The sequence below is a fragment of the Dipteris shenzhenensis genome, chromosome 16, assembly GCF_047967505.1.
Source record: "Dipteris shenzhenensis isolate YYH24624 ecotype China chromosome 16, Dip_SZ_1.0, whole genome shotgun sequence".
Classification (NCBI taxonomy): Eukaryota; Viridiplantae; Streptophyta; class Polypodiopsida; order Gleicheniales; family Dipteridaceae; genus Dipteris; species Dipteris shenzhenensis.
Window position 1 is genome coordinate 29,561,835 of NC_141611.1, and position 144,179 is coordinate 29,706,013.

Below are 144,179 nucleotides of genomic sequence, written 5' to 3' on the forward strand. Positions count from 1 at the left end.
GTCTATCAAAAGACATGTCAATTTATTGCATCATCTTCAAGGCAACTGGTAGTTACACAAGAAAGAGACACTAACACAAGAACCTTCCAAGACAAATGCTGAATCCATGTTAGGAGCCTCACAAGAACCTTCCTTTTACTGAGAAATTTGACATCTATCATCAGGGTAGCGACGCAAGAATCAGCCACACAAGTAATGCCCATCACAAAGGAAGTCCCACAAGAACCTTCCAATGTGAACAACGAATTATCTTCATCCCTGACAACTTTCTCAACTGAAACTTGGACTCAACAAAAGCAAAAGATCTTTGAGACATTGCAATCCTACTCACATTTGATACATGGAACATATATCACTTTATTACGATGAGTGTCATAGAAGTGGTACATGTGGGAGATCGCAATGTTCAATGGTGCAACACTAACAACAAGAAGCATGCCAACAGTAGATCCACAAGAACCTACTCCTAAAAATGTAGTAGCTTCACAAGAACCTACTGCTACAATCAAGGATCTCAAAGAACGTCAAGCAACATTGCTACCAACGGGATGACAACTGCTCGCCAACAAAGATCTCCAATGATGTCTTAGTGACACCTTCGAAGTGATTATCAGACTTATATGAGGTCCCAAATAGCTATACAATTCTTATGCCCTTGGTAGTCTATAAAATGATGTTCTTGCTAGGTCTGGGTGTCACAATTGGTCAATATGTCACATGTGGAAGTCCTAGGTGAAAATAGGCGGTCGGTCCTCTTCAAGTCCTCAACACGACACACTCTGCAAATCACAACTACATCAACCCAAGGGCTCCTTGGTTGGGAAGATAAGCTACAAACACTACTGAAAGTGAATACACCAATCAACACTAACAACACATCAAAATAGAACAGGATACTAAATTATGCCTACGGGTCTTAAATTTGAGTTCACACATGGAATGACAAGTGGTTCTCCACAAGAAGCTCTTGAGGATGCATTCAACTCCAGGGTGAAGGTGATTACACCAATATGGATTTCTTGTGACCCTCAAAGCTTTTTTCATATTCCTTTACTAGGATCACCATTAACTATCTAACTTCTATTGATTCTCTTTTCTTTATTTTTCTTTTCTTTTAGCTCTAGCTTAGAAGCCTTTCCTAGAATCCCCCTTCTATAAACCTCTTCAGTCATAGTCCTCATTTTAAAGGTTTGTATGGTGTATTATCAGACTCCTCTCGATTGATGACTTGGACAAATAAAGCTCCAGATGGTGCCACAACTTAAATACTTCCAAGCAAAGCCCTCAATGAAATGGATTTTAAAGGAACTTCAATGTAGAAAAGGAAGACAAAATGTCATGCACAACTCTAGACGTTCAAACATGGCATGACAAAGACATAATCTGATGAGAATCCATTAGAAGTCCCAAAAGAGGGAGCTTGTATTCCAAACTTGTGCATATAATAATGAAGACCAAAGTCAACCATTTGGCCTTTTATACAAGTCATCTTTTAAAGGGAGGGCCAACGCTAATCTCTTTATACCACTCTCTCTTCTCATTCTTTTACCATCCTCTTGAGCCCATCTAGCTCCAAGACACAATCTTGACTCTATGGACTTGCCACTGTCCATCAAATCACATCACTTAACCAGCGGTGGCATATTGTTAACCAATCTATTAACATGCTCCCCTTCCTGATCTCGATCTAGTCCTGGATCGTGCAACGTTCATGGTTGTTGGAGAGTTGTCAATGAAGATAATGCAAAGTAGTCTTTCATGTGCACTGGGCTGAATTTTCTTTTAGTCCATTGTAGCAAAGGGATGTAGTGGCTCTTAGCTGCCTTATTCTTGAGTTGAGCCTATGTAAGCTCCTCTGCTATCCATACTTTGGTACCCTTCATCTTGTAAGAATGTGGAAGAAGCTTGAGCCGCATATCTTTTGATTTTAGTGTAAGGATTGCATGACCTTTATAGTGCATAATAAAAGCTGGCCTCGAGCCGTCACCATTCTACTCATCATGATCCAACCATTCAATGTTGGACAAGCTTGCTTTGATCTTTGTCAATATTTCATTATATGTGTCCTCTTTGTACCAATCTTCTAAGAGGAGTCCTATTCTAATCTTCAATGCATTATCACATCTAGCTTTGTGTTCTTTAATCTCTGCTTGAATATCAGACTTACTTGCTTTGGTGTCCACTTCCGCAATCACTTCCTTCTTAGCAGTTTGAACTTCAATGTGAACAAGATCTTTGACTATAGAGACTAACTGCAGGGTAGGGGAGGGAATCCTTACAAGACTTTACAGCCTCATCAATTACTGCCTGCTTACCAAGCCCTTCCAGAATGTGAAGTCGAGCCTTTACTTATGCCAATTCCTATAAAAAATCTGATACTATTGCCCAAGGATGGGTTGATTTAAACTCTCTGATTAGGGCTACGCCTTGACGGTAAACTGCCCATTTTTCATCCTTTTTAGTAGCCCTAACTTTAGCTAATTCAGCTGCCTTATTCTTGAGTTGAGCCTATGTAAGCTCCTCTGCTATCCATACTTTGGTACCCTTCATCTTGTAAGATTGTGGAAGAAGCTTGATCCGCATATCTTTTGATTTTAGTGTAAGGATTGCATGACCTTTATAGTGCATAATAAAAGCTGGCCTCGAGCCATCACCATCCTACTCATCATCATCCAACCATTCAATGTTGGACAAGCTTGCTTTGATCTTTGTCAATATTTCATTATATGTGTCCTCTTTGTACCAATCTTCTAAGAGGAGTCCTATTCTAATCTTCAACGCATTATCACATCTAGCTTTGTGTTTTTTAATCTCTGCTTGAATATCAGACTTACTTGCTTTGGTATCCACTTCTACAATCACTTCCTTCTTAGCAATTTGAACTTCAATGTGAACAAGATCTTTGACTATAGAGACTAACTGTAGGGTAGGGGAGGGAATCCTTACAAGACTTTACAGCCTCATCAATTACTGCCTGCTCACCAAGCCCTTCCATAATGTGAATTCGAGCCTTTACTTATGCCAATTCCTATAAAAAATCTGATCCTATTGCCCAAGGATGGGTTTTTTTAAGCCTTCTTGTTGGTAATTCCAAGCATATGAAGAGGGTGTCTTGGCTGCAACTGTAGAGTACCAAGTCCTGATGGAGGTTTAAAGAGTTGAGGGGAACTTCGAGAAGAGGGTAGAATAGTCCATAATTGGCTATCTGCTGAACCTCCTAGCTGAACCTAATCCCCGGACCCAATTCGAGGTTAGGATTAGTTTGTTTGTTGCTCGTTGAGGCGAAGGGCTGACGGACTGATGAACGACGAGTTGTACGAACGAAGAGATACGGAAGAGGAGAGGTGCGATCGAGCGAGGTACGACGATCTGTACGGACAAAAGGAGTACGATTAAAGAGGTATGGATGGAGAGAGAGAGAGAGAGAGAGAGAGAGAGAGAGAGTCTAGTTAATTTTATACTATTCTTAGGCCCATTTTTTACGCTCACCGTTGCTAAGGAGGCTTTATTCTCTCCTCAAAAAGATTCAAAAGAATCCTAAAACCATGGCCTAAATTCACTTAATCTCCAAGGCACCTCCCCTCTGAAATTTATAATGCTACTTTTATTTTAGACATTTTCAACAAAAAAATCCCGCCAAAGGAGCATAGATATTTTTTGAGGTAAATTTTTGTAAAATCTTCAAAAGGGCACAACTTTTTGCCTAGAACTTTGATTGTACATTTGTCTAAACCTGATCAAGAGCACAATAAGCTCTCTTCAAAGTGCATTGCTTAATTAGACCAATTGAAGACATTGCTTGCAAGCCATAGTCACATACCAACCATGAGTACTCAAAGCATCCATTTGCAATATCTGTAAGCTAGAAGGAGCCACTATTAGCAAATGAAAATGGTGTAGTTCAAAATGCCAAACTTTCTTATGGTTAATGGCAATAATGTTCATACACGAAAATGCAACATTAAGAATCTTCTATTTGGAAGGACATTATGGAAGCTTTTCAACAGTGAACTGGCCACGAATAATGTTGCACCTCAAGACAAAGGGATGCCTATTAGTTTGATGCAAGGCCTCTGATATTTTTCGAACAAAATGTTTACACAACTGATGCATTTACTAAGATATCGTTGACTTAGAGCTCAATATGAGAAAAAGGCTCGATCATTTGTCTCGATCTTAAGTCCAAATTTTCAAAGTGACGACGAGAGATGGTGATGCAATCATGGATCATGTAAAGAACATGAAGGACTTGTGTGATACACTAATGGAGAAGGCTTTAAAATCAAGAAACTTAACAAATTCTCTAAAAGTTTCCTCCCTCTCTAGAAGGCCTTCATCTAGCAATCATTGTTTAAGGCACTAAAATCAAATTAAATGAGTTGATTAGCCTTTTCAATCCACAAAGATACACAAAGAAGACAAATGAATAGAAACAAGGGAAGACTGTCGTTGAAGCATCATTGCCAAAATGCCAAGTAGCAATTCTACGCAAGAAGCCATAGCCCACAAGTGCAACCTTGACTTGAGTGAGGATATTGATCCATTCTTTCTTGCAACACATGTTTTGATGTGTCTAGGTCCACTATCAAAGCGTCTCTATCAAGCACAGTACCTAGTAAATTGGTTCAATGTCCAAGCTGTATAGAACAAATCGAGTCAAAGTCAATAACTTTGCTTGTAACTAGAGGTCACTGGATAATAACCATTCCTTGGCATTTAAAAGACATTGGTGGCATTCCAATTCAGTTGCCCCATGATAGAATTAAATCAATATGCGATGTCTTACTTGCATCTATTGCAATAAATGTTTCATGAAATTGTAATGCATTGATCAAACAATTACCAATCTTGTTGACCAAAGAGGGATCATAGTAGGGCACGGCATTAAGGATGTCATTTCTATAAACTTGTAGTAGCACTCCTAAATCAATATGTATATGATAGCTCATGATGATCCCCATCTACCCCACCAATGGTTTGATCGCCTAAACTTTAGTACCATTCAATTGTTTGGAAAGAAAAGCCTAGACTCCCAATTCTCAAAGAATCATATTTGTGCCTCTATGATAACCAACAAGAAACCAACACAAGGAGTTCTTTCAAAAGAATCAATCTAGACAAGCAAAAGCAAGTTTTGAAATTAGTGCATAGCAACATTGCACATTATACAATTGATAGGTAACAAATACTTTTGTCAATTTATAAATGACATCATTCCAAAAGTATTTTTCTACTTCATGAAGAAGTTTGCATTGCTAAATCTGTTTCAAGAGGTCAAAAATATGGCAAATTTTGTTTAGCAAACAATGTAGTATCAAACAATGAATTCTCCTTCCCAACACAAAATACTCTAGCTGAACCAAAAAACCACACAATTTAAAATTGCAAAAGCATGAACTGATTTGAGTAGAAGCAAATAGGCACAATGGTATAGTTAATCAATAGATCACCTACGAAGGCCTTACATAACAAAACACCACCTCACAAGTGCTCGCATCTCAAAATCTTTCGATTGACAACTTGCAATCATGTTTAAAAAGATGAGAGGTAAATTTGATGCCAAAAGTGAGAGATACATGATGGTTGGATACGCATAACAAAGCATATAAGCTTTACAACCTGTCACCCACAGCACGTTTTGCTTTGTGGTGTGTTGTTTGATAAGAAGCTAAGGCAACTTACATGTCAAAGTGAGACACGATTAGATATGCACAACAAAGCATATACACTTTACAATCCTGTCACCCACATGTTTGCTTTGTGATGTGTTGTCGGATAAGAAGGTAAGGCAACTTACATGTCACCATGGCTTTAAACGGTTTAGTGACGACAACATAAATACCACAAATGCAATTGAGTAACAGACATCCACATAATGTAGAAAGTTTGATGACTTGCAGCTCAATTCAAGTAGATGAATAAGTAAAAACGGGCAAGCAAAAAAAATTGACTCATGATGCATCTAAGTCAACATGACCAAGAAGCTCTACATCCACCAAGCCGTTGCCAAAATGGATAAAGAATCTTGTGGATGAGGCAGAAGATATTGTTTTGGACATGAAGCCTAAACGGCAAGAAGCTGTGTGTAGATGTTGCATGATCAGGTCAAATAACCAATGACCTTTGAGAGTCAGCGAGTCAAGAAGAATGGGCCATGCCAAACAATGGCATCAAGAAGAATGATATATATGATTAGGTAGAGCCACCCATGTCATTGGCTGCAAATGAGTCTACGAGGCCAGCAAGGACAACCTAAAGACTGATGGCACAGTAAATAAGGGGGAACACTATTTATTCGAATCTCAACTCCATTGGAAAGGATAACTGTGCATGTACCGACACACATACACTGACATAAGGCCAGCAAGGCCAACCTAAAGACTGATGGCACAGTAAATAAGGGGGAACACTATTTATTTGAATCTCAACTCCATTGTAAAGGATAACTGTGCACGTACGGACACACATACACTGACATGGAGAGCATTAGCAACTATGACATCCCCACCAATGCTATCAGTATCCCACAACAGGTCTAGAGCATAGTATACGCATATGAACATGTCTACACAACCACATATAGAGAAGCATCCATTAATACGGAGGCTTTTGCATTGAGTTTCTGTCGGCCTCCAGAGGACTACTTCCTTTCACACAAATCTTCTTTCTAGACTATTCATAAAATCCAGAAGATCCCTGTGTTGAAAAATACATTAGAATTGTCAAATTTTCTACAAAAATATTGATGACATCACAAGTATATGTAAGATACCGAGCAAGTACCTTGCATTTTACAGCACAAACAAAATCCTGCACTGGCAATCTCCTCTTCCATGCACTGCATATTACAAATTTGCAGCCTATCCTGAAAGAAATAAAAAACTTGTCATGGGAACATTCAAATTGCTATGAAAACACGAGAACACCATGCACCACTTCTACCTCAAAAGGGCGGCAGAAGTATAATCACGTGCCAGCCATATCTCTTCTCCTGCCACTCATGTGCTAACCCATAACCATATCATATTGCTCTGAGACTGCCATCTAAATTTGGCAGCCATTTTTAAAACGGAATCACCTTAAAAATGTTACAATTTATATTCTTATACTCAAATTTTCCTTCAATTGTGTGTTGATCCAGCTGAGAATGAGCTTTACTGCTCTTTTACATGTATGACATCAGACTTGGTGCCCTACAATCTCACCTTTGCAGTCCATGGCAGACTTTGACTGGCCCTATGGAAAGAATGGTCTTTCCGCCATTCTCTATGGAATTTCATTGAGGGAGGTCTTTGCATTGTTCTGCTGAACACGTACTATGTTCTCACCATCAACTCAAACACTGTTGTGCTTGTCCACAATTTTAGCCATCAAACTTGCAAGAGTGTAAACAGATCCCATGTGTGCCAAGTAGCAAGATTGAAATATGTCTTTGCAATGTGAATATGATGGACCATTCCCTCATAGGAATCTATTCCAATGTGAATATGATGGACCATTCCCTCATAGGAATCTATTCAAGACACTGACACTTCTCTTCACTGGAGCTTCTTCTGCTCCACCTTTCTCCTGCTTTGAATCCATTACAACAGCATTCAATGTCATGGAGTTCACAACTTTATATAACTGTGCATTATCCATGAATATTTGGGCCAACATTTTCCTGAGAGCCCTTTCACTCCCTGGATCCTCGTCAGATCTCGTCTGCACCCTTGAGATATTGCCACTAGCCCACATGTGGTTTGGCAGGTCCTTTCCAAAAGACTGGTGTAGTGTTTCTTCTTCTTTCTCCTCTATAAGAAGTTGCGCCTGCAGAATAATTAACAGTCACTTCAGATGAAGTAGAAGTTCATCTTACCAATTTGCTGACAAAGGACTCTACCCTATGGAGATGCAAACATTGTCCCCTTAATGGATTTGCATTTATAAGTGAGTCTACACCGACATGGGCTTATGAGATCTCTATGTGTGGATGCAAACACACACTGTAATGAGGTTGCTCTTAGATTACTTAAGGATGTTGTCACAACAGCAAAAATTTACTCTAGCATGTGCATCCGAGAGGTGGAAAAATTGAGACATAATCAAGATTTGACTGTCCTTGAAAATTTAAATCATACATACTGTTTAAATGATTTGAGTTCATATGTTCAGAAAATTTACAGCATTAAGCTAATTTAAATACAGTCATCAATGAACCCACAAGAAACTAGAAGACACTTGTATCCACACATTTCTCAGGTTGTTAAAATGTGATCGCACAGTCAGAGATTACCTTATGGCATGTTGATGGCACATGACAAAGAGCAAACTATGTTCAATTTTTTATAAATAAAATAAAAGCCTATCCGCATGTGTATCATCATTACAATCTAACGAGTTCCATATACGGGATTAGATTTTCTAATTACACATCTGCTTCTGGAAGGCCTATGTGGTTGTCGGATACCATCAAAAGAGAATATGTGAAATCTTTAAAGAGAACAAAAATCTATCAAAATTTCATTTGCAAAAATCATCAGATTAAAAACAAGGAGAAGAAATGTCTCGTTATACCTCTGCTGCTAGAAGGCCTATGCGGTTGTCAGATGTCAACAAAAGATCGGTTACATCTTTGACTGCCGCATTCTTCACGATTGACTTGTCATCCTGCTTAGCCAAAAACTCCACACTGCATTCTTTTAGTCTTTGGCGGAGAGTTGCCACTTCGTGCAAAAATTTTGACCTGACTTTATGCTGCAGCTCCTGCTGGTGTCTCTCACTCTGAAGTGTAGCCTGGAAAGTTCAAGTTCTCAAGATCCGAGACTCTCTCTCTCTCTCTCTCTCTCTCTCTTCTCTCCACCCTTTCAGCTTGTTTTGTATCAGGTTTCTCATAGTCTCATAGACCCATCGGTCTTCCAAAGACCTGTGTGTGTGTGTGTGTGTGTGTGTGTGTGTGGTGTGTGTGTGTGTGGGTGAGGATGATGTAGAGCTCTGGAACCCCCGCAGCCCTGGTCTACCCTCCATCCCCCTCTGTTCCCTCCCTCGTTTTGCCCGTACAGCCCCCATCTTCCACCTTGCAGCCTTCATCGCCATCCGTACAGCTCACGTCAGCTGTACGGAATTCCGTACAGCCCCCCCGACCCCTGCAGTTATCTACACAGCCTTCGGTTCAGCCCTTCGTACAACCCTCCGTCCAGGCAGACGTGGTGCAGACGCCAGTACCTGCTTCATCCATACTTGCAAAATCCGTACAGATTTCCCAGCCCGTACAGCCCGTACAGGCTCCCGAAACATCTTTTGTTTTTTCTGCTTCCTCTGTCCTCCTGCTTGAGTCTTCATTCGACGGAAGCGCAATGCTTTGCCTTCTTCATCCTCTTTAAAATTGGCAAAGCTTGATCTCGCAGATGGCCCTTCTTCTTCCCTGCAGTTGGATCTTCTGTGTTAGTTATGCTCAGCTTCTGTCATAGATGTTCCTTCATCAGGTTCCCCGTTTGTTTGCTCTTTGGATTCTGCCCTTCTAGTTTCAGGTCTTCGACAGGCTCAACAGTTTGGAGTCTGTCTCTACTTTATGGGCAGGGTTCTTTCTGCCGCTCAACTTCGTCGTTGGGCTAAAGCTGCAATGGGTCCGGATTATATTTCATCCTTCGTCTTTCTGGGCAAAGGATTTTATTATGCCCACGTCTCTTCGACTGATGTGGTAGAGCGGCTAGTCCGTCGTGCTGGTGTTCCTGGGGCTGGTTTCTTCGCTTATGTGATGCCCTGGGATCCACTTTTCGATCCTTCTGCTACCCTTCTGACTCACTGTCCGGTTTGGATTACTCTCAAAGCGCTGCCTGTGCCTCTTCTTTAGCATCTTCCAACTCTTGCGGCTTTTTGGGAAGGCCTCTTCATGTTCCGAGACAAGAGTTCTTGCAAGCTTCCCGTGATGTTCATCTTTGCGTTTTGTGGGATATGACGCAGCCCGTGCCATCTACTCTGGATCTTGATTTGGGATTTGCCCATCCGATGCGCATCAGGCTGCATTTTGCATCTTTTCCCACTACATGTTATCGGTGTCAATAGGTTGGTCATTTTGCACGTAATTGCCCTTCTACATCCAGACCCATTCCTCCTGCTCCTTCTTCAGTTGTCAAGGTTACTCTCCCTTCTCCTCCGGTTTTTGCTATGGCTTCTTTGGGGAAGCCTTCTACTGCTCCGAAGCACTACTGGAGAAAGGTAGATAAATCACAGGCAAATCTTCCTCTTACTGAAGAAGCTCAGGATTGCACCCTGTTGAGCACCATCAGTCTCCTTCTACTCAGGATATGGATGTACCCCTTGTAGAGGGGATTTTACAGGATCGTATGCATGCTCTCCCTCGGGATGCTGCCCCTGCTCTTACTCTAGTTGATCCTCAGAATGAAGCTCAAATGCTAAGTCCTGCTTTATCAGATGCAGCTTTTTCGTCGGAAGATACAGATGTCGATTTAGCCTCTACCTTTGATGCCTGTGCCAGAGTTTTCTTCTGTCCGGGATGCAAAAGTACCTTTTTTACTGGAATCTTTTCATCGCATGTTACAACAGGTTTTTGACCCTATGATTCAGAAATTTCAGGTACCAGCCTGTATCAAGAAGAATCACAAGGGCAAAAATCAGCTTGTTTTTATTTATGGTGTGGTTTCATCACTGCATCAGTTTTTGCAAAGCAACAATTTGAAGCTGGAGGATGTTGTTGTTTGATCCTCCTCTAGCTTGATATGTAACTTTTTACTTGGCTGCCTCTACTTGTAAATTTTTTCCTTGTACTTATTGGTGGGACCTGGGTTTTTACCTCTTTTGAGGTTTCCCACACAGAGATATAAGATTTCACTAAAACAAAAAGTGTGTGTGTGTGTGTGTGTGTGTGTGTGTGTGTGTGTTGGTTGGAGATTAGATGGTCACCTCCCCATCTATGAGCCCCCATATGAGAAGAGCATGGGGGAGGTAGACCAGGTTATGTCAGGGGCCACATGGGCTGAACTAACTGGGTATGAAAGACTGCCACGTGTTATGCTCTAGCCGAGATAGCATGACCTCGGAAAGATCGGTGGGCATTTTCTCTTAGATGACCAACTTCTGTAATATTTAATGTGCTGCAAATAAAATGGTCAAGAGAAGTAACTGCCAAGGTCCTAGGTGAGGGTGTAATGGCATTGACTAGGTGGTTCTAAGTGCTAAGACCTAGGTGCACCTAAATGTGTAATAATGCCAAGGGGCGAATGGTTTAATTGTGTCCCAAGAGAGGGGTAAATGGTATACCAAGAAGAGGGCTAAAATGATGACATGTGGCAGAGGGAACCATCTAGGGAGTTGTGGGTTTTGTGGATAGGCATGAGAGACAAAAATTACGTATCTGTTGAAAAACATGCGATCCACGAAGTTGGCTGGGTGGAAATACGAGATGCCATCGCCCGTGATAGACGAAATCGAAGAAGAGAATTAGCTAAGCTTCGTTTCAATTGGTATCAGAGCCCAAGGGAAGAGACCAAGGGAAGGGGTTCGTGAGCTATGACATAAGCTACGAACGGTGCATAGTTAGTGCTATCACTTGATCGGTGATAGCGGACAGTAGGCGTGGAAGAAGGAATGTGGCTGCTCGTGACGTGCGACGGATTGGAAGGGTTGTTGCCCGTGACGAAGACCTCCGTGGTATCTGAGTTCGGGTTGCGGGGGATTTCGATGAGGTGTCGATGAACAGAGCAGGCTGATGATATTCTCCAAGCGAACAATAGGCGTAGAGTGCAAGTTTGACGAGGGGGAAAATAGCGGAGTAGATTGACGTTGTGTTGCGACGGCATGGCGCACTGTTGACGGGCAGGCTTTGCGTGGATTTTGTGTGGTGGCATAAGCGTACTTGTGTCAACGCGGCGCTGGTGGTACAAGTCGATGTAATCTACATCGAGTTTTTTTCAAGCTTGCCTCACAAGCGGAACGCACTTACGTAGGCTCTCCTCCATATAAGCGTTGTCCATCGTTTCAACTCAGACCCTGAACAGTGGCGAGCGGAACCTTGTCCCGAATTCTTTTTAAAGCCTGCGTGGAGCTTCCAGGGAGCATTTTTTTTCTCTTTTATACAAATTTTGAGTTGCAATCGATTCGTTCTGTACAGTAGAGGCTGTCGTTTATTATTCCTGCATAACAAAAGGGGAATCTGAAAAAAAAAACTATTTTTCCTTTTGAAACTATGGAGGCAGAGGGACAAGATTCCAGGGTGAATCCTAGTGAATCTAGAGCACGGTCTACACAACAAATGTCCCATCATACAACACCTACTCTGGTGGGTAGGATTTCGGTATTAGAAGATGCTTTACAGCAAATCATGAACCAGCAGCTTCAAGTGAACGCTGGTCAGAATGAGATTAGGGAGATGGTGCAAGCCTTGTCGGCTAGGCCATCTAGAATTGATAAGGGCAAAGCTCCAGCAGAGCCAGAGCCCAGTATACATTCATCAGAGCGTGCAAGGGTCAAGGTGCCCAATATTGCCAACTATAGACCGGAGAAGTACGCTGGTCGGATAACCGAGCGCAGTTCTGATGTGATCGAGGTTTGGTTGCATAAGTGGGAAGAAGCCTTCGCCATTTGTGAAATCAGATCTGATCTAAAGAAAATCCGTGAGGCCACTCACCTGTTTATTGAGGCAGCAGATAGATGGTGGATAAAGCAACAGAAAGATCAAGTTGCCCCTACCACTTGGGAAGGGTTTAAAGCTGAATTTAAGAAACACTTTCTTCCACCTGACGAAGAGTCCCGAGCTTGGGATGCTTATAGAAACCTTCGTCAGAGGAATTTGTCGGTGGCAAAGTACACTGACAAGTTCAGGGAATGTGTCATGAAAATAACAGACCCTCTCCCTATGTCGGTTCAGTTAAAAGACTATCTATGGACTGAACGACAAAATTAAAATGGAAGTTCGGGCTAAATATGTGACTACATTAGATGAATCTATTGCAGTAGCCCTGAACTATGAGGATGCCAGAGGCAGATCTAGTGGATTTGTGCAAGCAAGGACTCAGTATGAGTACCCGAGAAAAGGGGGATTTCAGAGGAAATGGACTTCAAAGGCAAGTGTCTCGCAGCCAAGTGGTCAAACCAAGCAGGTGAAGCCGGTTGAGGGACCAGCAAAAACAAGTACCACCGTTGGGGTGAAAAGGAAAATCACTCCAATGGCAGCCCGAGCTTGGTCAAAGTCCTCGTTGACCCCTGAACAAAAAGAGAAAGCTAGAAAAGAAGGATTGTGCTTCGGCTGCCTTCAGCAACATCAGTGGAAAGATTGTCCACTGAATAAAGACCGTCGCACGGCCAATATGATAATATCTGAATGCGACGCGGAAATGCAAGAGAGTCCCAATGCGGAACATATGCAGATGCAATTGGCGGGACCTTCTCAAAGGTTAGTACATGTGTTGTTAAGTGTGTCTGTTACTAAGTTAGTAAGTGGTGCACCTGATAACATCCTTTCAAAGCCCGCAGCAACGGGGTATACGGTTTTCGATGAGTCCGAGTTAATTAAAATGAAAGGGCAAGTAGCCAATCATGATGTGATTGTGTTGTTTGACTCAGCGTCAACACACAATGTAATCAACTCAAAGCTTATTAAGAGGCTCAAGTTGAAAACTAGTCCGTCTGACTATGCTTATACGGTCAGGATGGCGGACGGAAGTTCAACTGAAGTATGGGACCAAGGGTTACCCAGTTGGAACTTCGAATTCAGGACTATGTTGAGAACTATGTTGAGAAGCTGGACTTTGAATTGACCAGACTTGCTCACGCAGATATAGCCCTAGGCATGGCTTGGCATTTTTGGAAAAATCCAGCCATTGATTGGAAAAAGCATATTTACCAGTTCAAGATGAACGGGGTAGAATATGTTTTGCGAAGTGAAAAGGATTTACCTCGAGGACCACTGATTTCAGCCATGGAAATTCGGAGGACTCCGAAAGAGTTTCTGTGTCTGTGTATAGCATCGGTAGAGTCAATTGATGATGCATCGACTAGCACTGAGGCTACCCAAGATGGGAAGATGGCCGAGTTGGCTAAAGAGATATCAGAGAAGTTCTCTGAATGTTTTAGGGATGAACTACCTTATGGATTACCTCCAAAGCGGAAAGTTCAGCATAAGATTGAACTGATCCCGGGGCAGAACCTGTAAATAGACCTCCCTATAGAATGAGTTTTACTGAAGAGACAGAGGTGCGTAGACAACTGGAAGAATACCTCAAGTTGGGGCAGATTCAACCAAGTTTCTCACCTTTTGCTTCGCCAGTGATATTAAAGAAGAAAAAGGAGGATACGTTTCGCCTCTGTATAGATTACAGAGCATTGAATAATATCACTGTTAAGCACAGGTATCCGATGGCTCGGATTGATGATTTGCTAGATGCATTACATGGAGCCGTGATTTTCAGCAAAATAGATCTTAAGTGTGGCTACCATCAAATCCGGATTAGAGCCGAGAATGTGCATAAAACCGCTTTCAGAAGCAGGTTTGGTCATTATGAGTTTTTGGTAATGCCCTTCGGACTTACCAATGCTCCAGCGACATTCGTCATGCTTATGAACGATTTACTACGTCCGTATATCGAAAAGTTTGTAGTACATTTTATTGACAATATTCTAGTGTTCAGTAAAAGTATTACTGAGCATCGTGAACACTTGAGAATAGTGTTCAGTACTTTGAGGAAAGCCAGTCTTTATGTAAATAAAAAGAAAACTATACTGTGTATGGTTAGGCTTGAATATTTAGGGTTCATAATTACTCCAGAGGGGGTAGAAATGGATCCGAAGAAAGTGGCTGCGATACTGACTTGGCCAATCCCTCAGAGTCTGACCGCGTTGCGATCATTCTTGGGATTTGTCCAGTTTTATAGAAGGCATATCAAAGGATATTCCGAAATAGTATCGCCATTGACTGATTTGACCTCAGATAAAGTACCTTTTATTTGGGGACAGAATCAACAAGAAAGTTTTAACACCATAAAACAAGCTGTGGTCACAGGACCGGTGTTAAAAATAGTTGATCCCCAGAAACCGTTGTTCCTGGAAACCGATGCAAGTGGCATTGCGGTAGGAGCAGTCCTCCTTCAAGAGGGAAGGCCAGTAGCCTTTGAAAGCAAGAAGCTTTCTCCCTCTCAAAGAAATTGGCCAACTCATGAATTAGAGTTGTATGCTGTTATCCATGCTTTGAAAACATGGAGGCATTATTTGTATGGTTCAGAGTTTTATGAAGATGTGGATCATGATACTCTGAAACATTTTTGTAAACAGCCTGACTTGAGGGGCCGCCAAGCTAGGTGGGCAGAGCTCATGCAGGAGTTTAATTTAACGATTCGGTACCGAAGAGGAAAAGATAATAAGGTTGCTGATGCGTTGTCTCGCATTATGCACAACCTGAGTTTCACGGTATTAGAGAGTGCTCTGATGACCGAGATTAGAGAAACTCAAAAGGTGGACGAGTTTGTCCAGAGCTTATGGCCTAAGGCTCATGTGTTGAAACCCGGGGAAAATAAAAAGGATGACCTGGCATCCAGAAAAGGCCAAACTTATGCAAGATATACCATAAGGGATGGTATGCTGAAAAGAAATGGCAAGGTAGTAGTACCTAGTCAGAATGATCTCAGGCAGAGAGTCATTTGACAGTGCCATGATAGCCCATGTGCGGGAGACCCAGGAGTCGAGAAGACATATGATCTCGTGAAGCGAGATTTCTTTTGGCCAAAGATGAAAAAGCATATTCATGAATATGTGACACGGTGTTTTTCGTGTCAGGTAAGCAAGGCCGAGCGGGTGAAGCCACCCGGACTTTTACAGCCCTTGGAAATACCACTGAATAAGTGGGAGAGCATTTCCATGGACTTTATTGTAGGGCTGCCTCCAACACAAGGAGGGTATGATTCTATCCTTGTGGTGGTTGATCGTCTAACCGAGATGGCTCACTTCATTCCAACTAGAGAGTCTGTTAGTGCCCCGCAAGTGACGGATTTGTTTATTAGACATATATTTCGTCTGCATGGATTGCCTAGATCCATAGTGTCAGACAGAGATGTCAGATTTACCGGTCATTTTTGGACAACGGTATTTGAGACACTAAGGACTGAGTTGGGAATGAGTAGTGGGGATCATCCTGAGACGGATGGTCAGACGGAGAGAGTCAACCAGACTTTAGAGGATATGCTGAGGGCATATGTGTCATTGAGGCAACATACATGGGACAAGTGGTTGCCATTGTTGGAGTTTGCCTACAATAATAGAAAACATTCCTCTACCGGGTTCAGTCCGTTTGAGCTGAACTATGGTTATAGACCAGCAAATCCAACTATAGTTGGAGTACCTCAGAAAGTGCCTAGTGCCGCGAACTTTGTAGTTCAAATGCGGGAGATGCTAGCACTTGCGAGAGCTAATATCCGTCAGGCTATGGATAGAGCCAAGGTGTATGCCGATGAAAACCGGTCTATAAGAGTATTTAAGGAGAAAAAGTTTTTCTCAGAGTTCCTTCGCACTCGAAGTCGTTGACTTCAGGAGAGTGTGCTAAGTTATCACCTCGATACTATGGGCCGTGGTTAATTCTAAAAAGAATAGGCAAGGTAGCCTATAAATTAGAATTACCACCGGAGTGTTTGATGTTTCTCGTTTAAAGAAATTTTTACATACTAGTGACTCACTAATCGAAGGTGTTGTTTTGTTTCAGGAGATAGAGGATAATGCAAGACGCAAACCAACAAGAATCCTGGACCGAGGAACAATGCAAGTGCGCAATCGGAAGATCCTCACGGTGTTGGTTGCATGGCATGGTCTACCTCTATCGGAAGCTACCTGGGAATCCGTATACTAGTTACGGAGAGTGTTCCCAGATTTCATCATCGAGGACGCTGATGCTTGAAGAGGGAAGGAATGTTATGCTCTAGCCGAGATAGCATGACCTCGGAAAGATCGGTGGGCATTTTCTCTTAGATGACCGACTTCTGTAATATTTAATGTGCGTAAATAAAATGGTCAAGAGAAGTAACTGCCAAGGTCCTAGGTGAGGGTGTAATGGCATTGACTAGGTGGTTATGAGTGCTAAGGCCTAGGTACACCTAAATGTGTAATAATGCCAAGGGGCAAATGGTTTAATTGTGCCCCAAGAGAGGGGTAAATGGTGTACCAAGAAGAGGGCTAAAATGATGACATGTGGCAGAGGGAACCATCTAGGGAGTTGTGGGTTTTGTGGATAGGCATGAGAAACAAAAATTACGTAGTTGAAAAACATGCGATCCACGAAGTTGGCTGGGTGGAAATACGAGATGCCATCGCCCGTCTATGGGTGGAAATACGAGATGCCATCGCCCGTGATAGACGAAATCGAAGAAGAGAATTAGCTAAGGTTCGTTTCAACATGGACAGCAACTCGGCTGTCATGTGGGCAGCAAGCTCACAAGAAAGACACAGAGAATGGGGCAGCACATAAGCTGCCATGTTGGAAGCACATCGCGAAAATCACCTGGCAAGGTGGAGCCTCCCTGGTGGACAGGAACTGTAAGGAAAGTCCACGTGTCAGTTAGCAGGAATTCATGACAGTCTAGACCAGATCTAGTGGCCTGGGAACATGGTGTTAGCATCCCAGGATCTTGCAGGGAGTAGATGTCTATGTAAGTCTGGCGCATGTGTACACAGACAGGTTTGGAGGCCCACAGGAGGATGCAAGGAGCTGGAACAAAAGATGGAAAAGATCCAGGAGGAGGCGGAACATCGGGACAGATAGCAAAGGTTCTTGGGCCAGGAGAAGGCCTGAATATACCCCAACTGGAGTAACAGGGCCTGGGCCCGTGGCTGAATGCCACATGGCCAGGCGGACCAGGTTGGGCTGGTCAAAGCCAGCCAACCTAGGTTGTCGGAGCAGATCCGGGTCGGCCCCACAGACCGAGAGATCGGCCTGTTTGGGTAGGCTATTTTTGGGGGCTCTTGGCCCTATAAAAGGAGAGCTTCTTTGGTTAACTCGTCATCCATTAAGAAGCAGATTGGTTCTGCACAAAGCTGCCTCAAGGTCCTTTACACGAGCATTCTACTGCAGCAAAAGAGGTGGCTATTGCCAGAGATCAAAGAGCTCAAAGGTGCCTTCATCATTGGCTGTCCACAGAGCAGCAAGAAGACAGATCAAAGGGGGATCTTTTGCCTCACCATTGGCTGTGTTCCGGAGCAGCAAGGAGTCAAGATTCCAAGTGAAGCACAGAGTTACGTGTGGCTGTCCCGGAGGATCAGCCTCAAGGTGTGTTTGTGGGCCACAACTACGAGGCCCCCATAAGCTCTTGAGGAGCACGCAGGCCAAGTGTTTTGAGAGTGCCATGGAGGTAGGAGAACAGCTTTTGATTATGTACAGGGGTTCACACCTAGATAGCTTCTGGTACTAGATGGTAATAGGGATTGTATCGAGTCCATCTTAGAAGGAAATATAAGTTTGCTGGCTCTACATCTTTCTTGTGCATTGTCCATTTACTTGCACATCTATGCTAAGTACATACTAAGGAAAGAAGTTTTGTAGTCCAAGTATACCATTGTGTGAGTTCTTGGGCTACATAACTTTGGGTTCGCTTCTGCAAGCAAAAGAAAGCCGTTGATAAGCACTGCCCTGACATTGGTATTTGCCGAGAGTGAGCGGGTTCTTTTGAGTTTCCAGAAAGCAAGGCTGAGAACTCATAAGGGTTAGACCAAGACGTATGCCAAGCTCAGTATCAGATATTATGGACCCTTTCACATCTTGTAGAAGATCAATGATGTGGCTTACAGGCTGAAGCTAACGGATCATTGGAGGATTCACGACGTCTTTCATGTGAGTCTCCTGAAGCCATTTCATGTTAATGTGGCAAAGGATATGGCTTATGAGAAACTACCAGATGTGAACTGGATGCGATCTTGGTTCCAAAAAGATCTTGCCACATAGTGAAAGAAAAGTCCGTGGTAGAGTTTACCGTCACTATTTAGTAAAGTTTCGTAATTATTCACCATTGAATGCGAACTAGATGGAGGAGGATGAACGAGCTGATTCATCTCGATTGTTGCATCTCTACCTAAAGGCTTTCTATCTTGAGCCGACTTTGGTTGTGGCTCTTTGAGGCTCAATCGAGCACGGGTCTAGAGCATTGCCTGATCCTCAAGCGATGGGTAGCACCTCCACTCCCTCAGTACAGACATGCTCAGTTATCTAGAAGTCGCTTGGTGACACTTCATGTCTCACCCAAGGTACCGCTTGCTTATGGTATATCTACCATGGGACTTCAATGTTCTAGTCATTGTTGTTAAGCATTGGTATATGGTTTATATCTCGAGCTCTACAAAATCATATATGCACTGCTGGTTATGCATTGCTCGTTCTGCAATGTTAGTTATGCATTGCTCGTTCTACAATGTCAGTTATTCATTGTTTGTTTCGCAATGTTGGTTATCTACTGCTCGTTCTACGATGCTATTTGTACAGTACATACTTTTATAATGGCGCTCTATGCCAGTGTTATTATTTCTTTTGTTCATGTACTGCAACAAAACAAGGTCGTTTTGCCAGGATTCAAGAGGGGGGTAAGTCACGGGGACGCGAACTTTCTGGACCTGTGAATACCTTTGACCTCTCATTGATTAGAATTGTAAAAAGCACTAATACAGTGCACTACTCCATGGACCAAGACAAGGAGCTTAAGGGCACGAGAGGGGTAAAAATACCACTGCTAAAATTAGCTCCAGAGTTGGCAAGCTGGCTTGGGAAGCAAGCAGAAAAGTCAAAATTAGCAGTTTTTGGGACCAGAAAAGGCAGAGAGAGGCAGGTCACTGGCTGGGAAAGTGCCCCAGGGCTATTCTAACAAATCGCCTTGCTGATTTTGACAACCAAAGCAGTCCGAGGGCTGTTTGAGAGCTGCTAGGGCTGCCAGAAACTCAAAAACGAAATTTGCCTATTGCCTAGGAGAATTCCCATCAACGAAGGAGCTGCCACGGCTTCTAGAATCTCAAAAACGAAATTCGCCTACTGCCCATGAGCCACCAGGTTGATTTGTCCACTACCCAATAGCCTCCAAAAGAATTCGCGATCGACGAGGGAGCTGCTTGGGCTTCCAGAAGCTCAAAAACGAAATTCGTCTATTGCCTAAGAGCCTCTAGGTTGTTTCACCTACAGCCAAGACCCTCGAGATTGATTTGCCTACTATGCCGGAGCTTCCGAATTGATTCGCCTACAACCAAGGACCCTCCAGATTGATTCGTTCTCATCCAAGGACAGTTGTTGGGTCTTTTGTAGCGTGCCATCTCCGGACAAACGAGACTTGCTTCCAAATTTCTCTATCAGGTAGGTTGCATGGAGTGTCACCTTCTTTTCCCTGGGTCATGCGCTGCTGGTAACAGCTTCGGGCTGTGTGCAGACTTTGTGTGTCTAAGGGATTGATGCTGGGACAGCCAGGAAGAGGATGATTCTGCCTTGTAGGTGATGATGGGAATTTTAGAACTGTTGGCCATGGATTGTGCACTGGGTTTGGATGCCTTTTTGAGCTAGGGCTTGGTTGAGTAGCAGGTTGCTTATGCCTGCCAGTGTTGAGCTTCAGGTTCGGCTGTGTTTGGACAGGTGCAAGGGCATTTAGCGTTGCTGTAATTTTGCCTTGTGAATAAAGAAATAAAGAAATACCAAAAGGGACACCAATTTTTGGGGCCAATCGGGTGTCCGGTTTTTGAGCAAGAGCAATGTATCTTTCTGTTGTGGATTCTCTGTTCTCTTTGACTTGCTGAAATTATTCTGGAAGTGGCTGAAATAATAGTACTTGCTGGTTAATATTCACTGGCTGCCCTTTAGTCTATCTGAAGGCTGGTTTCCCCTAACAACAACATCATCTACATCATCACCGTGATCATGTCATATCAGATCCAATCCCAAGTCTGGTCCATGTATATGGAAGATACTGAGCGTCTCCTAGAGGTGAGGTCATGGGCGTGGCTGTGGTGGTAGAAGATCAAAGATAGTGCACTGACGGCTGTCTATATGTGTGGGTCTGGGAATGCCACTGCCTCAATGCCTTCTGTGGCTCCACCTAAGGGGAATGAAAATTGGCAAACACCAAGGGAAATTGTCTCAGCCAGGAGACCCTTACCTCCTCGTACATAGAACAGTGGTTCTTCTACTGGTCATACTCCTACTGAAAATTCAGGAGTTCGAATTACTTGGGCTGCTATCACAGCCAATCGTACTCTGTTCCCAGAAGAACAAGTGGCTGGTCTTTTCTCCCCACAAAAGACTCTTGGGTCACCTCACGGAAGAGGTCCAGACTCTGAGGTGAATATGACGACTTGATGCACTGGATCTTTCAGCTGTATAAAAATCTGTAAATATGCTTCAACAAATCAAGTGCTTGACTTTCAATGTACTGGGATTGTGTGATGCTTGCACATGGAAGTGTTGAAAATGGGGAGAAGGTGAGAGACACATGATTGGAGACGAGCTGAGGCATGAACTGATGTGGATTGATAGATGGGTAAAATCACAGCAAGTACATAGCCTCTTTTATAGGCTGGGCAAGCCTTATCTTCTCACACAAACACCTCATAGATGAGGTCATACACAAGAGAATCTAGATCCTATAATCTAGGTGAGGAATCACATCTACCACATGAGGTGGCAAAAGTGGCCTCAAGACTCTTCACACTCACACAACTATAGGACACTCCTAGGACTCTAGGACCACACACACTAGGACTCCGATTCCAACAAACCCCCCTTCGGAGCTAGGGTGAGAAATTATGACATCATCCAGACTGTGCATCCCAAGCAATCTCAGAGGCTAACAGCTGAGCATAATTCAGAGGTTGAACCAAGCACTCTCATGGCTTAGGTGTCAACGTGATCAGAGACTCAAATCTGAGCATGGATGCATGACCAACTCATAGGTCTAGGGAGTACACCAACATCCTGGAACTCGGCCAAGCCTGATAAAGGAAAGACACAACAACCCGCCCTGTCTCCTAACTGGGTACATGGAAATAAGTGGAGCCTTTTATAGGACAAGGCACACAAAATGACAAATTATTACATCATTTTAGGGGGACTACCCAAGGCAGAGTACCTAACACACATGACTCTAGAAAGCCCACTCTTCATCTATCACCTCATGGAGGGATAGACCAGAAATAGCAGCAGTGCAGGCTTGTTCCTCAGGTCCAGAAGGTGTAGCTTCATCGTCTTCGTCCTCGCTCTGCTCCGCAACCAGATTGGCATGTTCTTTGGCTTGTACCTTTGCCATTTTCTTGAAGCAACGATCCTCTGGATGGCCACGTTTCTTACAGTAATTACATTTAAGAGGTTTTCCGTTCTTCTTGGGCTTATTCTTGAGAAAGAATGCTTTGCCAGATTCGAAGGAAGATTCTACTTTCTCTGTAAGCCTACGGTCCTCGTCAATGAGATGAGCTACCATATCCTTAAAGCTCATATTGCGGCTGACACTTAGGACAGCAAGGATCTCATTGTACTTGGAAATGTCTTCAATACTGGAGAGAAGTACAGCAACTTGATCATCATCTTCAACACTGGCTCGGATGGCAGATAATTGTTGGAGAATTGACCCAAGATTGCTCAAGTGTTCATTGAGGGTTTCAGTTTCCTTCATCTTAGCTTGAAGAGTTTTTGTTTGAGAAATACTTTGGAATTATTGATCTTATTTCCAAACAAATTCTCTAACTTTTCCCAAACGTCGTTTGTTGTCTTAATGGTGGATAAGGTTGCCACCTAAAGCTAGGCCAATGATAGCCATTGCTTTATCATTTTGGTTCTCCCACCAACTGATTCTAGCATCATCTCCTTGGGGTTTTGGCTCCTTGCCATTGGTGATATTCCATATGCCTTCTCGCATAAGAAGAAGCCGGAGTTTTGTCTGCCAAGTTGGGAAATTGCTCCCTGAGAATTTATCGATGAACGATGAGTTTTTTATGCTATCCATTGGTGGGAAGGTCTTAGTTGTTCCTTATAATGTTTACTCAAATTTCAAGAAAGGCCCAAATTTTTCATGGTAGAAGCTTCAATTATGCCAAAGGAAGACATAGGACAGAAAAGCCCTAAATTTTTGGGTTAGGGTTGCTGCAAAAATTAGGGTTTGCAGAAAATTGGGGCTTTTAAAAATTTCCTAGAGCATAGTGTTCTAGCAACACTAGGGGAGCTTCAGATCATAAAAGCCCCAACAAATTCACCCAAAATGAGGCAAAAATCTTCAAAAACGCAGAATATCTCACACGGACTGTTTGCTGGTCAATGGAGAAGCATAGGTCCGGGCTGATACGGGCTCTTGTACACTGATGCTGAGGCTAAAGAGCAGTCGATGATGAGGCTTGGGTAGGAGCTCATGTGGAGAGGCGAACGAAGAAGATCAGAATCTAGACTCCACCTTGCAAATTAGGTAATTACGAACTGGGTTTTTGCATAGGAAAGCGTGGGAAGAATGCAAACGCAGAGCAGCCACATAGAAAACCTTTGCCTACCTCGCGACCTGTACTCAGGAGATCAGCCCAAGAGATACGCGATGAACAGCTGCAGATAAGCGATGCAACTTCAAAGGATATGTCGGGCACGTGACGAGTTGTTGCGCTCAACCAGAGATGGCGAGTTACGATAGTACTCAGGATGCAGCGCCTGTCATGCGGGCGCCTATGTGCTCTGATGGTGGGTGCTGCAGCTCCGCACAGACTTTCCTTGCTAAGGCTCAGGGTGTAGGGTTGAATGGCGACTGTTGCAGAAGCAGCAGCGTGGGCAGAGAGGTGCAGCGTAGAGCAACAAATCAGGCCTGTTGTGCGAGCAGATGACGAGCAGGAGCGGGTAGAAGAGGTGCAGCGTAGAGCAACGAATTAGGCCTGTTGTGCGAGCAGATGACGAGCAGAGGAGCGGGTAGAAGAACCGCAAGATGGCGCAGCAGAAGAGTGGCACAGCAGAAGAGTGGCGCAGCGGAGGAGATAGCGGGCAAGAGGAATGCCATCAAGCAGGAGCTTCAACGTTGCTCTGATACCAAGTGTTGAAAATGGGGAGAAGGTGAGAGACACATGATTGGAGACGAGCTGAGGCATGAACTGATGTGGATTGATAGATGGGTAAAATCACAGCAAGTATATAGCCTCTTTTATAGGCTGGGCAAGCCTTATCTTCTCACACAGACACCTCATAGATGAGGTCATACACAAGAGAATCTAGATCCTATAATCTAGGTGAGGAATCACATCTACCACATGAGGTGGCACAAGTGGCCTCAAGACTCTTCACTCACACAACTATAGGACACTCCTAGGACTCTAGGACCACACACACTAGGACCACACACACTAGGACTCCGATTCCAACAGGAAGTTTGTATGGGCTTATGTAAATGAGTTGCAGCTTGATATAATGGCTAGCAAACATGTTCCAAGCTAAATACAGGGCACTTTTTAAGGATTTTGTGGGCTTCAGACATCCATTTGGAGGGGTTTTCTTGGGCAAAATGTGACCATCATGTAAATATCCTTGTACTGTTTGTCTTGCCCAAGTTGGATCCACAATTGACCATTTATTTGATCATAATTAAAGAGTTTTCATACGTGTTAATTATGGTCAAAGAGTTCTTTTAATGGTCAAAGATACTTGACTCTGGTCAAGTAAGCCTGACTTCGGTCAGGAAGTCTTGGTTTATTACCAAGAGGGTTAACTACGGTTAACCAGAGAACCACAGAGCTGAATACGGTCAGAGAGTGTTGACTACGGTCAACAAGACTTGGCATGCGCCAAGAAGGTTAACTACGGTTAACCAAGATGTGCCAACTTCGGTTGGAGAGACTTGACTATAATTAAGGCACCTCCACCCTTGGTCAAAGCCCCTTAATTATGATCAAGAGCGTTGACTTCGGTCAACTAGAGAATAAATATATTTGTTATATTTGTTATGTGTGCACATGTGTTCAGTGCAGACGCCCACCGTGACTAGAATTAGTCCACAGTGTGTTATTTGCATGCGAAGCGCTAACAATTAATGGGTGCCATGGTGGTGCGCTTTGATTAATTCTTGCAGGTACTAGGAAGAGTGACTTTCCTAAGCACTACGGGAGCCTACCAAGAGTCTAGGAGGTGGTTCACGTGACCAAGTGCTTCGAAGACTCCAGAGTTGCCCTTAGTGGCATGTAATTAGGAAAGTAAGTAGAAATTGACAAGTGGCTGGTTGCCAAGAAAGGGAGCCTAAGAGCTCGTGTAATGATTTCATTCATGTCTGGGATATGTATGAACAGCTCTACGCTGAACGATGTACTCCATCTTCTCTCAAGTAATAAAATCCTTCGGGGGGGTCCAACCCGACGATTGTCCTGGGCCCTAGTGTCTCTAAGAGAGAGGGAGAGTGATTGGGAGTATTATTGGCTGTTTTTTTTTTTACGAGCGAAAGGTTCCACAAAAAGCAAGTGGTGGATTTTTTTCTTAGGCTTGTTTGTTTTTGTAGCTCACTTACTTGGAGGGCATACACAGCATAAAAAGAGCAGCATGATGGCAATTTAGGTGCCAAGAACCCAAATTGCTAGTTTGGGTTGCTATTCGAAGAAACTCTGCTTTGTTCTATGTTGCAGTCATTATATCCTTGGAATTTACGGCTTTAGACGTGTTTAGGATCCTTGGATGCCCCCACACACACACAAAGTTGCCTTCTCCAAGTCGTGAATCTTCTACATACCAAGCAAGGTACCCTATCACTACGATTATAATTCCATTGATCCCTTCCTGTAATCACATCCTAGTAGTACCCTGACCAGCGAGATCATTTGCACTTGTGTTGCAAGCTTTCTTCTTGCAAAAATTATCAAATTCTAGAAAGAAAAATCGTCTTGCATGCTCTTAAACTGCAATTTTTGCTAGGAAAAAATTTCGGTTTCCAATCAACTGTCAATAGCTTACATGAGCTTCCATAATTACATAATGTTAATAATATGCCAAGAGATCATTGCTAGCAATGCCCTGCAAGCAACATCTCACGTATCTAAGCGCACACCCATGTGACTCATGATAACACCCAAGCATGTAACTCTTTTATGATAGAACAAACAATTTTCTTGCTTCTCCATCAACTGGCTGTCGTTGAAGGAATTTTTTGGTTTGCAAATTCATATCTTTGCAAACAGAACATTGGATTGGACCCTTTTGTTGACTTGCCTCCACACAAAACCATGTAAGGAACCAACACTTACATTGCTTTGCACCCACACCTTAGAGCCAATCTCAATTCAAATTGCTTTTGAAGAGCTTCCTTATTGGAGGTGATCCAAGCTCTATCATACTAAGTTGCTACTAACGTAAGTCCCATTCTTGGGGAACCGAGCTTGGTAGCGTGCCCTCTATCAAGTAAGCCCTATAGGAGGGGGTCCAGTAACTCATACCACCAGTTGTAGGTCAATCCATCAAGTGACCCAATAGTCTGAGGTCCATATTGACATACATATACATACATACATACATACATACATACATACATATATATATATATAGAGAGAGAGAGAGAGACAGAGAGAAAACCTCACATGAACTGAACTGAAAAAGGAGAGAAAGAAAGAACGATGTATTAATGTCTGCGAGAGGCCTCGTGGACCTATGGGACAAAGTACAAAGTACACCAAAAAGGGAAAAACTCACACAAGCCTCAATGGGCTGGAGCAAAGGGCGCTCTAAGACCCTTGCTGAGTACTGTGCTGATATAAAGAGCTCAATAGCTCGAGCAAAACCAGATACAAAACATATACTAACTGAAATAGGCTAAGAGCTGTCTCACACTGCGGTGGCGGAGGACCAAGAGAAATGCAAGGGATCTCAGGACAAAACCCCAAACCGTGCGGAAAATCTCTGCTGTATATAGGCCAAAACTGCTCCACACTGAGATGCTCCAACAAGTGAGGGAGGGGGCCTACATATAGGCAACCCCCCCCCCTCCAAGTCGGCTGGTCTATGGGCCGACCCCTACAGCCCATGGGGGCTGGCACACAGCCCTATAAATGGGCTCTCCCCAAACTGCCATGTGCTAGCCAGAGGTGGGCCAGCTCCTAGGGCCGACCCCCCTGCTAAAAATAGGGGCTGCCCCCCTGCCATGCTCTGGCCGACTAGACCGCCTCAGCCTGCAGCCCTGTAAAGGGGCTGCTAAGCAGCCTATAGGGGCTGAACCCCTGCCCCTCTGCCCGACTGGACTGCACAAGAGGGCCGACCCCATCCAGCCCTCTACAAGACTGCCACGCAGCCACATAGGGGAAGCTGAACCACCCTTCCTATAGGAAAAACACTAGGGCAAGGTGGCCGACCTGCCACCTCAGCCTATAAAGGTAAGGGTGGGTCTGCAGCTCCCCATCACTGCTCAGCAAGATGCGCCACAGCAGGGGCTCACATGTCGCAAACAGCGGACCCAGAAGAACCCCCAGGTGGGGCCTCCACAGTGGGCAGATCTGCCCTACCCTACTCTACCCTCATTGGGGGCGGGCACACCCACAACTAAGGCCCCCGATCAACCTAGCCTAACCTCTCATAGGGCAGAAGCAAGGCCCTCTCTCTACAACGTGACATCAGGAGACGACCTCCAACACCCCCTTTCAGCTCCTGGATGGAACATGATCTCCAAGGAGCTGGATGTGCTGCTCTAACAACTGGAGGAATCCGTCGTATGATGCTCCATTGCTGAAGACCACCACAGGTACTGTCGAAGAAGCCCCTCTTGGCACGAATCGTCTCAGCATGATCATTGGAAACCCGGTACTGCTGCTCCCACGCCACAGGAGCTAGGCATACTCCTCTAGTCTGGTACTAGTACAATGATCAGATTGGTACAACTTGGTTACAATAATCCAACTGATACTACCTGCGGTGCCAGGTATGCTTCCCTGCATGGGCACCTGTATCTCAGAGCTGGACAATTATCAAGGACAAATAGAATGCAACGTACTGAGAATATAGTTGGGACAGCAATGTTATGGACATGTCCTTGGAAGATATATGCTTCCCTGCCTAGAGGATCTCTTGCTGAAGTTTTTGTAACTTGTTGATGTGCTCCCGCATCGATGAAGACTTCTTGGGATCCAACAATCTCATCTAGACTTCCAAAGAGACCCTCTTCATGGGAGAGGTTCGACTGTACAAGGATGCCAAATGCTCCCATATGCTTTTGGCCACTGACATATGCTTCACGTGTTTAATCACCTGAGAAGTACAGTTTAGGAATATGAACAACCTTACCCTCACATTGACACAGTCCCACATTGTACAAGGATGCCCTACAAGGGGCTGCCCACCGAACATGCTCTGACCGACTAGGCTGTGTCAGCCTGCAGCCCTATAAAGGGGCTGCTATGCAGCCTATAGGGGCTGAAACTGAAACCCCCTGCCTATAGGCCAAACACAGGGCCTATAAAGGCCTCATAAGGGCGGGTCTGCAGCTTCCCCATCAATGCTCAGCAAGATACACCACAGCAAGGAGTGACACGTGGCAACCAGCGGGCCCCCTACCCTACTCTACCCGGGCACACCCACAACTGAGGCCCTCTATCTCTGCAATGTGACATCAGGAGATGTTGACCTCCAACATTCTATACAAAGAATCCATTCTAAATACAAGGGTTGTCCTAATATAACTAGCTTTTCCTAAAAGAGCACAGCTATTATAGCAAAAGCCCTCCCTAAGTGATCTAGATAGATCAATACATGTCCTTGGAGTCATCCTGTCTCAACCCTGAGCCAATGCCATCCGTGGTTAGACGATAGCTAGTCCCATCAAGGATGTAACATAAGGCACTGTAGTAAGTCCCGAAACTGAAAGTGAAGCACATGACTCACACTTGAAGGCATTCATGCTTTCTTTTACGGGAATTACTCCCCAGAATCAACCGAATCTTAGCCTTGGACAGATGCTTAACAATGTAGCACAATAAAAATCAATTCACTCATCCGTTACCACGAGATTACCTGACTTGATCAAGAGCTAAGCTGCATACCTCCAATTCTGCCTTGTCTTTCAAAGCCATATCCAATTCTTCCTTGAGCTCTGGCTGAGATTTTCTCAGAGCCTTAATTTCCCTAGCCAACACCCTCATCTCAGCCCTTACTTTAGCTTCAACGCTGTCTTTTTCTTTTTGCAGGTTTTCAAGTTGCTGCCTGAGCTCAGTAACCTCAAGCCTTGTCTTCTCTTTTTCCAAATCAGATGCTTTCAGTGTTTCTTCAATCTGCATTCTGGCCTCCTGATCATCTTACACAACCAGAAGAAACATTGAATAAAGAAATAAACAATTCTGTACATTCAAACTGCTCTAAAGGAAGGTGAATAGCTACGTGAAAACAGCATACCTGCTCTACTCGGGCCTGCTCAACAGCATTCATGAAACCAGTTCGAGCCTCCTCCAGCTCCCACTGAAGATTGTTGAGATTATCCCGCTCCATGGATACCACACGTAGCAATGTATCCCTGCTCTTTCGCTTAGTACTGTCGACCTCCTCCTCTAAGTCTCTAACCTTTAAAATAAACAGTCAAATTATTAAACTTTAACAAAACTGTGAAATCTCTCCATTTATGACAAGGCATTCATATGGCACCTTTGTTGCAAGAAACTCCTTGACAGCTGTTTCCTGATTCAATCGAGCTATCAAATCTTCCATATCAGCTTTTGCTGTACCAAACCTTCTTTGTAAATTGGTTAGCACTCTCCTCACATTTCCCCTCTGATCCATTGGCAATGACACTTGTACATCTTTGAGAATTTGTGTGTGGAAATTAGGCAAACTATCTGAGCTCTGGTTGCTGCTGTTGGGATGCTCCCATGGAAAACCATCCAAAGGCCCATCACCAGTGGCTGCAAAAGAAAGTTCACTACCTCGGGCAGAACTGACCTCACTTGCAATACTATCTATTGAGGGTCTTCGCCCATGCCATGCCCTTTCCTCATCTGTGCTAGAGTGCACAGGTTCCAGCTTTTGCTTAGTGTTGTTACTTTGCTCTGCCATGTCTGCCTCTGCAGTCGAGTCCAGTCGTTCAATGGCAAAAACATCATCTAATTCAATGGATGTGTTTTCTTCTCTACTACTGTCCAATACACGCTCATCAGAATCATGAGATTCCTGAGTCTTTTCTGTGGAACCATCTGTTTGCGCTACTCTCGAATCTTCTATCTCAATCTCTAAACCCTGCTGGTTTGTTTCCTTTCGAGTTTCTGACCCAGCTATCTCATGAGAATCACTGTTATATTTTGTCCCTGAAGTAACGACCGAGCTTATCCCAATTGATGGGACTCCAAGCTTCAAGCTTGGGTCAGCAGCAAAATTGGATAGCTGTGCTTCCTTGGCCACATTCATGGCTACACAAAACAAATATGAATATTAATGTCAACCTTGCAATTTCCATCTCTCTTTCATAGTACAAAACAAAATCTATCGAAACAAGTAACACAGCTGTGATCTGGAAATTCCAAGTAGAATATTAATTTTATACAATGTACAAGTTTGTAGAATATCCACGAGCACCTTAAATGCAACAAAATGACTGAATGTATACGAAGGAAGTAGTTGAATGACTGAATGTATAAAAAGGTTAAGGTAGTTAAGCTGTTCTCACTTTCTGTATGTCTTTCCCAAACCACGCTCAATCTTCTCTTGACATGCAAAACTGTTGATGGGCCTATATACATGGAATTTTCAGACTTCATCTATCACGGGGGCGTGAAATTCTAAGTACTTTAATGTACTACAAGACTGACAACTTTGGTTTTAAAGTCCAAACGTGGGCTTAATAATGTGTAATTAAACGCGGCATGGTGCCTAGCACATAAGCGTAATTAATCCCTAGGCCCAAAGGCATTCCAAGGAATTAAAAGAGTGGTTGTTGGAAAATGATGACGTGTCATTTTTAATGGGCCCCCTAGAGGACCATGTATAGAAACGGAAAAGAGAATGCCTTTGGATTGAGCATATGGGTTAAGTGCACTTATGTGATGGTGTTCCATGCTTGAAAGCCTTGCGAAGGCTCAATGAATTGGGGCTGCATGCTCAATTGCAGGGAAGATCTCCCAGATGCAACTTGTAATCATTTCACTGTGAAATATAAAGAAATACCGAAAGGGGCGCCACGGTGTTTGGGGCCAATCGAGTGCACTTGTCTATGTTTGTTGAGCAAGGGCATTCTAGCCTCCATCCCTTTTTCAGTGGTTTTGTTTGTGAACAAATGGGTAAATACCAAATGGTGATCATGCAATAGTTAATGGTTGTGATATATGTTGGGGTAAAGGCACATTGCCACCCCTTTTATTAAAGTTATGACACCTATGACTGTCTTAAGACAGTCATAGGGGAAAAAACCTAATCCTAATAAAACTTAAGAGTTTGTGGTGTGGCTCATCACTTCACACCCGCACATTTGGAGTCTTCTCTCTCTCACTCTCTCCCTCTTGTACTTCTCCCACTCACCTTCCCCCTTCAGCTGGTATCAGAGCCTACCCCTCCCTCTCTACCCCGGTCTACCCACTCCCCCTACCTTTTTGCCCTAGTGGCCAGCAAGGCAGCAGCGCAAGGCAGCGCGGGCTGCAGTGAGGCAGTGCGGGCAACAGCAGGGCGGCAGCGCAGCAACAGCTGCATCGGCAACGCAGGGTATCAGCGCGGGTTTGCAGCGGGGTAGTGCGGGCAGTAGCGCGATCTGCAGCGGATCTGTGAGCAAGGCAAGGCAGCGCCGAACAGCGCCAGCAGCTGCGAGCAGGGCAAGGCGGCGCGCATGCGTGGGCGCAGGCAGCGCGAGCAGAGAGGCGGCGCGCAGGTGTACGGACGTACGGTCGTCCGTACAGCCGTACGGACAGCAGTCGTCCGTACCGTACGGACCTCCGTACGGATTGCGATAGGAAGGGATCTGCAGCATTCTCCTTCGTCAGGGATCTGCGTCTATTCTCCTTCGTCAAGATTTGCAGCAAGAGAAGTACATTTTTCGAAAAAAAAATTTCTGAACCCTGCAGAAGTACAGCAGGTACACAGGTACTCTGCACAAGTACACTGGTACAAAAGTACAACAGATACATCAGTTTTTTTTGGGGAAAAAAAGCGAGGAGATTTGGACTTTTCCCGAGGTGCATTGTATTGCGTGAAGTACAGCAAGTACTTTTCTTTTATTTCCCTCCTGCTTGGAGGAGGACTTGTGCACAGATATCGTGATTTATGCATCTGACAGAGGATATATGCTTTTACTGGGTTTGAATCTCAGTTTACGGGTGAGCAGATCATAGGGCTTTTGCCCAGTAGTTGATGCTTTGTATGCCTTGAGGTAGTGTGGTGCCAGAGTGCACACATTTGTCTCGATTTCCGCAGTGTGGAGGTGACATTTTCTTGCAGGTCACATTTCTTGTGCAACACTCAAAGAACCTCAGTTGAGCCACGCTTGGCCAGGGCGCATCGAGTTTACTCGGTCCCTAACTGTCCATCGTTGACAGTGCTCAAAAGGTTCCTCATTGAGTGTTTGTACGTTGGAATCTGTGTATGTCATTTCTACACAGGGCAGTATTTGCATTACACTGTTAGTTGATTTTGTCAAAGAGATTTGCACATTGTATGCCTTATCCCTCATTGTTGAGGTTGCTTTCACTTGGTACAAGTGTCAGATCAAGGGGCTTTTGCCCAAATTTTGCTTGAGAGCACTTGGGTTACTGTCAGAGATCTTCAGATGCATTTTATTCCCTTGGCAGAAGGGTAATTGCTTGGGATTTATCCCATTTTCTGTTGCAGGTTTTGTGACAGGCTGAAGTGTCTCGAGCTCTTTTTTTTTTCGGTAAACAAAACAGTATATGCCAAGTGGTTTAGGCATATTAAATCAGTGCAATACCTCATCTGAGGTGGGAGAAGTGATCAGGACAGCAGTGCAGCAGTGTTTACAGCAGTGTTTTGTGCCCTGTCAGCTGATGATGCACTGTTAAAGCACTTGTGGAGCATCTGCAGCATTCTGAAATTACTGTTTTTTTTTTTTTTTTGGGCCTATTTGAGCACGGTACAGTGTGTCAGAAGGTACAGTAACTGGAGAGTCTGTTGTGCTGCAGATTTTCTGACAGTAAAAACAGCACTATTGTGAGTGCTCCTGGCTCTTGATAGAGCAGGTTTTTTCTGAGAAATCAGAATTTTATTTAGTCTTTTTTTTTTTACTTACAGGAAGTCAGGTACTTTCCTTATCTGATATGGCATCAGGGGGAAGTGAATCATCAATTCTGAACATAAAGAAGTTGGAAGGGGCACACAATTATGCATTATGGGCAGAACAGTGTTTGAATGTACTTCTGTTAAAGAAGATTTCTAAGCCCATAAGGGTGAAGGGTGTCAAGCCATCTAACATGGCAAATGATGACTAGGAAGAGCTTGATTTGTCCGCAAGGGCAGCTATCATGCTTACTATTTCTGATACTCTTGTGTTCAATGTTCAGGCTGAAAAGACCTCTTATGGCCTATGGCAGAGGCTAGCAGAGTTATATGCCCAAAAGAGTTCAGCCAGTAAGGTTTATTGGTTGAAGAAGCTGGTTGATCTTCGCATGAAGGAAGGTACAGCTATGACCTCACACTTGAGTGAGTTCAATGCCATCTTTACACAGCTTATTGCACAGGGATTGAACCTTGATGAGGAGTTCAAGGCTACTTTCTTGTTGTGTACCCTCCCTGAGAGTTGGGACACTTTCAAGACCACCCTGTCAAATTCGAATGTCACTCTTATGTATGATGATGTAGAGAGCTCTCTCCTTATGGAGGAGATGAGCAGGAAGAATAATGCGAGCAGCAAGTCTTCAAATGCCTTGCAGGTACAGGATAGAGGCAGGACTCAGCAGAAGGGCAGATCTGCTAGTAAGTCCAAATCCCGCAGTCAGTCCCGTGGTAAAAAGGATATTGAATGCTTTTATTGTGGCAAGAAGGGACATGTGAAGTCTAAGTGCTTCAAGTTCATACGGGATCAGAAAGCCAAAAAGGCTGAAACAAAGAATGCAGGCAGTGGAAGCAAAGGCAAAGGCAAGGCCAAGGTAGATGACTTGGATGCAGTGAATGTTGCAGCAGAGGACAGTGACAGTGACAGACATGAGGTATTATGTTCTTCTGTTGTAATTGCACATACCTTAATTATTGATGGCCATGACATGCACACCTGGCTCTTGGATTCAGGTGCTTCTTTTCATGTTACTCCTCATAGGGAGTGGTTTACTTCCTACACAGGTACTCATGGAGTTGTTCACCTTGGGAACAACTATGCATGTCAGATTGCAGGGATTGGCAGTATACAGATAGTGTTCCCTGATGGACGCACATTTATGCTTGATGGTGTTCGCCATGTGCCGCAAATCAAGAAAAATCTGATTAGCACTAGCTTATTGGATGACAGTGGTTACCACACCACATTTGGGGATTCCAAATGGGTGATTACTGATGGCCAGGTTGTAGTGGCTAAGGGTTTTAAGAGTGATACCTTGTACCCTCTTAATGTTTCCAGTGTGGGTAATCATGTTGTTGCCATAACCGAGCTGCCAAAGGTTTCATTGAGGCATAGCCGGTTGGGACACATGTCTGTTAAAGGAATGCAAGAACTGTCACGTTTGGGTTATCTGCCGTCTCTTTCTTTTTCAGATTTGCCTACTTGTGATCATTGCATATTTGGCAAGCATTCTGTGACTCCTCATAAGAGGAGAACTCCCCAGAATAGAGCACCGCTTGATCTAGTGCACACTGATTTGTGTGAGATGCCACAGTTATCACTAGGGGATGCAAAGTATTTCATTACTTTTATTGATGATGCCACACGCAGAGTGTGGGTCTATTTCTTGAAGCATAAAAGCGATGCCTTAGATGCTTTCAAGAAGTTTGTCGCTCAGGTTGAGAATCGGACAGGTCGCAGGCTGAAATGCCTCAGATCCGATAATGGGCGTGAGTATGTGTCACATGCTTTTGTGCAGTTTTGCGAAGCTAAGGGCATCAAACAGGAACTCACAGCCCCTCACAAGGCATCTCAAAATGGTGTAAGTGAGCGAATGAATCGAACTATTCAGGAGAAGGTTCGATGTATGTTGTCTTATGCTGCATTGCCCCATGGCTTTTGGGCAGAAGCCGTGCAAACAGCAGTTCACATTATTAACAGGTCACCAAACAAGGCTTTGGAGTTGAAAGTGCCAGAGGAGGTGTGGTCTGGCAAGCCACCCTCATATAAGCACTTACGTGTATTTGGCTGCGAGTGCTTTGCTCATGTACGCAAAGAACTGCGCACCAAACTGGAGCCAAAGTCTCTCAGATGCATCTTTATGGGTTATGGTGACAAAGGTGAAATGGGGTACAGGTTATGGGATCCCGTTAAACGGAAGATTATACGCAGCAATGATGTCATCTTTAAAGAGGATAGTGTACACAAGGAACCCGTGCAACCTGTGGAATACAGGAGGGTTATTTATGATGATGTTGGACAGCAAAGAATGCCCTTTTATATGCAGCAGCAGGCTGCTGCAGATAACCCTGTTCAAGAGGGTATACAGGCTGGAAATCAGCCAGATAATTTTGCCAATGATGCACCACTGGATATGCCAGCAGATGGGGCTGTAGAACAGCCAGATATGGTGGTACAGCCACCCGTCATGCATGACGAACAGGACAGCAGCCTAATCCGGAACATTTTGTTAGGAGGAGCACCCGTGTACAACGGCCTCCTGCCAGGTTTGTTCCAGGAGCCAATAATGTGGCTGATTTTATCATGCTGACAGATTGTGGTGAGCCTTCCAGCTTCAAGGAAGCTATGGGAAGAACAGAGAAAAGGAAGTGGGAGAAAGCCATGCAGTCTGAAATGGACTCTCTACTTCAAAATGATACATGGGACTTGGTGCAGCTACCTGCAGGCAGAAAGGTTTTGCCATGCAAGTGGGTTTACAAAGTCAAAGTGGATTCAAATGCTTTACCGAGGTATAAAGCCAGATTGGTTGCCAAGGGATTTAAGCAGGAGAAAGGTATTGACTTTGATGAGATCTTTTCCCCTGTAGTCAAGATGACTACTTTGAGAGCAGTGTTAGCTCTTGTTGCTCATGAGGACATGGATTTATGTCAGATGGATGTGAAGACTGCTTTTCTTCACGGAGATCTCCATGATGAGATCTACATGAGTCAGCCAGAGGGATATGCTGTTAAAGGGAAAGAGCAGCTTGTGTGTAAGCTCAAAAGGAGCTTGTATGGACTCAAGCAGACACCAAGAGCATGGTACAAGAAGTTTGATGCCTTCATGCAGTCTCAAGGGTATCATAGGTGTGAAACCGATCATTGCTTGTATACCAAACGGGCAAAGGATGGCAGTTTGATGCTACTCATTCTATATGTGGATGACATGCTGATTGCCAGTAAATCTCAGCATGAGATTAGTGCTTTAAAGAAACAACTGCATAAGTCTTTTGACATGAAAGACTTGGGTGATGCCAACCATATTCTTGGCATGCGGATTACTCGTGACAGGTCCAAGGGACTCTTGTTTCATGACAGGTCCAAGGGACTCTTGTTTCTGTCACAGAAGGAGTACATTGACAAAGTACTGCAGCGGTTTAAAATGGAGGGGGGGAAGTCTATTAGTACCCCGTTGCCTCCACATTTAAAACTCAGCAGTAAGGACAGCCCCAGATCAGATGATGATAAGGCTGAGATGGCCAAGGTTCCGTATGCATCTGCAGTTGGTTCTTTGATGTATGCCATGGTTGCCACTCGTCCGGATATTGCTTTTGCGGTGGGAGTCATCAGCAGGTATATGGCAAATCCAGGCAAGCGGCACTGGGAAGCAGTGAAAGGTGTCTTGAGGTATCTCAAGGGTACCAAAGACTTGTGCATATGCTATGGTAGGCAGGATGCATTGGTGCATGGTTTTACAGATTCAGACTATGCAGGGAATGCAGATAACCGGAAATCTACTACCGGTTATATTTTCACATTTGCAGGAGGTGCTATATCATGGGTGTCTCGGTTGCAGAAATGCGTTGCACTGTCAACCACTGAAGCTGAATATGTTGCAGCCACTGAGGCTTGCAAGGAAGCAATATGGCTTACTCGGCTGGTGGGAGACTTGGGCATTACAGGAGATATGCCAGTTTTGCATTGTGATAGTCAGAGTGCTATCATGTTTGCAAAGAATCCGGTTTTTCATCAGAAGACCAAGCACATAGATGTGAAATATCATTTCATCAGGGAGGTACTGGAAGACAAGTGACTTGAGCTTGTGAAGGTGCATACTGATGATAATCCTGCAGATTTGCTCACTAAGAGCTTGCCTACAGAGCGGTTTGCACATTGCCGCCACATCATGGGATTAGAATGAGACCACTCTTATTTTATGGTCTTGTATACAGTAACTGTATATTGCTGTAATTTTTATTCTTTTCTCCCCTCTAGGCATATTGGCCTTTAGGTGGGAGGTTGTTGGGGTAAAGGCACATTGCCACCCCTTTTATTAAAGTTATGACACCTATGACTGTCTTAAGACAGTCATAGGGGGAAAAACCTAATCCTAATAAAACTTAAGAGTTTGTGGTGTGGCTCATCACTTCACACCCGCACATTTGGAGTCTTCTCTCTCTCACTCTCTCCCTCTTGTACTTCTCCCACTCACCTTCCCCCTTCAATATATGCTTTGTGAGCTGTAAATAAGTGCTGAAGTGATTAAAGGTTTAGTTCCACTGCCCTCTGAGTGATTAGAGGCCGGTTCCATCATCTCCTTGGTGCATATTTATTATTAGCAGCAATTTTCTCTCCAGTAGCCAAAGAGAGGTGTGATTGATATTTTTAGGGCAGACCATAAAAATTGGCTATTGCAGCACCATGATGCTGATAACACATAAAAGTAAGAACTGCCCTTTCTTGAACACGGAATTCCTAATTGAAGGCAGGATGTATCATGGGTAAGCCTTACATATCAATGTCATCTCTATTTCTATGCCATCACCAGCATGCAACTGTCTTCCTGCAAAACTTTATAACCTTTGTATTGTGCTTCTGTCCTTCCCAAATTACTTTGTCTTTAGCAACTGTTTAATTGCCAAACATGATAAACACAACATGTCCCGACACAATTTGTCTACAGACATTTTGACATTATTCTTATAAAGTTAAGGTTCTAATTAATCTACCTATCCTTTAGAGCCCCTGAGAAAGTAATCTTTTTATTTATTTTGAAAAGATGAGTCATGCTGTTGCTCCTGAGCTCCTTCCCACCTCCTACTGCAATCTTCAACCTCACATCCTCTATTCCACCTATACCGCCCCCCGCCCCCCCCCCCGCTTACTCCTCCCTTTCTGCTCCCTGTCTGCCGAGATTTTACCACCCTCCCCAGGGTTCAGCTTTGCCTTCCCCTATCTTGTAGTCCCCCTCAGCATCCTTTAAACAGCCCCTGCTCAGTTTTGCACCATTCAAACTGGCTTGGGGCAGCTTTGACAGTCCTGAGGCCCTCCTCAGGTTTCTTTCTCTCTTCATAAGTTTCTGTCTCTTTCATCTCTCCTTCTCTCGCCATGCTTAACTGGCAAATCCTAACGGAGCTTTGTTTGACTTGAGGAAACTGCTTCTAGGAGGTGGCCCTCCCATTCTCACTAGAGGAGCTTGATTAGAAGCGTTCTTCATTCCCACCACCATTCAGACCTCTTTCCTCCCATGGACAAGCAACAGGTGCAGCATGACCTCCAAGATCGTGCAGTGGTGGGATGCATTGTTGGTCTCATGAGCAGACAAAGCCATGTTTGAGATTGGGTCCAAGCTGGACGAGATCGAATTGTTGGTCTCATGAGCAGACAAAGCCATGTTTGAGATTGAGTCCAAGCTGGACGAGATCGAATCGATCCATCATGTTGGCAAGTTCCAATCACGCTAAGAGAGCTAATCTTCCTGCATGTTTTCGTAGAGTTTTGGAGGCTCCTTCCATTACAAAAGCCTAGGTACTCACAGACAATGGAATACCAAAGGTAAATTGGATTGCTGAGGACCCAGATTTCCTTCCAAAATGCTTGAGAGCTTGACTGGTGGAGAGTTTTGCTAGGAGTTGTGGTCTAGGACTACAAGGCCAGCGCTTCATGGAGATGGGGCCATCTGGCCAAGGCCCGTCCTTGCTTTTCCAGCCACCCTCCCACAATGAGAAGGGAAGATGGAGACCATCCACCCTTCGGAACTAGACCTCAGCCTTTTTTCAATCACCCTCCTACTAGAAGAGGGGAGCACATCTTTCATAGGGACAACCACCACAAGCAAAATGTGGGCTCAAGTGGAAACAAGGACGAAAGGAAGATTAACAGAATGCTCAAAATCAAGCCCACAAGAGATAGAAAGAGAGATCAAAATGTCACCTACAATATATTGACTGCTGACCATCCCCTTCCACCTTCTCCTCTTTGAGACGGTATAGTGACGTCCCTCTCTCTGAAGATTACATCCCTACTAATGATTACATTGCAGGATGCAGGGTACATCTCAACATTTGCTCACTGCATGCAATGAAAATGCATTTCTCTGCTTTGCTGTCCAACTGCTAGCTTTCTTGTTTTGGAACATATAAATTGCACATAAGTGAAAAACTCTCAAACGCATGACACTTGGCATTCTGTTTTACCAAACTTCATAGAGTGGACACCCATTAAGTACATATGTAGTTGTAAACTCCATTTGTTGAGGAGTGTAGGAAGTGGTGAATTGTTACTAAATGCCACTCTTCCTGCAAAATCTTTGGAGCTTCCTGCCACACTCTCTCTCAAAAAGAACCTTGATTCAAGAAATGGAGAAAATGTCTCTCATTTCTTGCTCAAGAATCATCTATGAAAGTTAGGATACATTTCTTTTCACCAAAAGTTTCAATCTTCATATGCCCAACCAAGTCTACATGCACAAGACCAAGGGACGCTGGTGCCCTTTTGTCAAGTAGAGTACCACTAACCTTGACTTCCTGGAAAAACAAAAAAATGGGAGAGAGAGAGAGAGAGAGAGAGAGTGTTTATTCTCAGCCATCTAGCTGATTCCTCCCCTCTTGAGCGGTCAATGAGTCCAAGCATATTTAGTGTGAGGAAAGCTATAGGTTTACCGGAGGAAAGCTATAGGTTTACTTACCAATTTTTTTGTGCCCCTTCTTAGCCCTGGGATTAGGACTTCTTTCCTAAGAAGGGGAAGCTTTTACCTGAGATAGACTTCCTTTGTTTTCTTTGGTAGCAAAGGCCTTGCGTTGTAGCTTAAAGTCTCTCTCCTCTACCTCAACTTGAGGTAATTCTTCCTCAGAGAAATCTCTTCTAGCAAATCAATGACCATATTCTCTGCCATGTTGATGTCATCCTCAAAGTCTTTGGACCATCCCCGGGTTTTCTCAATGTTGCCCATTCCCCCTGCTCTACCTGAATCCACTCATCTGCTTCCTAGTCCACAAGGGCATCAAAACCTTCTTTGTTTCTAACGCTAACTCAACCTTCTCCTTTCCCTTATTTTGGGCAGAGAGGGAACGGATTTCTCTAGTTGAGGCTGATCGGTCTTAGGTAGCTCCTTAGGGACTTTGGGGACCCATTTTTCCCTAGGAACAAGTTCATCTTTGGTGCCTTCCACACCCATTTTTGGCTTCCCCCTCTTTAAGGGGCACTTTTTAATTGTGACTGTATAGCCCACATAAGAAACAAGAGTTTGGCAAGTTCATATAAACCAAGGGTTTTCTTTATAAATAGAGCCATTTCTATGTAAAATAACTATGGAATTCAGGACATCCGATGCAATATCTATCTTGACACAGACCTGCGGATTCCCCCTAGGATTAATAAAGTTTCCTTTCTCAACACCAACTCTCCCCCCCAAATCTTTACACAGTGCAACTGCCTGCTTACAAAGTGAAAGAGGTAGATCCGACAACTCCACCCACACTAAGGTGCACGTGGACGTAGGCTATCCAAAGAGAAAGTCTCAGCCCACCCTTCCAGGTACAACGGTTTGTTCCAAATTGTCCACAACCCCTTTTGAAGCACTCTCGAGGCCATATCAGCCCCCTCAAACAAAAATATGAAATGTCCTTTCCTCAGGAAGCGCACATTAGTGACTACAAAGCCTTTCTTTACCCAGTTTGTCCTAAACCACGTCTCGATGAAGGCAGCTGGAGGGCTCACCACGGGCGAAAACCCACAACAGTATGTGTTCTTCAAAAAGCAACCGAATCCACATGGCGGTAGTCATCAAGAAAAGCCATAACGGAGATACATAGAACAATAGGACTCCCCATCGCTTGAGCTGCGCTATTCATGGAATCCTCCGACTCTAGCTTGTGGACTTGCATTTCTTCCTCAATGAAATCTCCTTTCAGTAAAGTTTGTCTACAATCTCCTTGAGGAGACCGGACAACCTCCTATGTGTTTGTCGCTTCCTTCTCAGGGCTGCTGGTTGTATTATGGGTCCTTGCCAAAGGCACATTAAAGAAGCCTCCTCGGTTCGCTTGGAGCGCCGAAGCATAGAAGGACTCCACGGGTGGTCAGCTCATTTGTGAGCCTGGCATCTGCATCCTGACTCCTAGTGCCTCTGTGGGCTTCCTTCGAGTGAGCTTTTCTGTTAGGGAGCATACAAAATAAATTGTCATCTCTGATCCATTTTTCCCATGCAAGCTGTTAGTCCAAGTGGCTCAAAGTCCAAGTGGCTCGAAGTACAAGTGTGGGCTCTCCTCTCACCACTAATGGGAGGGGGAAATCCGAATCTCTCCCTAAACACTGTACACAAGTCAAGGTGGCCAAGTGAGGGTGAGGGGTGGAGAGAGCCGTCCCATCAGCGTCTTCCTCCATCCCTTTCCTCCCCCACTATGATCTAAGACTAGTTTTTTAGCAACCCCACTACATGCTTTGTCGAGTTCAACATACTTTGCTTGCACAGACCCTTCTGTTTATAACTTTCACAATTTCAACCTACGCATCTTCCCATAAACACAATCCTCACAAAAAGAAATATTTGGCTGTACTAGACCCAAGGCTTCCACCACGTTAAGCCTTCTTAGTGCACAAAAGGCTTTTGGGATTGACGTGAGCCATCCTCTTGCCAAATATCAGTAGTGAAATCATCCCCTGTGAAATCTAACTGAAATCGTCCCGCTGGTTTTCAACCTTCTTGCTTGTGCTATCTTACGACAGTTCATAAATTACAGCAAAAACACTCTCAATTGCTCTCCCTCTCTACAGATACACTAGGGCCCAGGACAATCGTCGGGCTGGACCCCCCTGAAAGTTTTTATTCATCAGAGAGAAATTGAGTACATGAGTTCAGCGTGGAAGCTGTTCATCACCAAATCCGAAACGTGGATTTTCCCATTACATGAGCTCTCAGGCTCCCCTTCTTGGCAACAAGCCACTTGTCAATTTCTACATTACTTTCCTAATTACATGCCACTAAGGGCAACTCTAGAGTCTTCGAAGCACTTGGTCACGCGAACCACCTCCTAGACTGTTGTTAGGCTCCATTGCGCTAAGGAAAATCACTCTTCCTAGTACCTACAACAATTAATTAGAGCGCACCACCATGGCACCCATTAGTTGTTAGCACTTTGCATGCAAATAATACATTGTGGACTAACTCTAGTCACGGTGGGTGACCCCACTGAACACATGTGCACACATAACAAATATAAAAATATATATTTATTCTCGGGTTGACCGAAGTCAACGCTCTTGATCATAATTAAGGGCTTTGACCAAGCTCCTCATAGGTGTGAAGTCAACAAAATGGCCCTCCAGTGCTCTCTTCTGAGGACAAAGATCTTCACTTGTTGTTTATATTCCCAGGACGGCTAAAGTGTAATCTGAACAAGCCCTCTTGCTAAACCAAAGGGTCACCACCAAGATCACGTTCCCAAGAATAAAGAAAACAAAACGTTCAGCTACTAGCGGGGGAGAGCAGCAGCCCTCCAAAAAAGCCCCACCAAGAGGAGGCTAGAGCAGGAAAAGAGTCATGTTGTAGTAATCCACATAGCACGCCAGCCCAGCCGGTAGACGACCAGCAGGGTCCAAAAAAGACCGCCACAATCCGAACATCACCAGCTTTGAGGAGAATCAGCTCATCTAGCAGAACTACTGACAGAAAGGGAGGGGGCACTCCTTCGAACCAAGCTGTGCAGAGCTAGGCCAGGGGAGGCTGCACGGGGACAATAGCAGCCAACAAAGGCTGCCGCAAAGCAGCATGGCAAGCCAAGAACATGTGCCGGAGCACACAGTGGCAGAATGTGTGATGGGACGGCCAAGAAACAGACAGGGGGTACCATTATGGCTTTCTCCAGAAAGAGGCTAAACAATAGCTACTCAATTCACAAATCTTCCTACAAAAAGCCTATATCTAGGAAGTGAAAAAAACTCTCCTTAATAGAGAGCAAAAACCCTCAAACATCAGATCCAAAAGGAAAACCATGTTTGAACAGATACAAGCCTCTTGAAATAAATGATTTGCAATCCATCAGATCCAAAAGCTGAAGCATATACCTAGATGAATCCAGGAACATTCCCAAACTCATCCTCTAAAAACACAACATAGTGCAGTTTCAATCTCACGATAGTCACTCATAAGATTGAAAACCATAAACTCCATCACGCATAGCAGGGACTAGCTACTATGACATCCCCACTAACATCATCAGCGCCCAAAAGCTGAAGCATGTATTAACCGATACTAACAACACACTTGAAAATTATTAGCAATCAGATCGGATAACCATACCTGCCCTAGCTGCAGCCTCCAATTCAAAAAATGCTGCTACTGGAGCACTGCGTGCTACATCAATGTCTGCGAGTAGCTTGGCCAGCCAATCAACCAAAGCCAGCCTTCTCTGCCAGATAGAAAGCACAACAGTTAGATCTTTGATCCCGCCAAAAAGACATACATATAAATCTTTCTTCAACGCAGATTAGTTTCCCTAACAGCTCCAACAACATCCAACATTCACCTCTTTGTTTTTAAAGCAGAACACATCACCCCAAAGGCAAAGACTGTTGAAAACATTATCAGAATATATCTAAATGAATCCAAGAACATGCCCAAACTCATCCTCTAAAAACACAACACAGTGTGTAGATTCAATCTCATGATAGTCACTCACAAGGTTGAAAACCACAAACTCCACCACGCATAGCAAGGACTAGCTACCATGATGTCCCCACTGACATCATCAGCGCCCAACAGTGGGTGTAGACCATAGTATAAACATATACTCTCACACATACAAATCCTCACACCCACACATACTTGAGCATCCATTTATACAAAGGTCTTCATACTAAGTTTCAGTCGGCACAAGGGTAGACTCAGCCGTGACAACTGACAAGGCTAATCAAAAAATAGTCCACATTCTCTTCATTCCAGCTACAACTGCTTGTGAAGACTGTACGATTTCATTTTAGACGAGCCTCCAAGAAAAAAAATGCTTTATACCATCTAGCTCATAGGGCAACACACCACTTAAGATAGAAAGAATTTATCGTAATATCAGCGGGCCGCAACATGGATGAAAACTTCACAAGGTGAAATTTGCATGTTCGCTAATACGGCAGAAGCATATACCTAGACGAATCCAAGATCATGCCCAAACTCATCCTCTAAAAACACATCACATAGTGCAGTTTCAATACCATGATAGTCAATCATGAGGTTGAAAACCACAAACTCCATCACGCATAGCAAGGACTAGCTACTATGAACATCCCCTTGGCATCATCAGCACCCAACAGTGGGTGTAGACCGTAGTATAAACATATGCTCTCACACATTCAAATCCACACACCCACGCATACTTGAGCATCCATTTATACAAAGGCCTTTGTATTGAGTTTCTGTCGGCGCTCCGGAGGGGTAGGGCAGACTCAACTGTGCCAAACGATAGCAGTAAAGGTGAAGGCTAATCAAAAAATAGTATTCATTCTCTTCATTCAAGCTACACCTACTTGTGAAGACACTACGGTTTCATTTTAGTCTCTCCCAAATGAGCATTCAAGCAAAAAAAATGTTTTATACCATCTAGCTGACAGGTCAACACACCACTTAAGATAGAAAGAAGTTATCTTAATATCAGAAATATCAAGAGTAACAATAAAAAGAAATGCAACACGCCACAATTATAGATTGAGAAGGCCACAATTATACAGTGAGAAGGCTAGGGAAAATAATGGTTTTAAAACTAAAAGTCCAAACCTACAAGTTTTTGCTCCAACTTTCTAACCTTCTTGCTTTCTCCTTAAAAACATACCATATTTCAACAAAGTTTCTTTTTTAGTGTTCTAAAATAGTCACCCCTCTTATTCTACCCCAGAGCCATCACCAACTTTCCCAAGGCTTCTTCTGAATGCGAATGTGATATGATCCTGCATTCCTTAAATTTATTTTAAAAATCATTGTTTATTTTTGTTTTATTTTATTTTTATAGGGAGCCAAGGGGGTCATCAGAGACTGTGATGACAACTGAGAGGCATAATTACAGCAAAAATTGTTACCCCAATTGGGTCATTTCAAACAGTAAAATGGCATTGGTGAAAAAGTCCAGTGCCCCCCTCCCTTCAAAAACTGGTCGGCTCCATCAAGATAACCTTCGCTTTATCACCAGTCTCTTTCACACTTCAGCAGACACCCCTCCGCTCCCACAGCTAGTACTTCATCCCTACCACTCTCCATGAGACTTGCCCACAGCCCCCTCAATTCCTTACACCTCTGTTTCTTGCAGGCTACAGCAGCATCCCCTTTTGAAAGACCACTTTGGATATAGAGAAGCCAAAAACTCATGAGACGTACCTACAGTCTCCCTCAGTTCTCTGTCAAGGGCCAATTCAAAAATGGACAAGCCAAAAGTCTCTCAAAGCAGAGTTGTCACTAGTACTTTGTTAATTTCTTTAGTGAGCAAGGGCATATGTAAGCTCTCCCTTCTTGCACTCCACACATATTTACTCTCATAGTCCATTTTGGACTTCTGAAGATGTCAATAAATGTCTCTCTCCTTCCACATAGCCCTTTCCCAGCCCTATCCCATCTACATACTAGCATTACGACTTTGACCACCATCTAGATCATATATATGGGAACCACTTAGCCACATTACTACTGCGCATCGATACCCAGCAAATGTTTGATGACTGAAACCTTAACCACACCCCTAACTCATCTCCCAGAATGAAACACAGCTGCTAGAGTCAATGTCAATTCACACCTTGGAAACAAGCCCGGAACTGGCTGGAAGTTCAATTGCGGCAAGCAGGATGAATCGTAGCACTCTGGAGCAAATCACAGATCGGGATAGATCTCGTTTGGAAGCTGAAAACTCCGGACAGCGCGTTAAAAACTCAAAGATGAAGCTAGTAGGTGGATCGCTGTAGAGAGAGAGAGAGGATGGGAGAAGGGAAGAGGTAGAACAAATACACAGCACTAGGAACCAGAAATAAGGGCTGAACCCCGCTCCCCCCCCTCCCCCCGAGAAGGTCTTTATTGTAATAGAAATCTCTTTGTACAAGGCAGCTCATGTGGGAACAGAGTCTAGATACAATTTTCAATACAAATTGCATATACCTAGATGAATCCAGGAACATTCCCAAACTCATCCTCTAAAAACACAACATGGTGCAGTTTCAATCTCATGATAGTCACTCACAAGGTTGAAAACCATAAACTCCATCATGCATAGCAAGGACTAGCTACTATGACATCCCCACTGACGCCATCAACGCCCAACAGTGGGTGTAGACCATAGTATAAAAATATGCTCTCACACATACAAATCCACACACCCACACATACTTGAGTCCATTATACAAAGTCTTCGTACTGAGTTTCTCTCGGCACTCCAGAGGTGAAGGGCAGACTCAGCCATGATGAAGGCTAGCACTAAAGGAGAAGGCTAATCAAAAGGTAGTCCAAAATCTCTTCATTCAAACTACAACTGCTTGTGAAGTCTAAACATTTTCATTTTAGTCTCTCCCCAACGAGCATCTAAATCTAAATCTAGCTGATAGGGCAACGCACCATTTAAGATAGAAAGAATTATCACAATACCAGCAGGCCGCAACTTGGACGAAAACTTCACAAGGTGAAATTTGCATGTCCGCTAATACGGCCGAAGCATATACCTAGATGAATCCAGGAACATTCCCAAACTCATCCTCTAAAAACACAACATGGTGCAGTTTCAATCTCATGATAGTCACTCGCAAGGTTGAAAACCATAAACTCCATCATGCATAGCAGGGACTAGCTACTATGACATCCCCACTGACGTCATCAGCGCCCAACAGTGCGTGTAGACCATAGTATAAAAATATGCTCTCACACGTACAAATCCACACACCCACACATACTTGAGCATCCATTTATACAAAGTCTTCGTACTGAGTTTCTGTCGGCACTCCGGAGGTGAAGGGCAGACTCAGCCATGATGAAGGCTAGCACTAAAGGAGAAGGCTAATCAAAAGGTAGTCCAAAATATGAACTAGGCCAACCAACTAGAAAGCATGTGCTTTCTAAAAGCTGGGCCTGCTTTTCTCACCTAAAATAGGCGCTTTTCTCTAGAAAGTCGAGCTTTCTCCAATATCTTGGGCTTTCCCAAAAACAAGTGCTTTTCTCCATTGAGTGGGATGCCTTTAATGCTTTTAGCTCAATGGGCCCTTCGTTTATTGGGAAGCCACTTGTCTTTTGCTTTTTTCCTTCATAAGTGGGGGAATTTCGCACTCTCCAAGTCCAGCATCTCGCACAAACAATCACCAACACTTTGACCCATTAGAGGTTAGCCAAATGCCTGCATTCTAGTTCTTGGACTAATCCTAGTCCCATGTGGGTATCCCCACAGTGTTATTTAACCAATGCAATGTAAAGAAAAATAAAACTTGTTCTAGTTACCAACGTCAACTTTCCTTGACCGAAGTCAATCTTAGAGATTTCTCTTTATTTCTTGGGAGAAGTTATAAACTTGTGACACCACCCTCGGCTTCTAAACAATTGACCTCAACTGAGAAGCTTCTTGGCACAATTTACCTACGTGATGCACAATTTGTTCTAGCTGGAAGATCTCCTCCATTCCTTCCACCTCTCGTGGTTCTTCTTGAACTAGTTCAGTGGGCTCTAGTCCTTGATATTTCTTTAAAAGACTCACATGGAAAGCCTTGTGGATCTTTCAATTCTCTGGCAATTCTAGTCGATAAGCGACTTCATTTATTGGCTCACTAACTCGAAAAGGTCCATAGTACCTAGTTGATAATGTTGGATATGCCTTTTCTTTTCCTTTAATCTTTCTGAGTCTGGCTTTCTTACACTTGAGAAGTACCCAATCCCCTTCTTGAAGATTTAGGTCCCCTCTGTGCTTGTCTACTGCTCTTTTATGCTTTTCTTGAGATCTTTGGATGGATGTCCGTACTCGAGAAAAGTTGTCTCAAGGTCTCGAACATACTCATCGGCCGCAAAAATCTTCGTCTTGAGCATAGGTGGCAATCACCTTCCCATAAATCACTTCAAAAGGGGCTTTTCCTATGGAACTACTGGGGGTGAGAAGAAGAAGGAAAATCTAACTTTGTCCCCAACTTATCAAATAAATCTCTCCTAAACAAGCTATTCATTCAAGGTCTTGGTTAATTACTATTGTCTTAGGCAGCCATGGTGCTTGAAAATCTGTACCATTAATAACTTTGCCATGTAGTCCGCTTTAATACTCTTCTTGACAAGAATGAAATGGGAGCTTGCTGGCTAAACCTGTCAATAATAGTCCAAATCCCATCATTTCCATTCCTTGATCTTGGTAGATCAAAGATGAAATCCACGGCTACGCTTTCCCATGGAGCTTGAGGCACTCAAAGTGGCCTCAACAGCCCTGGGGTCTTTTGTTTGCCATACTTTACTTTTTGGCAAGTAAGATATTCCATCACAGACTTATGGATGTCTTTTCGCATACTTGGCCAAAATAAGTACCTTTCAATAGCTTGAGTCGTGGTGGAGACAACTCAATGACCTGCATAGGGTGGTGCATGAGATTCTTCCAAGGGTCACACACAAATAATCGTCCTTCACGAGATACCCATCCTTGAGAGAATACGGGCTGGTCGACTAGCCTTGCATATTCTCAATGATTTTTCCAAAGTATGGGTCTTCCAAACACTGTGATAGGCTATGGTGACATTATTCGCTTGAGGCCTCCTAGAAAGAGCATCCACCACTCGATTATGTGCTCCTGGGGTATGAAGAATCTGAAAACGGAATATGGACAAAAAGTTTACCCATTTCATATGCTTCTCCAAAACGTTAGTTTGAGTCAAGAAATACTTGAGACTTTGATTATCCGTCTTAATTGTGAAATCAGCCCCTAAAAGATAGTGTTTCCAAATAGTAAGAGCATGAACTACAGCCAACATCTCCTTCTCATATATTCCCATCTATCTCTCAGCATCCATAATCTCCTACTTTCAGAGACAACCACATGCCTGTTTTGATGAAGAGCAGCTGCAACACACTCTCCACAAGCATCGCAGTCCACATCAAAGGGCTGATATAAATCAGGAACAATAAGAATCGGCTCCGTGGTTAGCTTCTCCTTAAGAGTGTTGAAGCTGTCCTTTGTCACTCTCCCCATCTGAAAATTGCATCCTTAAGAGAGTTAAAGCTGTCTTTTTGTGAGGTCATGTAACGGGGCTGCAATATCAGTAAAATGTCTGATAAACCTTCTATAGTAGGAGCAAAGTCCCACAAAAACTGCAGACTTCATGCACTGTTTTCAGCTTGGGCCATTCTTGGATGGCTTTGATCCTTGCAGGATCCATTCTTATTCCATCTTTGGAGATGATGTGTTCAAGGTAATGGATTTCATCCAAAAAAAATTTACTTTTCTTGCCATTTATAAAAAGCTTATTGTCTCTGAGTTCTTAAAACACAGTGACTAGATGTCTTCTATGCTCCTCTTCTAACTTTGAAAAGACAAGGATGTCATCAAAGAAAGTACCTATAAAGTGTCTCTGAGGTCGAAAAATCCGGTCCATCATTCTATTGAAAGTAGTTGGAGCATTTGTTATTCCAAAACGCATAACCAAGAACTCATATAACCCAAAATCCATCCAAAAAGCTGTCTTATAAATGTCATGAGGATGATTCCTGATGTGATGGTAACCACTCTTCAAGTCAATCCGGCTGAAAATAGAGGCTCCCTTTAATCTATCCAACACAACATCACTCTGTAGGATCAAGAATCTATTCTTGACGGTCATCTTATTGAGGGCTCTATAGTCCACACACATCCGATAAGATCCATCCTTCTTTTGAACCAATAACACAAGTGAGCAAAAAGGAGAAGGACTAGGTCGAATGAGTCCTTTGGGCAGCAAATCATGTATATCTTCGGGCCGCTTGGGAGGTCACTCCCTTGGAAAAGGATCTAGAAAACAATCTTTAAAAATATCTCGAAACTGAAATTTATCTCTGTCCCATAGAACCCAAAAAAGGCAAGAGGACTCCTTTGCCAAGTGATGTATCTCGAGACACCCCTCCAACACATAGAGTTTCATGTTCTATACAAAGGGCTAGCATCCAAGCTGGTTTTCAGAAGCAAGCAATGGCAAAGGCAACTACAGACCTCAACTGGTTCTTCATACAGTGTGCCATTCCCTTTCATGTGGCCAAGATAAAACAATGGAGGAAGACTGTAAGGGCCATTAGCTGCATTGGATGCGAGTGGGAAGGCCCTTCATCTGAGGCTCTGCAAGAACGAGAGCTCAAACAAGAAAGAGCATGCTGGGAGTTTTGCCGGCACACAATTGTGCACTCCACCATGCACTAGCCGTGTCGGTGAGATGAAAACTCACCATGCGAAAGTTGGAAAATTTTCAGCACCAAAGGTCACATCAAATTGGTGTATAAACTTCACAGCTTTGTTCAAGTGTCCATGGGTTCAGTCATAAGTGACAAAGCGGACTGACTTACCTCCTCTGAACTTTTTCGCTTTCAGTGCCAAAGGCTTTTCTGAATGCTTCCAATATGAAGATGTAGAGGAAGCAACTTGTGCTAGAACTGGTAATAGATGACTTTCTTGGGTGCTTCTTAGTTTGAGAAGTAGATCTCCTTCAGTTTCCTCTTGGGCGTGGACTCCTCCCTCTCTCTCTAGAACTAGGGCGATATCGGGAAGTTACTAGACTAGGGGAATGGCACCCACGTACTTCCTTATGAATAATCACATGCTTAGACACGTGTGGGCCTTCGAAAAGATGCTGAATCGAAAATTCCAACTCTTGGATTTTGTTCTTTACAAAGCCTTCATTAAGATCATCATTAAGTTATACAGGTCCCTTCATCTGATTGAGCCATTGGGAAGCTGAACTTCCATGTTCTGAAACCATGACGTGCGAGATGAAAAATCAGACCCAAACTGAATCAAGTGGCTGAGCCTAAAACAACGAATTGCAAAACCCCACTCCTCTCAAGGAGGTAAACGCTTACGGGTGAAGATGGGAGCTGGCCCAATGCACTATGAAGTAAGGGTGGGAGTGGATTTTGGTTGTATGATGCAACCAGTAGTCCAGAATTCACGTCCAGTCCAGGATTTGGGCAAGTAGAACTGAAATGTAATCAATATAGTGTGCAAAAGCCCTTTCTCCAAAATCTTGGGCTTTCCCCCAAAAACAAGCGCGCCTTAATATTTTTAGCTCAAGTAGGCCCTCCATGGACAGGGGCACCACTCGTCTTGTGCTTTTCCCCTTAAAAATTGGGGGAATTCAGCACTCTCCAAAGTCTTGCACCTTGTACAAACAATATCCAACACTTTACCCCATTAGAGGTTAGCACATGCATGCATTCTGGTTCTCGGACTAATCCTAGTCCCTTGTGGGCATCCCCACAGTGTTATTTAACCAATGCAACACAATCTACAGAGGAAAATAAAACTTGTTCCTAGTTAACCGAGGTCAACTTTCTTTGACCGAAGTCAATCTTAAATATTTCTCTTTATTTCTTGGGAGAAGTTACAAACTCGTGGCAATGACAAAGCTTGATTCCTCACTCATGTCATCCCACACAGCCACACAGCAACTGTTCCCTACTCGCTTCATTATCTCCCAACTAAAGGAAGGCTTAAAAATGGTAAAGCCCAAGACCATGAGCACCTCCTAGCTCATGGTTGGGACTTAGCCAACTCATTTAATAATGCTCTTTGTACAAGTGTCCCCAAAGCTTGCACCATCAATATCATAGTACCGATCCACAAAGCAAGAGACCCTATGGATACTGGCAACTATTGAACAATCATGTTAGGCCAGGGTATATGGAGAACAATCATGTTAGGCCAAAGAATATGGATCAGCACTTGAGATACATATAAATGAGCACAGCGATTGGGCAGGCATGCACGCGACAAGCTACTCCACCTTACACCATATCTTTACCCTTAGAATCCTTATTGAGAAGGCCAAACAATCGGAAGCAAAAGGTTTATTGCTGCTTCTTTGACCTCTACAAGAATTTTGAGTCAATTTCACAAGATCGCATCATTTCAGATCTACAAGAATTTTGAGTCAATTTCACAAGATCGCATCATTTCAGATCTTCGGTCGGCATTAACCACACATGTCCTATACTCCATATGTAACCAGCCTCAAGACCAACAAGAGGGTGGTAGAACAACTAACCAGCCATAAGCCTTCACATTAAAATATTCAGCAAACACTTCAGACACAGATTGGGGGAAGCTAGAGTGCTCCTGCTCAAGTACAAAGACACAGACTCACCCCAAAGCCTTGGCGCCCCTTTCGGTATTTCTTTATTAATTGGAGAGTCCAGCAAATAGATTACACAATGAGCGCAATCTCACTCGCATTCAGTGCTCTTCCCACTCTCAATAGGCATCAATATCACAAACATTAGCCCTGCGAGGCTCTACTCTCACACCCATGTACCCATACACATCCATTCTCAGTGCAAACACTTGCATTAAAACCTGGGAGCTGTTACTAGCAGCCCATACAGGACCACACACTCCCCAGACAACCACAAGTGTCCACTGACTCACTGGAATACCCAAAGAATGGGTGAAAGCATAACTGATCTTCCCATAATGCTCAGAAGCAGGAACATACTGTGCAAGCATTCATTGTGAACCATCCTGCCAAGCAAGACTCTCCAAAAACACAGCCCACTGCTCATGGGCAATCACTAGAAGCCATGAGTGCACCCTTTACGAGCCAAAAGCTCAACCAAGCTCATTCATGAGCTAATTGCACACCATTTATGGACTCAATGCATAACCCTGCCAAGCTGGAAGTCCTTCCATTCAGCCACTTTGGCAGCAGCCCATACCAAATGCAAGTGAGTGGGTGTTGTACAGCCCGTACAACCTCACCTTACCTTGCAGCCCATGGCCATCGAACCGCCAGAAAACCCCATCCGTACAGCCCGTACCAAAAGCACCTTCTCACTGCATGTGGACTGTCCGTACAGTCTGTATGGCTGTACGGCAGGCTGACACCCCCATGTGCTGATCCATACCGTGACTGGTTTCCGTACTGCAAGTCGAGGAGAGCCCATGGCGCCGCCGTCTCTATCCCGTCAATCGATCCTCCTCTTTCAAAAACTCACGCCCTTGTGACATACCCCTCTCTCCAACACTGGTACATTAACAATTCAGCAAAAGTGAAGCTAGCAGATTGGGAGCTAGAGTGCCCCTGTACCAAGACAAAGACACAAATTGGCCCCAAAACCTTGGCGCCCCTTTCGGTATTTCTTTAATTAAGTGAGAGGCCCTGAAAAACCAGGCTACATAAAGGATACATTCTTCCCAGCATCTGGGGCATTCCACATCCCATCGGGCATTCACATACCCTGCATAGCCTTTACTGTTCACTGCTCTCATTAACCCTAGTAATAGGCCTCCATTCCTATTCCAAAGAGCTTGCACACCTGTCACTAGTAACCACACTTCGCCACACAGTTCCCCATAGCTGTCACTAATGCCCAATTAGCCATCCATCTGTTCAATGCAGAGAAAGAAAGCATACATAAGCTTTCTCAACTTTCTAGGACTGCCACTACCTATAGTCTCTCACCCTATGGGCAGCACATATCCTGATACATCAACTTGTTTCCCATGAGAGAATTAGATCACAACATAGCAAACACTATGGCAGTCACACCTGTACTATCCCTCTCGGGTTTCCAGTGATACTTTCCATCTCACGCATGGATTCCCGTGTACCAACGATGTGCCATCTGCCTAGCAATCACTGCCTGCATGTGACATATCTCCCGGAGAAACCAAAAACACATTCCCATACGGAACATGTTACTTGCCAAAGCCTGCAATAAGATACACAATGAATTCAATCATACTTGCATTCAATGCATTTCCCTCCTCTTAGTAGGCATCAGTATCCCAAGCATTGACCCTGATGGGCTCTACTCTCACTCCTAGTGGCAATAGGCATCCATTTCAATTATTACACCTGCATGAGGCTCGGAGTTGTTACTAGCAGCCCATACGGGGCCACACAACTCCCCTCACTGCCTCTGGTGTCCAATGATCCACTGAAAATACCCAAGCCATGGGTGTGTGTGATCTGCCCACAACCTTAAGTGCATGAACCAGTTCTGCAAGCATCCACTGTGAACCACTGTGCTGACTGATTCTCTCCACGATAGTCAACAACAAGGGAACCACCTTCGCGAAGAATCACCAACTCATTCTGAGCAACTGGAAGGCATTGAACCTAGGCCACACACTTACATGGAACCCTTCGTAGAACTGGAGCAGCTGGCAGACTGTACCCGTCCTACGATATTCCGTACCAGCCCCTACAGTGATCCGTACATGTGATGCTCACAGTAATTCGCAGTACACAGTTACCAGCACAGCCCGTACAGTCCGTATCAAAGCATCAGCCACCAACCAGCCCGTGATCCATGTGGTCAGCCTGTGCTCCTAAACACTATCCACAACCAGCCCCCAAAGCCTTGAGGTCAGCCCAAGCTCTTGAGAAGCCAATTCCCGTCAGCCCATGAGCGCTCAACCAATCCCGTCGTGATCTCTGCTCTCTCTTGGTGATCAGCTCATGCTCCCAGTCAACGGTCTCCCTTAGCTTGTGAACCATTCCCGTATATGATCCCGTCGACCCCCTTATGTGATGCTTTTCTCTGGATCCTTCTATTGGCAACCTTGCCAATTCCATCAAGGCATGGGGAAATGCCACGTGGCACTCCCCCCTTCATTTGCCCCATGCTCCCCTAGTGGGACCCTTTTAAAGCCGAACCAATGGCCAACTTTTGGATCCTCAGGTTCTTTGCCCCCTTCTTGGTCCAAACCACAAAATTCACCCTAAGGCACAATTGCTAGGTCTTTAGCACATCAAGCAACCCATGCCCTCGCTCCTTATTTTCCCAGGGTCCTGCCCAAATGCAAGCCGACATGCATGCGCCAAAAATCACGCCCTCGTGACAGCATACACTATTTGGACTCTACATAGATGTGTTGGCCTCATTAGTGGACACTTTGGGAAGGCAAGGATCAGCACCAGCAATGTTGGCAATGTGTTCCTCTGAGGTATCTTTGGTGATATTTATGTGACCTTGTAAAAGACGGTTGTGACATGTCCCAGCACTCCTAAAACCTCTGATCTACAAGCAAACACAAGAACACACACACACAACGTGAGAAACTGAGCACGCTGCTCACCACCCAACCATGACATCTACGGGATGTGATCCCGAATCAGGAGATGTCCCCTCCGAGCCACGAGCTGAGCTACTGGCACGAACTCCCAACCAGATCCAAACCAGCCTGGTGTCCCATACCACCAAGTGGCGCTGTGAAGCCTGGGATCTGCTACTGGGCCTTGGGCTACGCTAAGATGCAAGCGCGTGTCCGCGACTCAATCCACGATCAAACCTAGCACCTGGAAATGAAACTTGCTCCCATCGGCTCCCTTGAGAACTGAACCCCTGGGCCCCTTTTATAGACTCGGGCCCCAAGCGCCAAAAATAGCGAAGACCTCTAACTGGTTCGTACCCTTGCAACTCAACCCGAGAATCAAGCCTGCCTAGCTCTAAGCCTCCCCAGGCTACCTGAGCTAGTCTTGTGTACCCAGTACACGTCAGATACCAATCCGTGCACATGACATACTTCCCCTCCTCTAAGAACTCACTCCTTAGTTCGCTAAAAAACCCGGAAATGTTCTTTGGAGGTTTTGTAATGTCTCCCATGTTGCATCCTCCTCAACACGATCCTTCCACTTGATCTTGTATTCCGTGATAGATCGATTATGAATCTGTCTGTCACGAAATTCAAGAATACACTCAGGTTCGTGTGGAATAAAAGTCAAATCTGTAACTTCTATTATCTCTTGAGGAGAAACAAGTTGATCATCCACACCCAAAACTTCTTTCAGTCTACTGACATGAAAGACTCGATGTACTTTAACATCAAGAGGCAATTCTAGTCGATATGCAACTGGTCCAATTCTTTTAATGACCTTGAACGGACCACAGTATCTGGGGGACAATTTCAGAACCAAACCAGTACTTAGGCTCTTGGATTCCTTGGGAATTCGCAAATATACCATCGTTCCTTCAGAGAACTCTCTAGGTGAACGATGTCTATTAGCATAAAATCTGTCCCGATCTTGGGCACTTCTAATAGACTCCTTGGCAAACTGCAACATTTCCTGCATATCTTGCAAGAAGTTCTTTGCAGCATCATTTTGAATCCCTTTTAACCCAACCATAACTGGTGACTTAGGTTGAAACCCGTACATAAGCATAAAAGGACTGTAACCAGTACTGGAATGCTTTGCACTGTTGTAAGCAAATTCTATCATAGGTAGATAATCTTTCCATGAAGACTGTCTCTTAGATACATATGCCCGAAGCATATCTTCAACCAACTGGTTAACCTTCTCTATACTGCCATCGGATTGTGCATGATCTGAGGAACTCATACTTAGAGTAGTTTCTAACTTCTCAAAAACAAGTGTCCAAAAGTTACTTGTAAACTTTGAGTCTCTGTCACTGACTATGTTAGATGGCAAACCATACAACTTAAACAAGTGGTCCACAAACTCGTGAGCCAGCTGAACAGCTGCAATAGTTGTTCTAGTAGGTAAGAATCTAGCCATTTTTGTCAAACGGTCGACTATGACCCAAATGGAGTCATGACCCTTGCGCGTTCGAGGCAAACCAGTAATAAAATCCATGGAAATACTTTCCCATTTATTACTTGGAATCTGTAATGGCTGTAATAAACCCGCGCTCCTAAGGCGTTCTGCCTTAGTGACCTGACAAACCCGGCAACCTACTACATAGTTCTCAATAAATGCACGCATCTTAGGCCAATAAAAGGTATGCTTCACAAGAGACAGAGTCCGATGTATACCCGGATATCCAGCACTAGGAGCATCATGACACTCCCAAAGAATCTTGGATCTAAGTTCCAAAACATCTGGTACATAAATCTTTCCATTCCGGACAAGCCGTTCCTAATCATCCACTGACCTCCCGCCGCCTGTACCGTGGATGGCACAATCCCTGAGTCCTGGTCAACCATGGAGCTCTCATCCTGGACTCTCTGCCAATAAGAACTGAAATGACTATCAGTTACGTAAAGCCCTCTCAAGGATTGAAATAGGTCTGAGGATATTTCCGTAAATGACATAGCATTTACAAATTTGACTCGACTTAAGGCATCCGCCACACTATTCAACGAACCCTTTCGATAACGTATTTCAAAATCAAAATCTTGCATTAATTCTGCCCATCTAGCTTTCCGTCCCCTCAATTCAGATCCATCACACACATACTTAATTGACTGATGATCAGTCAATACAAGAAACTTCGAACCATACAAGTAGTGTCTCCAAACCTTCAGGGCATACACTACAGCATAAAGTTCCTTTTCTAGTGTGGGCCAACGATATTGGGTGTCGTCTAGCTTCTTACTCTCGAAAGCTACAGGTCTGCCCTCTTGGAATAGAGCTGCCCCAATCGCAAAATCACTCGCATCGGCCTCTAAAACATAAGGCCGGGTAGGATCGGGTAATGCAAGAACGGGTGCTTCCTTGATAGAAAACTAGGTTTTAAAAGCCTTGTTGCCCCAATCGCAAAATCGCTCACATCGGCCTCTAAAACATAAGGCCGGGTAGGATCGGGTAATGCAAGAACGGGTGCTTCCTTGATAGAAAACTAGGTTTCAAAAGCCTTGTTCAATGCATCATTCCAAGAAATTGGCTGGGTAGACCTACGTCCACGACCTTTCAATATGTTTGTGAGGGGTGCGGTGATATGTGAATAATCACGCACAGATTTCCGTAGAAATACCGTAAATCCTAGGAAAGAACGAAGTTGTTTCACAATCTGAGGAATAGGCCATTCTAAAACCTTCTAGATACGATCCAGATCAATGCTAATACCTTCAAAAGAAATCTTGTGTCCTAAGTAAATGATCTCCTTCATAAAGAAGTCACATTTACTCATCTTGGCATAGAGCTTATGCTGTCTTAGAATAACTAAGACAATCCGGAGGTGTCCTATGTGATCCTCAAGCGTTCGGCTATATATCAAGATGTCATCTGAGAACACTACAACGAATTTGCCCAAAAAATCTCGGAACAAATCATTCATCATTTGTTGGAAGGTGGCAAGAGCATTGGTCAAACCAAAAGGTAATACAAGAAACTCATAGTGACCATACCTAGTTCGGAATGCGGTTCTATCTATGTGTTTAGCATAGATATGGATTTGGTGATAACCCGTACGCAAATCAATCTTAGTGAAATACTTCGCTCCGGCCAAACGGTCTATCAGATCATTGGAACGAGGTAGAGGGTATCGATTCTTAATTGTCACTTTATTCAATCGTTTATAATCTATACACATTCTCCATGTAGAATCTTTCTTCTTCCTTAAGAGGACAGATGCATCCCAAGGTGATTTACTTGGACGAATATAGCCCATATTCAGGTAATCCTGTAGCTGTGTAGCTAGCTCATCCTCCTCAAGCTGGCTCATCCTATATGGTGGTACACTAATAGGTTGAGCGCTAGGTACTAAATCTATGCGATGATCTACTGCCCGTTCTGGAGGTAAACCTTCCGGTAGTTGAGCAGGGAATACATCCTTGAAACCATCTAACAACATTCTCAATTCACGGTGTTCAAACACACTTAAATCATTCTTGTTATTTACAGAGACAACAAATGAAGAAAGTGGAATCAAAACACACTGATAGACATCATAATGAGAAGTGTTTAATATATTCCGAAGCTGCATCGCAGATACAATAGGTCCCTGAGAAGAGGGAATATTATCACACTGAATACAAAATTGGGTGTCCTTATCCACAAAAGAAAGGGTATGCTCCATCCATCCAATCCGAATATTGTGGGTTTTAAACGACTCTATTCCGATTAACAAGTCCACATGCTCCAAGTGCATAACATAGCACGTAAGAGCCCCTGTGTATTCTTGAATCCGGATAGGAAGCGCTTCAATCTTGCGATCCCAAAACTGCTTCCCAGCTGGAAGCTGCACCTCATAGGTGTGATCGCTAGGTATTGTGGACAGCCCCATCTTCTGCACAAATTTGTAATTAACAAAGTTGTGAGAGCTGCCCGGGTCAAAGAGAATGTGAACTCTTTGGTCCCTAACTTCTCCATAAACTCGGAAAAGATCATGGGAACCAAATAACGAAGTATTGAAAGTGCAATTACAAGAAAGTGGGCAAGTAATGACATTTACAGAAATACCTGTCATCGAAACTTGGTTCGCTCCCTTGGCTTTGGTACTGGACCCGCCTGGAGCTTCAGTCCCAGCGCTTGCTTTTGATTCTTGCGCTTTGGACACTCATTCTTGGTGTGGCCCCGCTCCTCGCAGTAGAAGCAACGTCCTTCCTTCTTAAGCTTCAAGGTACGAAGGAAACGGGCTCGACCATTCTTCACCTGAGTCAAGTGTTTCTTGGAGGCGTTGTCTATAGACTTCGTCTCCCCGGTACCAATGGTAGACTAGAAGAACTTCCGTTCGTTCTTCCCACTCGTCTCGGAAACTGTAGTTGCCTTTGCACTGGCCATGGTATCATCATAAATACGCGCGTAATTCATGGCCTCTTGCAACGTGGTACATTTGTTGTTCTTGATCTGCAACTTCTACGAATCTGGCAAACCATCCACAAAGAAACCTAACAAGGTCACTGGATCCATCTTTGTGGCCCTGGTCTGCAGATCTCGAAACCTTTGAAGATAAACTTCAAACGTCAAGTTCAGCTTAGACATATCAAGGGCTTTAAGCTTGCCTACGATATCATAGTCGTCCTCCTTCTTCAGAAACTCCTTCCTGAAGACCCCTTCGAAATCTATCCATGTTACAGGCTTGGGTTGGAGTTCCTTCCACCATAACAAAGCCTTCTTGACATGAAGCTGGCTGCAAGCTGTATTTTCTTGTCATCTGGGTACGGGTGGAACTAGAAGTGTACTTGCCACTTATGCAACCAAGTGTCAATAACCTCCTTGGTTCGAGACTTCTAATCTCCCGAAAAAGGGTCTGGAGTTATGTTCGGACCTAACACTGAAGCCATGGCATCCACATGCGTAAGTGCCTGCACAGTGCTAGTCAGAAGTGTGAGAGTAGTCTGAATCCCTTGGAGTTGCTGTGTCAACCCCGTTTGATTCGCATTAACCTGCTCAAATTTTCCATCTAGAGCAGTGGTGAATTCACTGAATGCTTTCTTCGTAATCAGATCGTCATAAAGACCCTGGTCTTCCTCCGCAGGGTAGTCCAAATCCTGATCTCCCATGGCAAACTCAGGATTTACAGAATCAGCCAGGTCTGAAATCTGATCTGAAAAGAGTAGCGAACTGAGAGAAATAACTGGGGAAATCGAAGCTAGAAGGAGAGTGGAGCAGAGAAAAAACCGTCCCAAGAGGAGGTGACGAAAGAAGAGGAGCTGGCCGAAAAGAAGATGCTGGAAGCTGACAATCAGCTTGCGTAGGTGAACCCGGAGTCTCCCTTTTGCTGGTTCCGCTGCAGGCTGTAGTGTACGGAAGTCTGCTGCAGGCCGTACTGTACGGAAATCTGACGCAAGCTATGGCCGTTCCTAGATGGCGAAATCTGGTAGAAGTGTAAGGAGGTCTTCTTGCGCACTCTAGCTTAGGCTGTGGCTGAGCTTGGGATCCTGCCAGGCTATAAAGGAGATGGTGCAGCTAATCTAGGAAGCTATGCTTTCTAGAAAAGCTCACCCTCCCAATCTTGGAGAGTTGATGCTTTTTTTAGCATCAAACCCCTCCTAACCTTGGAGGGTTGCTGCTTTTTCTCGCCCCACCCTCCCAACTTGGAGGGTGGTGCTTTTTGCGAAAAAACAGCTCCTCCCACAATCTGGCCGCACCCTGCTCCAGCCTATGGCGCACCTCCCTGCCTGGCCGAATTCCTCTCCAGCCTATGGCGCACCACTCAGCCTCTCCTACCTGCGTCACCTACCTCTGCGCAGCCCTGACCAGCACACGGAATCCCCTTGCCTACCAATCAGCTCTTCTCACGCCTCTCCTCCATTCATCTCCACTCTCACCTAGCTACACCTCAACCCTCTCTCACTTTTCCCTTCAGTAATTTCGAAATCATGACTCTCCTTCTTCCTACCTTTTCCCTACATCCTGACCACTTCCCATAACCCATGAACCAACAAGACCTTGCAGCAACAAATTTCGAAATTAGGGCATACCTGGAGGAAGAAATCGTCCAAAATTTTCGCATCAGAAGTTCCTACCTCAGGAGCTGGCTCTGATACCAACTGACACGTCCCAGCACTCCTGAAACCTCTGATCTGCAAGCAAACACAAGAACACACACACACACAACGTGAGAAACTGAGCAGGCTGCTCACCACCCAACCATGACATCTACGGGATGTGATCCCGAATCAAGAGATGTCCCCTCCGAGCCACGAGCTGAGCTACTGGCACGAACTCCCAACCAGATCCAAACCAGCCTGGTGTCCCATACCACCATTTGGCGCTGTGAAGCCTAGAATCTGCTACTGGGCCTTGGGCTACGCTAAGATGCAGGCGCGCATCCGCAACTCAATCCAGGATCAGACCTAGCACCTGGGAACGAAACTTGCTCCCATCGACTCCCTTGAGAACTGAACCCCTGGGCCCCTTTTATAGACTCGAGCCCCAAGCGCCAAAAATAGCGAAGACCTCTAACTGGTTCGTACCCTTGCCACTCAACCCGAGAATCAAGCCTGCCTAGCTCTAAGCCTCCCCAGGCTACCTGAGCTAGTCTTGTGTACCCAGTACACGTCAGATACCAATCCGTGCACATGACAGGTTGGAATGCTCTGGAGGGTGTTGCTTGGTAGCTGCGACATGGCCATAGGTAGAGCTTGTGCTTGCATGGCAAAACCTGGATCGGCCAATTAGAAGATTGCATGTGCCTGGACAAATCGAATTTCGGTTATGACGTGGTGGATATTGGATCCTTCTATATAGGCAACAGTCGTGTGATTAGACGTCCTTGTGTCCATTCAACTCCATGAGTCGTGAATCGGTTATGGAGTCTCTTATAGAGAAACTGCTCACAGATTTTGGTAGAGAGTCATGTAAGGAGACTTGAGTGTCTTATCTTTGTATATCTTTACAACAAACCTAGTCAAGGTGAGCAGAATCTCATGAGAGTCTTACTGTGTCTAATATATAAGCCCTTCTTTGTTAAAATCTTTCATGCGCAACATCATTTCACGAGGTTATTTATCTTCGTATGTGGTTTCCTTCATGCACTGCAAGTTAGGTAATTTGCAAACCTAAAAGCTAACAATTAGCAAAGACACTTGTTTCTATTCTGCTCTATGCTGATGATGTCATCCTGATCTCAAACACACCAACTAACCCTAACCTAAAGAGTCACTTGGCAGACCTAAAGGCCTTATGTGATAGTCAGGACATGAAGGGCAATCTTGGAAGAACTAGAATTATGATCTTCACACTGGTCATGCCTGCGCAAATCCTTCACATTTGCAAGGCCATAGGTCAACATTGTCACATTAGATGAGAGTAGTTAGTATTCACATGCCAATAGATGGTTCCATTCCTATATCAATACTCTCTAGAGACGCTACCCTATGCCTGACACGAGAGGTTCATCAAGTCGTCAAGGATGACCTATGGTAGATTATATTCGACACACTTAAATGTCCCGGATGTCTCTACATGTCAAAAGGATGGTATTTTGTAGGTAGCACTTCCTTCGTTTGACCAAGGATGGCTTCATCCAACCACCCTACATTTACAACTTCAGTTTGTTGGTCTAATTCTAGGGCCGTATGGGATGCCTAGCATTGTGAGGCTGCAATGATGGTGCCTCTGATGGGGCGTGTGTTCGTTGACCCCGTCTCTGTCCATATGCTCCACTGGCATGTGTGAAGGTGATCCCATATATGAAGTCTTCCACTACATGGCTCTTCCTCTTTGAAGAAGTATGTAATCCTCCACTAGTCGTATCGGAGCCATTGCACGAGCATTCTCAATACTCTTGAGATGTATCAAGAATGCAAAAGTTGTATTACAAAGAAAGACCAAAATAAGGAATATACCTTCTACAAATGCGGCCACCCTAATATTAACCCTAGGGGAGAAAATGGTTTAGGACTTATATGGGGTTTGTGTTGGAATATGGAAGCAAGAACTAGAAACTAGAAATGAAATAACAAGATTGAAAGACAAGAAATACCTTGAGAAGAGTGTAGACAAGACACAAGCTAGACAGATTGATTGCAATGATGTGACCCATGAATATATGGGCCAAAGTACAAGACATAAAGCAAGAGTGCTTATGGGATAATTATAGAAGTGCCACATGGCACACACTCAAGACATAAAGACTAGACTAGACTTAGACAAATGTAGACTAGGAAATAGTACACTTAGTGTGCACTTATCTCCAACACCCTCCTTAAGTGGACACTAGGAGTAAGACAGAAAGACAAGACTAGAAGACAGACATAAAGACTGATAGACTGAGAGACAAGATAGAAGACATGACAGACAAAGATCCTGAGACACCCCTCCTCAAGTGATATCCTCATATGGGTCCACAAGGGTAGGGACAAGATGGATCTAAAACAAAACACAGTCAGATTGATAGACAAATAGACAGACAGACAGACAAGACTAGATAGACAGAAGACTGACTGTAGACAAACAGAAAGACCAAGACACTAGAACCCCTTGACCTACATCATCGGTGGTCAAGGTAGTAGACAAGACATAGAAGTAATCAGAAAGCCCACTTCTCATCATATGAGGAAGGAACAGCAGGATCTGTTGTTGGAGATGCTGCAGCAACATGGGCTGAGGTAGATGCAGGGGCTGATGTAGAGGGTTTGGAGTAGCAGTCCCTCTCCCGCTGATTATCACGGCCACAAATGGTGCATGGATGAGCCTTGAAACAGTCCTTCTCCATATGATTAGTTTTGCCACAATGGGTGCAAGGCTTTCTTACCTTAGAACTTCCTTTCTTTGCTAAAAAAGCAGTGTCAGTTACCTTTCGTTGTTGAGTTCTTTCTTCCTCTTGGAGAGCATTGATGATACCCTCAAGAGAAGGATTATTATGATACTTGAAGGTAGTAACAAGAGTAGCATAGGTGTCAGGTAAGCTTTTGAGAAGCACAGCAATAGCAATATCTTCGGAGATGGGAGACTTGACTGACGCAAGCTGAACCATAAGACTGCGAAGATAATTGACATGAGAGGCTATAGTAGTTCCTTCCTGCATATGTAGATCAAAGAATGAGATCATAAGTGCAATCTTAGAGTTTTTAGATCGGGGTCCAAAAAGGATATCCAAAGTGATCCATGCTTGAGGAGCAGACTGTATGTCGGAGATGTGATGAATGTAATCATCTCCAAGGCCGAGCAATATGATAGCATAGGCTTTGTCGTTCTTGGAAGTGACAACTTGCTCAGAGGGACCTTCGGGAGCAGCACGGTGAACAATGTCCCAAAGACCTTCTTTCATAAGATGGCACTTGATTTTGATTTGCCAAGTATGAAAGTTGGAATTTGTCGATAGATATGAGAGAATGAGAGAATGAGAGGAAGATGCCATGTGGGAAGGTCTTACCTCTTGCTAGGATGCAAGGGCAGTGTCTATTCCCTTACAACATTGCAGAAATAAATGAAAGGAGAGATCCAAGAAGCCGGTTCTCTCACCACTTTGTCAAGGCCATAGCATATGACAGCCCATCGAAGCAGGAGGAACCAGCAAAAAAGAGAGACTGCTCAGCAAACTGAAAGAGGCAAAGCACAGTACCTTAACCCCAGGCAGAGGCAGAGGTGCAAAAAAGGGGCGCAGTCCAGGAGGTCGAACAGATGGCGCAGATCTCCGTGAAGATGGAGCAGATCTCAAACAGCAACTGGAGAAGTCGGCCTGTGCAGGTACGGATTCCGTACAGTCGTACGGACTGTACGGACAGCAGAGTACGGACGGAGTACGGACGACAATGTATGGAGTACGGAGTACGGACGGCGCTGATCTGTACAGACAGCAGGTACGTTGATGCAGGAGCAGGTGCAGGAGTGACAGCAGGACTACGCAGATCTGGCGCTCAGATCTGGCAGAAATGGCGCTCAGATCTGTGGCTGAACTGCGCAGATCTGGCGCTCAGATCTGGCAGAAATAGTGCGCAGATCTGGAGCGGAGATCTGGCGCAGATCTGGCGCGGAAATATACAGATCTGGCGCGCAATGGCAGGGCAGAAAGAGGAAGAAATCTGAGAAGAGGGGCAGATCTGCAGCGAGGGAGAGATCTGAGAAGAGGCAGATTGAGGGGAGAGAAGAGGGATCAACCTAGCTCTGATACCATGTTGGAATATGGAAGCAAGAACTAGAAACTAGAAATGAAATAACAAGATTGAAAGACAAGAAATACCTTGAGAAGAGTGTAGACAAGACACAAGCTAGACAGATTGATTGCAATGATGTGACCCATGAATATATGGGCCAAAGTACAAGACATAAAGCGAGAGTGCTTATGGGATAATTGTAGAAGTGCCACATGGCACACACTCAAGACATAAAGACTAGACTAGACTTAGACAAATGTAGACTAGGAAATAGTACACTTAGTGTGCACTTATCTCCAACACAGACTAGACTTAGACAAATGTAGACTAGGAAATAGTACACTTAGTGTGCACTTATCTCCAACAGTTTGTGATATTACTTTCTATTTTTTGCCATCATCCCAATTACCTACTTTCTTACTTTGCCTTTTGGTTTCCTCAATTACTGAAGTGATTATGAAGTTCAGTCAGTGTGGGAGGTTGTTCTCCATAAGAGACCATGGCCACAAGTTGTCCTACGAATTTGAAATAATAATTAACGTTGTGACCCACTCAATTGTCTTTTTAATAACTATCGCTTCTTGTATGTTATTATGTCATCAATTGATGGAACTGATTTGTGTCTTTGAGATATACTAGACTCTTCTTCAATTTCCCCTTTTAGGAAAAGAGTTCTCCAAACCATAGGGGATTTTGTTGACTAGCCCTTTTTACAATAGTGATGAGCCGACTTCCCTTCAAAATTAAGGCTGTAGGAAGAAGTTCTCATCCAAAAGAGTTCGCAGAGCCTAGAAGCCTTGAAATTTTCTTTTGAGTTTAGACAATTCTCCTTCTATATGCTCAATAAGAAAACACCAAAAGGATTCAAAACCAGATTTTTCCATCGCTCCATATAACAGTTTCAAATCTCCAATCGAAGAATCCCTTTTATGAATTTTCCTAGCTTCCCTAACATGCTCTTGAAAATGGACGAAAACAGTACAATAAGTCTGACCTACATAAAGCATACTACTACTGTGAACTACAAAACAAAGATTACTGTGGAGGTCACCTGCTAAACTCATGAGACCGCCATGGGGCATGGCTCTAGATAACAAGAGATCTCATAACCACACCGGAAGCTCCACTTGTTCCCTAGAGACTCGGGCTTGCTTGTACACAAGAAAAGTAGAGAAAGGATCCAAAGACTAATGATTCAGAGTCAATGTGTGAGGCACCTAAGCCAAAAAGATGGACCCCGTCAAAGGAGATAAAGTTACCAAGATGGTAGTTGAAGACCCTGAATTATTCAGAAGTCCCAGACATTCCAAAGAGCAGTTCGAAGGTAAGGTAACCTCAAAGGAAAGCTCCTACCATGAACTGTGCTCTAATGGTTTAGATCTAGAGGATCGTCGATCCAAGCATCTTTAAGGAAGCAAAAGGAATTCCAGTGTGGCATGCTGCCATGGAAGCAAAATCGAGACCATTCTAAAGAACAATACATGGGACCTTGTTGATAGACCTCAGAAGAGAAAGATCATAGGCACCAAGTGGGTTTATCATGCCAAATATACATCTGATGGAACTTTAGATGAGTACAAGGCAAGACTATCGTCAAAGGCTATGCACATCCGAGCGAGTCCATTACAGAGACATTTGCTCATATAGCAAGGGTGACTACCATACACACAACATAACTTTGGCTGTCCACCATCAATCGCCAATCTTTCAGAGACATTTGCTCATATAGCAAGGGTGACTACCATACACACAACATAACTTTGGCTGTCCACCATCAATCGCCAATCTTTCAAATGTACATGAAGTCTACCTTTCTAAATGGTGAGCTTCAAGAGGAAGTTATGTTCAGTAGCCAAAAGGCTTTTAGCAACCAAGTGAAGGAAAGAAGGTATGCAGGCTTCACAGGGCACTTTATGGGCTGAAATAGGCCCCAAGAGCAAGGTAACAAAGGATGCATGACTACTTCTATAAGATAGGTTTATCATGTAGTCCATGTGATGCTAACCTCTAGCTCTTCACAACAGACCATGATTATCATCCTTTACGTTGATGACTTAATTGTCACATGTGATCACAAGAGGAAGATCGAAGAGGTCAAAGGACTCTTGATTGCATGAGTTCGAGATGTCTAGGATTTCACTACTTTCTTGGAATAGAAGTCTCGCAAAAGAATGACAGCATCTTCATTTGTCAAGTGTACGTGCGCAGGGGCGCACCTACTTTGTGATAGAGATCAATGTGAGTTTGAATACATTCTGTTGCATAGGGTTATTGTGCAGTAGACCCTTCAACTCTCACACCCTATGCTATGGCTGACCCACCAAGGGAAACAATGCAACCATTTTGGGCTCCCAAGCCCAAATGCCCACTAAAGCACAAACAAGGACAGCAATTAAGGAATGTTGTGTCCACTTGATTTGTGCTCAGCTTGGTGCATCCATAGGGCCAATACCACTGCCTGTTTGCCTTGGGATTCTTACACATGAGCCAGATCGTTGATTATCTGGATCACACTAAGTTTCTAAGGTCACCAAACCTCCATATAGCCTCACAAGAGTAGCAGCAGTTTAGGAACCCTGAAAATAGATTATCACAAATTTATTTCTCTCTGCCTACACAAGTTGACACAACAGCAATTCCAAAGGCAAATCCCACAAACTCCCTTGCAGGGGAACTAAAAGTACCTATCACACCCATTAAAAACTAATGAAAAATCAAAGACACATAGGATGCATGTCAAACGTTGAGATCGATCATGTACGAACGTGAAATGAATTGTATGGCACTACTAGCATCCCATTAAGTACCCCAATGTCTTTGAAGTATGTTTAAGATATGCTGCTCTGCTCTCGGCCAACGGCTGTAGTTGGATGGCTTGGTGATGTGATGCTGCTATAGTAGGGGTGCCTTGGATGGGGTGAGAGCTCAAATATTTGCACCCAACTACCTGTCGGTCTAGTGTAGGGAGTTGTGTGCTCCAACACTCCTCAGTCTGTGTTGCCTCTTTGGGAAGAGCCTTTTGCGAAGATATCGGAGATGCTCCTCAATCTCGTCCATTATCAACTCTCGGATGAAATGGTACTGAGCCTTAATATGCTTCGTACGAGCATGAAATATCGTGTTCTTTGCAATTTCTATGCAACTCCTATTGCCACACACGATCACTATCACCTGCTCCTGAAGAACTCCCATGTCCTCCAGCATCCATCTGTAACATGAAACGGTAATCTGATCGTGTAATTCACAGCAAGACCTTCTTTAAACCTTTAGCGAGGAATTAGCCTTGTTTACCATAGAGAGAGAAAGGAAATGAGGGTAGAGAGAGAGTAGAGTCAACAACCGATTGGGTCCTTGTACCCACTGAGGGCCCCCTCCCCCAATCAGGGGAGAATTTGCTTTATACTTGGAGAACTAAGATATACAAAGAACACTCTTTGAGAGAGCACGGAATCGCGCTTCTGAAGAGCTCACTGTGCACACGTATAGAAGACTTAAAGACATGAGAGGCAATGCCAAACAATACCGAGACCTTGATGCTGTCCACACTGACGATATAGGACGCTTCTGCAAGGCAAGGAAGAGGCTTGTGCTGTCCACCGGAATGCAGGGTTACTGCTTGAGTGAGAGAGAGAAAGCTAGGAGTGATAGATCCTATAAGAGAGCTGAGAGACGACTGAAATAAAGAGTTGAGAATGAGCTGTGTAAAACTGTAAGAGGTAACTGAAAAGAGCTGCTGAAACAGACCCCAAACCTTACTCCGTTCGCTATCCCGACTCCCCATTTGATGCGTTGCACGAACACCTTCCCAGAGGGCTGAACTGATGCCAAAGGCTGAGGCTGGTCAGAGGGCCAATGGGGTTGAGTGTCAGGCTGTTCAGAAGGTGCTGAGGAGGAGCTGTAGGAGGCTGAAGTGCTGGGAGAACTGAATGAGGAAAGAGGGCCTGGAGGCACCCTATTTATAGGGCTTTTGGGGCTGGTTGGCTGGTCCCTTGGCCCCATAAATGTTGGAATGGTCACCTCCCCATCTGTAAGCCCCCATATGAGGAGAGCATGGGGGAGGTAGACCTGGTGATATTGGGGCTGTCACATGGGCAGCACATGAGCTGCCATATGGGCAGCTATCAAAGCAAAAGACAGGCGTACAGCCTGCAACAAGGCCCTGTGAAGGGCGCGCTGATGTCAGCTGATGTGCGGACCTGTACGGCATGCACACGTGGCTGGAGAGAGCCTGGCAGAGGGCAGGAGCACATGGCACAGCAGGGCAGGGCAAGGGCGCCTGCAAGAAGGGCCTGTTGATGGCGGAACAGTTGCAGCCATCCAGCCCTAGAAGGACCCAAGGGTAGGGCCCTATATGGGCTGCCCTTAGGGCCTGGCAGCAGCCCAAGAGAGCCGCCCAAGGTCAGCCCAAGAGAGCCGCCCAAGGTCGGTCAATCAAGGGCTGCCTAGAGGTCGGTTTACAGACTATAAAGTCGGGTAAGGAGGGGCAGTCTGGTTGGCCCATATTCCCCTACCAGGTCGGTTTTTGCCAGCCCCCTTGGCGCCTATATAAAGAGGCCATTTGGCCTCATTCATTCATCACTTGGAGCAACCCTCAAGACAGCAGACAGGAGCAGCAAAGGGGGAGCCTTAGGCCTACATTCAGGAGGACAAGGTGACCTAAGAGAAGCTGCAGACTGAGCTAGAGTGGCAGCCCACCTAGGCTGGCTTTCGGACAGCAAGGTGGAAGGGATCTAGACAGAGAGTCTACATATGCTCGAGGTGGAGCACACGGGCTCAAAGATCTAAAAGTGTCAGACTTGTAGTAGAAGGACCTTTTCGTATTCTATCCTGTCCTAGTTTCTGGACGGACGGAAGTATAAAGTGTTGCTTCTATATTTATCTATGAGCATTGTCTATTTACTGGCTTGCACATCTATGCACATAAGTTAAGAAGTTTGTGATTCCACACCCCACATCACACTGTGTGAGCTCCTGGGCAATACTATCATTCTTCCGCTGTGCGTACCCTCTGTTGGGTCATTTCTAACATGGTATCACAGCCCAAGTAGGAGGCTCACAGCCTGAAGGCAGGGACCTTGCTGAAGGACGACCCTGATTCAAACGCTCTTGGGAATCGACTTCCACGACTGGAGGATTGTGCCCTTGCGAGAAGGAGGGTGACTCAGGTTCAGTCAGGTGTGTTCCGAGTTCTGGTCTACTAAAAATAGAGTTTCGTTGACTTTGCTGTGTGATATAATAGTAGAGAGATCGACCTCTACAGCCTCTTCAGCCCCTGCTCTCCCTTCCTCCTCCCCCAGTTTTCTCTCATTCACTATCCCTAACTTTGGAGAGTCTGGGAAACTAGACGGGACCAACTACCCGAAATCCGGAGCCATTTAGTGGCTCGAAAGTTGTGAAAGCTGACAACAGGAGTGGAGGCAAAGCCGGAGGACATGGTGGACAGGCAAGGGAAGATAGTCATGGCAGTAGACAGAGAGGAGCTCGAAGCTTAGGAAGACAGAGATGCCCATGCCCTGGCATTAATCATAGGGACTACGGCAGACTCTATTCTTCCACATATCCAAATGGCCGAGACGTCAGCAATGTACAATGCAACGGTAATCTGATCGTATAATTCACAGCAAAACCTTCTTCAAACCTTTAGCGAGGGATTAGCGTTGTTAACCATAGAGAGCAAGGAGATGAGGGTAGAGAGAGAGTAGAGTCGGCAACCGATTGGGTCCCTGTACCCACTGAGGGCCCCCTCACCCAAACAAGGAAGAATTTACTTCATACTTGGAGAACTAAGAAATACAAAGAACACTCTTCGAGAGAGCACGGAAACGCGCTTCTAAAGAGCTCACTGTGCACACGTATAGAAGACCCAAATAACTGAGAGGCAATGCCGAACAATACCGAGACCTTGATGCTGTCCACACTAACGATATAGGACGCTTCTGCAAGGCAAGGAAGAGGCTTGTGCTGTCCAACGGAATGCAGGGTTACTGCTTGAGTGAGAGAGAGAAAGCTAGGAGTGATAGATCCTATAAGAGAGCTGAGAGATGACTGAAATAAAGAGCTGAGAATGAGCTGTGTAAAACTGTAAGAGATAACTGAAAAGAGCTGCTGAAACAGACCCCAAACCTTACTCCGTTCGCTGTCCCAACTCCCCCGTCTGATGCGCTGCGTGAACACCTTCCCAGAGGGCTGAACTGATGCCAAAGGCTGAGGCTGGTCAGAGGGCCACTGGGGTTGAGTGTCAGGCTGTTCAGAGGGGGCTGAGGAGGAGCTGTAGGAGGCTGAAGTGCAGGGGTGCATGTGACACCATCTAAGGCAAACAGATCACATGCTGCCAAATAAGCCGCTCTATATTATGTCTATGTGGAAGAGAGCACAATGGTCAGTTGCTTCTTGCTGGACCATGATATGGCATGCAAGTGTAGAGTATGAGCCTGATGTCGGGCATTGTGTATCGCAATCTCCAGCCAAATTTGGGTCACAAAACCCACTGAGCTCACTTCCAATCGGATAACTTCATGTACATTTCAAATACCTCAAAATCGTGAATCAAGCCTTCATGTGATTCTTCCTTGGCTTTGAAGAGAACTGAAAAAGTAACCCCACTGCAAAAGCTATATCTCGTCGAGTATTGGTCATATACCAAGCTTCCAACCATCCATCGATACAATGTTGCTACCAAAGAAAAGATACATGTCCTCGTTGCTCAGCTTGGTCCCAATCTCCATTAGGGTTGGTGCTTCATGCATTCCTCCATCTCTCTTCAGCACCTCTTATTACTTGTTGGTTTCATAGGTCGGTATATGTGTTCCAGAATGCTGCATGCTGCAAAAACTGCATTCTCCATTGAGGTTGGAGTCCCGCATCAGTCTCCGCGATGTTAAGAGAGCTAACAATTTCAGGGTGTATCACCGATCAGTAATAACACAACAAAGTGCAAGGATGCCTTAATTGCTGAGGGAACCCAATTGTATCGCTCAATTTTCCTACTTTAGAACTTTGTAAGACTAGATGGCTCATTGGTAGCATAGCTCTATTCCCATGTAATGTCAAAGGGAGTGTTAGTAGTAGTGTATGAAATAAAGAAAATTTTTGGCTTAGCCATTGTAGGTTTTGATTTGGTACCTACATACCCTTGAGATATGAGGGGACAAGTTGAACATCACTTGCTGGTTTCTTGGAGCTCCTGCTTTGTAGCAGTGTTAGAATTTTCTTCAAGAGCAAGGGGGCGCTAAATAGAGCAGTATTATTTGTTGGAAAGGTCACCTCCCCATCTGTAAACCCCCAAATGAGGAGAGCATGGAGGAGGTAGACCAAGGCATGATTAGGCTGCTACATGGGCAGCACAAAGGAGACTTTGTGCAGGAAAGATGGCGGGGGCATGAAGCCCGGGACTGACATCAGCAGGGTACGGCCCCACTGTACGGGGCTGTACGGAGGCTTATTTGATGGAGAACAGGGCTGCTGGAAGCCTGACAGAGGGCGGGATCTGCAGTGGCCAAAGGCGCCTGCATGGCAGGGCCTTTGGGCCTTGTATGGAGCCTGCAAAAGGCCTGCAACAGGGCCAGCAGGTGGGCAGAGTGCCTGGGTCTATGGCGGGCTGCCACGTGGCCAGGCGGGTCTGAACAGCCCCCAACCAGGTCGGTTTACAGACTGGGGGGGCAGACTGGTCGGCCCAAACAGACCCTAGGGGTCGGCCCTACCAGGTCAGTCCATGGGCCTATAAAAGAGGAGGCATTTGACCTCATTCAACATCTTCTGGAGCAGCAAACACCTGTAACAGACAGGAGCAGCAGTTAAGGCATTCTTGGATCTACTCCCAGGAGGTGAAGAAGACCTACAGAGAGCTGCAGACTGAGCTAGCAAGGTGCTGCCCACCTAGGCTGATTCACAGGCAGTAAGGTGGAGAAGAACACTCTAGACAGAGAGTCTACATTTGCTCGAGGTGGAGCACGCGGGCTCATAGATCTAGAAGTGCTTGACATCTAGTAGGAGAACCTTTTGGTATTGTATCCTGTCCTTTGTGGACGGACGGAAATATAAAGAGTTGCTTCTATAATTGTCTTTGAGAATTGTCTATTTACTGGCTTGCACATCTATGCAAATTCAGTTAAGAAGTTTGTGATTCCACACCCCACACCACACTGTGTGAGCCCCTGGGCAATTCTATCAGTCTTCCGCTGTGCGTAGCCTCTGTTGGGTAAATTTTGCCATAAAAACAATACAAATTATTGCCACAGCTTGCTAATAAAAATCAGGCGGAAATGGTTGAAGTCTGAAATCATTAAATACAGTGTACTAAATGAATGCTGGGGCGTCTAGGAGACCATTCAAACTTCACAATGCACTCTCCAACAACCATATACCATAGAATTGCACACATCCAATCAGGTACACTATAAGGCTTGCTCTCTATACCTCTTGAAGATGTGTCTGACTTGCATTCATCCAGAGCATTGAATTCTTCGGCGGAGCCGCAGGTAAATGTTTTTTCGGAAATGTCCGCTTAATCTATAGAATATTCAATGTGATTTAGACCCTCGATATATGAATCTAATTTTACAAGATGAATCCCAAAAAAATCTCCACAATCATAAATCCAGCCATGAATACATGAGTTGCAAACACATGCAGACAAGCTTTGCCCATCATAAGCTTGTGGCATAAATGACACATAAAGAAACTGTATACCATGGCATGAAGTTTCAAGAAGTCACTAAATCTTCTTAAAAGTTTGCACGATGTGCTTACTCCCTGTGGGGATTGAATTCCAACATGGACCCTGTAAAACTGGGGGACACAAAATGACACAAATGACAAAATTCTATTAGCACTACAATCAAACACCTCAGCCCATTATACAAATGACGAAATTTTATTAGCAGTACAATCACAAAACTAAGCCCATTATACAACCAAAATCTTGAAATCAGCCTTCAATGAATGTTCTAAAATTATTAGAAAGTTGAGTAAAGCCAGATCAAAAAATTAAAAAACCTCTTGCTTAGCTGGGAATACGTTCATTTTTTAACTACCAATAGGATTGTAAGTGGTGCTTTTGACTGCCTTGCACGTGCCAAGGAGAGCCAAAGATGGAAACTTAAAGATCTCAGACCTTCCATGTTTCACTTCTAGTCTTTTAAAATTCCACATACAATGCAAGCGCAAATGACATTGTTTCTCCATTGCAAAACTTTAGTCCACCATAATGACTATGGAGTGGTAATGAAAACTGTTTTATCCTATCATGTGTCCTATGTTCTGCGCCATGGATGCACAAATGGGTATTGCTACAGCTATTTGAATGAGGCAGTATGTACCAAGGATCCACATACTATGAAGACCTTTACATAGGCCATCTCAAATGTGCCATGCATTGAGGCACCCACACCCTGGAAGCACCACAAAGCAGCTCTATAGCCAGCTGGGCAGTAGATAATAGCATCATCAATCATGTTAGTGGCAGGCCATTGTGGATATCAATTGCAAGCTGCCATATGGCAGAATGCAACAAGAACCTTCACATTGAAAATAGAAATGGTAAAACATATTTCGCCCTTTGTTTAAAAGGCACGTGTTGTTCACTAAATACATGGGCTTTTAGTGTTCCCACGACAGCATCACATATGAACAATGCAGCCCATGTTTTGTCCACTCATGCAGTTGTTCTTGGACAGCTTCAAGTTTAAGGGAGTATCAAGTTTCTGGGTTCATCAACTTTCCAATGCGAACTAGTATCAAGTGTACTGGTCATCCTCTGACCTGCTATCAAGGCCAAAGGTTTGATGTTGGATGGAGAAAACCAGGCCGGTCTTGCTTTAAATTAAAGAAAGGGAAAGCCAGCAATGGTGATTCCAATGATGCCAAAGCTACCTAAGAGGAAGACAATAGGGGGGCTGCCATTCTTGGCCTGCCCCCTCCCCTTTTCTGTTGTCTGCTTTGTGGCAGACTCAGGAGGCCAACATGCTGAAGACCCAGGCCCACTGTGTTGAATGGTCAACATGCTTGATCAGGTGCTGACACGGCAGCCTGCAGTTGCTGAACACAAGTCTGCTGCCAATGTGGGGGGATGCTGTCGAACCTCAGGTCCGCTGCCAAAGTTGGGGGAACGCTGTCAGGCCCATAGTCTGCTGCTTTCATCCTGTCCCTATCTGCCTGTAGACGACTGATTCAGGGTGCTTATGTGGCCATGGCTGCACATCAACATCTGATGGTCCTCACATGCTCTCTGCATACTTGGTCCATGTGGACCCCACCACTGGCCACAACTATCATACCCATCATAGTATATACCTAGATGAGTCCAGGAACATGCCCAAACTCATCCTCTAAAAACACAATATAGTGCAGTTTCAATCTCATGATAGTCACTCATAAGGTTGAAAACCATAAACTCCATCACGCATAGCAGGGACTAGCTACTATGACATCCCTACTGACATCATCAGCTCCCAATAGTGGATGTAGACCATAGTATAAACATATGCTCTCACACATACAGATCCACACACTCACACATACTTGAGCATCCATTATACAAAGTCTTCGTACCAAGTTTCTGTCGGCACTCTGGAGGTGAAGGGCAGACTCAGCCATGACAAAGGCTAGCACTAAAGGAGAAGGCTAATCAAAAGGTAGTCCAAAATCTCTTCATTCAAGCTACAACTGCTTGTGAGGACTAAACGATTTCATTTTAGTCTCTCCCAGATGAGCATCTAAATCTAGCTGATAGGGCAACACACCACGTAAGATAGATAGAATTAATTATCACAAAACCAGTAGTATGCCTGTTGTTGGCGTGACATGTGTGGGTATCCCAATACCCACCAAATAGCCATGATGTCTCTTCACACCCCAAAAGAGACAGCTGGGATATGCAGAGGGTCTTCAATCAAGGCCACCAATCCACAAACCACCAATTTACAACTTGTTGTCCACGAGTCATAAGTGCAGGGGCCTCTAAACCTCTCTCAATTACAATGCCACACGAGTGAATTGGCCCACACATATTACAACACCCCCCCATGGAGCAAGCACCAAGTATGATATTTGATAACTCACATAGGGCCAGACCAACAATCAAGTTTAACCACCCAGAGAGGCCCAGGTCAGCAATAGCACATGGATTGACACAGCCCACAAATCACCGCCAATCAAGGCACATGTCACATCCCACGAGTGCATCTGCACAGTCTGCCCACACCATATAGGAGCCGCTGCTGTGTAGCACGCAGTGCACAGTCCAGTCTCAAGTGGCTTTCCTTGCTTTGATACCATGTCGGTGCCACACGTATCACACACAAGAAGCACCAGGTGTGCTGGTATCCCAATCCCTGTCCAATATCCACGCGTGCCTCTTCACACCCCAAAAGAGTAGGCTGGGATATAAAGAGGGTCTTCAATCAAGGCAATATATCCAAGGACCACCAATTCACAACTTTCACGTATCACACACAAGAAGCACCAGGTGTGCTGGTATCCCGATCCCTGTCCAATATCCACACGTGCCTCTTCACACCCCAAAAGAGTAGGCTGGGATATAAAGAGGGTCTTCAATCAAGGCAATATATCCAAGGACCACCAATTTACAACTTTGCATATAGGACTATTGTTCCCAAGCCCACGAGTCACAAGTGCATACAAGGGGCCTCTACCCCTCTCTCAATTACAATGCCACATGAGGGAATTGGCCCAAATACATATTCCAATACTTGTCTGATCCCTTTAAGTATCCTTGTTCATCATACACAAGCATGGAATTCTAATTTTCCTTTTGCTTTGCTGACGAAGTCCAAAGCTTAAAGTTGGTTTGCATAAGCTCTTGTGCTTTATCTAACCAGCAAACAAAGCCCTTGTTTATAAGCGACCTTGTAGCTGCCATAGCGCTGAAAGAACGTATTTGCATCCAACTTCTTGACGTTGATAAGGCTTCCACTTCTAAAATCGGACAACATTGCACCTTGACATTACTGCTCTGTTCTCCCCCCCTATCCATTGAGCTTAAAATATCATCCCTCAACCACCAGGATTGCATGCGCAATTGGGGGTAGGCAGCACAAAAGCTTTGCCAGAATTTACGTAGGATCAACGTTTCTAATAACATAATGGTGAGAAAAAAGAATTATTGATTGTCAAAAACAGAGCGGCTCGCGAAAACGGGTGAAAAATCTTATGAACCGCAGGCTGATCAGATTGTTTAGTCTTATGGAATAGCACTAGCTATATGGAAAACTCGCCATATGGAAATATTTGGCCTTGCTGAGCGGAGGAGGGACGAATAGAATGAGACCTCCGATGTACAACCAAGAGCCATGCAGTCGTCTAGAAAAGAATATGTGAATTGGGCAAATACAAAATTTCAAGACGTTCCAGAAACACACAAAACAGGTTGTAAATATTCACACTATTTTGAGATGAGGTGATCAATCCGATGACTTACAACAATGGGATTCGCAAGATTGCTATCTGCAGCTTTAGCATCTTGAAGAACAGTCCAGGAAGGAATCATCACGCAGTAGCTCCAACCAGTCCGTGGATCATGCGGCCACACCGTATTAGGTCCAGTCTGCACAGCGATTATTGAGGCATAAAAAGCAGTCTCAGAGAAAGATCCATTACTATCGTGAGACGTTCAGCAGAAGCAAACGGATCGGACGCGAGTATATGATTGCATCCACTCACGAAAATTTTAATTATTCACAGATAGAATGGATGCCGGACTCACATCCCCTCCATTCATTAGATGTTCAGCACGGATTGGAATCGGCAAGTAACGAGAGATACTAACCCATAGGGCGGGTGATGGACTGACATCCATTCCGAACGGCAGCGGAGAAGTTCCGTCGTGGCGATGACGAGGGGGGCTGTTGTTCGACATGGTGCGAGCAACCGGGCACCAATTAGAGAGATCAGAAGCCGATCAGGTATCGGAAGGCGCTTGTACTCAGCTTCTCTCCTTCTCCTTCCATCTTTGCCTTTGCGGATCCTTGCCTCGAGCTCGACCTCGGATCGCGCAGTTGCCGTCTCCTATGATAAATTACCCCACGTTCTTTGCTTCCAGAACTGAAGCTTCAATGCTGCAATGGCGCAGCCGTTGTCTTCTCGGATAAATTCGACCCAGAAGGTGAGCAAGGCTCCTCTGATCGGGAAGCTGCGACAGATTTCAAGTCCTCTATTTGGGGAAGACGCGAATCGTAAGTGTTCTCTGATGTGCAGGGTGTCCGTGCGCATGGTGCAGGGGCAGCGCATTTATGCTGAGCTGCAAGAACTCGAGATTCAAGGGATGGGGGTGGAAGGGGGAAGCATCGCCATGGATGAAAGCTTGAAAGCTTTTCTGGCGATGCACGTCAAACAAACTGTGAATGGAAGAAGAAGAAGAAGAAGATGAAGAAGAAGAAGAAAAGAGGTCTTGCAGACCAAAGTGCCTTCCTTCCTCAACAACACACGTTTGCACGTTTGCACACACTCCAAATGGTACTTTCACACGTGCTACATACACTATGGGCATGCTACACGCTCAAGAGTCTCACAACACATGGAAACACACTCGTTGAATCCGCCATTCACCCTGCCCGGATGAACACAAGGTGGGCCAGTCTCCCTGCTCGAGCATGTGGGCAAGCACATGTAGGTAGGAACCTTACCGCCTAGGCGCCCAAGCATATGGCCAATGACTTACTTAACAATAAAATTTAATCTCAAAGCGGGCTAATGGGGATTGGACCCCGTGCTTCGTGACACATAGGTTAGAACCTTACTCCTTGGCTACTAGCGATGTCTATTGATCCCTACCCACCAAATGGGAAAATTTTGAGGCTTCAACAAGTGTATGGGTAGGCACACGTAGGTAGGAACCTAACCGCCTGCCTGCCCAAGCATATGGCACGATGACTTTCTTAACAATTAAATCTAATCTCAGAGCGGGCTGATGGGGATTGGACGTGGTGCTTCATGACTCGTAGGCCGGAACTTCACCCCTTGGCTACTACTAGCGGTGTGTATTGATCCCTCCCCACCAAATGGGAAAATTTTGAGGCTTCAACAAGCAATGGCATGGTATGTACCAAGCATTAGAACTAGTCCGCTTTCAACTAGAAGTCCAGCCTAGAAGCCTCCTCCAACGTTTATCAAAGCAAACCCAAAAAAGAAAGGGTTTTTCACCACCGCAGCCCTTCCTAGCAACTCTTGGAAGTCGTCGATCAACCCATGGCGTGGGTTACTATGTATAATGGAAATTGTGACCAAGTGGAAAGTTATCAATGGCATGGAGACCTGCTCTTATTACACTCACTTGGAGAAAGCCCTCTAGCAAAGAATCGTATGTCCAGTAGGTGATTCTTCCTCACATGAGTTAACGATTCATCAAGAACTTGTGAAACCCTCCACTACAGATGAGATACGATGTCATTGTTGCAACGCGTTTCAAGCAATAATTGTCAAGATTGAAACTACATGGTTATGAACAATCGATACTTTATCCTGATACTAGGAAAGTAACACACATTTCTCCATAACCTTCTGATGCACCATCCACATGGTGGCATCTACATGTGCCCTTTAACTCAAAAATAGAGAAGGTGCCACATTTTAATTTGGCTAGATTTTGATGAGGTTCAAAAGAGCAATGAATGCAAAGTTACTCCTATGACCATTAGTTTGCAATGAATGAGGCCCTTAACTAATATAATCAATGGTATATATAAGGTCTCTTCTACCTATTAAACAAGGAAGAGTTTTTGCCACGTGGCAGCTTAGAGGAGAAGAGCTTAGGAAATGTTGTCAGGTGCCACCCTTGCACTCTTGGACTATCCCTAACTTTTGGATTACCACCCTTGGACTCTTGGACTTTTATGGACTCAATGATCTATCACAAGCCTTGGACTACCACACTTGGACTCTTAGACTACCATGGGCTCTTAGACTACCACCCTTGGACCACCCTTGGACTCTTGGACTACCATGAGCTCTTGGACCACTACCCATGGACTCTTGGACTACCAACAACCCACATATACACACTCACACACCACGCATATACACATGCATACACATACACCACACATATATACACACATGTACATGCACCCAAAAACACACATATGCATACCTTCTTTTGGTAAGAATGCGCACAGGCACGTGCGCACACAAATACACCCCACACAATAAGTGCACATATGCAAGTGAAACAAACACACACTTACGTGCAAGCATGTTACAAGCACATATGCATGTGTCGATATAGGCATAGAGTGCCAAAACTTATGCACATGCAAGGACAAAGAGACACATAAATTTAGTCATAAACATATGCGTACATTTAGTCATAGGGTGCCCAAACATACACACACACATCCAAGCACAAACATACACACGCATGTGTACACAACACACACATAGGTAGGAGTTGCACACATATACACGTACACACACACAAGCACACACTCGTTAGTACAAATACACACACATGCAAGTGCGTGCGCAACCACACCCACTATCACACATGTAGATACATGCACGCACATAAACACATATTCATGCATGTGCGCATACCCACATACACACACACAATTGCAAAAGCACACATGGTCATGCACGTATGCAATCGATGCTAGAGCATCACGCGGGCTCCCTACTCATTCACAACCAAAAACTCAAACTAAAAATCAAATCTTCTGGGGGATATCTCTCAAGAAGTTGAACAAACTGGAGAAAGGAGGGAAGCTATTCAACCCCTTTTCAATAGATATAGCCAATCGCATGCTAAGCTTGAATATAGCATCGAGTAGCACCTTCACACAAACAACATGCAAGTTAGAAATGATGGTTGGGAACTAATTCTTGAGCAGCTATCTTTCATCTCAATTTTAGTTAAGGTTGTACTTAATAGGACAAATGTTGCAAAGCTCATATACAAAACTCAATCTTTGCATTTTGAGCAAGACATGCAGGTGAATGGGATGGTACTTGTGAATGAGAGGGCAAATATAGTAGCTTTGCTAACCTTGATAGAGAAAAAATCTCCTTGTCATCTCCATAGTACCAATCTTCATCTATCGCTCAAAATTTTTGTTTCCCATTGTTTTAACATCAACGGCTGGTTTATCCTCCATAGAGTTGAAATCCTTGATTATACACTACATATTTTCACAATTGGGTACAATCAAGAAGACACTTGAATTTGATTGGTTGTTTCATAGGGTAGAGTTTATGCTTTCTGTTATCTAGGTGGAATCCAAGACATGGCTTTAGGTATTTGTATTCCTTGAAGCTATCCTTTTTTCCTAAACTAAGATCTGGTCTTGGGGAGGACTGATTTGTGGAATGGAGGAACTACACTGTTTGGTCTCCAACAATGACTCGTGTCGTGGGGATCGAGCCATTATGCCGATGAGGTAATCCCTCCAAGCGACTCTGGGTGAAGAGCACTGGTGCAAATGTTGTCCACAAGTGTCACTCTAGTGACTCTAGGTTAAGAGCAATGCATGCAAATGTCATCCACTAGTGTCACTCTAGTGACTTATGGCTTGTTGCAATCATAAATCCAAACGAGAAGGAAGGGGAAGGGAAAGGGAATGCGAGAGGAGAAGGGGGAGACGGGATGCAAGAAGGAAGGGAAGGTGAAACATGGCATTCACAAAAGGCATGAAGAGGAAATTAGAGCAAACTTGAGAAAAAAGATAGCTTGTATTCCAATGTGAGTACACAACAAGTGAATACCAAAGTCAACTACTTGGCTTGGCTACGTTTGCTTTACATGTCTTCAGTGGTTCCTTATTTGTGGAATAGTTGCTAGTAGGATTTTTATTTTGACTGGTAATGTGTTGTTTCCAGCACTAGATTCCACTACAGCTAGCACCACTTGGCATGAGTGATTGCACTGGCAAGACGTTGGGTGGATAGATTGGAACTAAATACTTATGACCTTTTTGAGAAACAAGCGGGAAAAAATGAAAAATCTAAGGTGTAGGTTAGTAGAAAGAAGGTGTTAGTAGGGATTGATGTGAAAGATCCTAATGGTATTAGTGTTAGTTGAGGAAGTACCAGCATATTATCATGCTCTGACTTAAGTCTTATTTTTTATTAGAGTAGGACTTATATTGGATTCTCACCAGACTACGTATTGACATGCCATGTTTGTAGGTCTATTATTTTGCATGACATTTTATCTTACTTTTCTGCATAGGGTCTTCTTTCTAAACCCATTTTATGGATTGCACTTCAGTGAGGATTTTTGCTGGAAGTGCCTTTGATCCTAATAAGGTTGTGGTGCAATTCGAAGCTCTATTTGTCCAAATCGTCAAATCCATATGAATCTGATAATATACAAATGCCTAAAATGAGGACTATGGTTGAAGAGATTTATAGCATCTGGGATTTTAGGAACGTCGTCTAAGTTATGGTGGGAGGCTCAAATGGTAAAGTGGGTACTAATATTAATCAACAAAAGAAAAAAGTAAAAGAACAAAATCAAAAGGAATGGTGGTGTTAGTAAATGAATGGGGAAAAAAGCTTGTGGGGTCACAACAAACATGTCCAGACCCATTTTGGTGTCATCAAAATCACCTTGTAATCAAACTCGTCCTTTGGAGCTATTGGTCTAGAACCACTTGTTGTTCCATTTGTGGACGAGTTCCTTATGACACTGGTTGTTGATATAATTTGATTGGCCTAGATCTTGATGAAGTAATTAGAATTGCATACCTTGTTGACAACTAGAAGGAGTATGAGTTGACTCTATTATTTGGGTCTTCATCATATTTCAGTAATCATTGGAAAGAGGTGGCGTCAAGACATCGATGGGGACCTTTGTTGGTGAGGCCTTTTCTTACCATGGTAGCAAGATTCTTTAAGGTCTTTAGGATCTTCCATCGCAATAGGTTCTAGGGGATCTACTATATTTCATGGAGCAGGTTCATGTGGGTCTACTACTATGTAGGTGGATGGACTGGCATGTTGAAGGATTGGTTTTGTAATCCCTTGTTGGAAAATTGATCAAGACCTTTGAACTACCATTGCCTTGCCCATTTATGGGCCCTATAGGAGGTTCTTGTGGCACCACTCTACTTTTAGGAGAAAGTTCTTGTGTAACTACTACTGGTGTATTCTTTGTTATCGGTGTTGTAGGCTTAGGGTCTCCACTCTCATTGTTGTGGCTACAGAGGGGTGAAATTAGCCTTGAGGCAAGCGAGAGAAGGTGGGATGTTGTGTTGATGACACTTAGATTGAGTGTTGCTATAGTAATATCCTTGAGCTGCAATAGTTCCTTCCTGAACCCACAACTTTCCCGTGCCTTTGTCAATCATCCTCTCGCATGTTTAACTTCCATCATATCACTGCAATAAATTGATATATGTTCTTTGTAGCAAATGTGAGTAGGACCATAATGTCTCAAAGATTTCCTATTTTTCTCAAGCCCAAGCTGCTTTTGAGAAACTTATTAGTGAAGATAATTTCTCATTTACAATGGAAGATTCTTGTGTGACTTCCACTATGTCTGGCGTGTTTGGTGTGACAGGTTCTTATGTAGCTACCATGAAGCTTGATGCCAAATTTCTCACTAAGGAAAGTAGATTCTATCCTGTTCTTGGTAGGTTCTTGTGTTATTATACCCTTTTTGAAGACAAATTCTTGTGTAGATGTTGTTTGCCTTGAAGATGATGCGATAATTTCAATGGCGTAGCATTTCGAGAGACTAGTGGTCAAGTAGCATCTTGTGTTACTGTTTGTTTTTTGAAGACATGTTCTACTCGATAGGAGGTAGAGGGTGTTCTTTGTGTGTGATCCTCCTATATTGGTGCTTTTCCCTTGTCCTTGTGATTAGGTTCTTGTGGTTCTACCTTTATCAATGTTCTTGTGGTTTTGCTCTCCAATCTTTGCCTTTATTTTTCATAATGTGCAAGCTTGACTCTAATGGTTGCCTCTCATTTGTTGATGATGACAATTTTAGAAGCTTGGGCCTCCACTATTACTTCGGTGCTTTGTTGAACCCATCATCATTGTTGCTTGAAGATGATGGAATTGATCTTGTTATACATAGTACCTTGGATACCAAAATATAAGTGTTTCCAAGGCAATATCCTTGGGGCTCTACTAGTGTTGTGGGAATCCAATGGTAATGTACCTTTCTTGTTGGATGGCATCATTTTGTTCTTCGATGTTGAGGTTTGTTTTTTACATGATGAGGTGGCTTTTGATGTTAAGATTTTGTTCAAATCCAAATATATGATGCACCTTCAAAGTACCCTTGGGCTTGTAGTAGTTCCTTTCAAACCCATACTTGCTTGGTGGCTCTTCTTGTTTATCGTCTTTGCTAGTGAGGCATTTGTAGACATTGGGAGTTAGAGTAGATGTTGATGGTGGTGATTAATACATCTTGAGGGTTGATTCATCACCAAACAACCCTTTGTAAGCCTCTTGGATCCAACTTCTACCAAGAACTATTGCAGCTATTAAGAATGAATTGAATTTCAGAATCACATACTTCAAGGAGTACCTGGCCGATATTTTTTAATGTTTCCCAGAAGATGAGGTTGCTTGCTCGACCATCTGCAACAGCTAGTATTCGACATGTTGTACCTACGGATGTCAGCTCTACTCAAATTTGAGATGGATTAATACCTATCTTCTTGAACCTTGGTATCAATGGAGTTATTAATTGTAAGTTCAAATTCTTATGTAGAACCGCACTTGTGGTATCATAAGGTGTAATGGCGATAGTTTAATCATTATCAAGGTGCATAATCTGAGTTTCTATAGTAGTTGGAAGATCTATTATGGCCATTGTATGTATCCAATCTAGCGAGCCTTCTAACTTGGGTAAAGGACCACACCAAGAGTCTTTCGGACTCTTCCCATCTTCCTCTTCTTGAACACATTTACTGATGTCGGCGTATTTGTGGTATCAGATTCAGGCCCAAATAGATTTTCGGACATTTACTGATGTCGATGTATTTGCATATTTTGAGCCTTCCAAGTTTGGAGATCTACTCTTATGCCTTGTTTATCCTTTCATATAGATAAATAGTATTGGAGCACCAATCATGGACCAATCCTACCATATGTAACAAAGGTTTGCCCAGTATGATTTCATATGAATCATCTAGTTGTAGAAGTCCATAACAACAAAGCACACCCAAAATGTGAGGCCAAAAGTTTTGATTTTAGTTGTTACGATTTCTCAAAACTTTTGTTCGAAATGATGTAAAGTATTTATAGGATCGCACCAGACGTGGCGGGGGTTCTATTTAATACTTTGGTTTAGTCAAAGACGCCTAACTAAACATGTGCCATTAATAAGCATCATGGGTGATGCCATTAAGAAATACTCACATTAATGGTAGTCATTTGATGTATATCATTGTGCTAAGTATTTGAATAATGGTGAATTGGTTTATTGAGTATAGGAAATGACATGGACGGATGGGAGTAAACAAGCTCAAAGGAATAAAGGCTAAATGCCATGGTTTTATGCTAGTGCTACTAAATGTATTAAATGGCCAAGAGTCATTACATTTTGATAAGGGAGAGTGCTTAAAAGCCTAACCACTTTTTGGCATGTAATTTTGGATGAGAACGTGAGTAAAGGAGTGATAAAGAGAAAAGTATGGTAAAAGGATGCTCAAGAGAAAAGTATGGAAAAGGGATGTTTAAGAGATGAATACGTAACCTAGTATCAATGGTTCATGCTCTTATTTATAATAAATACTCTTGGTGTGGGATCACGAGCCACACCCCTTGAGGGGGGAGTTTGCACCCAGTGATTGCCTCTTGTCTTTTCATAAGTTTCCGTGCATATTCAAATTTTGATGCTATTGTATGTGTTAGAATTGTTATTCACGTTTCAGTGGTATGAGAGCACTTGCTACACTCCACAAGGTATTTCTCCAAAGAAGTGTTGGGAAGAGAGCTCAAGCAACCGTCATCTCAGATATCAAGAAGGAGTTCAAATAGTACTTGGGAGAGTGGTAAATTTGAGCTTTAATTTTTGGCCTCCTTATCTTCTTGACTAAAGTCAATTTTTTGAAAAGAAAAACAAAGCTTTTTTCCTGTGTTTGTGATTGCCGCCGACGGGCTGTTTTTTTTCGTTTGGAAGCTCAACCAAATGAAAAAAAAAAGCAAGTAACTCTTCCTACGATGGACGTCCGCGTGTGAGAAAGAGAAGCCATTAAATTTTCGCGATGGATTCACTTGTGGAGTCAGCTTTGGGGTTTTCAGGGCCTTTGAATCCAATTCCCGGTCCTTCAGGCTAAGACTAAACATAGAAGTGGGTCCGAATGCACTTATCAACAAAGGGAAGAACGTGGAAGAAGATGATAACTGTAGTTTTTTCAGTGATGAGAGAGTGAGAGCTTATATGATAAGTCATCAAGCCCTCAACAACTTATCAAAGTTCTCTACTCTTCTACCCCTCAAACAGACAACTTTCCTCAAGCTCATTTTTGGAGGCTCTTCTACTCCAACAACCTCATATTCGGCAACATCTAGAAGCCATAAAGCTCTTGTCACTAAGCGTCAAGAAGGTTCTCTCACATATTGATAGCATCGTACATTTGGTATTGCGGATCTTAGCGAAGACGATTTGCAACACTGGTGGTGGATAGTTTCAACTTGGGTGGTGAAAGCACAAGAGATAAGTATAACGATTGAGTAAATTTTGTTATATTGAGTGTAAGAGAGTTTATTTGCTTTCACAAAATGGCACAGCATCTCCCACCATCTCCAACGATTCAAGAGTAAATTAATGCACTTCACCTTCAACTTTTGCAAGAGAGAGATCATCGAGAGAAATTAGAGAAAGAGCTTGAGAGAACTAAGAATAAGAAAAGGAAGAGACATGAGAGGGATGAGAGTACTTCAAGATCCGATTTTGAGGGAGTGATTTGTAGAGCGATTAAATCTGCATTGAGAGAAAAGAAGGAAAATAAAACTAGTGGGAAATCTTTTACTTTTTAAAAATATGATGGGAAGCAAGATGCAAAAATTGTTTTAGCATGGATTAGTTAGCATGATGATTATTTCCAAGGTGAAAGGTTTCCTGAAAAAGACAAAATTTAATGTATTGTTAATCATCTTATTGACAATGTGGCACTATGTTGGAATGTGGTCAAAAACAGTAACAAACGACCAACTACTTGGAAGGAATTGAAGAAAAGATTGAAGAAAGACTTTCTTTCGACACAATTCAAGTCGAAAGTCCATCAACAATAAGATAGTTTACATCAATTAGAAAAAGAGGCAGTTGCTTTGTATATTGAGAGATTTTGGCAATCTCTCATTCAACTTCAAACCATAGATAGAATTTTTGAGAAAGAACAAAAGAGGAAATTTGTATCTAGTCTTAGGACTAAAATAAAAGCCGAGATCAGCATGTTTAATCCTCATTACTTGAGTTCAGCTATATCACTTGCTACAAATTGTGAAAGAAAGAATGGGATACCTAAGGATGGAGAAAAGAATAAACCTTTTGTTCCTTTTCAAAAGAGGGACAAGAAGTTTAAGTTCAAACCGTATTCTCATTTGATAGCATTGGCATGGCTGAGTGTAAGACAATTGGTACCCCTATGGAAGTTGATGTGAAGCTCTCAAACGAGAATTCATCACCACTGGTGGATGAAGCGAAGTACAGAAGGCTTGTGGGCAGCTTGATTTACTTGTGCAACACGTGGCCGGACATCAGTTTTGTGACTGGTGTACTAAGCAGGTTTTCCAATAAGCCCCGGGAGAACCATTGGAGGGCAAGGATGCGGGTGCTAAAATACATCAAAGGCACACATTGATTATGGCATCACCTATACCAAGGGCAACATCTTGACCAGATTCTATGACTCAGATTGGGCAAGAGACGTGGACAGTAGGAGATCAGTGACAGGTTATTGTTTCTCACTTGGATCTGGAGCTGTGTCATGGGTCAGTAAGAAGCAACCAACAGTTGCTCTTTCTTCTACCGAGGCCGAGTACAAATCAGCATTCTTTGCTTCTTGCGTCAGAGCCCGGGTGATCTAGCTGAGCGTGCGTGAATGCTTGGAAGCTCAGCAGCTCTGTGGGAGGAAGGAGAAGCTCTGTGGGAAGCTTTATGGGTGACTTTACTCGCATCTGAGTGTGCAGAGACCTTGGAGAAACCTTTGGAAAAGTCACTTTGGCTTTGCGAAGTGGTTTTGAGAGCCTGTTAAGAGCTTTCAAAGAAAAAGTCGTTTTTTGAGCTTTTCCCTGTTCCATTCGATGACAGAGACTCCATATTGACTTGTAGAGGCAACTATTGCTTGCTTTTGGTGTCCACATTACTTCAGGAGCCTGGAAACACCTTTATTCTTGAATCCGGGATCATTTCATTGGATTTCTGACTCACTGTGTCAGTTCCTGCGTTTTTTGCCCGGGTGTTGGAACTCAAGTTTGGAGCAACCATTTGTAGATCTGTCAGTTCCGATGGACTCAGGAGGTCCTAAAACTTTTATGTTGCTCATCATTCGCACTCCGGTGGAGTTTACAAACAGCTCTGTTTCAAAAAACGTTTTTCAGCCCGTGTGTTGGACCCAGTGATTGAGACCACGGTTTCCAAAACCGTCTATCCCATTGCGTTCCCGACGCCCAAAAACCCCTACCTATTAGTTCTTGCACGATTCGGTGAAGGATTTTCAGAGTTATAAATCTCTGTGTATTCGATTTCGTCTCTCTGTTATGCATTTTTCATACTAAGGTTTTGAAACCTTAGATTTATGCCACATGGCAGTGGATAAGTGTTGACTCGCATTTCTCACTCATCGGTTGGGATTTTGGAGTTTTGGCAGAAGAGAGATATTTGCAGATTTTCTTGCTGAGTCCGATTATGCAATGGCGCCCATGTTTTGAGGCATCTCAGGTTCTATTTTCAGTAGCGCTCCATTACCGTGGGACTATGATTTCTTGAGCATACCTTATGCAGATCACTCTGGTTGCAGTGTGCGCTCATTCGTGATATGCATTGGGTTGCAGTGGATGATTTATAGGCCATTTGGATGCATTGCGGTCCTTGTTGGATGCGCTGATAGGCCCAAATTGCCTTGTGGGATGCTATTTTTTATGCATGCTTTGCACATGGATGCTATTTTATGCTGAGGGACAGCTTTGACACATTGTTGGTGATGCACTGATAGTGCTATGCTCTCTTGGATGAGATATAATTTGATCATATGCCAGTGGATGGTGTTTATGCTTGAGTCATTTGGCACTTATTGGCATTTTTTCTTTTGGGCCAGATTTGCTCATATGGATGCATAGTATATGCACATGAGTCAGATGCTTTGAGTTTTGAGTTTTGGTGATATTTCACTCTATTGTGGCATACACATTTGGGTGCACCTGGTATTTGGTGTGATTCTCTCTTGCAGGCACTAGCATTTGGGATTTTGCTTTATTTGCATCATGGCATCCTCTTCCACGTCTGAAAAGGAGTTTTTCAGCAGTAAAAAGTTTGATGGGACAAACTTTTCTTTGTGGAAAGAGCAGATAAGGGATGTGCTTATTCAAAAGAAGCAGATTAAACCCTTGGTAGGTATTGAAGCTAAGCCTGCGGATATGTCTGAGGATGATTGGAATGAGTTGGATGCATTAGCAAAGTCTACTATTAGACTTCATCTTGTAGAGTCAGTTTATTTCACAGTAGTAAATGAGCAGACTACGGAAGATTTGTGGAAGAAACTGTGTGCCACTTATGAGAAGGAAACTGCCTTTAATAAAGTTTACCTCATGAAGAGGTTGTTTGAGCTGCAGATGAAGGAAGGGGTCTCCATTGCTTCTCACTTGAATGAATTCAATATTATTTTCAGCCAGCTTCAGGCTCAGAAAATGAATTTTGATGCGGAGACTAAGGCAATATTTCTCTTATGTTCATTGCCATCCTCATGGGATACCTTCCGTACAGCTGTCAGTAACTCTGCACCTGGTGGAGTACTAAAATTTGATGATGTTGTGGGTAGCTTGTTGGCCGAGGAGATTAGACGGAAGTCTATGGATGGCAACAAGCAGGATGCAGCCTTAAATGTGCAAAGGGGCAGATCACAATTCAGGGGGAAGTCCCAAGAAAGAGGAAAGTCTCGTAGCAAATCCATGGCACGAAACATTGAGTGTTACCACTGTGGCAAGAAGGGCCATATGAAAAAGGATTGCTACAAGCTGAAAAGAGAGCAAAAGGATAAGAAAAAGAATGCAAATTGGGGTGCAAATCAAAAGGAAGAGAGTCCAAGGGAGGACAAAGGAAAAGTGAAGATCGAGGAGATCAATGCAGTCACACATGATAGTGACAATGATGTTCTCTTCATGTCTACTTTATCTGCAGAGTTGCTTACCACTTCAGATGATGCATATTCCCAAGATTGGATTTTGGATTCTGGTGCTTCATTCCATGTTACTTCCCATAGGGAATGGTTCTCCACTTATGATAGTGGAAAGACAGGTTGTGTGCATCTTGGAAATGACTATGCATGTGACATAGTGGGAGCAGGTGACATAAAGTTTTCTTTCGCAAATGGGTCTGCATTTGTTTTGAAACATGTGAGACATGTGCCTAAGTTGACCAAGAGTCTTATTTCAGTGGGTCAGCTAGATGATGCTAGTTTTCACACCACTTTTGGCTTTCAAAGTTGGAAAATTCAAAAGGGCTCTATGCTTTTGGCTAGGGGTGCCAAGTGTGGGACTTTGTATCCCTTACATGTATCAGGGGTATTTGATCATGTTGTTGCAATAACCGAGCAGCCAAGCACTTCTTTGTGGCATTACAGGTTGGGGCACATGAGCCAAAATGGAATGAAACTCTTATGCCGTTTGGGTTATGTACCGCATTTGAATTTCTCTGATTTTGAATTTTGTGAGCACTGTCTCTATGGGAAGCAGACTAAATCATCCCATAAAAGAAGGGGAAAGAAAGAGTTTTAAATGCTTGATTTGGTGCATTCAGACGTATGTGGTCCCATGCCTACACAGTCATTAGGCGGGGCTGAATACTATGTGACATTCATTGATGATGCAACTAGGAAAGTGTGGGCTTATGCTATAGCTCGGAAGAGTGATGTCTTCCAGGTATTTCAGAAATGGTTGGCCTTGGTTGAGAATCAGTCAGGTAGAACGCTTAAATGCCTACGGACAATGGTGGAGAGTATCTCTCTCATGACTTTCAGCATTTCTGTGATACTCGTGGGATTAAGAGAGAGCTTACATCCCCTCGTACTCCAGAGCAAAATCCAGTTGCAGAAAAGATGAATCGTACCATTCAAGAAACGCTGCAATGCATGCTTTCCAATGCAAGTCTTTCTGGTGGTTTTTGGGCTGAGGCAATGAAGACTGCAGTGCATGTGATCAATAGATCACCTAGTAAGAGTTTGGATGGTGGTATTCCTGAAGAGGCATGGAGTGGCAAGAAGCCCTCTTACTCTCATTTGCGTATATTTGGGTGTGAGGCATATGCACATGTGCCAAAAGAGCTTCGAAAGAAGCTAGATCCTAAGTCTAGGAAATGCATCTTTCTGGGTTATGGTGAAAGTGGAGAGATGGGCTATCGTCTCTGGGATCCAGAAGCAAAGAAGATCATACGCAGCCATGATGTGGTCTTCAATGAGAAGAAGATGCATAAGGCACCCATGAGGGATGTGGAAATGAGGAGAATCACTTTCCAGGATGTGAATCCACCTGCATATGTTGATAGACAGCAAGCTGTCCATGCACCAAATGTGCAAGAAATGGTGCCACCAAGTACTCCCATAGGTATACAATCAAGGGTAGATGATGGATCATCTATTGGTGGAAATGATGAGCCAAATGTGGCTGATATGCAAGTGGGACAGCAAGCTGAAATGCCCTTGAGAAGATCATCTAGAGTGTCTAGACCACCTGATAGGTTTGTTCCAGAGGTAGACTATGTGATGCTTACTGATTGCGGGGAGCCTTCTTGCTACAGAGAGTCTATGATGCGTGAGGATCAACGCAAGTGGGAGTATGCTATGCAATCAGAGATGAGTTCACTTATAAAGAATAAGACTTGGGACTTGGTTTCTTTGCCACATGGAAAGAAAGCATTGCCATGTAAATGGGTCTACAAAATGAAGGTCACAGGTGATGATGTGCCTAGGTACAAGGCCCGTTTGGTTGCTAAAGGGTTCAAGCAAGAGAAGGGTGTGGACTTTGATGAGATATTCTCTCCAGTTGTGAAGATGACCACATTTAGATGCATGCTTGGACTAGTGGCAGTAGAGGATATGGAGCTTATGCAGATGGATGTCAAGACAGCTTTCTTGCATGGGGATTTGCATGAGGAAATTTACATGGTGCAGCTGGAAGGCTTTGAAGAAAAGGGCAAAGAGCATTTAGTTTGCAAGCTAAAGAAGAGTCTCTATGGTCTTAAGCAAGCACCTAGAGAATGGTATCAAAAGTTTGATGCTTTCATTCGGTCCCAGGGTTTTAGAAGGAGTGAAATTGATCACTGCCTCTACACTAAAAGGGCTAAGGATAGTAGCCTGATAATCCTGGCACTATATGTGGATGATATGCTATTGGCTAGTAAGAATACTTATGAGCTAGATGCATTAAAGGCCAAGTTGCATGAGGCCTTTGATATGAAGGATTTGGGATTTGCAGGTCATATTCTTGGTATGCGCATCACGCGTGATCGGAGTAGGAAACTCCTTTGGCTTTCACAAAAAGAGTATGTTACAAAAGTATTGCAGCGTTTCAATATGGAGGGGGGGAAGGCAGTGAGTACTCCATTGCCTCCATATGTGAAACTGAGTCATACAGATAGTCCCAAATCAGATGAGGAGAGGGCCATGATGGCCAAGGTTCCTTATGCATCAGCAGTTGGGAGTCTTATGTATGCTATGATAGCTACTAGACCAGACATTGCATTTACAGAGGGAGTTGTTAGCCGGTATATGGCTAATCCAGGAAAGAGGCATTGGGAGGCAGTTAAGTGCATCATGAGGTACATGAAGGGTACCAAGGAGATGTGCATTTGCTTTGGTAAAGGAGACATGCGTGTACTTGGGTACACAGATTCAGACTATGCAGGGCATGTGGATAGTAGGAGATCCACTTCTGGTTATGTGTTCACCTTTGCAGGTGGTGCAGTGTCGTGGATGTCTCGTGCACAGAAGTGCATTGCTTTGTCTACCACAGAGGTTGAGTATGTTGCAGCCACAGAGGGTTGCAAGGAGGCTATATGGCTTGATCAGCTAGTGGGAGATTTGGGGATTCATACAGGTGTACCGACATTGCATAGTGATTCCATGAGTGCTATTCAGCTAGCACGGAATCCGGTCTTTCATGCAAAGACCAAACACATTGAGGTCAGGTACCATTTCATCAGGGAGGTACTTGAGGACAAGCACATAGAGCTTGTCAAGGTTCATACAGATGATAACCCTGCAGATATGCTGACAAAGAGTCTACCTAGTAGCGATTTGAGTATTGTTGTGTATTGATGGGCATTGGATAGTATGCTCACTAGTTGTTCTCTCTTAAAGGCACATTGTCCTTTAAGTGGGAGGTTGTGGGGGTTAAAGGTCACTGTGCCTTAACCTCGGTTATGTACAATACTCAAACACATATATAAATGAATGAAAAAGAAGATTAGGGTGGTTCTTCACCCACCAAACTTGTGTGGCTCTCTATCTCTCTCTCTCCTTCTTCCGTTCTTGCTTCCGTTGAGAGCACTCTCACCACTGATGATTTTTTGAAGGCCACTATTTGTTTGAAGGCCACTTATGATTTTTTGAAGGCCACTGATGATTTTTTGGACATGCCAATTAATCAAATTCCACAAATTCAACTGGGTAGTAATACTTAAATGTAGTCATAAAAGAGCACCCTCGTCTTCATGCATCTAATGCTATTCCTCCATTGCTCATTGGCTCCCGTGTTCATTCCCCTATTCACCAGCTAGAATTTTGTTTCTCCATTAATGCTATTTTTCCATTGCTATTTAATACTTCTCATTGGTTCCCCTAGTAGCCATATAGAATTCTATTTCTCCACTGCTCATCTCCTATTTTTCCACTGTTCTTGTATTCACCATGTTTGCTCTTGCGTTGACACCTGCTGTTACCAACATTCATTATACCAACATCATCCCTATTCTATCTTCTTCTTCCTTCAAGATGGTCACATTGCATTGCTCAAATATTTTAATGCCACGTGTTCACTTTGGGATTCTATTCAACGATAATTTTTGATTGGTCTCAAGATTGAGGAGTTAACACAGATGAACACAAATGGCCTCCATTTAGTTCTTTTCTATGGACCCCATTCAGATGTTGATAAAGGAGTTCACATTTTTTGGAAAGAGTTTGCTCATTTTGCCCCTTATGCTCATTAGTGTCCCTGTTCTATTTATGTCTGGCCTACTTATCTACTATGCCAAATTTGCAGGTTGGGGGCCTTCAACTTTAGAATTCTTGTTTTATGCAACGGGGAACATAAATTCTTGCTTTGGGCAACAATTTGCGAGGGAAGTTTGGTACATCAATAGATAAAATAGTGGTTGATTTACTTCTTTGCACCAAATTAGCTATAAAAGGCTCCTGATACCACCACGTTGGCTTCAAATAGCCTTAAATTTTCTATGTTATTTTTCTTGTTGAACAAGCATGGTGGTCATTGGGGTGTAATCTAGTGTGGCAGTAGTGCATAAGAACTAGTGCAATAGTCCCACTATTTTGCAGGCTGCCCTATGTTATACATTGTATTGCTATCCAATAAAGGTCTGTATTCCTATGTTTTGTCCACTTTATGTGTGGAGTGGCATGTATTGAGCTCTACAATGTATTAAAAATTTCTATATGCCTATGGAGTAAAGGCATGGAGTGGAACATGTCTAGCTCTATGTCATGTTTAGAATGGATGTATGCCATGCAGTAAAGGCCTAGAGTTTCATGTGTCAAGCTCTACATGGTGTTCAAAAAAATTATGCTAAGAAGTTTTAATAGGTCATGTCTAATGATTATGCCCTTGTTGCAATCAATACACTAGGGAGGAACAACTCGATGAGAGTGCTAGCCTGCCCCGAATTTGAAATCTTGCCCCCACTAGCACGTCATAGCATGGCCCCAAAAAATGTCCCAAAATAGTTCCACGATTGGCTACACCCGATCGTGCATTGGACCTTTAGTTTAGTGAATTCTACTTGAAATGCACTCAATTGTGGCTCAACTATCCACTCTTCTACTTCTACAATGAACAATGTTTTGGTTAACTTTGATTGCGGCTCAACTATCCACTCTTCTACTTCTATAGTGTTTTGGTTACAACTTCTTGTGTAGCATGCTCTAGCATTATGTGGTTTGTTTCAAAATGTGTTTTGCCATGCTTTAACTCTAGTGGGTTGGATGTAGATTGATGGTTTTTGAATATGCCTAGTAATGTTTCATGAATATTAGAAAGTACAACTCCACTTTTTGACCCTCATCCACAACTATTTGAAGAACTAGTCCTCTGATGTTTTGTACAAAACTTCAAGGATAAGATCAAGAAATGATTGGACCATGGCAAGGACCAAATATCGGGATACTCTTAATTTAATAAAATTTTAGTTTTCTAACAGTTCTTTACATTGTTAATAATTACTTGGATGACATTCTCAGGATCCACATCATCAATTGCTTTTTCTAGCTATTCAACAATGTATTCTCTAGTCTTGCAATGACTACTTGCATCAATAGATTAATGAAAGGACTCACCCTTCAAATGTTATGACATGATATTGATTAGAGGCCTTTTGGAAGCGTTCTTCCATCCATCGTTGACAATGGTACAAGATGTTTTCTTGATACCATCACAAGCTACCCCCTTCGACCTAAAGAGCCCATAAATTATTCCACATGCACACCAAAATGGGGCTTTAAAGAGCCCCTATTTTTAGTCCCTTTGACTTGATGAGCCCCTAAACTGTTCCCCACTTGGAGGGGTAAAGTGGATCAAAGGGGGTTGAAAATAGGGGCTCTTCGAAGCCTATTTTGGATTTTCCCTAGCACACACCAAAATGGGGCTCCAAAGAGCCCCTATTTTGAGTACCTTTTAACCCAAAGAGCCCCTAAATTTCTGCCCACTTGCCCTTCTCAGTAGGGGTAGAGTAGATTAAAGGGGCTAGAAAATAGGGGCTCTCCAAAGCCCACTTTGGATGTCTGCTTACCACACGCTGAAATGGGGCTCCAAAGAGCCCCTATTTGACCCCTTTGACCCAAAGAGACCCTAAGTTGTTTTTCGCTCACCTTTTTAGAAAGGAGAAAAGTGGATCAAAGGGGATGGAAAATGGAGGCTCTTTGAAGCCCATTTTGGATGTGCACTAGGATGCACTAAATGGGGCTGCAAAGAGCCCCTATTTTGATGGGATTTTGATTCCCTTCAACACAAATAGCCTCTAAATTTTTCCCCAATCACTCTTCCTAATAGAGGTAATGTGGATCAAAGTGGGTGGAAAATAGGGCTCTCCAAAGCATGCTTTGGATGTGTGCTATGGCACTTTGAAGAGCCCCTACAACAAAGAGACCCTAAATTGTTCCCCACTCTCCCTTCTTGATAAGTGCAAAGTGGATTGAAGGGAGTGGCTCTCCAAAGCCCATTTTGAATGTGCACTAGTGCTCATCAAAATAGGGCTCCAACAAGCCCCTCTTTTGAGCCCCCTTTAATTGGAAGAGCCTAGATTGTTCCCACTTACCCTTGCTGATACAAGCAAAGTGGATCAAAGGGGGTGGAAAATAGGAGCTCTTTGAAGCACATTTTGGATGTGCACTAGTGCACACCAAAATGGGGCCCTAGATAGCTCATAGAGTTTCCTTTTGACCTAAAGACCCCCTAAATTATTCCCCACTAGTAGATTGAAAGGGGTGGAAAATGGGGCTCTTAGAAGCCCATTTTGGATGTGTGCTCGATAAAACCAAATTGTGTACCCTTTTTGGATGTGTGCTAGTCGAAACCAAATTGGGGCCTTGAAGAGCCCCTATTTTTGTTTGAGGAGTGGCAAAACATGCCACATGTCACTTAGAGGAGCATTGGTATGAGGGTCCCACTCCTATCTCATAGCCATGCATAGCCTCCTCATCTCCCAAAAGGTCTTAGGAGGGATATTTGGAGGGGTCTTCACTAAGCTCTTATATTCAAGGTCATGTAGTGTACACATGTGCTTATGGGACTACTCACAAGCCATATTACCACATGTCAATACACGAGGTAACAAGGCACTCAGCTTCTAATTTCTCCATTAGTTACATAGTCCCAAGGTACCATGGTGGCATTAATCACAAAAGACCCTACATTTCAATGCCTCCTTGGCCCTAATGCCACGATTTGACCAAACTAAGAACTAAACACAAAGCCAATCAACATTGGGCAGCTTACACAATTTAGGCCTAAGTAGTGGAACCAATCATGAAGAACCACAAATCAAGTGCCAACACATAAGAACAGGTGTTAAGTTTGAGTTGACAACACACACACAGGCTACCACCTCCCACAAAATGTGCCCACCACTTGTCAGATAGCCATGACCATTTAGGTAGGAGTTAACGTGTGTGTAGATTGATGGCATGCACATGCATGCTACACACAACCATTGCAAGCTACCACTACCAACCACCACTAACTATAATTTGCCAAATGTTGCCACATGTAAGCACCATAGAGTCCCATGGGTCAGATCTACTCTGATACCATGTTGGAAGAGTGGTAAAACACACCACATGTCACTTAGGGGAGTGGGAGGTGCAAGGGGGGTTGCACTCCATGTCCCATAGCCACACATAGCCTCCTCATCTCCTAGAAGGGCATAGGGGGGTATGAGAAGGGGTCTTCACCAAGCTCTTACGTCCAAGGTCACTCAAGTACACATGTGCTTATGGGCTTACTCCCAAACCATATTACCTATTGAGGATGACTCCACCCACATGGACCTCAACCAAGGAGGGTTAGTAGACCTCTAGTAAGGGGGGGCTACATTAGCAAGTAGTGGATACTTTTGTAACTATAGGGATAGTTATAACTGTCCCTAACAGCATGTAGTAGTGGCCTTATCCACCACATCATTTTTGGGGCTGTCTATTTTTTGACTGTTCTCCAACTGAGGTCAGAATACCATCGGATGTTGTTATAAGTTGGTCATCACCTCCTGCATGGAGTGAGTTGTTGCTATCTGATGTAATACAAACTATACGCAATATTTTCACTCTACAAATGATTGTCTCAGCTATTTGTATGCTTTGTACTATCTCTTTCTTTTCCAACATTAGTCAGATTTAAGTCTGAACCTGGCATTCCCATTGCTAGGAGTGGATGTGTATAGGTGTTTTTCAGTCTTTTGGAGACACCCGTAACGCTATTGGCGATCCTAATCTGCGTTCGATGTTTGACTGCTCATAACAATTTTGCACAAGAGTGAAAACTGTATGATCTACAATGACTACAACACAAATCGACCAGCAGAGGCAACAACTTGTAATAAAATCAAAACAACAACAACGTATTGTTGCAAAGATGACTTCTAACAAAGTAGGAGATGGCATACAAGCTGATTCAATGAGGGACATCATTCGAAGATTGCTTGAAGGTGGACCACTTTCAAAAATCCTTCACGACTTCTATAAGCGACTTCCTCATGACAAGAACTAGCTGGATAGCCACCACAACACTCAAGATAAGTGAACACACTACGACAAGTGAGGTGTCTACGAAGCTATGTCTTGGATTGAGCATTCAGCAGGAAGCAGATTGTAATCTGACTCCATTCCAACCATATATGCTTCCAACAACTTGATATCGTCCCTCCTCGACAAACACCACCAGCAAATAACTATTTGGCAAGCAAAGTACAATACACGGTTTGACAAGCGACATTGCTGTCAAAGTCTTCAGTCACTACATTGACTAGACAAGCCAGCAAGCAGTCATCGAATTACCAACAGACAGTTGTCTGACTGTGCAACAGCACCAAATGCTCTTCTGAGGTTCATCAACAATAACAATCCAACCATAAATATATCGACAGCAACAGCACTATCAAATATTCAAGGCGACAAGCCCAAGCAAATTGCAAGCAGATTACTCATCGAACTACACTACAAGCAACCCAACAGTAGATAGTGATACATCGCGGTATCTTGGTCCATGTTGGATAACTTTAAGGAGAAAATGTCACCTCGCCAAATTGGCTACGCCTATTTTACAAGAAACCATGCTAGATTGGAAATGAGCACACAAATAGAAGATCAAGATGACATTTTCAATGACCCCGAGACTATACACCCCAGTGGAGCAAGCTCTTCTGATAATTTTGTGCATAGAACATAAATAAGCGAGGTCCAGATAGAACTTAGCTACCTGATGGTGCAATCACCTACTGAAGAATTGCTCAAAAGGAGTATTGCAACAGATTTTGTAGCATGCCTATTTGTTCAGGCTCAAAGAAAACTCGATTTTAATCCATTGCCTCCACCTCCAAAAAAAAAATTACAAGCTCAAGCTCAAAGACAACTACAAGGCCAGCCAAGAATGCAGAATCCTTTGGTAAAGTCAGACAAATTCATAGGCAAGAAAGGGCAAGATCTAGATAGTCATATCGGACAATTTGAAACAAGGTGGACTGCAAGTAGATTTGGACAACTTCCGGACATCAACAAGAAAGAGCAGTTTGTAGCAACTTTTAATGGTAAGGCAATGATTTGGCTTATGGAATACGGGTAGAAGAAAGACTTGTACAAGACCAAGATGAGATCATAGAGTTAGTCATTGCTCACTTCCAAAAGCTCCTAGGAGAGGTGGAGGTCCTTACAACAGACAAGGTTAGAGCCCGAGAGCAATGCCGTTAGGTCAGGGAGAGTAAAGTCTCCAGATTTAATAGCATATTCCTTGACAGGGACCTTTCTTAGAAGAGTTAAAAGGGGCAGTTGATCAAATGGGAAAAGGCAAGACACCAGGTGAGGATGGGCTACCAATGGAGTTTTATCAAGTGTTTTGGGACACTCTTGGGCCCTATTTATTAATGCTCTGGCAAGAGTCTAAAGAAAATGGGTTTTTGGACCCAATTCTCAATACAAGAATGATAAAACTTATACCCAAAGGCGGTCCTAAGGATGAAAAAAAGAACTTGAGACCACTAACAATGCTTAACTATAGTTACAAATTTTTTGCCAAAGCACTAGCTATTAGACTTAAGTTTGAAGATGCAGGTTTGGATTAGAGAGAAGCAAGAGGGCTTCATACAAGGCATATATATTCTGGAATCTATCCTGACACTTGGAAGGGCTAGAACTAGAAGAGGAAACACAATAGGACATTTGTTTCCTTAAAATAGATTTTGACAAAGCCTATGACAGGATGGAATGGGGATTTATTTTGTTGTCTCTCAAGGATATGGGGGTTGGTCTTGTATTTACTTCGTTTGTTGATCTCCCACTGTGTCAGGCCAGAAGGAAAATTGAGATAAATGGTAAAGTCTCTCCTTCCTTCTCTCTCAAGAGATTTATCAGACAAGGCTTTGCTATAGTGGTAGACGTCTTGGGTTGGTTGGTAAATGATGGGATGGTTAAGGGGTACATCAAGGGAATTCAAGTAGAAGAGGGTAGACAAATCATTTGCCAACAATTTGCAGACGACACCAATCTAATACCCCACAACGATGAGCACTGTGTTAGAAGCACATTGGAATGTCTCAATGTTTTTTGTCTAGCTTCACGTACTAGAATCAACCATGAAAAAACTGGTATTTTATGCACTAAGAGCCCTCCTCATTTTTTGATCAACAAAGGTTGCAAACCATAAAAAAAGGGGAAGTCTTTAGACTTTTAGGCATTCCAACGGGATTTGGATGTTCAATGAAGGACAGGTGGGATTGGGTGATTGATTGGCTTAGGGACAAGGTAAACAGGTGGCAAGGTCTCCAACCTATGCTAGACAGAAGGAAATTTGTTTCAAGCCATTACACTTATCCATCTGTTATCTACTTTATCTCCTATTGGGCTCCAACAAGAAAGAGCTTGGGTCAGATCAATAGGCTTTTTAGAGCTTTCTTATGGGGAGGGGATGCAGACCATCACAACGTGCCCAAGGTAAAGTGGCAATTTTGCACGATGCCAAAAGTAGTAGGAGGTTTGGGGATTGTCGACATGGGCAAGTCTTCTACTAGATTTATGGGAGAGTGGATCTTCAAGGCTTTGAAAGATCCTTGGGCCACGCTGATTCTCATGAATATCAGGAGAGTTAAGCTTCAAAGATGCAAACACTAGAATCACATCTCGATGGGTATTGTTCTTTTTGGTAGAGAAGAATGTGTGGCTAAAGGTTTGGAGTTGTGGAAGGGTATGTGGGCAGCTTGGGAGTTAATGAGACATTACTTGAGATGGAAGGAGTTCACAAGGAAGACGAGTACCTTCTGTGTGAAGGATTCACTTTGGTTCTCTCTGATTTAGCCAGACTTACCATTATGAGACAAGACAATTAAATGCGCTTTGTGACTCAACCAAAAAGGATTACGTGTTTGGGAGGACATGTGGAATAGAGAACAAGGAGACTGGCTAGATAACAATACACTGACGGTCAGATTTAGGCTCAACAGATTTGATTTACTGTACTACAAGATAGACAAATACTTTCAACACGAGGAGACACCTAAGAACTCTCAGCCCCCCGAACACACTTCAAAGTGTAGGACAAGGAAACCATGTCCTTACCCACACATCCTAGGTACAGTTGTACTCAAGGTTACAACACACTTTGTTCCAAGAGTGGAGAACTAGGAAGCTGCAATGTGAAGTTCTCATAGTGTTCTTGATACAATCTCCTATGTCCCTGCTACAGTCTCTAGATGTTACAACTACAGTCTCCAGTGTTCCTGTGATAGTTCTACGATAGTCTCGAGATGTTATTGCTATAGTGTTCCTGTTATAGTTTTCTTGCTACAGGTCTTACTGCTACACTATCCCTAGTTTAGATGTTACTAGCAATTGCTATATTGTTCCACTGTTATTTGTACCCCTTTTTATATCCAAGGGTCTATTCTTAGATGATGTATAACTGACAAACTTTTATTAATATAAACCCTCATTTTTGGAAAAAATAAACAAATCTGGCATCACAAGTTTGAAAGAACTCATAGCTATGTAGATATAAGTGTTAGTAATTCAAATAATAGCATTAATATAAAATTTAAACCTTTGACACATGGATATTGTTATTTTTATTCCTGTCTATTCAAACACATTCAAATGCAAATGGGGCCTTGCACCAATCTTGGTCCCACTAGAACTTAGGGCCCTAACATAGCAATGCCTAGCTAGATCCCTTTAGTCGCTCCAAATACCTAAGATTAGGACTCATAAAAAAGTAAAACTTATGATAAAAGATCAAAGTAAAACACTGATGTAAAGTATGGGTCTTTATATATTCCATTTGAATACACATGATATCTAAGGTTTTTATATCCTGAATCTCTTGAGGGTGGCATGTATATTGTGGAAAGTGTAAAATTACACCATGGGATGGGAGTTGCTAAATTAAAGCAAACAATAGATTGAAAAGGTGATGGGACTTACATACAACATGGACCAAGTGATGACAAAGCCAAATTTATCTTGATCAACATGCCACCGACATTGCCCGGCTATTCATCATGAAGGCAAATACCATAAGGGGTGGCCTTCAAAACATCCAAGTGTTTGATCTCTCTACCATTCATGGGCGGATATCAAACCTGTAACTTGCTCTATCACAGCTCACTATCCCATTCGACAGTTTGTTCATTACACTTTACTCAAAACAATAAGATGGACAATGTTATCTTAAGTGGCTCTTACATGGAACTCTAGACAAAATCTTGCAATCAGTGCCACCCATGAGATCTAGTAGGGCCTTCCTCTACGTGAATGAATGTTCTAAAGCAATTGGTCTCAAGCAGTGCTCACCAAACCCGGTTGAGCATATAAAATTCCCGGTTGAAATTGAAAAATCCCGGTTGGAGTTGACGGTTGCCTTTAATTTTAAGGACCAGGATTTACATATTTTAGTTATAAATCCCGGTAACACTATAAATTTTTATGGACTTTTATAATTTCACCCCAGTTAGATCTTCGTGGTACCTTTAATTTTCAAGGCTCAGAAAAACATTTTTGTCGAGCACTGGTCTCAAGGGAAGGCGAGGTGTTGGAAAATAGGGTGAACGTTGAAGGGGGAGAAGATTGTGACTATTGGAATGAAGAGAAGTACATAGTACATAGTGGGCACAAAAGGCGAAAAGACATGCAAGTGAGTGCTAAAGGCAAGGAAGACGTGTGCACATGATTGTGTAAGGGGCCAGCTGGATCATAAACGAGGGACGTGTGCATGTATATCAATAGTACATAAAGGCTTAGTCAACTCAAAACCCTCCTTAAACCTCATAGAGTATAGCTCTTGCAAACAATTCTAAGGTCTAATTCTAAGGTTCTTGTTGGAACTTGTGATATACATATACAAATTGCGCTTACTTGATTTCTTCCCCTCTGGCTGTCCAAATTATCTGCACACGTCCGAACAATTCAGCTTCGTTGCCATCTGCGAAAATTCATGCTTCACGTGCATTATTGCGACCTTGCAGACAATTCAAAGGTTTTACTGATCTTCTTCATCCTTAAACCTTATAGCTCTTGCAGACAATTCAAAGGTTTTTGTTACGATATATCCATAATAACAAAGATTTCATAACAAAAACCTCGTAGACTCATAGCTATTGCGAACATTTCTAATGTTTTTGTTGTCAAATACATAAACCCATTTGCGGTTGAGCTGAATGAGTGCTCTGATGTCTGACCAATTGTACTTTTGTTGCCATCTCCAGAGTCCAAAAGTTTACGCTTCACGTGCATCTCCTGGGAGATCATGGAATTAATTGAATTGCAGTGTTTAATCGTTGGTAATTTTACTGATCATCTTCATCCCTGCGTCACCTTCGTTCCTCACGAGGATCGTTCTCCATCGTGCAGCAGTCGCACAATCAATGCTTTGGAACAATATTGTTCCCGAGCTCGTTCTTCCATCACATGCAGTTTCGCTTGTAGCACAATCACCCATATCCATCGTGCATCATTCGCTCATAATTTCCTGTCCATGATCCCTTCAAGCTCGTTCTTCCAATATATCATCTGCAGCTTCTTTTGCAACGCAATCCCAGCCCCCTCAGTCGCCCACCTATCTGCATTTTCCATCTCTTCTCCAGCTCTCCACGAGTTTAATGCCGATCTCAGCTAGTACCTTGCATCCTCTCAAGTCTACCTGTTCCATCCGCAGAATTCCGGCTCCATTTGCGTCTCTTCACGGGCTTTCACTAGATCTCAAGTATTGAGCATCAACTCTAACTTTGTAGTGCAGCATTGGCAACTTTGTAGTGCCTTTCGATCTTCTCAGGAGTTTCCAGATCTCTAGTACCTTGCATCCTCTCAAGTTTTACCTGACTTCCATCCGCAGAATTGCAGCTCCATTTCCGTCTCTTCACCGGCTTTCAGATCTCAAGCATTTAGTGTTAACTCAAATTTGTAGGAGCATCGCAAAACTTCTGCATTTCCATCTCTTGCCCTGTTGCCGCTTTACGTTATGGCCGGCAAGTCTCGCAAACTTGGTCGATCCCCGTCCTCATGTATCTGGGCTTTTTTGCTCTTCATCTTGATGCTTGGAATTACTTACACTTTCTTCGGCATCAGCCCCAGCGTTTTCGTGGAAACGTTCGGCTCCTGGGCGAGCAGCACCAGCTCCACCAGCAGCAAGATTTTGCTCCGAATGAGCTCCACGAGGCTCAACAGTGCGCATCAAGAAGAGGTCGTCGAAGAGAACAGAGCCATCATCTCCTTCAAGGACAACCAGGTCTTTGTAAGCTGCCCTCCGTGCAACTCTAGCTCCCAAGGATTGTACAAGGGAAGGGGGGTCCCCGGCCTTCAAGTTCGCTCTTCAAATCCAGGCGGAGATTTGAGCATACTGCTCGCTATCTTCACGGACGCATCCAAGTTCGAATTGCGAAGCCTACTCCGAATGGTATACAGCGTGCAAACGACCCCCGCAGCGAATGTGGATGTGCTTTTCGTTTTCAGAAAGCCAAAGACAGAGGAGGAAAAAATCTTTGCGGCTTTGGAGATGAGGCAATTCAACGACATCCTCATAGTAGATTCGGAGGATGTCACGAAGGCAACCTATACATTTTTGTCCAAAATCTACACTGAAAGCAATCTGAGGCACGATTTTGTAATGAAGCTGGAAGACGATTCGTATGTGAGGGTGTCAAATCTTGCGAGCTCGCTGGCGGATCAGCCCAGAGACGATCTCTACTACGGTTATGTGCTGCCTTGCGAGAATCAGGATGCATACAAGTCGTACATGGCGGGGATGGGCTACGTTTTGTCGTGGGATCTGGTCGAGTGGATAGGCAATTCGTCGACCGTAAGGGAATGGAAGGCGGAGGGTCACGAGGACAAGCTAATTGGGAATTGGCTGAACGAAGGAGGCAAGGCCAAGAACCGCGTGAACAAGAAGCCATTGTTCTACGATCATCCTGAGCATGGCGGTGCGTGTGCTCACGAGTTCACGCAAGAGAGCATCCTAGTTCATCAGGTGACCAACACGAAGAGATGGGCCGATGTGATCTCCTTCTTCGAGCCCGATTTACCGTTTGCTAATTTGCAGTAGCACATCATGCACCTTCTAATTCTTCCTGATGGTGCGCCAAGAACTTGCAGAATTCTCTCTGCTGTTCTTGTCATGCATCGATGCAGCAACAGCAAACAACGCTGCTCAGAAACATCACGAATTCATTCTGTTGTCATCCCCTCTCCCCCCATCAAGTTTCTTCTGCTGTTCAGCTCTGGCTATGATCTACTAAAGAATGACATTGCCGTGAAGCTTTTGTGCTAGATCCGTCCTTGAGTTCAATTGACCCTCTCTTGTTCTTCTTGTGCTCCACGGATGCCACAAACCGTCAATCGATCCTCTTGTGCTTCTTAGCTCTGCTGATGATTCTGCCTCAGCTGATAAACCCACCACCATCTTTATCTTAACTCATAGAGATGGTTGTTGCCTTATTCTATACAAGCATCGAATTCTTGCTTCGCTTTGAATGTAGGCCTTGCTTCTTTTCTAATGGTTGATTCCTGAAGGTCGTGTAGCTGAGCAACATAAGGCACTTGGCATCTTTTTTCGCTCTTCCTGCAGGCTGCCACTCTACAACTACGGTAAACTGATCTGACCTGTTTTTCACGTAACAGTTGCTCTTACACACTGGATTGATCTGGCCTTTACTTCTGCAAAAACGGTTGTTCCTAGCTTTCATGTAACGATCCTGCTATTCCTAGCTTTCATGTAACGATCCTGCTATGTAACTGATCGCTAAATATTTGAGTCCCAATACTGCAGGATCTTTATCTGCAAGTGGTCGTGTTATTGCGGCGGCTGGCATAAAGATCAGACATGTAATGACGTACAGAGTAAGCAATTCTATAAAATGCAGTTTGGAGTAAGAGCTTCATAGTATTCTAATTCCATAGCTCTTCATGGAAGCCATAATGTTTCAATTAGTGCAACATCCATGTCAAATTAATGCACTACAAGAAAGGAAGAAACATAGAGATTAAGTTCTTCTATCCTTCATTCATCAACGTTGTTCAAATTCTTGGCCATCTCATGCCTTTGTTAACACTAATTTGGTAGGACATAAAAATGTCACTTTTATGTCCTCTTAACTTAGCCACTTCCTAGAATGATTCAAAAGCATAAATAAGGTATTTTGATTATTTGCCATAATAGCTTATATGCTTAAACGACCTTGGAATTATTATGGATTGGAACTTGCACCTATTACTTTGAGTTCTACCTAATGTTTTAAGGTCAATCTAACACCGAAATGTCAAGCTGTTTTCTCAGGTTTAAGACAAAATGGCCATACTTCTAATTGGAATGAGTTTTTTTAGAGTTTGTAAGTCTTAGAGTCTCAGGATAACTAAAACACATATGTTTAGATTGACTTGGAGCTAGATAATCATACTTATTATGATCTATGGCCTCAAATGTAATTTTAGTGAATGCTGATAGAGCGAGGCAAAATTTGATCTTCAGCGAATTCTTTGACATGTGTAATAAGTTCCAAACTCAACCATGCTTTGTATATGTCTTCAATAGGATATTATGGAGTAACGTGAGTTTTTAGGGAACCTAATATCATGTAGAACCCCAAATTCAAATCATATTTTGATTATTCATTATGCTATAATTCATGCTAAATTCAAGGTACAAGGGTTAAAGGACATCATAAGAACTTTCAAATGTTTAAATTATACTTATAAAGTGCCTCTAATCATGAATGATTGATACCAATTTAAAAAAGTTATATGCAAAACACTTATATACGTGATAATTCAAAATTATTTAAGTGAGATTTAATGCGGAACCTCTTTTAGTAGTTGAGATGAGGTGCACATAATTTTTAGCCTCTACTGTGATGTGGTGACTTTCCCTTATGATATAATATTGTTATAGTTAACATATGACACTTCGTTGGCTATTATGTGTAGTATGTACAGATGCTTATTTATGCAATGTGACTTACAATGCAACCCACTAGGCTAATCACTCTTGTTAATTGCTAATTCAATCTTGCCAAAATAAAATTTAATAAAGTTTTGTCACTTTTAGGTGTTTGATATACTTATATATACTTTTAATAAAATGCTAGTTCAATGTAATCATTTTTATTTTCAGGCATGCTAGATAAAGTTTCAAATTTGAGTATTGTCAGCATGAAACACTATGTGACCATACATTTGTAAGCATTTTGTAATGACATGTAATAGTTTTTTGTGCTCCTTATATTTTTAAAAAATATTCATATGAGTCTATCTTAAGTTCAAGAGAGGAAATCACCAAAAAACACATCGACAACAAGGTGTGATTTTTTTTCCAAAACCTCAAAAGGACACTTTTATGTCCTATTATGCTACTAAACTAGTGTCAAAATCTAGGCCATCTGAGCCAATTGAGACATTGAATGACATGTACATGTCAATGCCTTGAGTGCTTCCTGTTCCTCAGCTACTATCGATTGCTTCCATCCTTTAGGCTGACTCTCATAGGTATGATTTACAAATCTCTCTTGGTCAAGCAATATCAGGACCAGTTCCTCCCAGGTCATGCATTCATCCTTACAAAGGTTATCAAGGATGAATAAAAGGCACTGTGATGCCAAAAATTAATATCCTTTATTTAGCATTGATGTTACTGTTATCTATGTTTGATAAGAGTGTGAGTCTCAAGTGATATCCTAGTGGCTCTCACATATTTTGATTTCTTAATATATTGTATGGGATTGAAGAATGATAAATACCTTGGTATGGGGTGAGAGTTATTTGTGTGGGGTTAAAAGAGTGAGTCATATAAAGAGGTGGGTTTCATGTCCATGTGTCCCAATAATGTAAGAGAGATCACATGCCTAGTGTATGTAAGTCATTTGGAGGAGTGTTCCTTCTAGAATTCCAATGTGGAATATAGAGGATGTAGGCATATGGAAAAGAGAGGGTCCTTATGGACTCCATGTGGGAAGACTCTCGACTCTCTCAATATTTTAAGGGTCATGAGCATCTTTTGATGGAACACATGTCAAGAGTAGCCAAAAAGGACATTGATGGTGACATATGGGCTTATGTGATTGATGGGGAAAGAAATCTAGAGGTAATAGTTTAAGGGCCATGAGCATCTTTTGATGGGACACATGTCAAGAGTAGCTAAAAAGGACATGGATCGTGACATACAGCTTATGTGATTGATGTAGAAAGGAATCCAAAGGTAGCTATTGTAAATGGGTGAAGGAGGGTGACAAAATCTCTATAAAAGGAGCCCTCCTCTCCCTTATTCAACGTCTCTTCCACCATTAGGCCTCATGATGTTGTAGTTATAGTCTTTCTCTCTCCCTCTTATAGATGTTCTCTTGTGCAAACTCTTGAGTCCATCTCTCTCTATGAGTGGTCTTGGAGCTTCCCCACACAAATGAGCCCCAGTACTCCTCCAATGCCTCCAACACTAGCACTGCATAGCATGATACTTTCCCCCTCCATATAATCAAGTACTCCTGTTGAAATACCAGACGAGGCCCTCAATACCTTTCTATGATCATTCTTGCGATGGTCGGCTGATCTATTTGACAAGCCGATCGACTTTCGACCACAGGGCATGCAAAGGAGGACCCCATGCCAAATGTTGATGATGATGTTACTCTAGCTCCCCCCTCATCACCGCCAGAAGATGTACAATGGCAGTCTGACTTGTAGTCCTTCCAGGACATACCGGACAGTCCTCTCATGCATTACTAGAAGGCCAAGCTTGAAGGCTCATGCCTTCATTTGTACAAAATAAATGGAAGTTTTGATTTTGACAAACTTATTTCACCACAAAGATCTTTTCAAGGCACATCTCTCTATATGTTTACATTTTGCATTAAATATCAAAACAAAGAGTTATGAGTCTCTATGTTTGGCTATCTATTTTTGATAGTTTGACCCCCTTCCAGTAAACTGCCCATTATTTTCAGATTGCTTCTCCATTTCTTACAAAACTTATATCAGCACAAAGCCCATAATTTCAAGTTGCATTCTTGAAATAATTGAATTGCTGGTATCGATACTTTGATGAAACTTATATAACTCTATGTTTGATGATAGTTTGCCAAATGATTTTGAGCTAATTATAGGGGCTTCCATGAAAAAGGTCAAAGTTTTTCTAAAATCTACCCATCTGACCCAATCAGCCCCTTTATACCCCTTGATATATCTCAGTTTATGTCATGTTGGATAAGGTACGAAAGAGCAGCTTTGTGAGGCATGGCACTTGCATCATTGGCCCTTCAAAGTCTTTTAGAGATGTAGTACTTAAAGATGAGAAAATTTGTAATAGCTTTGGAGCCTCGTCTTAGCTTTGAAGGTCTCATGCCAACTCAAGGCTACATCTTCAAGAAATCATGCAAAATCTCCACTCGGTCCTTAATGGACCATCCAAAAAGTTGCATCCTTGAACAAAATCCCAAAGATAAGACTCTGGGTCTTGCCCCTGGGTCCCTCGAAACACTTGAATATTTACCATGATGAAACACAAAAAGAAGGCATCAAGATCCAAACAATATCCCATAGCAAGATTCAAGCAAGCTTTTGTAGATCCTGAACACACCAAGAGTAACTTATTATGCATAACCACTTGTTGAAAAGCCACCACAATGTGATCTTCAACTGAATTCTCAAACATCAGAGACCAACCAGTACCATGAAACACTTGTGTAAACATGCATTGAATAAGTACTCTTCTTACAACTAGAAGTGCACATAATAGCTTCAAAATTTGATACTCTTTGTTGGTTGCAAAGTAGAAGAAATTGAAAGCATTAAGAATCACCACTCCACTGTCATAGTCAAAAACTACCCAAGTACAAAGCTCTTCTTCACACCAAGCTGCTATTGCATGAATCCAACGCCAATCTATCATTGTGCTTAATGGCACCGTCGATTTACTAACATATTCATGAGCACAAAACATAAAGGATATGATCATGATGACTGTGCGAATAGCTTGAGCATCACCTTCAAAATCTTATAGTTCTCTTAAATGGGCTACAATCTCTTCTAATGTAGTTCTTCCAGGCATCCTCTTTATCACATAGAAAAGACATGCCTATACTAGGAATAACATGCAATCAACTATTACAGAGATTGTTTAGTAAGGAGGGACCAATCCAAGACCAAAACGTACCCGACGTCTCCACCAAAAGATGTGTCATGAAGTTAGGGGTAGAAAAACTTCATGCACCTCTTAGCTTACGATAGAAAAACTTCACACACCTCTTAGCTTACTACTTCAAAACATGATGATAGAGATCCTTAACAATTGGAAAGAGGGATAAATCACACTCTTTTATGCAAAGGGATCCACAAAACCTATTCTCTCCATGCTTCCCCTAGATGAGAATAAAGATGGTAACATCCCAAGTAATATTATAGTCAAGCATGGGGAGAAGAAAAGGGTCAGTGGACACCATGACCTCACCCAATCAATCTGCACCAAAGAGAAGGGAAATAAATTGTTGGAAGAAGATTTTGCGACCCAACATGACATGAATTGAGATATATCAAGGGGTATAAAGGGGCTAATTATGTCGGATGAAAAGATTTTGGGGAAACATTGCACCTCCTTCATGGAAGCCCCTACAAGTAGCTCATAATCATTTGACGAACTATTATTAAACGTAGAAGTCTATAACTTTAACCAGAGACATGATATCAAAAATTCAAGTATATGGAGGGATGTGACATGAAATGGGCTTCACGTTGATATAAGCTTCACAAGAAGTAGAGAAGCGGTCAATTTTTATTTAAAAAATTGTCCCTTTCTTATACAAACTTACAACTTTTTTTTTCAAAATCCTTTAAAAAATCCCCCTATGTAATCATATTTATGCTACTTTGCATCTAAAAATATAATTCAATAATAACTTCTATTGACCTCACATGACAATCACATGTTTTTTTATGGACCCCGTCACATGTGCCACGCATGGCAAAATGCGACTGGTAGAAAGTGCAAAGTGGGTGCACAAAAGGGCGATGACTAGCTGAGTTGGCATGGTGTGATTGTCAACAAATTGCTAGGTAATTGGTAGGCACACATGTAGGGCACCATGCACTTAGAGGGCTATGGCACAAGTGTGATTGAACACACATGGCATAGATTTTGTGAGGTATTGATGACGTTACATGTGGTGCAGATTGCATTGGCATTGAGTTGGACAATGGTAGGGCTAGAGAATGCAATGGGAAATGATAGGCTAGGAAAATTGCCTTCTGAGTCCATTGAGAGAGTGTCATTATATAGACATTGGGTACATCCATAAATTACATCATATGTGAGCTCAATAGTGAGCATCTAGATCCACAATCATCTCCATGAATCTCTCAATCACACACCACACTCCTAGATTCATTCATTCATACATACTAACTGACACATCATCAGTCACACCTAACTCAACACACACATGTTCACACACTCAATCACATGATCACTCACAACCATAGACCTTGGTATGATCCATTACATCAATTTGTCCTTCATACCCTCCCACAAATTGATGACCTCAACCCTAGCAATAGTTCATGGGAAACTTCATGGCTTGCCGACCTCTAGTGGTAACACACATGATCCACAACCTGAACTCATTCTAGTTGCATCAGCAATAGACTCATTTAGGCATCCTCACCCCAACATGATCTCACTCTGACTTTGGTCTCTTGGTTTACAATTGGGAGATAGACCATGACTATGCATGGGAAGTCCCCATAGGTCTAACAAGGTAAAACCTCAAACATAAGACTAACAATTATTCAAGGGGGACATCCCAGGTAGAGAACCCTTATTGACCACACACAAAAATTCTAAGTTGGAGATGTGGGTAAATTCCCTCCCTTGATGGTAATCTTTTTCTGGCGTCGTTTCCAAGCCACCATTGTATCATACTCATAAACTTGCTTGTCGATTGCATTGTACTTGGTGTCGATGAAGCAAAGCTTTCCTTCTTTGTGTATCTTCTTGGGATGTTCAATCTTCATTATGGAGAAGAGGGTCTTACCACTTGTCATTGCAACAAGGGCAGTGTCTACTCTTGTACAAGGGTGGTAAATACCATGAGGAATATACCATTTCAAAAGATCATATTTGCAATTCAAGACCTTCATAGTGATAGTCAAACAAGAGTTAACAAATAGATTCAACCAAGACATATCCTCCGAAAGCATAAGCATAATCATCAAATCATCCCCATAGAAATGCAAAGGGGCTGTATACATCACTGAACTAGTCTGAAACATCATGAATGATGCATCCTTGTGACCAATATAACCTTTCATCCAAGCATATGTCATGATTTACATAGGGATCGACAAACTTTGGAGCATTAAATACTTCATCCATCTACTCGTATGACCAACACCCATCAACGCCAAGCAAAAACAGTAAAATACTGAAACTTTTGAGCATCTAACCACTTGCAATGCTTCAACCATGAAGGAGATTTGAGAGAAACCCCCAAATCGAATAGTCAAGAATTGGAGGATCAAATTTGCACTACTGGAGTTGGATTTCAAAGGGCTTTTAGCATGGAAAGGAAGCTCTATTACTAGAGAACTTCCACCAGAGAGTAGAGGTGAAATACCGCACCAAGTTGCCATAGCTAGAAGCTCAAAAGTTGACTGGTTTTTTTTTCATTGTGCCTCAAATACTAGAGCGTTTGCCTTTAAATTTGAACTATAGATAGCTCTTGGTGTCGCCCAACCTCCCCTAAGAGGAATTAGAGAAATTTGCCTCCAGCAGGTCACATTTCACAAAATGGCGTGGACTGTAGATAGTGTCCGCATGGGTAGAGGAAGCTACTATTTCCTAATTCCTATTAGCCAGGGATTTGCCCCAACACAAGGTTTCTCCAGCTCAAAGGGTTTGGAAATGTTCACGTAGATTGGGAGAACAAGCTTAAGGAAAATCAAGAAGGAAGGTGGAAGAAAACATGAAGGAGAGAGATGGAGAAGATGACGACATGGCAATTTTGGAAGCTTTAGAGGCTCATGGAGGTTGGAATGGCTCTAATTCCACGTGTTGGAGTAGCATGGTGAAAAGATAGAGGCAACAAGATGAACAATGAAGTTTGTTTATTCATTGAGAGAGTGTCATTATATAGACACTGGGTACATCCATAGATTACATCATATGTGAGCTCAATAGTGATCATCTAGATCCACAATCATCTCCATGAATCTCTCAATCACACACCACACTCCTAGATTAACTCATTCACACCTACTAACTAACACATCATTAGTCACACCTAACTCAACACACACATGTTCACACACTCAATCACATGATTACTCACAACCATAGACCTTGGTATGATCCATTACATCAATTTGTCCTTCACACCCAACCAATGAAAGCATACACCAAGGCCAGTCCCGAGGAGAAGGGGAAGAAGCTAGAGAGATTTTGGAAAACAAACCAAAGTAAGTGATCCAAGCAAATAAGGGAGGTAGAGCAGGAAGAATTAGGGTTAGATCTTTTACACTAGCACTTGAGAAAGGGACAATAAGTATTCTAGCAATTCTTCAAAAATTTCTTGGGGTCACGAACTTTGTCTTGATTAATGGGTCCTTTAGTTCTGGCAATTAGGGTAGTACTCGAGCACTTAGATGAGTCAACATCCGACAACTGAATTTGGGAAAGATCGAAGAAAAAGTCATTGGATAAGAGATGCTTAGATTGTGAAGCAAGGGTTTTGCAATGGTCCACCACTTCGAGAGCAAAACTACAAAAGAGTGCTAAAGAGGTAATTGAAAACGGGGACCTATGGTTAATAACCTCAAAATACCAAAGTTTGTGCTCTAACCTAATGGAATCAAGGTCAATGGAGGGAGGAGAGGAATAGCTCTAGAGAAAGCTTAAGACAAAAATTTTGAGGGGTGAAGAAGTTGCAAAAGGTTGGGAGCTTAATGTGGAAAGGGCTTCTTTTTCATTATGATCAAGGAGGTCAAAGTCTAAGAGAGGGTTGACAATTTCTGTAGAGTTTTTGAAATGACGGGGGATAGGAGGGAGACCATTAAGGGAAAAAAGCTTATTCACAATCAAGGGTAGGGTAGAGAAATAGAAGTTAAGATCCAACGCATCTTGACAATCAATGAGGGGTAATGACACAAGAAGTTTATTGAAGGCTTCTAAGAAGTCAAGTTGATCTTTCTTTGACTAGACTAAGAGGGAGATCCAATCATTTAGAGAGACAACAATGAAAGCTGACGGAGTTTTTTCCAAGGAAGCTTGTATCTCGAAGTCAAGAAGCTTCTTGTGGAAGTCTAATCCTTTAAAACATGAGAGGATGCACTGAGTGCCAAGGGGTGGGATAGGGATGAATGAAGAAGTTGATGCATATCCCAACTTAACCAATGATGATATCCAATGGTTCTGAAAGCATGATTAAATAACAAGAAAACTATTAGTCATTTTAGATCCCAATACTATTAAAGGCAAAACTTATACATTTGACTAACAACATTATCCATTGTATATGAAATAATTGTATGACACTAGCTCAAAGATTAGTTGGGAAATTAGTGTGTGTGTTTAAATTTAAAAATTCCCATCATTGATTGAGTCATACAATTAAATCCATCAATAGGATAATTTCTTAAAAATAAGACCATGATAATCAAGACTTATAAAGTGAGACATGGAGAATTACAGACACAATAGAAATATCCAAAAATATTTTTATTAATAATTCCAAATGCCTTTCAGAAAATAATACAGGAATAACATAAAGTGCCGAATCTTTTTGCACTTCCAGGTACCTTGGTTAAGTTTCACTTACCTATTACCATCCACAGAAAACCATTTGTTAGAACAAAATTGGTGTCATATGGGAAGACAAGTAATGCATGTGTTCCCTAGCTTGTTATCGCTTGTACCAAAGAGACTTAGAACAACAGAATGTTTCATAGAGTGAAAATATTAATAGAGAATGAATTTAATCAGGGGGTAGTCCATACCCAAGAGTAAAGTCAATTTAATTGAAATAGTAGGCAGGGGGTAGTCCACATCCAAGGGTGAAAATAGTTAAAGTGAACAACATTATAAGGGGCTAGTCCACACCCAAAAGCAAAAGCTACTTTAATTGAAATAGTAGGTAAGGGGTAGTCCACACCCAAGGGTAAAAATAGTTTAAAAGAATGACTTTCTCAAGGGAGGTAGTACACACCCAAAGGAAAAAGCAACTTAATTGAGTTATTAAGTAGCGGGTAGTCCGCACCTACCAAAAAGAGTTCACTATTTTATGTCGACAAATAATTAAAAAGGTAAATAATTAGTCCATGCCCTAACTAAAGACAATACCGGGATCAACTACATGGCCATGGCCGGTGGATTAATATTTCGCCAAACATCTAAAAACATCCTACACAAAATTAACAAGGTGGAGAACGGAGTGAGCAATCAAGACACATTAGAAAGACAACAACTTAGGGGTGTGCAACAAAAGAGGGGATTAACTATCTTTGGACTTTTAATTAATGGGGGGGTCTTCCACATCCATCTTCTATAAAAGAGAAAAAAAGAATTGATACTATAGAAGATAAAGAAAAAAAATAAATTAAGTAAAAAAAAAAAGAAATTAAAGGAAACTTCAATAAATTACATTGCAAGGCAATGAAGAAAAAAGACGGAATAACGGTATTGAGAATCAAGAATAAGTATTAATAATTGCTTTAGGAAAAATACAAGGGTCTAAGTTATTTTTAACCATATTAGATTAATTAAATACTTAAAAAAAGGGGGTTTTGATGAGGATACGAAAGAGGAAAAAGTTATATAAAAAATGCAATAAACAAAAGTATATAAGTAGATACTAGTATAAAACTAACTACATACTCTTATCTAAAGAAAGTAGATAAATACATATATGTATAGAAAACAAGTCAACTTGATGCGAAAATATCGAGAAATATAAAGGGCTTATAAATATATATATATATATATACATACATGTGTGTGTGTGTGTTAAAAAAAGGACAGCAAAACTAGAGTAATGAAAAAAATAGAAGTACATAAAGAAAAGAAAAAGATCAATTAAAGGAAAAGGAAGAGCACCTAGTCCGTAAGCTCCATACGTGCGGGTGTCAAGCCAAGCAAGAAGTAGGGTGACTGCATTCGTGAGCAGAGAAGGAGACAAGGAAGAGAATTGCAAAGGAAGGGGAATGTAAAGGAGGTGTAGACCAAGAGAGGTAGTTAGCCACGATAAAAGGGAAGGCATGGACAAAACCTACCACCCCTAAAAACCTGCAAGCTTGGAATAGGAGCACCTCCAAGCTACTTCCATCTATCAGGAATGCATGGGGTGGGAGTAAGAAGACACAATTGATCGTACATGGCGGGAGTAAGAGGACAAGATAGAGGGTAAGATGGAGTGAGCCAAGCAATGATTAGATAGCTACGGCCACGGGGAATGCTACCGTAGAAATCAAAGAGGTAAGACAAAGCACACAAAAAAAGAAAGAACCTGTGTAATCAAAGCCATGTTACATAGATAAATGGAGAGCACTCTACGAACTTTGAAGGAAGAGTAGCTTTGACAACTCTGACTTGTCATAGAATCAGGCAAACATGTAAAAGCTAGAGCAAGGAACTCTTCTAACCATAAGGGAGAGCAAAAGTAGAATAAGCAACCATAAGGGAGAGCAGCTAAGTATGTAACCACGCAAGAGGCAATCCCAGCACCGAAAAAGACAGTACGTTGGAGCAGTAAAAGGACTACAAAAAACAAAAAAAAGGGGAAGCACACATAGACAATGCAAGAACAAAACTAGGGAAAGAGCCACAACTGCAAAAGAAGGGCAGCGTAATAGTTAGAGTAAGAAACAGTGTGAGGGCGTTGAGGTAACATAGCGAGCAGTAGAGAAGTTGATAGTAGACCGAGGTCACAATGTATGTACAAACAGTCATTACACAAGAATAGAGTCAAGGGTGGTAATACACTAAGGTAAATTACAAGCAAGAAGCCAACCTGGGATGATGAAGTTGACATTGAGGGACTTTGGAGGCTCTCAAGGAGCTTCAATGCAGTGTCAACAATAAGCAAGGGAGGCTCGAGAGTATGAGCAAAACAAGAGAGAGTTGAGCGTATAAGAAGGAGAAAGCTGGAGAAATAAGTGGCAACGTGGGCGATGGCATCAATGTAAACTACCTTGAGACGTTACAAGGTGTGGGGGCAATATATATATATATATATATATATATATATAAATGAAGAAATACTTAAGCAACAATAGGTTACAAGAGTTTACCATTAAAGTAGCTATTGAGAGAAGGTTTTATGTGCCAAAAATTTTTAATTATCTTTATCCAAAATCGTAACTACAAGTTTATAAAAAAATAAAAATTCCTATTAACATAAGCCATTAAGAACTAATTATTTTAAAAAATTTTAAGTAGATAGGAAATTATTATTACCATGGCCAATAAAAGGGGTATAAAAGAACCATCCTCATCAGGAACTTATATTTAATGCAGCTAGAGGCTCTAGGTGTAAACATTAACCATGAGAACTACCACAATATAGCATACTATGCCAAGTCATGGAACATAATTATATACAGGTTTTAAGAGTTTAGAATGTACAAACTAACTGCAAATTATTAAGGAATAGTTTTGGAGGGAATAAATCTAAGTAGCTAATAAATATGACAAATGAACATGTCATACTTAGGATTGCAAGAGAGGGCATCTTCACTGAGCCGAGCAATGGGTTGGGTTAACAGCACACACCTTTTTCTAAGCTATCCATAGGTGGGGAAACCAGACCGTCAACATTTTGGCAGTCCTACTAGGAAAGGGTTAATTGGATTGTGAGTTGACAAGTTGTCAATTCAGGAGAATTAGAGTACCGAGTTAGTAAGCTTAGTGTTGAGGTCAATGAGGTTCATGATAACCAGTGATGAAGATAAACAATTGCTAGGAATCATGAGTGGCATAGTTGGGTAGTGTGCTTGAAGACCGTCAGCATGTGGGATACACAAATTATTCAAACATCTACTTGGATACTTTCTATCTTAGTCGATGGCTAACACACACTCTAAAAAAAGAAGAAGATATGTGGCTAGCCGTGAAGAGTTCCAAGCCAAAGGAATTGGTTATATCCTACCATGAGAGTTGGAGCAACGGGAGTTCAACACCCAAAGGAGGCTAGCAAAAGAAACAACTATCCAACAGGAGCAACAAGCATGAGGAGAGAGACTTGGCCACACTACCGTAGGGGTGGAAGTTAATTACTATGTAGAGTTAGAAGGATAGGCATCCCAGAAGATTGGTAGATGAAGGTCCTTCATGGCAAGTGGAGTCCAAGCATTCATCTACAGAGAGCTTGGATTTCGAGTAGATGGCCATTTCATATATGGAACATCAAAATAAATGAGAAGACCAAATCAAAGAACAAAGAGAACATCTTTGACAATCCTCGGCTATCATTCTAGAGGAAGTACATTGAGAAAAGATATGAAGGCAAAAGACCAACTACAACAGATGGTAGAAACAACGGATAGGAAGAGTGGTGTGCTTTGATGGAGAGAGATGCCACCGAGTGAAGCAGTTGCCAGTATTGACACATACAGGCTCCATATAGTCATTTCTTGAACTGGCCGACTCAATCGATTTGTTTTCCTCACTGTTATGAATTCTCATGGGCAAATCCATACAAACTTAGATAGCAAAATAACCCTTTTTATTGTTAATTAGGTTATTTTAAAAGGGCTAAAATTAAAAGGCCATATAATTCAAAGTTATGATTAAGGGCCTCCAAAGAAATATTTCTTTGTTGCATAAACCGTGGTCAATAAGTCTCCCTACATCATTTATCATGTGGGTAGTATTATCACGAAGTAAAGGGGTTGTTCTCCATCAGATAATAGTCACTATGACATCCATGCGTTAGTTACGTAGTAACATGTGTTCTTCCAATGTCAAAAAGACATACTAAATTGATGTCATGGTCATATCAAGAGTGTTATCAAACTCTTTACATAGTCATACGCGCATTTGTTTTAATGCTTTCGACTTTTTGGATTGGTCTAGCCTTGAGTGCTAGTCTAACATTATGATGCTGTAAAAAGCATGTGTGTGTGCACACGCATGCACGTGCGCATGCATATATATACATATGTATGTGTGCACGTACATATGTATAAACATATGCACATACGCATGCATGCATGTATGTATGTATATGCATGCATACATACGCGTGTACATACATATAAGCATGCAAAATGAATACATACATCTAAGCATGCAACATGCAACAATAGGCCTCAAAACTAATTTCTACTTCAATTTTAACAAATTTGGTACAAATAGTCTTCCATTGTTCAAAAGCACGCTCAACTACAATGTGGGTAGGTGAGAGCTTGTAGTTGAAGTGGTGATGGAACTTCATGCATGCATTCTTGCATGACCCATCCAAAAATCTCCATCAACAAAAGAAGGACCATTGAGCAAGACATTAAATTTCCTTAAAACTATGGCAAAAGAAAGAGTTTTTAATTATCTTGTTCTCATTGCTAGACCCATGCCATCTAGCAAACATGTCCACAAAGCACATATCACTATGGACAATGGCTAATAAACACATGGAGTAGGCCATACCAATTCAAAATATCCTCCTCATTGGGACACTCTATCTCTATGTGTGTGTAACATCAATAGCACCAAAACAATTGGGGAAACCTATTGCTCTTAGAACCCTTACTTTACATGAGAAATGGGGTCAGTGTCGATAGGCCAAAAAATGAATCTAGCATGGTGCAAATGAGGGATGCACAACAAACATTTGCATGATCTTTGTGATGGTAGGCTTGCCTAAGCCAAAGCACTCACTCAACTCCATGATATGTGTGACACTCTCAAAATGCAATTAAATCCACAACAACAGTTTTCTCAATGGAGGTGGATGCTGTTTGAGCCAATAGTATAGGAATGTCCCCCTATTGCAAGTCATCATGCAAAAAGGGATAAGGGTGTTAGAACAAACAAATGGGGGGTAAAAAGAGTTCACAGAACATGGATCATCCCCACATGTGAAGGTAATATAGTGGTTCCACCACTCTAGGGACCTAACTTGATATAGAAGTTGGAGATGGTGTGGATGACACCATGCTAGGAAACAATTTCCATGAGCTACACATGCATCTAACTATGGATGATGGTGAAAATGAGAGGGTTGTGGGTTGGAAATGTTCTTGTGGGTAGAAGTACAACATGTGTGCCCTAGGGGAGGAAGCATGTGAAATATTGTCTAAGGCCTATAGGTAACTATGAAGGAGTGCATGTAGTAGAACATAGAAGAATGTCAAGAGTAATCTTGTGGGCTCGGTTGTCTTCACATACTCTTCTTCAAGTTTTGTAGTTGGAATTTTATGGTAGATGGACTCAGCCTATCTAAGACAAATTGGGTTGAGGTAAGCTCACATCGCTTGGAGTGAGGTGAGTTGGATTGGCTCACATTATGGATGATGTGTCGATTTATGAAAAAAACATGACATGTCATCATTTTTTTGCCCGATTTATTCCCCCTATCAAATCATTCATCCGATTTTCCTATATTTTTTGAATCATGAATTTGAATTTTTCGACTTAGCCTATGGAGGACAAATGGATAGTAGATTGTCAAACAACTTAGTAGAAGAGGTAGTAGGAAAACATTGGAAACAATTGGGCAGCAAAGAAGTGTATAAATGAGCACTAATAGCTCAGAGAGAGAATATTTGAAAGGTTGTTACAAGATGATAACAAGGTGGCCTCCATTAGTCGGTAGCTTTGCATCTTTCTTAGCTAGACTAAATAGAGGAGAATAATCATTGGTAGCATATCCAAGAGCCAAGAAGTATCGCTAGATATGTAGTGTACAAAGAAGGGGAGGGCACATCAACCAAGTGCACCTTATGAAAGAGCAACCATGTAGCTAAGAAGTGCTCAACATCATCAAGTGCCACAGCTTTGAAGATAAGGTTATCGTTAACCTTTAGAAAACCTTAAGGTCAATTTACATAAATAATCTTTGTTGTAAAACATAAGGGCCTTTTCTAACACTTTCTAAATGTTATTTTCAATATGGGCCTTTTTTAGTTCTCATATATTTGGTGTGTTATGGTGGTCCTTCTCATGCACAAGAGCAAGAAAGCATCAAGAAGCTTATGCAAAGTATAATCAATGCTCTAGAAATGTGTTTGCATAAACCTTTGTACACTACTAAATGAGTAGGCTATCTATTTTTTTTTTTTTTAAAGTTACCAAGGAAGTAAACATGGATACACACTAGTGCTCACACATCCAAAGCTTAGATTACATACAATGATTGCACAAAACTTTATCATATGCATGGCCAAACCACAAGTATATGTGATGAACACAGCAAATCGCATGACATCCACAAAAAATGAAGGCCATGTTAAAGAAGATAAGGAGATCAAGGCAACATCAAAGTAGATGTCAAAAAGCTAGGTGTCAAGATGAGGATAAAGGACTAAGAACTAAGAAGTAGCCCATGAGAAGATGGATGAAACTAAGAGCTACATTAATATCCTCACCATCAAAGCCCATGATTGTATGATTGTAAAATGGGGAACCGTATGAGTGCCCATCTTATTTCTTTTATCAAAACTTGACCACTTGAGAGGTATTAACATGTTATAAATCACACTATCACCTTAAGTAGCAATGTATACACTAAGGGAGGTAATGGATACCTTAAGTAGAAATGTATACACTAAGGGGATGGACCTTTCTCAGCAACTCACATCCTACCATCTTGTAGTAATGTATATATCATGGCACCAATGGGAGGCGTTTAGAAATGTGGTGCCATGATCACAAACTTGAGGCAAGATATGAAGCAAGAACATGTTGCTACATGTGAGGGAGGCTTTATCCCAAATAGTGTGCAAGAAATGCAAGTATGTACTTCAGTCCTATAAAAGGAGGTCATTTCAAGATTGCACCAATCTCAAGTCTCTTTATGTGTCCAAGCTTATCTATCTTGGAGTCTAATTGTATATGAGGTCATTATGCACACCTGTGCTGTCATGAGTTACTAGCTTTGCCCTTATCCTTGTTATTATGTGATTAGGTCTTGCTTCAATTAGTTTTATTAATCATGTTATTAATTTTAAAGAATGCAATTAGTATAAAGAATGCAAGAGAGAAGGGGAGGAGCCTTGCTCCTATTTTTCTTCATAGACAACAAAGAGGGGAGACACAAGAGGTAGCGGCTAAAATATATTTTTCTTCTTGCTTTAAATTAGCCCCACAACACCTATCTAAAAAAGATAGATGAACACTATATATCCAAAAGTGTTCTAATAACCCTAATCAATGGTAACCTAGGCATTGCGTATGATCACACATTGATCTTGACATCTCAACACTCCCCCTCCATCTCAACTACATCTCTTGCACATCAAATAAGCCTCTAAATCTACTAGGCATCTCCCTGCCCAATGCCTTCATAAATATGTCTGCCACCTATTCTAGCCCTAAGGCGCCAACTCAATATGTATTGTGGTACTACCCTCGTCCAATATCTAGGGTATGGGGGGATAAGGTCCTTATAGAATATGCATGGATTCCCTTTAAAATTTTCAAATCTACAAGGGAAAAATATGAAAATCTTATGTCCCCCCTCCCACAAAATATAAGACACATACCTTGAAAAATATGCAAGATTTTAAGATTTGTACATATTTTTCATAATATGTGAGGCCCAAGGGGGGGAGTCTTTTGGATGGGGAGGGGAAACAAAATATACAAAAATCGATCTCCTTTCAAATTAATGTAACTTTTTCATGTGTTACCTAAATTTCAAGGTGTAAATACATATTTGAAGCTCTTTTCATATAGAACACAACCATGTCAATTTGTCTAATTTCTACTCATGGCATATTTTTAAATTCATCTCATACTCAAGATTTTGATAGGTTTTTGTTACTAAAGAGAGTTGGCGCCCCAGGGTTCTAGCGTGATAGACTAGGTTGTTTGCTAAATGTATGTTGATAATGTTGTCACACCAAATGATTGGTCCATCCGTCAATTGATGCATATCTTAAGTAGACATTATAACCAAGCTACCTCACATGTAGCCATAGCTACACGGCTGTACTCTACCTCAATGCTCAACAAGGAAATTGTAGGTTGCTTCTTGCTGCTCCAGCTAGCTGTAGCACTCAAAAAAACACACAAACCACTAGTAGATCTCCTATCAAAGATACTACCATCCCAATCATCTTTAATTCAACCATTCAGTTGTATCTATATCCTAGCCTCATAAAAAAATTCAGTGTGCAACGTGGACTTTATGTACCTGAAGCTTCATCTCACCACATCCAAGTGCAACTTCCTTGCAGTTGACTCACCAACCCCACAACATAGCTCAAATCTAGTCAACTAATAATCACGTAAATCAAACTAAGTACTATGCTTATGTACATAGTAAGGTCATCCAAAAGCTCACCTATCTCTGCACTAATCTTCACATTGTGCTACACCACAAGAACTGAAATTAGTTTGCTACTTGTCATACCATATATGGACAACATGTTTAATGCATATTGCCTCTGTAACAACAAGCATATCCCACTTGAGGTTTTGATCACCTCAATGCCAAAAAAACATTGTAGCTCTGCTAGATCCTTCATCTCAAAGTTTTGCCTCCAAGCATCTTCACATGTAGGATGTCCTCACCACTATCCCCCATCATAATCGAATCATCAACATATATAACCAATAACATGATTTTATTTTTCATCTTCTTCACATAAAGTGAGGTTTTCTTTCCCAATTTGAAAGCAAAGAGGGATAAGATATTGCCCTGTCTTGTTAGACCATGCTCTAAGTGTTGTTTCAAGCCATACAAGGCTTTATGAAGCCTACACACAAATCAAGATGATAGTCAAGATGATGTAGGCTTTATGTAACCTACATACAAATTAAGATGATAGTCATCCATATATCTTGGTGGCTACACCATATATACCCCTTCCTACAAATCACCATGCAAGAAGACATGATTACATCGATCTAATGTAAAGAACATTCATAGATGCAACCATAGAAGGGACTACAGACTACCCTCAGGGTTGCCATTCTTGCAGTTAAATGGCAGCTTGGTTGAACATCTCTTCATAATTTGTGCCACACATCTATGCATATCCCTTGGGAACCAACCTTGCCTTGTCCCTACTCATAGATCAATTTGCATTATGCTCCACTTTGTATAGCCGACTGCATCCAATTGCCTTTTTATCCTTTGGAAAAGGCACTAGCTCTCATGTTGCATTTGAATCCAATGTGGCCATCTCCTCATCCATGGAATTATCCCATTTGGATTTCCAAGTACCTCCTCAAAACAAGTTGGCTCAACATCATATAACCTTAACCTTATGCGCATAGTGGTGGGTTGTAAATCTGTCATAACCTATCAAGAGGGTATTTGACACGTGTGGATTTGTGCAAAGTAGGATCACTATGTGGAGTCCTCAAGGGATTCCTAGTTTTCCTTACTATGTATGTAAAAATAAAAGGAAAATTTCCAACTCTTCATGAGGGCTCTACTCTGAGCAACTAGATTTACCATCAACATGAGAGTGTCTTGCTAACACATCAAACAATATGGGATGACCTTTTCCTTCCTCTTACTTGATACATGTGTACCATTATATGCACTTCCATGAGAGGATCTATTTGATCTCAACCTCCATGTCCATGGAGTACCTTGGGGTCCATCATTAGAGGATTCTCCTCGTCCACTTACAACTTGTGACTGTTGCTCTCGTGTGATGCAACATTGTCATCTCTAGCATTTCCATCTTCATCCATCTTCAACCATGTGCTCACTTAACAAACACCACATCCCTGCTCACTCACAATTTTTGAGTAGTAGGGTTATAGCATATGTAGCCTTTTTTCTATAGAGAATAACCAATAAAGATGCATTTTTTTCCTTTAAGGTCCAACTTCATTCTCTTGTCATCTTGGATGTGCACATATGCAATGCACCAAATACTTTCAAATGTCAAATACCTGGCTTCCTCCTTGTGAACGTCTCTTTAGGCATCAACAATAATATAGGATTTTCTTCCGTTTCAACATAGCATGACAATTTCTACAATATGCCTATTTTTCACTTTTGCAACCCCATTCTGCTGATGGGTAGATTTGCATGAGTATTTCCTTGTATTCTATGTCCTCTTAAGTAATCACAGAATTCATCAAAAAAAAAAATCTTCCCCTCCATCTAATCTTAGGCCTTTTGTATGCATTCCCTTTTCCTTCTCAACCATTGCTTTGAAAGAAAGAAAATGAGTGAATGCTCACTCTTCTATTTCATGAAATACACCCACTTCCTTGTGTGGTCATCAATAAAGCTGACGTAGTAATTACATCCTCCAATAGACGTTGTTGTGGTAGTCCATAGATCAAAGAGAATTAAATTCAAGGGTCTCTTACTTACTTTTGCATTATGTAGAAATGTTTTCCTAACTTGTCTACCCAAATTTGGCAAGCCTCATATACTTTATGCATGTTGTCCACTCTAAACTTTGACAATCTTGCCATAGAATTTTGGACCTGCATTGTTTTAATCTATTGTACATTAACATGACCAATCCCTTTTATGCATATTGTCCACAGTGAAATTTGGCAATCTTGCCACAATATTCTCGCCTACATGGTTTTAAGCCATTGTATGTTAACATGGCCAATCCCTTTTATGTGTATTGTCCACTCCACACTTTGGCAATCCTACCACAATATTCTGGGCCTACATTGTTTTAAGCCACTATATGTTAACATGGCCAGTTGCTTTGTGCCAAATGTCAATGTTTGCTACAACTCCATTTTCATGTGCAAACATTGCATCACTCATTTCAGGCTTTCATGTGCAAACATTGCAGCACTCATTTCATGATTTCTTGCATCCAAAGTAAACATCCTACCATTTATGATGCCCTTTTTAACAACCAAGCAATAATCATCCCCTTGAGATCTTCTGCAAAACATCCATGAGGATTCACCCCACTTGTAGGCCATGCTCAACCATTTGCCTAATGGAAACTAGATTCTTATCATGTTTGGGGCATGAAGCACATCATCCATGTACTTTGTCTTACCATCCTGTATGGATAATGGAACTTTCCCAATATTCTTAATAGGGTGTGGAATATCATCTAGCTTCTCCAAAATTTTTCTCTCTGTAAACCACTCACCATGGATGGTCATGTGTTTGGAGGCTTGAGAAACAACATATCAAATACAACTAGAGCTTCTAGCATCTCTCATCATAGAACTTAGCATTTGTTATATCACAAATAACTACTCATTTTATTCAATTACTTTTTGCTAGATGATGCATAGTTTCCCTACTCTGTAACTTGCCACTTCTTATATCATTGTGCTTTTTATAGCAGCCTTTAACTATATGGCCTATTTTTCATAATAGCATTCTATGCTACTATTCGTTTGTTGATTCCTTTACATTTTGCCTCAGCCTCTCTAGCTCCCCCTGCCACTAGAGTGGACTATCCACCTCCATGATTTTTATTGTCTACCAAGAAGTTATGAATAGGGTGCCTACCAAGAGTGAAGGAGTTAGTAGTGCTAGTACCTTGGCCATAAACAACTACTGCAATCTCCCCCCCTCTAGAAAAAAATAAATATTTTCTAGACCCTTTTGGCCTTGCCCTCAAATTCTACATCAGAAACCATAACTAACTCTTACCAAATATTCCTCTCTCCCACCCTTCCCAAGAAGGAGAGTCCCTTTAGCATGCCCTTAAGCGATAATTATTTGGGAAAGATGTTGTGTGAGGGAATCTCCAACATGATACCCCTCCACTTTCTCAATTGATCACACCATAGTTTTGGTAACCCATCCCATACACATCAACCAAAGGATAGTAGAAGCTAAGGGACCTTTTCCCTATCGTATGGCAACATATACCATTAATATATTAGAAATTACATGCATTGGTAGTAAAGGAATAAGATTTGGCTCTATTGAAGGAAGCAAGAGCTACCAAACTATTAAGACAATAATTGACCTAGGAAGTGGAATGAAAGAACAATATTTGTTCACATAGTCCTCCTTGTCCTTCTGTAGACATTAAAAATCCTCTCTCTCTCTCTCTCTCTCTCTCTCTCTCTCTCTCTCTATCTATCTATCTATCTATCTATCTATCTATCTATATATATATATATATATATATGCATATATATATATATATATTTATTTATTTATTTAATGTGATTGGTCTCCATTAACTCATATTAATTGTGGATGGAACCTTTAGTCAATAAACATACAAGCCCAATCAACCAACTTGCAGGCATTATCCCTCTCTCTCAACTCATCAACATACTTAGTGAAAAGCTCATTGGGAGGCCATCCCAACTTGGGATTTTCCCTTTTGGAAAAGGCTTCAACACAACTTCAACATCATCCTCAGAAATATCGCTTTCCAAATTAGTTGCGCAGAAACACATGATATGTAGTGATGAACCAAATGAAACAAAGATTATTTGGCTACAATGATATCAAGAGATATGACTTTTGATGGACCCAAAAAATCATGTAACATTCCGTACACACATCTAGAATAGAATTAGGAACAATAACTCAACAATAATCAATACTCCATGCCTAACTTACATTCTAACAATATTCTCACGTGTATGCTTTTGCTCTGTAAATGAGCAAAGGAGGGATGTGACTAACAATTAATTGTAAATGAGCAAAGAAGGCATGTGATTGCTGACAATTAGAATCCATAAGGGCATCCATGCAAGCCATAAGCTTATATCTCACATATTGATTCTCGTGCGATGCTGCAAACCATTCAATACCCAGCTCAATATCTATGCAAGAACATCCACTTGAACCAATTGGTTCAAATCAGCCAACAACAATTCTAGGTGCTACAATTGCTCCCAAAAATGAGGCATTTTGAATGCCATATTGGTGAGCAAGAACATACAACCCTCCAACACCTCAATAGAGAGCACCTAGTTTTAATACCTACAACATAAACTTATGGAAAATGGTATGCTCTAAGAAAGTCTAGTTAACGTAAGAGGGACCTTCCCCAATAATGGAAGGTAAGCATCCACAAAATGAGAATATATCTCTAATACCAAAGGGGAATGATTTGACAGAGTATGATTATATTCCACTTACATGGAAGATATGTCTAATAGAAACAAATCATACTTGTAAATATACATTGCTTCCAGACAAGCTCTCATACCCACATACTGTTGAGAGGCATAGGTAAAACCTATATCCAATGGGTTTAATCATCATCACATATCTTGTTTCAAAACTCAATTGTTAGGCACATTCCAACGGAGCCGCTCCGGCCCATCCATAATGGAGTGAGGTGTAGAATCATGCTCTGGCAATTCACATACATTAACATTGCCCAATCAAAGCCAATCTTAGCATGGCTCAAGCACAATAAATCATCCCATAATTGACAGTGTTATGCCAAAATGAATAGTGTGTATGGGCTTCTTTCTATTTACATTCATTTCGGTTCTCCTTATTCTAAGATCTCTAGTGTACCCACGTGCCCCTATAGTGTGTCTCTTCATAAGACACTTTCTCAGTTGCCCTTATAGTATGTCTATTCATAAGACTCTTTTATTGTGTAATATTTCCAAATCATTAAAAATGGCTACAAGGCAGTCTATGTGATTGTATTCATATGAATAACGTCCCCCATATGGGACTGTTGATGTTCATAAAGGAACAAATCATGAGTCAGTGAATAGAAGAAGGTTTTGTACTCTAAATTCATCAATACAGAGCTGAAAGACCATCCATACACATGCTATGAAACTTGAAATTAGTCATGAGGGTAAACTTTGAGAAACATTACAGGTAGAGAGATGAATAAGTGCCATTATGAGGCCCTTTATGGATGACATTTGTAAGAGAATTTTGTAGCAGTAATCCCCATGTAATCTAGCATAGATTATTTGGTAGGATATATAAAAGAAGATGACGAAAATTGATCAATTCTATTGTGATGGACTATATTATCTCTAAAAAATATATGAACTCAATAATTATTTTTATATCCTTTATATTCCTAGAAATAAGGTGTGTGTTGGTTATGCCTTGCTCATTTTTTACCTTCTTGCCCACCAAAATGCACATGTCACAAGTCCACATGCTTATGTCCCCACATGTACATGTTTTAATCAAGGGCACGTGGGTATATTGGACGTGACCCTGTCTATTCTTTAGCAAGGCAATGTGAGTTATTTACATTGGGCTTCATAATCTCTTGATCAATAACCCTTTCAAGTTAATTCATGCAAAAATCTATGAACTTTTAGACTCAATAAAGACAAGATTCCCATGCTTAAGTACAATAAAATTGTACTTAAGTAAAACTGTACAATAAAATTGCACAATAAAGACAAGATTCCCATGCTTAACTATAATAAAATTATGAAATATGATCCACAATGCATGATTGCGGAATCCCATGAGTGGATGCTACAAGAACACCTTTAAGATAAATAGACAAAGCACTAGACTTTGGTACAAAATTTATAACATCCCATAAAGTATCTTTTAAGGTTAAATGTTATCTTTCAAAGCAAAAGAATATATTAGTTGTGGCTTTAGAGGATTTTTATTATTCATTAACAATGCTTCCTGTGTTTGATCCACCCACCCAGTTGAGATCACCGTCAACACAAGGGTTATTCTCAAGTGCAATGGGTTGCGATAGTTTGCAGAACTTCCATGCGAGGGGGCACGAAATGTAGGTATGGTTAAAGAAATGCTTAAATTGTATGTGGCAGCAATAGGATTCACATCAACGACAGGCAATTTATCAAAGGCATACAAAGTATCAAATAAGCCTAATGAAAATGAGAACCTATGATTCTAGTGCTATTTATTTGATACTAGTGAATTTGAGAATGTATTAGTGTGGCTTTAGAGGATTTGTGTTGTTCATCAACTGTAGATACTTTTGCAATTTACCAACCCATCAAGTTCTTAGAGACTATCAAATAAGCCTAGTGAATGCCAAATGTATGATTCTAGAGTTAAATATTTGATCACCACATGAATCTAATATTGGTGAATGTATGAATATAGAAATAGATTCTCTGAATAACCCTACTATAGTGAATCTTGACTTAGACTATTAGGGGGATATTCAAGTGCATCCAAGCATGTGGTCCAATGCATAAGCTAACAAGCTAAAGATCCTATCCTACATTTCAATATGGTTGTACGAAACTTTTAACCAATTCTTATGTTATAGATGTTTTTTTTGGGTGATATTTTGTAGGATTAGGGGATACTTATACAATTTTAACATGTTAAGTAGCACTACATGTTTTTAAAACATATAATAAAGATTCTTATATTAAGAGAAAGGATTCCTAAGGGAACCACTAGTCAGTTACAAGTGGGAAATACCCCTTATTAGGAACATAAGTTTCATAGTATTAATGGATTTACACATAGATAGGTGCATTATTAGACATAAATAGGTGCATTAAATTAACATACCAAAGCGAAGAACTAGAAGAACACAAACTACTCCATCAAACTCAATCTTACATTGGGGTTCCTCATAAGAATTGATTACAATTGGAAGACAATCCCTCATAAGGATTCATTACAATATAGATATAAGATATCTTAAGGTCACACCCCCCATAGTAAGGTGAGAAGCAACCAAAACTCTAGAGAGTGCATTAGGAGCATAGAATGGATATGATGCTCTTCAAGGACTGAAATTTCACAATGTGCTTCTATGGTAAACTATGCAAAACATCCTAGAGAGTACAAACTTTTATGAAAGAGCCTAAGAGCCTAATAGAAAAAGTGTCCACTGCTCCAACATGTGTAAGCACATTTTGCTAGGATAAACTATCTCCACCTTCCGCAAACACCTAGAAAGCCTTAAGGATCAAACTATACGTTATGTTATAATGGATATTAAATGCTTATAAGCCCTAGAAAATGCTTATAAGCCTTAGAAAACAATTCGATTGGAAATTGTAACATGGATGCCCATCAGGTTAGGCATGCAAATATGAATGTATTTCCTAAATGTAGCTCATTTCCTCAATATGAATGTTAAGAAGACCTTTTATTTCCTAAATATAACTCATTTCCTATCTTGAAGTATCAAATATGGTGATATGTTTCAGCGTCCATTCCAGTTATTTGTATCACTTAATAAATGTCCAGACATACAAATATTTAATACATATAGGCAATGTTGAAATTGTGAGCAAAAACATACCCTTAACTTTGATGCATGTTCCCTTCCTAATGCAATGTGTGACAGTATATGATGTAACAAAATGATACAATACTGCTTAGGATACTATAATTCCTCGAGAAAAGGAACAACTTTGAATTGATTATCTTGCTAGCAAGCATGACCTCATTATGATACAATCCACAACATAATACTAAAGTAAGTCATACGATTCATTTATATTTCATTTCTCTACTTTTTACTTTTGGAAATGTTATTGCAAGCATGATGTAAGGGTTAAGTCTTATAGACCTTCCATGTGAATTTTTAACATGAAAGATAATATTTTTGCAATTCTTTATTGATGCACAAACATGGAAATAAAAGGCCAAAAAAGCTTGTATTTTTAAACTAAGATGTAAATTTAGACCTTGAAGTATGAGCTCCATGCTAAACCCATGTGTGAATTTGTGAGGAAATCATGAGGCAACCTTATGACTAGCATTTATTGAAAATTAGGTTTGCAATCAAGGACATCAAGATGCAAAACGAATCAGCAATCAACTTTGAAAGCCATGGGATGTGGGGTAGTATGAGGTGGAGGAGAAGGTGGGAGGTGAGTGGGATGGGAGGGTCCAACCGCACTCAAAGAGTGGATCCATAACTATTTTGTGGATGTAATGTTTTTCTCTAACACACAAGCACTAAATCCTATTTTGAGATGCAAGGGTGTGTGTTTTAAATGCTTGTCTCTTTGTAGGTAGCTTAGCTGCAAGGTAAAGACACGTGGTATGGCATATTAGCACATGGTACTATGTGCATATGCATGATGTAAGTGGGGTGACTAGGTATGCAACTAGTTCATTTTGAAAGGGACACAAATGAGCATGTGTATCTTTGCCAAATATTTTTATGGCATGCTACATAAGATGATATAATCAATGCTTATTTTGCTAAGGCTAGATGTAGACCTTATGACTCCCATGTGGCTATTCTTTCCATGCATAAATTGAGCTATAATATGTGCAAGTGTGAGCTTAGCGTGGCTATGAAAAGGACTTACCTAGTTTGAGTAGACAATGATGGGTCATGTTCCTAGTTTGAGTGGACAATGATGGGTCATGATGATAAGGTTTGTCATCTTTTTGTAAGGTTTTTGTAACGTTTCTCTTGGCACCCTATTGACGTCATTTTTTAAAGACTAGGGGGACATATTCAATATATGAGAGTTATGTTCGACTTCATTTTCTTAAGACTAGGGGGTTGTATTTAACATATGAGGTGAACACAACCATTATGAGAGTTATGTTCGACTTCATTTTCTTAAGACTAGGGGGATGTATTTAACATATGAGGTGAACACAACCATTACAGTTATTAAACATATCATTCTCTTGTCTTTGATACACTATATTAGATAACGTCTATCTTAGGATATAGTGCTCATAATTTCAATTCTAAAATACGATTTGAAGTAAGATACTAGAGCTTTCTAAAAAAAGACTCAAAGCCATATGTATTATTACGCCTTTCCGAAGTCAATTTTTAATATCAAAAGATGGACCTCTCGTACTAAAACAGATGCAACTCTTTTAGCGATTTTGTTTGGATACAAATACAAAGAGAGAGAGAGAGAGAGAGAGAGAGAGAGAGAGAGAGAGAGAGAGCATGTTGAGATAAGGGTTTATGACTATGACACGTGTTTTGATGGATGTATTAGACTCTTCCAAACTTGTCATAGATTGATCAAGTAGGGTTTTATTGTACGAAGGAAATTTTGGCAAGAGGACTACTCTCTGATATCAAGAATTGGTGCTAATTGAGAGGTCATGAGCTCATTAGCATATGCTAGGATTACAAGGGAGGGATGTATTACAATTTGTGGAACAATTGCATGATAACATGTAAGATTTTGGCATGATGTTTGAAATGAAGGTGAATGGACTTGATGAATGTCAAACTCTTTGGATGAACCTCATCTTTGATAATAATGTGGCATTTCTAGAGTGTGCTTAGTAATAATTGATTGGCTAATTGTCGTTGAGCTTGAAGTTTATGATGTGGATGTTTCTATTGTATACGCAAATTAATATTTTTGGATTTTGTTTTTTTTACAAGTTCAAAAGCATGGTGCGCGGGAAGATTTGCTCATATATGATGGAGATACGAAAAGTGCATGACTCGGTCTCTTTCGTGCAGTGTAAATATTGTGGACAAAGGTTTACGGGCGGTTCTACTTGCATCAAGCAACATTTTCTCAAAATTGGCAGTGACGTTGAAACTTGCTCATGCACTACGTCTGATGTTCTTCCATTATGCAAATCATATTTAGAGAAAGTGAAAAAATTTGACCCTGATAAGGAATCGTCCAAGTCCTAATGTGAGCGTTGAGGTTGATGAGACTCTTGCCCTCTACTTCATCATTTGAATATAGGTTGTACTATTAGGAATAGAGGCTAAGTGTTTGGGTATTCTAGAGGAAAAGCATGAGGATAATGGATTAATCGGAAAGGCTTAGATGTTTAAATGCCTTGTGCCCAAGCTTGGGGCCGTGTTTGCCACATTAGCTCAACTTGGATGAGCACCCTCACTCTGTAATCACACTAAGATTATCCTGATTGAAAATGTTGAGCCTACGTGGAGAAGGCCAAGTCGAAGCATGCCTCTTGTTTAGCATGATAGGAAGTAAGCGACTTCAGCAATGGACATGTTTGCGACATGAGCTCAATTTGGGTGAGCACCCTCGCTCTGCAACCACCCTAAGGTTAATCTTATTAAAGATGTTGAGCCTACATGGAGAAGTCCAAGTGGGAGCATGCCTCTGTTGAGCCTGATAGGAAGTCACCGACTTCGGCGATGGACATGTTTGCAACATCAGCTCAACTTGGGCGAGCACCCTCGCTTTGCAACCGCCCTAAGATTATCCTTATCAAAGATGATGAGCCTACGTGGAGAAGAGCATGCTCTGTTGAGCCTGATAGGAAGTAACCAACATCGACGATGGACATGTTTGCGACATCAACGCAACATGGGCAGGCACCCTCACTCTAAGATTACTCATGTTGAGTCTAAGACGTGGAGGGGAGGATGCCTCAGTTGAGCATGATAAGATGGAACCGACTTCGGCGATGGACATCTTTGCCACATCAGCTCAATTCTCACTCTCTTGAGCATGATAAGATGGAACCGACTTGACGATGGACATGTGTGCCAAATGAGCTCAACTCTCACTGTGTAACAATGTGAGGGTTATCCTTATTTGAAAATGTTGAGACTACGTGGAGAAGTCCAAGTGCCAATGTTCACGAATCACCACGATAGGAAGTAACCGACTTGGTTGGAAGTGTGCGATCTTATGATACTATTATCTTACACGCACTACATGAATGAATCAGTCAATCAATCGCACTTTACACGATGTGCCTTCGACCTCATCCTCCTTGAACATCGAGCATTCTGCTCTCACGCCAGCATACCCGCAGACATGGACAAAGCCTCTAATCCTCACGCGACAGAATTGTAGCGGTCGCACAACCCAACGCGACATAAGGGCGTGCAGATAAGACGTTGGAAGTCGCAACTCATACATGACAAATAGCTTCCCACAACTCACATCGGAGTCCAGATGGGCACACGACGTACGCTAAGGGGGGCACGAGTTGGATGATATAATGTGTGGAAAAAAAAGCCCGAAACTTTGGGAGAGAGAACCCAAATTGAGTTTAGGAACTCTGTTACAAGAGAGCGGCCGGGACTCTGTTATGACAATGGATGAAAAGGCAAATCGTGATTGGGATGGACCATTAAAGAGAGAGCGAGAGAGAAGGCGGGGGGGAAGGAGGGAGTTGAATCTGGAAGGAGAGTTGAAAATTGGATAACGGGGCTTAGGATAGAATCTATGTTGGGAGTCTGTTTCGGCGAACTACACAATGGATTATGGGGGAGGGAGAGTCTCTTTCGGCCTCGTCACAATTGTAAATTGTAATGGAACGATCATTTGGGAACGGAACTGTTCGTTCACAAAGGAACAAGGATTGAAAACCAGACAAAATAGCAGACACAGAGAAAGAGAGAGAGACAGAGACAGAGCGAAAAAGTTAACACGCTGCTGACAGAATCACTGCGGTCACACAAACAAACTGCACAGAATACAAAGATAACAAGCATTTTACGATCACCGGGAATACATTTCCTTTCACAAATACAAATTCCTTGAAAGTTGTATTCAGATATTAGCAGAAAAATATAAAACACGGGATTTTAGTGTTCACAAGAAACCATTTCCCTTAAGAGATTAAAAAACCGTTCAAGTTTTGGTTTTAAGCAAAAATATAACCAAAATGACTTGAAATTTGCAAGTTGAATGATTCGATTACACAAATAGTGTTGTTTAACTTACTATACAATCATCTTTCCTAGGGCCAATTTTAAATTTGCAATTAATTGATTTTAAACACAAATAGTGTTGTGTAACCACGATCACTCTCTCTTTTGTATGCTATACAACTTCCCTTGGGCCCAAACGTAGCAGGCACAAACTTTGGGTGGCACCGAGGTTGCACTCGTTTTGTCAAGATGAAAAACCTTTTAGCGAGCCAAGGTTTTTGGCAAAAAGTCAGGACTCAGAAGCGAACTTGGAAGCAAAGAAAACAAAAAGAGCACTCCAGCATCCCATTCATGATTGGATTAAAAAAAAGAGGGCAAAATGCTGTCAGACAAATTTAAGACCTGGCCCAACTTACTTATCACAGATAGCTACTACCACAAAAGGCACTTATGAGTGATCTATCCAATCTAATCAGGGCAGCTGCGTGACACTCTTCCCTTTCTAGTAACTACAGGCTACTCCTCTTTCTCATCACTGCTAATATATAACCAATAGAGGCACAGCTTACTTATCAAAGATCCAGCTGATTCAAGCCAGTCTAGCTAAGGTCTCAGGTGAGAAGTGACTCTCTCTCTCTCTCTCTCTCTCTCTCTCTGTTGTTCTTCTTCTTCTTCCATCAGCCTTTCATCACTTCCCACTCTTCCACCTTTTGTACATATATATATCCACCTCCCCACCTCTCATTCCTCCCCTCCTCACTGCTGCTTTCCCACGCAGAATCTTTGCCCCCACAAAAAATTTGAGCATTACCCTCCCCCCCCCCCCCACCCTTGCTCACCTTCTTCCTCCCCTTCCCCTCATTTCTACCACCACCACCACTCTTCACTCATCAACACCTCGCTCCTCTCCCCCCTGCTCCCCCTTCCCTTATTGCTGCTTCTTCCAGCACCACCCTCGGAAGAGACTCTTCACCTTCTCCAACTCAGCTGATTTCTTTTGGGTGCTTCTCCCTCCTCCTTATCTCTTTCCTCCTCCTCTGCTTTTATTCCCAGCTTTCGTTTGCACCCTCTCTCTCTCTCTCTTTCACACACACACACACACACACACACACACTCTTCTTCTGTCTTTTCAAGTACTCCTTGCCAGGCTTCCTCATTGGCTTCTGTTCCTTCTCCCTCCTCTCTGTTTTGGCCACCCCATCCCGAGCTCCATCCGGTCTCTTCTTCCCTGCCTTTTTCCTTGCAAGCTTCAATCAAGCTACCTCATTGGGTGTCTGTTTGGGCCACCTCATCCCGAACTTATACAGCAATTGGGTCTTTTCCTCCTTTCTTTTCCACCACCTCCTTTCGAGCTCTAGCATGAAGGTTCATTCTGCCCAGCTCCCCTCTTCACTCCTGATTCGGTGCTACAATCAAATCTGCTGATTGGGTGTTTCCTGCATTGCCTCAGGTTTTCTTGTGTTCTGTAAGTAACACTCTCCTCATCCTTCAAGAAGATCTCATTATGCGCTCCAGGGTGTCGTAGGTGCCGACAACCGTCTATCCACAGAACATACGCCTCGTCCTTCCGACAGCTATCTATCTACGGAACATCGCCCAATTCAAAGCTCTTGTTTTCTCCTCATCTCCTAGAAACGGGCGCCTTTCTTCATTGCAGCCGTGCCTTCTTCCTCTAGTCTGGATTCTGTCAGCGATGGTCTTCCGCTTCCAACACGAGAAGCACAAGCTTGAATGTCTTAACTCTTTGGTACAAGCCTCGCATTTTTCAAAGAGTTGTAGCCTGTGAGAAAATCCGAGTTCTCATAGAGTTAATACGGAAAGACTGCACCCGATTGCTAGGAAAAGAATATTCAGCGATGGAGGATGTTTGCTGGCCTTACTTCGATCCCGAGTATGAAAATCTGAGCCTGAAGATCAACCCTCCACGGTATCTCACGACTTCTCACGAAATTTTCTCCTCTTTGAGCAACCAGAATCATGGCATTCTGGTCTGTGAGACTGATCTGCCGTTACTTATGATATTCCGTACCTGCAGGGTGGTGATTGACAATCAGAGCGACAGCTGCTTCACAGTGGTAAAGGTAAACATTTGGCGCAGTTTTTGGCAAACTCTTTTACACCTCCGTCGCAAATGCTCACGTCAATCTGCAGTGACCCAATCAATTCTTTTTTTAATCTCGAGTCCTGTTCCACAAGCTGGATTTGCATTGGGCATGCGCCTAATTTTCTCTTTCATCTCTTCCCATGTTCTTCATCCAGATTGATAGTGCAAACAGGCACGGCACGCTTTTGGAGGCAGTCCAAGTGCTCACGGACCTGGATCTTAACATTTCAAAGGCTTATATTTCGTCAGACGGTGGTTGGCTTATGGATGGTAGTGCTTCCGTAGTTTTCCCTTCGTTATCTGATGTCGCAACGGTTTCCTTGTTTCTGACTAGAACGTCATTTATTTCAGTGTTTCATGTTGCGGATCAACTTGGCAATAAGATTACGGATGATCGTTTGATCGAATACATCCAGCAGGTATGCACACGCAGCTACGGTGCTGGATTAGGAGGGATAAAATTTGTAACCTGTATTTTCGATACTAAAATGGCACGGTTTCTTGCAGTCGTTAGGAGCGAAACGAAACATTGCCACGCCTGAGGTTAAAACTTGCTTGGGCCGTATCGTCGGAGCACAATCGTTTGCTGAGCATACTGTCATTGAGCTAACTGGAAGGGATAGGCCAGGCCTTTTGTCGGAAATATCAGCAGTTCTCACGAACCTCAAATGTAATGTAGCAGCAGCAGAAGTATGGACCCATAACGACAGAGTTGCCTGTGTCGTGTATGTGACTGATGGGATATCCCATGGCCCCATCGAGGATCTAGAGAGGCTGTCTATCATCAAGGAGCAAGTGTGCAACGTCCTGAAAGGGAACGAAGACAAGAAAGGGGTGAGGATGGAATTTTCCATGGGTTTGACTCACACTGAGAGACGGTTGCACCAGATTATGTTTGCAGACCGAGACTATGAAGGCTCTGAAAGTGTGGAAAAGATGGATGCAGCCGAGAAGCCTTCTATTACAATCGAGAATTGCACAGAGAAAGACTATTCGGTGGTGAACATCTGCTGTAAAGATCGGCCTAAATTGTTGTTTGACGTAGTTTGCACTCTGACAGACATGCAGTATGTGGTTTTTCATGCAAGCATACATGCTAATGGGATTTCCTCATGTCAGGTATTTACTGAGAAAGCCTTTTGCATTATCACTCGTAGGAATTTCAATTGTTAGGGTGCAACTAGGTTGGATTGTTGGGTTCTGTATCGACTATTGTGGGTGTCGGTTAGCTTTGCCTTGCCAATTCTTAGGCCATCTGATCTGATATCAGCTAGTGGTTACCAGCTGTTTTTGCCTTTCTCTGTCTGATCTAATGATATTAATCTAGGAATACTTCATCCGTCACCTGGATGGCTGCACACTGAACACTGATGGTGAAAGGCAGCGTGTAATCAAATGCCTGGAAGCTGCCATTCAGCGCAGGGTTTCGGGGGTAGGTTGCATAATAATTTGCATCTTCGCTGGAGTTCATGCGTTCCTTATGGATGCTGCTACAGTGTTTGTGTTTAATCATCATTGTTATGGAGATCCCTCTCTTGCTTTGGATCATTTGGTCTACAATATTTGTGTTTAGCATTCAGTTATGAACCCCTCTCTTGCTTTTAACAATTAGTGATCCTCAACAACTCACAAATGATTCTGACAAAAAACATTGTTATTACAGGGTCTTAGACTTGAGCTGTGTACGACAGACAGAGTGGGTTTGTTATCAGAAGTCACACGTGTTTTCCGAGAAAATGGACTCACTGTCACAAGGGCTGATGTGAATACCCAAGGGGACAAGGCAATAAACGTCTTCTACGTTTCAGATGCTTCTGGAGGGCCTGTGGATATGAAGACTGTTGATGCCATGCGTAAGGAAATAGGACAAACTATACTCCATGTCAAAGATGTTCCCAACAACATACCCAACAACGTGAAGCTTTATCAGGAACCAGATGATGGCAGCTCTATTCTTACCTTCCGGAATTTGATCAAAACTCAATGGGAGCGATTTTCTATGAACTGGGGTTTGATCAGCTCTTGAATTTGCATACAACGGGTTCAACACATAGCTGCCCTTCTGTATATATGTACTATAAATTACACTTGTACATTTCGGGGGTTCGATTTGTTCTCTTTCTGTTTTGTCCAATTGTGGGTTATGTTTGTGGATGGTATGTAAGAGTCAAAAGTGAATTAACCTCTGAGTGTGTGTAATCTCTTTAAAAGTATATATAAGGGCCTTAGAACATGGATGGAACTAACATGGGTTTAGGATGGAAATATTTTTGTGATCATTACTCCCATCCTACACCAAGTGGTCTAGGATGCATTTAGAATGGGAGTAGCCACTTTTTCTCCCATCTTAGACCATGGCCTCTAGACCTTGGCAACTAGAATGGGTTCCCCTTTTTTAGGGATTCAAAAACATGGAAGGATGACATGTGTCCTTGTCCCCACATGGTCCCCACCTCTTAAACACATGAAATGATGCCATGTGTCCTCTTCCTCCTAAACCCATCCATGGTTCTTTTTTTGTTAGCACATGGTGGGATGGGAATACGATAGAAATATGCATGGGACCACTTGGGACCACCTTTTCCCATTCCCATCCTATTTCTTCCCATGTGCTAAGCCCCTAACTCTATATTATGGTCATAAACTAAATGTCCTCTAAATGCTACGAACAACCACACTTAAGAAGCAACACGTTTATCAAAATGCATCCAGTAAAATCATTTTGAATCAAGTACATGAAAATCGTGCCAGCTCCATTTTAATGAAGCACGTTTTATTGCAAATCAGTAGTGCTGTTCAATCATTATTCTATATTATTCATCGACCATTTCGTAATTGAAGTGACATTATAGCTTGGGCCCAAGGATTAAAAAGAATTGGAGTGCTTGGTTGCACTCAAATGTGTTTCAAGTGGCATATTCCCAACATTTGTTAGTCCCAATAGTTGATTAGGGTAGTCACTTACACTTGACAAGTACTTTAACAATCATGCACCAAGATTTGGGAGGAGATTATATAAAAGAACTTGGGGAAAGTATGAACATTGTGGACTAGGATACATCTAAACCATGTATATAATGTGTCCTAGTCCACTTGCATCATATTATAATTTGGGTAATTTGCAAATGGTGTCAACCACCAATGATTTGCAAATTTCCCAATAAGCAAAATGCAAGTGGGTTTGCCTCTTTATATCCTTGCAAGTGAGAATTAAACCAAATAGACTCAAAGCTATTGGTAACACACCAGTAAATGCCATTGCAATTGCAATGAGAAAATTACATATCATGGCTCAAGTAGTGCTTTCTATACGTGCAAAGATCATTACTTTCTATACTTGTAGAAATAGTTATAGACTCTCAAATGCATAAACCAATTATGTAACAACCAATGCACTAGATTGTTTCAAAATCTCACTTTACAAAAGTCATGGGTATGGAGTAGAAAAGATGAAGGGTCAATCCCTCGTGATTGGCAGGAAAAGGTAGAGGCCAACAATGAGAACCCATAGGAAGCCCACTCCTAGTCTTGCCATAAGGTAGAGGGAAATTAGGTTGGCAATGTAGCAATAACAAATGTAGAGTGCATATCATTATGGAGGACGTCATGGGGGACTAGTAGGAGATGGATTGAGAGAAAATTCTAGAACAACAAACATCCTTGTAAAGAGGAAGATCTACAGGTTCAACTTCATAAATAAGGATGTCTATCTAGGAGTGGCAATTCCCTTCAGTCTTTTAGTCTCAACCATATAAAGCTATCTCATCAACCAACCAAGTTTTAAACCCATGCTTTATCAATGGTGTCCCACAAAGGGTCATCCCTCTTTTTTTCTTACCAAAGGCTTCCATAAAGCGCAAAACTTTCTCTAAGTCCTACAAACAAACCACAGCAACATAAACCAACTCCTACACAATTGGGATCCCACCACATGCTAAAATAGAATAAGCGTCGTGGTGGCACAATAACAAATCTCGCTGGCAAACCAAAGGGACTAAAAGACTACCTACATCATTTGCAAGACCAAATATTTAAGCATTATTTGCAAAAGTAGATATTTATGCACTACTCTCAAAGATATCTAGTATTTTAAGGTTAATATAGAGAAAGAATTTGTTGCAATTGGAAATAGCATCTTGACATGCTCATCAGCTAGGATCAAATGCATCATCGGTCACTGAAGGTCTATCATGGGATTATAAAAAAAGGTGTTCATGGCGAATATTTGTAAAGCACGGGAAGGAAATATACACAAATGGATGATAAGTGATAGCACCTAGGTGATTATGAAACATCATTTTGAGGCTCATGAAAAATATTTGGGAAGGTCGCATAGAGAATGAACAATGAAAAAGGGTATTGGCTTGCTAGATTTTGAAAACATTTACTCACTATCCAACCATTGTGGAAATTGTAGGCCAACAAAGCAATGGAATGAAAAATGTTCCAGTTTAGGTCTCCCATGCTTATTTTTTATATTGATAATTCTTTTACCACATTCTTACATGAACTTGCAACCTTGTGTTCACCCTTTATCCTTGGATTGATTTGAAGATGAAAGGTGTATATACCTTATGATACTTAGAGAATAAGACTTTTGGTAAGCTATAAGATAAACTTAGACCTTAGCTTCAGATTGTACTCTTCTCCGTGCAAAGTTGGTAATTGTCCATATTCTTTATGGAAGTAAGCATGGAAAGTGTAAAGTTACAATTGAACATTTGAGAGTGCTGACTCAACACTAAGAGAAGGTCTATAAGAACTACCTTAATGTAGACTCATTACTATTTTATCTCTGATTCCCATTCTTTCACTACATCATCTATTGTGGATTCACATATATAATTACTTAAGAGTACCCATCTTTGAGCTTAGAAGATATTTTCATGTTTGTGAAATTTTTGAATGATTGACAATCTCTTTCCATTATGTAAAGGGAAAAAAGGGCATGATCATATTCCTATGATATTATGAAATAACTTTTTTGTGGTTATGTGACCTTTTGCTGGTATTTTATAATATTTAGTCGGGATGACTTTTCTAAAGATGTTCTATTTTTTCGTATCTCATATTCGCATATCCCTTGAACCGTCTTACACATCTTTAGCCCCAACAACTTAAGTCAACCTAGAAACCTT

The 144,179-nt window shown here is 42.4% G+C and overlaps 3 protein-coding genes across 3 annotated transcripts; 2 read left to right on the forward strand and 1 right to left on the reverse strand.

Annotated features, from left to right (window-relative positions):
* Window positions 1–6,701: 6,701 nt before the first annotated feature.
* LOC147892805 (PX domain-containing protein EREL1-like) lies at window positions 6,702–79,160 on the reverse strand. Its single transcript, XM_087387313.1, has 11 exons — window positions 78,542–79,160; window positions 78,194–78,319; window positions 74,446–74,544; window positions 74,173–74,265; window positions 43,668–43,776; window positions 29,555–30,312; window positions 29,309–29,473; window positions 28,960–29,202; window positions 8,557–8,775; window positions 7,478–7,809; window positions 6,702–7,435 (listed from the first exon to the last, which is right to left on the reverse strand). The coding sequence occupies exons 1-10, from the start codon at window positions 78,629–78,631 to the stop codon at window positions 7,504–7,506; spliced, it is 2,208 nt and encodes a 735-aa protein (XP_087243439.1). The 5' UTR covers window positions 78,632–79,160; the 3' UTR covers window positions 6,702–7,435; window positions 7,478–7,503.
* A 25,688-nt stretch (window positions 79,161–104,848) lies between these two features.
* Window positions 104,849–107,373, forward strand: LOC147892806 (Galactosyltransferase family protein). Its single transcript, XM_087387514.1, has 2 exons — window positions 104,849–106,946; window positions 107,128–107,373. The coding sequence occupies exon 1, from the start codon at window positions 105,322–105,324 to the stop codon at window positions 106,402–106,404; it is 1,083 nt and encodes a 360-aa protein (XP_087243640.1). The 5' UTR covers window positions 104,849–105,321; the 3' UTR covers window positions 106,405–106,946; window positions 107,128–107,373.
* A 30,388-nt stretch (window positions 107,374–137,761) lies between these two features.
* On the forward strand, window positions 137,762–141,139 carry LOC147892807 (ACT domain-containing protein ACR3-like). The gene is made up of 7 exons (XM_087386881.1): window positions 137,762–138,864; window positions 138,973–139,018; window positions 139,197–139,311; window positions 139,393–139,460; window positions 139,549–140,160; window positions 140,369–140,473; window positions 140,705–141,139. The coding sequence occupies exons 1-7, from the start codon at window positions 138,794–138,796 to the stop codon at window positions 141,065–141,067; spliced, it is 1,380 nt and encodes a 459-aa protein (XP_087243007.1). The 5' UTR covers window positions 137,762–138,793; the 3' UTR covers window positions 141,068–141,139.
* The last annotated feature ends 3,040 nt before the right edge of the window (window positions 141,140–144,179 follow it).

Bases quoted from the DNA above. Each gene is read 5' to 3' on its own strand.
- LOC147892805 (XM_087387313.1), bottom strand. From the start codon at position 78,631: ATGTCGAACAACAGCCCCCCTCGTCATCGCCACGACGGAACTTCTCCG. The intron at 78,320-78,541 runs GTTAGTATCTCT...ATCGCTGTGCAG, and splicing joins GTCCATCACCCGCCCTATGG to ACTGGACCTAATACGGTGTG. The intron at 74,545-78,193 runs GTAAGTCATCGG...TGTGTCCCCCAG, and splicing joins ATCTTGCGAATCCCATTGTT to TTTTACAGGGTCCATGTTGG.
- LOC147892806 (XM_087387514.1), top strand. From the start codon at position 105,322: ATGGCCGGCAAGTCTCGCAAACTTGGTCGATCCCCGTCCTCATGTATC.
- LOC147892807 (XM_087386881.1), top strand. From the start codon at position 138,794: ATGGAGGATGTTTGCTGGCCTTACTTCGATCCCGAGTATGAAAATCTG. The intron at 139,461-139,548 runs GTATGCACACGC...GGTTTCTTGCAG, and splicing joins TGATCGAATACATCCAGCAG to TCGTTAGGAGCGAAACGAAA. The intron at 140,161-140,368 runs GTATTTACTGAG...ATATTAATCTAG, and splicing joins ATGGGATTTCCTCATGTCAG to GAATACTTCATCCGTCACCT.